Raw genomic sequence first — 126,646 nt, 5'->3', positions numbered from 1 at the left:
CTGGAATTCGCAGTGTTTCAAAGAATAAAAGAATTAAACAATTATCAAACATTTGTACAAAAAAAGTTAGAAAGAAATGGAAATTAAGAAACTGTTTTTTAAATTCAGCATCTAAATTTTACTTCACATTCCCACAACTTAATTCTCTCCTAATCGATTTCATCTAATAAGTTAATGAATTGATGCCATTTATCTCATTTCATTCTTATCTTTCATCAGTAATTAGCATTCAAGGACGGACCATTGAGAAAACTGCAAATTATATTTCCGAATTATACAGAGTGGCTTTAGCTGAGTGTCCATTAGAAGTATTTAGAGATCCGAGAAAGCTAGAAAATCGCAATTTGGTATGCAATCATTCGAGCTCAAGATCTTTTGATTAAAAAATTTTCATAATGACGGCACTTTCGGAAGTATCGAAAATTATTAACAACTTTGTTATTTTAAATGGAATGACTGTGTGTTTTTTTTAAGATTCTATGTTGAATTTCATGTTAACTTTATCTAACATACTGCTAATCTAAAATGTCAACTTTCGGAGATAAAAACTGTTTTTTTGTCAAAATAGGAAGAAATCTTCTGTGTAGTAAAGATTTGTTATAGTGGAAGTAAGAAAGGTAGAAAAAACTTTGCCAGTAAAAAGTCAAAACAATGCACCTCATGCTTTTAATTTTAATTTTAATAGGCATTTACACAGTGGTCTGTATAATAAATTGAACTAGACCAATACAAAAATGTCGACCGAACAAAAGATTGAAGTGCGTTATTTTGACTTTTTACTGCCAAAATTTAGTTATTTTGTCTTTCTTTGTTTCGCTATAGCATATTTTTGTAACATAGAAGATTTGTGCCAATTTGGTATAAAGTAATTTTTATCTCAGAAAGTTGATATTTTAGGTTAGCAGTATGTTAAATAAAGTTGACATGAAATTTAACATAGAATCATAAAAAAAATAAAAAAACAGTCATTCCATTTAAAATAACAAAGTTGTTATCAATTTCCGATATTTTCGCCTTTTCAAACATATTTTCAATCAATAGATCTCGGGCTTAAATGGCTGCATACCAAATTGTGATTTTCTAGTTTTTGCGATTCTTTAAATTCTTCTAATGGAGACTCGGCTAAAGACTCCCTGTATATTTTTATTGTTCTAAAATATTTATGTAAGAGTAGTTTCACACCTTCTTTACTGAAAGCTTTAATTACTGTTTTTGAATCGCAAATTGGCAAGAAATTATATAACACTTTAAATAACAATCATTTTATTATCGTGTTAATACACAGTAAATTACCTCACAAAGATAATCTTGACCTTGTCACGTTTTTCTCAACAAAGAAGCGTTCTTTTTAGTTTTGGTTTATGTCTTTTGATAATTGATTACATAATAAAAGACAGGCCACAGGACACCGCCACTGACAGAAGTGCGTCAATGTAACTAATGAGGAATGTGAGAATGAGAACAAAGCTTGTGATAAATAAGAATTGCTACATTAAATTCTATGTTAATGTGAGTCCATCTAGTGTCAGCTACTAAAAAGAATACAATAATGTAACCCAAATTACTCAAAATGTGGTAACTAATCACTTCTTAAACAATTCCTTACTTTAGAAGACATAACTTTAGACTCACGGGCAGCTGACCCTGAGAAGAAATCTTCAAAGGTGGGTGCACTTTAGTGGATATAACAGAAGAAATTCTATTTATACAAAAGTAAATCGATACTTTTTATTTAAATTTTAATTCCCGCCGCAGAAAAAAAATGAGCCTACGACCGTTATTTTATTTTTACGGCCCATGTGTTGCGGCAGCGGGCCATAAAGTTGTGCTAACGCCCGCCGCTCTGGGCAACGGAACATAAAGTAAAAATAACGCCTGTTAATTGTTTAACCGCCTCTAATCAAATAACTAGGTATGATGTTATGTTGGTCGTATGTAGAAGAGTAGAAAAATGTCATTTGCGCATCAAACGTTTTACATCCCATGGATCAAAAGGATTACGTTATTTACCTCTTATTAACGTTTTACTAACGTAAGTAGCTGACCAACCGCATACCCCGGAACAGTTCAACACGTAATCACGTAAACGCGTACAGAATCCCATCGCTGAAATAAATGTTCTTTTGAAAATATTTGCTAATTAGCCAATCTAAAAATCGACAACTTTATTGGTGCATTGACAAAAGGTAAAAATTCATCACCGGGGGTTTCAGTCCCCTACTTTCTATTGCACAAGCATGTTGTGCCTTGAAAACCCAATTTGACTAATTCCTTTTCCGACATAATATAAAATAATCGCTGCGTAAATTATCTAACTTTGAAGCCTATATTGCAATTATCGAATTAAAAATTTCCAATGATAAAACTTAAGTGTTATTAATGGCTGTTCTATATCTTTCAAGTGGCGGTTCCTACATAAATCAAAAGACGGTCAAAACCACTTACAGAGAGTGGCTTATAGAGAGAGGATATTGCGTACGCTCGGAATGAACAAATCTTGGACAACAATTTCTTTTAGGCGATTCATGTTTAAAATGTGTTGCAAGGTCAGGATTACTCGCAACTTTTACATATCATTTTTAAAGATGCTAATTGTTGCTGAAAGTCTTGTATAATGGTCTTATGCAACTTTATTGGATTATGAATGTTTGTTATGTATACGACCAAACGTTTGCAGGCTCAAGTGTTGCGCTACATTTTTAAAATAAGCCAACCAAACCAGATGCAGATGGTTCAAATCGGTCTTGTAACCAACCGGTCGTAATTGAACGAAATCAAACATTTATTTCTTAACGTATTAAACATGGTTAAATTATGATTGTGCTATGATTGTTGATAACAGCGCAAATCGGGTCATTTATTTCAGTAATATTTACGATTCAACGATTTTTGAATCCTGGTTTATCCCTTAACTAGCAACATCTAAACCCCAATCACTTATCGTGACATGGAGCCTATCAGAGTCTGGATCGGAAATTATAATTTTTCAAGTGTTTGGGCAAATTGTTCTTTGTTATGCATAAAAATCACTATGTTATTAATGTTTGTGCATTATATTTTTGGCATCAGACAGCGAAATATATTTTTCCTAATTAGAGATAAGTCTTATACCTAAATTAAAAATACTGCAGATATCGATAATGGAAAGAAGCTTGCAAAAATCTACGAAAATTACAGAAACATGAGCTCAGTAGAAAAATATTAAATTTCAGTTATGTGAATATATAGTGAAATTCGTGCTATGAGTAAATTTGAATTTCGATTTCAATGTTGTTAAGTACAATGTGAAGGAGTGTGGAGGTCACTGTTCACATCCCCTAAACAACACATAAACAGGCATTTTAATAGTCAGACAAAAAAAACGCACAGCAGGAATTTCCCCTCACTGCCCCTAATACTGTCCCAGAGGCCTACATCAGGCAGATTTGAAATAAAACCGTTTTTAAGTAAGTTCACTAAAACTTGCTAAAAGAAACCACTCAACAAATTGTGAAGAATTTACGAGAATCAGATCAAATAATACCGAAGCCCTTGTCGATTCCGAAGCTATATACCTCAGGGAGAGTTCCGGGTCAGTGAGGGTTCACAAAACAAACCAAGTTTTTAGTGGGTAGGAGCTTTAGTAGTAAATCTCACACTATCCGGTCACAACATTTGACCTTTAGAAGATTTTCCTCGGAAAAAAAGTATACACATCCCCTAGGCAGCCTCTAAATCACTGGAAACCAATTTCTGCACCATTCCTTACAATTTATATAAAAATAGTTCTCTCATTCTCTTATTTTGTTGGGAATAATGCCTCACGCTTCAATGAATGAGAATTAAATTTATTATGAGGATGACCACTATAGTAATTTCCATTGAACTTATCCGTTTCTTGAGTTTCGATCATCTAAAGATTTGCAAAACAAAGATATCTGTTAAATGTAAAACGTATTTTTCATGACCCGAATTAGAATAACTTACAGAAAAATAATTACATTTGGCAGAATAAAATTACGAGAATTTCTATCACTGAGAATTTATGATCGAAAAATTACGAAAACATTTTTCTAAAAGCAAGAAATTTTAATGTCTAGTACTAACCTGAATTATCCTAAATTTTATTGAACTAGACCATAAAAAATTTAACATTTCTCCGATATCAAACCTTCAAATTTTCACATAATGGTCACTATATTAATATTTTTAAAACTTCATCATCCTTTTTAAAATTATAACATTGTATATTTTATCAGAAAAAAATAATATTGTATGAAAATATAAAAAATTGAAAGGACTTACGTACGAACACCAATAACCCACCGATATCGTCAACTTTGCGAATTTTTTTAAATTTTACGACGGGTTTTTGGGTATTTTCAATAGAAAAAAATTATTCATATGTACGCGCGGAATTCTCCTGTACAACTTATGTATTTTAATTACAGGGTGTTGAAGTTTCAAAATATCGTATATCTTCCAGTTTCCCATATAATGGGTGGAATGAATACTCTGGAAAAACCGTCGCAGTTATCTGTACAAATCAAATTACAATTAGACAAGAATTATGTAAACTTAATCCCTCCATTAATTTGAAAACACTTTAATTTGTAATTAAGCATTGATGATAAAGTTCTATGATGAAAAAGATACACTTGATTACCTTGAAAAATTTTAATACATATTTTTATTATATAATTTTAATACATATTTATATTTATTAAAATTTTATTATATATTTAAAATTATTGAATAATAATATATCGAATTTTAACGAGAAATATAGTCAAAAAGATCCTATTTCAAATATCGTGTTAAGAAACATTCCATTTAGATTTTTATATAAGTAGCTCTGGAGATTCAGGCTTTGCTCCTGGAAAGTTAAGTTTAATGTCAATATTCGCCCCCCTTTAAAACATTATAAAGTTATACTAGAATTTTTCTGAAATTTTGTACTATAAGAAATAAAAAGTGGTGGCTACTTTTAAAATGAAATCACTGTATAATAGACACGGTCAACGGATTACCTTTTGAATATCGCATCACTTTGATTAAAATACCGGGTGTCCATTTCTGAAGCTCAACCATGGGAATCTTGGCAATTATAACAAAAACATTACGACGGTTAAACTGAGACAAAGTTGCATCATTTTGGAGTGAAAAATGTGCTTCTTTAAAACTAAAAAAAATGCGATGACTTTCGACGGTATTTGAAAAGAGTGAAATATTGGGAAAACGATTTTATTTTTTCTTCTACTTATTTAACGACGTTATTCAAAATGATCTTCATGACACTTGATCATAGCAACTTTTTCTCTTGTACAATGTGAATATGTCATATTTAAAATCCGACGTTTTCATTATCGAAAACCATTATTGACTTTGTTTTTTTTAAAGGTACCATCTTAAATTTTCACATTTTTGACTTCAGCTTTTTTGCGGTCACGATGACTTATCACATGTTAAGGTTTAGTTTTGTCTTCAGTTAACAATATATAATAATAATCGACATACACAACATGATAATAATCGAAATCGGATACTTCGGAAAGTCATCGGAATTTTTCTAATTTTGACACGGTATTTTCTTGAACTTCAAAATGTCGCAAATTTATCCCAATTTAACCAACATTGTACCTTTTACTTTTCTCAGAACTAAGCTCCAGAAACGGACACCCTGTACCTCTAAAATCGTTTGTTAAAGGTTACTCACGTATTGTACATTTTACCGTATTTATTTTTGTCTTACATTTCTTCATCTATTTAAATATATGTGTTAAATAGCTTATCACTATAGTCTTGAATTCATTTTTTTTATCGTGTGAAAAGTACTCACCTCGCTTTTCAAAGCGAATAACACACGCATTGCTGTAGCTAATTTACTTGAATACCTCTATTTGACCGTTTCTTTTCCATATCAAAGAATATTAACACATTCGGAATTAATAACTGAGCCTGTTGATTATATCGTGGCCTGATTTATTTGGCTTGTTCTTATTGATGTTACATACAAAATGTTAAATTCAAACGCAAATTATGTCAGACATTCTTACGACTTTGACATTTTGAGAATAATATATTATATACCAAGGTTGTAAACTACATTATTATGACACGACTTGCGTCTTTAAAGTCGGAATAAAAATTAGTATTATGCAGTTGATTTGACCAGCAGTATAGTATTATTTGTCTATTTAGAGTATATGTATATACAGTATGATGCAAATGTATGGAATAAATTCATTTAAAATTCAGCGGTGTGGGGTTTGGAAAAACGCTCGGACACGTGCTTTTTATATTTTTTGCGGTTTTTCTGATGGTAAAATCATGTATACAGGGTGGCCAAAAATGAGTTATGACCATCAACTTCATTTTTTTCAAATGAAACCCCCTATTTTTTTTTTCATTTTCGGATTCCACATCAAATTCTAAGTATGTTTCAAGTACCATGCCCTATACCTAAGCCCAACAGTTATCGACAAATTCACGTCTAAACATATCAGTAACTAAGACAGCTCTTGGACCAGATGCACTTTGTATGGATACCATTTTTCCTTTTTTAGCATTAGTTCAGGCAGGTCGTACTCGATAATAATTTACATCAGTCGACGATCCTTAGATCGCTAAAAAAGGAAAAATGGCATCCATACAAAGTGCATCTGGTCCAAGAGCTGTCTTAGTTATTGATATGTTTATACCTAAATTTTTCGATAACTGTTGGGTTTAGGTATAGGATATGGTATATGAAACATACTTAGAATTTGATGTAGAATCCGAAAATGAAATAAAAAATAGGGATTTCCATTTGAAAAAATGACGTTGATGGTCATAACTCGTTTTTGAGCCATCCTGTATACATGACGTTACCATCAGAAAAACTACAAGAAAAAATAAAAATCCACGTGTCCGAGCATTTTTGCAAAAACTACATCGCTGAATTTTTAATAAATTTATTCCATACATTTACATCATACTGTATAAAGAATATTAAGAATATAAAGGATGTAAAGAATGTTGGTATAGTCGTCAAATATTCTTGTATATGACGGCATAAAATTCAATGAGGCCGAAATAGATGGTCTTGAAAGGTGGTCAATACATAGATATTTGTCAATATAGTCGAACCGAGTTTCAAGAAAGTGTTCATCTAATTATGTAATAATGTTCATCTAGTGGAAAAAAGTATCATGTAATTTCCATAAATAATCCCCCAATGTTTCATTTGAGTTGTTCTCATTTTACAGATATGTAATCGTTCAGGTTAGTTCGGGCTACACACTAGAACTCGAAACCCTTTCTATCAAATGATCAAAAGAATACCATTGATTCCCGATATTAACGATAAATCAACCGTAATTGACATAACTGTACCATGGAAATGAGACATTTGCATAATGTCCCAAGAGCAAGACCACTAATCCGAGCCCAGCAACTTTTATCTTAAATACTAATCAAAGTTTATTTCTTTTTATTGATTTTAAGCCATATTATTTAAAGCATTCAAAATCATTTCAATAAGCTATAGTGAGCGGCCTTAAATTTGTTTTTCGATACTTTCGCACATTTTAGCAAATAAGCTAATAAAACAATAACAAAAATGTGAGTAATTTTTTCCTTGCCATTAATTTCTTATACTCTAGATTACTATCATTAATAAATTAGTAAAGCAATTATCACAAACTATACCTACCTACCTTTTAGCCAATATCCGAAGCGCTTAGAAAATAGGGCAGTCGCTTACAGCTGAAATAGGAAAACTAACAGTGAGACGGCGATAAACATTAATTGCGTCTAATTCCTACTCTTTAACATAAAAATAATTAACCGATGGCTTAAGAAACAAGAGAGAAATGGGAAATTATACCAGTGCGGTACACTTACAGCCCTTTCGAAGTCAAAATTTCAAGTTTCATGAAAATTTCTTCGGATTGAATCATAATCGGTACCCGGTGAGATCAATGTGATGACGTCAAACATCCTATTGCAATTAGAACGTCCAATGAGCAAGAGCAATGGGCATATTTTTAACAATTACCGGCTATAAACCTTGGCCACGCCACTGGCCATGTACTGATATTCGAGTTTAAGCGATTTTTTCGCGATCACGTTAAGAAATTCAGCATATGTCATAAAAGTAAGGCACAGGAATTGAACTGCCCAGCTTTTCCACCACTTTTGTTTATAATTATAAATAGAGAGCGAGGGAAGGTATTGGTATCAGTTCATTCAGATAACTTGTCCAAAAATGAAGTTTTTGGTGAGTAGTAGTTCTGTGAGTGTATCTAATCAACATTTCTTTACTTGTGTGTGCCTGAATTGTCGTAATAATCATTAGCATGGATTCTTCTATGAGGCTATTAAGGCCCCAGTTCTAAGGTTTTTCAGCTCCTTTTGAAGGCTTTTTACTTCGATTTTTTATTTTTTTTATACCTTTCATTGCAAGCCATTCGGATATTACGCTCATTAGCTACCTACTATCCTAAATGATCATTCATTTATTAATTTATTTTTTATTATATTCTTTAAATTTGCGAATAATTTTTAAAATTTGACTCCCTAACAGGTTTTCGAGTTTGTTAAGGGCTTGCGGACCTCGTGGGAGGTACAGTTTGGTTCGCAACAGTTTCTGTAGTTTATATAATTAATTTAAAGGTGTTTATCCACTTATTCCTGTAGTTAATGGTAAAATTAAATTTTATATCGCTCGATTTTTTTAAAATTTCTTCTAAAAATTTTAGTGATGAAAAGAATACTTTTTTTCAGTGTAGTTTATACTCCTTTGTACCATTTACTTAATTCACTCTCATGAAATCAATTTCTTCAACTTTTAAAGGTGTTTATTATGTAGAAGTTTCTAATTTCCTCGCCTGTTGATATCTATGGGATATCCACCATATTTCATGTACTAAAGGTGACCGAAATAATAACTCTAAGAAATTTTATTTCATTTTTTAATAATATTTTCAAATATTCATCACAATATGTATATCTGAAATAACGCGTTTTGGTAATGCAAAATCAATAAACAATACTGTATATATTAAGAGTAGTTTAAACCAAAAAAGAAGGAAAATCAGAAAAAGATACTAAACTTAGGTTTTGACACTTTTCTTAAAATAATTTTCAATCTAATGATTTTTAGTAAATACTGGATTATTTTTATCTCGTTTTTTAACTATATTTTTATCTAATTTTCTTTTTCTATAAACTATACAGCAGACTTCCATGAGTACATATAAATTACTTTTTTTTCTATCGAAAATAACCAAATCGAAAAAACCCTTACAAAATAACAAAATTTTAGCAAAAATACATTTTATATCAATTTTTTTAACGGTATGACATGAGTATATCATTGGTGTTAGTATGTTGATAAATTCTCTTAACATTTTCTACATTTTCATTATTCAAGGCACTGAAGGTTGATTTGCTTCTTGCTACAATTAGGAAATTTTGCTTCACAAATATTTAACTGCAGGACTTGATATGGAATATGTTGTCTTGAAAATGAAAATATTTAACATGAAACAATCTTATTTTTCTCTGATAAGATATACAATCCTTCAATTTTTAAAGGCGATAAGACTTTTAAAATGTTGATTGACTGTTGAGTCAAAATTCAAAGAAGTATGTATGGTAATTTAGAAATGCATAGTTTTTGATAGTGTAGTTCAGTGAAATTCAGTATATTTCAAGTTAGCACTCAACTTTAAAATTTTCAGTTTTTTGTAAAAAATGTTTTCGATTACAACCTTTCCATGCTAGAAATTCTGGTAATTTGACTCTGACCAATGTAATTATTTTTCTGCAAGCTATTCTAATTCGGGTCATGAAAAATGTTTCCAGAGATGTCCATCAGATTTCTTTATTGTTGCAAATTTTTATGTGATACAAAGAGATAAGTTCTATGAAAATTTCTATGATCATTATCCTCAAGTAAATAATCACGTAAATAATTTAGTGATACGTACGTAAGATTTAGAGGCAAATCATTGAACGGCAGGTAAGTTTAGTAGAAATATAGATGGCACAGAAATGGCACAATTAATCAATTGCAACATTTTGTTTCCATGTTAACAACAAATTTATGTTCTCATTAAACTGGCAGAACAACAATAGCTTAGCCTTTACTAACAAAATCACCAAACACATATGTTCCATAAAGATGATGCGAATTTTTAGAATCATCCATGGAAAATACTCTGAAGACAAAGTTATGAGGATATTAATAATTTAAACTTTGGAAAGGATGTAATGTACAGGGTATTTCAATTTGGAGTGTTTCGACAAGAAAAACCTATTTCCTTACTAGATAGAAGAAAACTGATTTAGATGTCACGGGCTCGATTTTTGAGAAATGTTTAATGCCAAAAACCGTTTCCCAATAACGTCACAGCCCACTAAGATACAGAAGGTTTTTCGATTTTTGCCATTTTGAAAATCCCTAATAACTTTCTTATTTATTAAAATATTGATTTTGCGTAAAAAACATTACATTTATTATAGGTTTTTCCTGTTAAAACGCTCCAAATTGAAACACCCTGTACATCTATATTCATTTCTATCAACCTCAACTTCTATATGAAAAAATTCTACTGACATTTTGCTCCTGGAAAAAGAAGTAGAAAAATTTTTAAAATTTCAAAGCATTTTGACTGATATATTAAAAAACTCACCATTCCATCACAGAATGCTTATTATTGGACTAGGGCTGGAAAGTACAATTTTTATTATAATTAAATCTGAAAACTACAATTATTTCAATTCAAATTTAGTCTTGTAAACCTGCTGTACACTGCAGATAATCCTTTTCATGTTATATATTTCAGAGTAAAACTATTTTTCCTCTTAGTTAATATTTTGTTGTGTAATGATGTTTGTGATTAATTATGCAACGAAACAAAAAAACACCTGATAGCAGTAAATTAAAGCATTTAAATAGTTTAGTATCTTTTATACAAAAATTCTCAGGATCTCCTCAGTATAATAAAGATCTTAATTAATGCAAAAACTATTAACGATAATTAGCAAGTTTATCAGAAATAAAGAAATTATTTTGGAAGAAAAACTAAACCCGCTTTAGGAAGCCCTTTTTAAAATTTTAAAATTAATGCAATATAGAAAAAACTCTTTGGATCGCGTATGTAAATAGGTAACTAAAAATTGAAATAAACCCTTATTAGTGTACCAAAACCATTGTTCTCAAATCCAAAAAAAATCTTCTTGAGTCTGTTACTTACATATACGTGCTCATTTAACTTTTCTGTCAAAGCAACATTTTAAATCAATCAGAATGTGTAAATAATATTAAAATATACGAAGTGTTTCAAGAGAAGACAGAGTTTCTAGAACAGTTTTTTCACTATGTTATCGTACTTATACATTGAATTTTAAGCAAACAGTTCTTATATACATATATGTCCGCAACGGTTTTATTTAGGCGATAAAATATGGTTTTGAAAACGATTTTTTTTTTTTAGTATTTAAAACATAGTTGATATTTTAACGAAATTTGGTAAGGGGTTGCATATCATTAAAAGACATCTTTTGCAATAACTGAAGTTATAAATACGGATCACTCAATTGCTCATTTCATAGGCGCAATAATATTAAAATTTACAGTTTAGTAAGCAGACAAAAAACTCCAAAAAAATTCAGCAGCAAAAAAAAGCTATGATATTCTCGTGATACGCTATGACTCAATCCAATATTAAAAAAAAAATTTTTTCAGATCGTCCTTGTTGCTGCTTTGGCTATCGCTGCCGCCGAAAAAGATGAAAAGAAGCAGTCCAAGCGTGGTCTGCTAGGCCTTGGTTATGGCCTTGGAGCTGAACCCCTTCTCGACCACGGCAGTCTATCTCACTCTTCCTTAGAGCTTTCCTCTGCCCCCTTGCTGAAATCCTACGCCGCCCCTGCCATCTCTTACGCCGCTCCAGCTCCCATTATCAAGAGCTACGCTGCTCCCGCCATCTCTTACGCCGCCCCAACCCCAATCATCAAGAGCTATGCCGCTCCTGCGATTTCCTACGCTGCCCCTGCTGTCTCCTTCGCCGCTCCAGCTCCGATCATCAAAAGTTACGCAGCTCCTGCCATCTCTTATGCCGCCCCAGCTCCAATCATTAAAAGCTACGCCGCACCAGCCGTCTCTTACGCTTCCCCTGCCATCTCATATGCCTCCTCAGCTCCACTCTTAACCAAGAGTGTGATTGCTCCTTCTTATGGGTACAGTTCCTCTTTGGGCCTCAGTGGTCATGCCCTTAGCTTGGACAGCCACATCCCGTCTTTGAGTTACGGTGCTCCATTGTTGACCAAGAGCATTGCTGCTCCCGCTGTGAGCATTGCTTCCGCCCCTATTTTGACCAAGAGCTACGGAGCTCCTTTGAGTCTAGGCTATGGAGGTGCCAAATTGTGGTAAATAATTCAACAGTATTTGTGTAAAAAATTGTGCAAAAAGTTTATGTATATATACTTTTTATGAGTGTGATACTAAATAAATGTATTTTGTAGATTTGTCGTGTTATTGACACCTAATGAAAATTTTATTCATATATAAACGAGTGTTATGCAATAGCGCAATATTGAGATGGGACTCAGTTGATAACTTTCCAATCTGTGCAATTAAGTTCTACTGTAAACGCAAAGATACATATCTGTTTTAGAGATCTATTTTGGTATTTAAATTTAGGTTTGCGCGTAAGAGAAAATTACGCTAACGTGAATGACATAAATAATAACCAACTCTGAATGAGTAGGTGCGGCAGTTTATCTCAATTTTCCGTACTTGTACTATATACCGTAAGAAATGATTATATCACAGTTAAAGCTTTGATTTAAACACAATTAATTTATAGAAGCAATCCAGGAGACATACTGAGATTCTGAAAAGGTGAAGAAAATAGGAGGACAAAAGGGAGCTAATTTCCTAGCTGGAAATGTTTAGAGAACTAAGGAGCAAATCTTGAAAGAAGAAAAGGCTACTAAGTGACTTCCTGTGAAGAAATCATGAAAGACATTTAATCTATTTCGTTTAATCAAAAAATGTAACTGCAAGGGAACAAGGCAAATTTTCCAAGTAGACTGCTAAGTTTTTCCTCATTTAGACATACAATACTATATAGGGTGTTCGTTTCAAAACGAACCACCCGAAATATCTCTTGATTAGAAGGAAAATGTACAATAATAAAAAAAACATCTGTTGAAACATCTAGAGGGAAGTTTAATTTGTCCTCCCCCTCATCCCAGGTATTTTCACTTCGATGTTTCAAATGGCACCCTCCTCGAGTAGCACATCATTGCTGCAGAATTCAATTTGCTATGTCACTCTATCAAGAAAACTAAAATCGGTCGATGGAATCGAGAGTTAAAACAAAAAACTTGTGCAAGTGCAAATAACTTATTGAGATGAAATAATCCGTTTTATTAAGTGCTCAAAATGTAAACCGTTATTAGCGAAGCAATAATAAAGTCTGTTTCCAAATTCTTTGCGAACACTCTTTTTTGTCCAGTAATACTTCAACACTCCAGGAAAATTCTATCTTTCAGTTCTTGAGTACTTTCAAGTGAAGTTAATCTTAATCTTAATTTTTTAAATAACCACACAGGAAAAAGTCTAGTGGACTGAGATCTGAAGAGCGTTCTGGTCATTCTAATGCACCGCTTCTATCAATTTATTTTCCGAAAATCGTTCATCAAGCCGTTATTGAAACAGACTTTATTATTGCCCCGCTAATAACGGTTCACATTTTGAGCACTTAATGAAATGAATTATTTAATCTCAATAAGTTATTTGCACTAGTTCACATTTTTCCTTCTAACTCCCGACGGCATTAACAGATTTCAGTTTTCTTGGTACAGTTACATAGCTAATTGAATTCCGCTTGCCATTATGTGCCTCTAAATGGGGGACGCCGTTTGAAATATCAAAGTGAAAACAGCTAGGGGCGAGAAGAACAAATTAAACTTTCCCCTAGATATCTAAATGGACGTTTTTTTAATTATGTTAAATTTTCCTCCCAATCAAGAGATATTTTGGGCGGATAATTTTAAAATAATCACCCTGCATAGATTCCGTGAACTTCCAAGGAACACTTGCTCTCGTACACGATCATCAAATTCTTTAAATATTTAACGAGGAATAACAAGGACTTTACTTATCTTTGTGACTAACTACGTTTATGTTGAAGGAGTCCATTCCGCTTCTTCAGTCGAACTATGCAAAATAATAAAAACCATTTGTTTACAAAGAAGACGAAAAAAAGCTTTGTTCAATGTTGCCCAAAAAAAATTTTCTACTTCCCCCGGTTGCTGCAAAAAATATATTTAATAGGGTTTTATAACATAATCCCGATGAAAGTTACTCGGAGGATCGTATGGAAATGAATCCTATCGATTTAGATTTTGCTGTGAATTTCGTGGGTCACGATCGAGTATAAGCCATAAGAATGGCCCTATCATGTTCCACTTAAGACCTAAGTGCAGTTACTCCACTCTCATCGACTTGATATTGAAATCTAACTCCATCTCATTAGGTAATAAGATTGGTTGTACCAAGTACTGCAGTCAATAATACATGAAGGCTGTACATTCCATCAACATGTGTGCAAACATCTCGTCATCTTTAAGGATTTTGGGGTACTCCGGTAAGTCCATCAAATGTCCACGTCACCAGGAGCGACAGTAGTCAGTCAATAGACGGGCCATAATCAAGTCCACCTGATATTTGGACCGACTATGGGTACCTTCACATACCAATATCCACTCGATTATCAATCTTAGTGACTGGACTACCATGCATTTGGAGATTCTAAATCCCTGATCCTCTTCTTTCCTGCTACGTGATATGGGGAGGTCTTTAAACCTTTCCTGGATTACAAAATTGTTAGAGAGTACCAAAGAGAAACCTTTCTACTGAACGAGTTGGAAGGGTAGGGATGGTACTAACCTATTGGTATCTCCCGTGGGAGAGGTGAAGTTATGGCCTTCCTCAGAGTCTTTAGAACTATTGGGGTCCAAGTGAAGTCCCATGAATTGACATCAATTGAGAGTCGACACGCAGGTGACGACCTTTTCTCCAGGAGCAAAGCTCCATTTTCGACGAAACCATTCTCCTCATTGCAGTCTGTCTCTCAAGAGTCTGTGCTGGGAAGTGAACAGCTATCTGGCCATCCACCATAATCGGAAGAGTTTTAAAGAAATCTAGTCTATAAGACTCACTGAAAAAAAGAAAAGCACGCATCTCAACAAGAATTCAATAAAATTTTATATTTTTATTGGGTTTCTTTTAAATTTAAATTGAAAGCATACAAGATCTACAAAATCTATCATAGATATAAAAACTTTTTTTTTAAACGACAACACCGGTTTTCTACCATTGGAAGTACAAACCAGAAATCGATACACTACAGCATACAATCAATATTTTGATTGCCTTCATATCACCAATCACCATAAACTTTTAAAATACCTACTGTGTAACAACTTGTAAACCCATCGATCGACTTTTGATCAATGAAGAGGCATTAAAAATGATTGAAAACATCAATCTCCGAAATAAAATAATTTGATGGATTTGTAGCTGACGTAAATTCCAAAATTCGAAGTGTAGAAGCGAAACCAATTGAAAATTGGAATAGGCCTAAATAATAGATCTGCTCCATCAGAGATGTAAACTGATTCCAGGTCGTCAGAATAAGTCAAAATAAGCGCAGTATTAGGACTCTCGCAAATATTTCTGATAAACCTGAATTTGGTTTATACCCTTTGCAAACAAGCTAATACTGCTCGAACTATTATTAGAATTTCAAGTAAAGAAAGGTCGGTCATAGTACATCGTGTTGGAAGCAGTCGATTTGGACAAACTAACTAAATCGTAGTGATATACTACGATTTCACGAAATTGATCATTTCCTAGCTAGTGAATTACGTGAATTCCTCTATGTGTACATACGGATTTGGTCCCTTTTTCCACTACTATAAATGATCGGATAAAGAAAACAGCGATTACAATAATTTTATAATTCATACTTTTTGAGGAATTAATCCCGTAATGAAATGCCTGCACCATAAATCGTCGATTTTAATATTTAGTTTTGTAGATTTCAATTTAAGCGACCTTACCTAGGATCAAGAAACCCCAATGAAAGCAACTTGTGCCGACATTAATAATTAGAGCCCCGGTAATTAAAAATCTAACTAATAGCCCACGAAAATCGCACTATGTATCAACCATTAAAAATAATTCATCGCCTTTATGGGCTACATGAACTACTTTCGTGACGTCCGAATTTATGGCCTTTGATAAAGTCATTACAATCGCTATTGATTATGGGCCCTATCTTAAATAATAGCATACAGTTGGTTATTATTTTCAATCGTCAAACCGGGTAAATACATGACAAACAACAACGATTAATAAGGATTTCGATTTTTCTCGCTAGAGGCACTCCAATTAAAACTTTAATGTAGTAGGTAGTACCCAACTTAGTGCATTTTTAGTGGGTACCTGCATTACAAGCACCCAATCAGTATTTAGATTTATTGGTCATTCGAAATATTGAACATGAAGAAGTAAAAGTGGACGAATTTGAGTATGAAGTATTTGGAACCTGATTACAATAGTTATTGAATTAGTTATAGTACGAGAGCATAAACATTCTTGGATGATGCAACAGCAGGACTAGAGCCTGAAAATTTGTTGTTAAATGAATTAATCATTAAATTGCAAAATCAAGACACTCAAGAACTTAAACTATTTAAGATTTTTCTCGCACATAAGTGCAATAACACTAGTCATGTGCCTGCATACTACCATGAAATACCTAATTCATCGTCAATGCCTTGTTGTGTTATACTCGGTTGCGGAAAATCTGGTTCTAGATAATGAATAACTACATTTTTAGAAAAAAATCGTTTAATTCTTTGGCAAGCACTTCGCGCTTACCCTACCACTCCATGCTATATAAGTGAGCATAAAATCATTCAGGGTGAACAGTTCTTAGAGCATTCGAAACCACACCACTTCTTGTAAATAGTATATTAGTTCTTTGTGCCATCTCAGGGGGAGTATTTTGGTGCTAAAAATGAAGTATTTAGTAAGTAAAAAATTTTTCAATTTTGGTATCAAATTATCTATAAAGTTGAAACTAATGTGAGTTTCAACTATAAACTATAGAACTATTAACACTGTTTCTTATTTCAAACTTCTTAAAAATTTTAATCTTAAGTTAAATCTGTTTCTTTTTAGTCACTGTCAAATTTACCTACTATTTCTGTTACCTTTTTTATCGCTAGCGCATTTCTCTCTTTTCTCGTCAGAAATTATTAGATTTAGCATCTTTTGCTACGAAAAGATGCCTAAAACCAAGCTAATTTCATAATTAGCTGTAAACTTTTCTCGGAGCTTAATTATTGATTAAATTATGAAACCAATAATTCATCTTCCGTTTAAAATCTATAGTAAATAATTTGACGCTATAAGAGCCGCTCTATATCGATATTCTGGTAACTACCATGAAGATGTTCAGGGGTAATATAATAAGCGTAGCGAAAAATTTTCGATAATTTTTGGGAAGTTTACATGAATGCAAATTAAGTTGAAAATGAAAGGGAGTACATGAGTCTCTTTTTTAAATTAAAAATGCATAAGTGCAAAATTGTCAAAAATTATGGATAATCGTTGCACGAATTCTGTTTAAGAACAGAATTTCATAATTCATATCCTTTGATAGTGATAATAAATAGTACTAATTTCATAATTTTTAAGAAAATCATCTTACCGATAAAGTTATCAAGAATTTGATATATTGACGTTAAAGTTTGTAAGTACCTATATATACCTATATTCATTAAATTTCTCAAAAAATTGTAAAAGTTCTGAAATCATCTAGATCCGATCACTTCTTTATGCCACTGAAAATTGTTAGTTTCTTCGCACCATCACAATGAGGTCAATAGCTTGAGCAAAGTTTTCGATAAGATCACAAAAATCACACGCCATCTAAGAAAGAATTAAAAAATGTCTTAATTCTAGGATTGAAATTTATAACTCAGTTAAATGCGACCTACAAGTAGTTTTTAATAAACATATTTAATTCCAGATATTAACCATAATTAAATATAACATAAATCCTACCTTCCAACTTCTTTTCAGCTGGGGCATAACATATAACCACTTACCTATTACTACTACTTACTGTTCATATTATATTTTTTCTTTTCTTCTTCTACTTTTTCTTTTTCTTTTTCTACTTTTCGGTCTTCTGTAAAATGTTCGCTTACTATACAAGGTGTATAGACACGGCAACAATTAATTGGTAACGGCTGTCTTTGTGAACTTGAAATTTAGAATTAACACTCAAGTAGAGAAAGGAACGTTATTTTCCATATTATTTAAGTTTGTACAAAACGTTAACAATTTGAACAATCAAATTTGTAAGAAAAAACGTTGACTTTCTCTCTGTATTATATGCTGAAAAAAAGAATAAAATTAATTTCATAACAGTTCGAATTTTTAAAGCAGAAAACGTAAAACTGCGTCATAAATGACCTGGATATGAGTAGCCAACTGTAGTTAAGTTTCGGTTAGAATTACTTGGTACACATAGTATAGAATTAAACTATATAGAAAGTGAAAATACACACCCAAGTACCGAACATTTCAAGTGGGTACTTTCAGACTTATAGGAGACTTGATAGAAGAGTCATATAAAATTAGGAATTAGCCTTTTTTGAAATTATAGTTCAGTGGCAGTTAATTAGCACATATACAAAAAGAAGCAAATTTTAAGACTTGGAATTTTCATTTTGAAAATATGTTTATAATAATATCAAAATTTAAAACTGGGAATTCAATGCTCAATTTGCTTTCCTTGAAATGGAATTTCGTAAGTATCAATTCTCAAATAGAGAAAATTCCAAGTACATATTTGCATTTTTACATTTTATGTTGAAACTAGGCCGTAGTGTCAAAATCTAAAACTGTAGTTTAAAACCTTAAAACTGGAAATTTGGACATTAACTTGTCCATCATATTTGCTTATTTTTACCTAATATGTAGGCCTTTCTAGTGGCTTTACCTACTTTTCACAAATTTCAAATTTTTGAAATCCCTCTGAGTTTAAAGCAATGGTTTTCTCTAATACTAATAAATATAATAATAAATATACTTACAAAATAATAATTGTTCGGACTAATACATAAAAAATCTATATGACAAGATATTGTAAAATAGTAGATATGTGCTTTCGACTAAAAGCTGTAACAACTAATTATTGAACCCCTATATTTTTTTCTTATAATTTACAATTATAATAGTTTTTTTGTACATGAATTTTATTTAAGAGATAAAATAAATATAAAATATTTATTTTAAATACTTATATGACGACGGTTGTAACAACGTTATATGACTTAAAGTGGCTCTTGGATGATTTTTGCATACTCTTACCAGACATCTATGGATCCCATAACAGTAAAAATTTTAGGCTTACCTATTGATTTTCTACGGATTCGTGAAAATTCTAGTTTCTCTAAATGTTTTTAAGACATATGCTACAGTAAATTTAGGAATGTTTAAACTTAAAAAAAAAACATACTTAAAGCTTTGCTACGTCCCATTTTTTGGCAAAAAAATTTACCAAATCACCCTTTATGATTTACCCTTTCAATGCACTTGTTATATCACACGTGATAAAATATCAGTGCTTATTGTTGTGAGTATAATTGTTTGTTAATAATGAAATACCTAATTTTTAGTCTAGATTAGGTGAGAAATGAAATTATCACAAAAAATTTGCCCATCAAAAGAATCGGTCTCTTGAGACAAATGTGGATTAATGGCAATCCAACATCGACAACTGTATATAGGTATCTATTAACTTCACCATGTTAAATAGAACGAAGATTAACAGAAAAACTAATAATATACAACAAATTTTAGTATAGAAGTAACGTTAACACTAAAGAATTCATAGAATTTGAAAGGACGGTCAAAATAATCCTTATTGAGTTCCGGTACTAGTTTGATAACATAAGAATGAAATTTATACCCTTAAATTTGGTAAACATACCTTTCAAAACTCCGGACTTCTTGCCAATCTTTGGCATAATCCGTCATCCACTTGAACATGACCCAGAACCACGATTTGGACTCCACCCCTTATTGAGCCATCATCAACATCATTGTTAATGGGATTATTCTCTTGTGTTCTATATGCAATCAATCTCCAAGAATTTTGTTAGTATTTTCGATACGTTAGGATGGTATACCATTTCTTGGGATTATTTAAATCAAAGGCCCAAGCTGCACTAAACAAGACTCTTTCATATTTACACTAAAAACTTTACTGTAAATCAAGTGCGGAAATTGGTTTCACACGAATAAAACAGTTTGGTCTTATTCGTGTGTCAAAGGCGAAGGCTACAATGTCTTACGAGTGTTATTTTCGAAACTAGTTGCACAATATACTATTATTTGAATTTAAAAAAAAGTAGCTGCTAGCCCAAAAAAATGTTAGTTTTAAGTTAAAATTGACCCGAGAAGACCGGAACTGACGAAATCTAATAAGGCCGTAAACGATCTTCAGGCTGCTCGAATCAATTAAACTTAAAACTTGAATGAAGGCATAACATCATAATATGCCTTAATCTTCTGAGGTTTTAGGCACTTTTTATAGGTCCACAAGAACGTTCTTCTTTCGAGCCAGGGTCTTTCTTCAGAGGCATTTTTTTAAAGATTATGGAAAAATTATCCTCGTGCCATTATGAGTATATTCAACAAACATCAATCTGATTCGAACATCGGAATTACAATCACCCAATTTCTGCAGGTATTCTTTAATTTAAGACACACGCAAGATCGGTTTTGACTCCAAGAAGCTTTTGCCCTAAGATTACTTTTGAATGTTCTTAGGACGTTATTTCAAAACTTAGGCAAAAGACCTTTACGAATAATACTCAAATTGAGTATATCTCTAAAATGTTCCTACATGAGAGAACATACCTAAATTAGTTCATGACAAACTGATCTTGATATATGAAGTCATGAATGCAATAAAATTTAAATTTTATATGGTAATACGGTTATAGACATGATAATCCTGTATTTGGATCAGCGAAAATCAAATTTTATTGCATCACTCCAAAATCGCCGGTTCGTCAATCCGATATTGGCCAACCCAAATTGCAATCTTACAGTCGAGTGTTGAAAACTCACGTTTTTACTACAGTGATATATTACATTGCTAATCCCAGTCTCCTGCAATGAAAATGGATTATAAAGGAAAATTCTAGCAAATGTCGCAACATTTAGTACGTAGAATTCCCATTTTAGTATTGAACACTTTATTACTCTGCAGCATGAATTACATTCTTTACCACATGACGTTATGTGGATGTTTACGTTATGTGATTGTAGGTCGTCGGTAATCAACAATGCGTAAAAACGATATTAGGTTTTGCACAATTATTATTAAAATACTCTATCGCATTAAGTCTATATAGAAGTTTAATGCAAATTAACGCTTCGTTTAGTTGACTATATCAATTCAGTGGGATGTGGTCTACATGTTTAAACAGCCCACATCACCTTATGGTCTAATTTTTAAACAATGCCAATGTGTTTGCTTTTCAGTTTCACAAGTGTTTTTCTTAGGATAATTTTTTTAATTAATTTTCAGATTCTCGCCTCGGCCCTGGTAGCCATATCAGCTGCATTCCCCGCAGATGAATCCTCCACCAAAACCAAACGAGGTCTCATAGGACTAGAACACGCCCCCACCATCCTCTCAGCCGCCCCTCTTCTCAAAAGCTACGAAACTCCCATCATTCATACAGCCCCCGTCATAACAAAAGTTTTTGACGCCCCAGCACCATTGCCCTTACTAAAGAGTTACGAACCCCTCATCACCGGGCCTTTAATTGCCAAGGGCATTGGACCACATATCATTGGAACCAAGACCATCTTGCCTGCGCCCATCATCAAAACAGCACCTTTGATTTCTGCTCCCATTTATTCTAAATCCATCTGGGCTCCTTCGCCTATTATAAGTTTGGCTCCCAAATGGTCCGCTCCTATTTTGGATCACGGTTGGTAAAGACGTCAACAGTGGAATGTTTATTCAATTGTATATAATTATTTGTTTTATATTGTGATGATCTTAGGAAATATATCATAAGCAAATCTATGTTTTTTTTAATTTACATAAAAATGTGGTTGCATTAACCGACGTAATAGAGGATTGATGGATCGCCTATATATTCTCTGTAAGTCTACAAGTCGAGCCTTAGCGTGGCTCAAATTCGCACTTCTACATGTAAAACTGTCAATCTGGGTCGTATCTAAAAGTAAGCTCGACTTGTGGACCTGCGGAAAATAAAGAGGTCGCAGTTTATCTCAAAGCCCAAATTATTATTTTGTCAACTTTAGGTGCAAGTAAATTTCCGTAAAAACATTGAAATAGAGTTCAAATATTCTTTGGGTTTTGATAATATTCATTGACATTAGAGAATTTTAATATGGCTATCGATTATCTGCAAACGTTTATGAATTAACATTTCAAAATTCGAAATACACTAAACTAGACTAATGAAAACTGGCAATCAGACACCATTAATCAAGAAGAATTAGTCCCGGGACACGCATTTAATCTGTGATTTGAGTCCTAGCAGGCCGTCTGCTTCCCACGGTACCTGCGTGCCGACTCATCTTGAGCTAACACGCGCCGTGGAAACGAAAGTGTTTTTATAATGCTGCTTATATGGAAACTAATACATTAATAGTGTTATCCCTATTACCACGTAATAAATCGACAAGTTACATAATGGTTATATCTTTTTTTGGAAGCTAAGTTTAGTGATATGCTTAAGTATTTTCAATAGTCTTATGTTATCATTATTTTGTTAGTATAGAACCAATATGTAATATGCGGCTTACTGTAGGTACTGGTCACGTACAAGAGTGGCAAGAGCAGCAACACATTGCTACTCACTCTATCATCTGAACTCGCTGACTCACTTATATGGATCAAAAGGTGACACCCAAAAAATAAACATTTACGTATTTTTGGAAATTTTTGTACACTACAATAGTTTTTAACATTTTTTAGGTGGACAGTTTTTAAAAACCACCCTGTGTATCTCGTTTAATTCGTGAATATCCTTAAATTTTGAAAAGTAGGGTTTTCAAGGCCTGCGAGAAGTTTCATGGGTTAAAATTATTTAACAACTTCTATTCAACTTTAATTAAAACATCAAGTTTTTTCACTCTGTTTTTTACTAATTGAGACGTATGCTAAAACTACAGCAACCATTATTGTTACTGATCCCATTTCATAACTGAATTGCGAAATTAAATAAGGTGTTATCCTTATATAACTAGTTGTGAAATTAAATCCGTTTAGTTGCCGGTTTAGACTATGAAAACTGTAATTTTTTCAAAATTACGCGCCTATATAGAAATGGCAAATATTGACCTGTTGCTTAAATATAACTTGAAGAAAAAGTCGGATTTTTTTATCGCCCTACTAAACTTACTTCCAAAAGAGTGTAGAGATTGTGCTATTACTTTTTCTCTTATATATTTACCGAGTTCCCTTATATACACATCGAAATATTCCCTCTATATTTACTTACCTAAATACTCTTATACACCCTTCTGTAAAAGGATTCCTAATATCTAAATATCTTTTTGGTAGAAAATTTGATTTCAACCGAATTGAATGAAGAGTTCTTCTGGACTTCCAAACAATATACCCGTTCATTGATTTCACCTGATTTCTAATCTTATAATTTATGGTATACACTATGGAATCAGAATATTTTGTAATATTTGCAAAGCTTTGCTGATTCCTATTATTGATACTTTCAATAGCTCTAACATGTAATTGAAAACTTAATCGTTTGATAAGATTCCTTTCTGACATATTCTTTGCTTCTTTTAATTTCTTCTTGACTTATTTTTCAATGAAATATTCATGAAGTAATAAACCTTACCTTAAAATCCTATTCCTGAAAATGGGAGGTTCATTTTTTTTAAATTTGGAGCAATTCTTCCGTTTAATTTTTCTCACAGACATTTTAATCATTCCTACACTACTATTACACAATGGACGAATGCTTTATTATACAAATTATATTACTAGAGAGCAATTATAAGTAAATGAAAAATATCTCCTTTTCCTCCTTCAATCATACTCGTTCATTTTATTTTCAACATTTTCTTCCATATTACGGAAATCTACCTCCGTATATACCTCATCATTTTCGGTTATTTCATCCTAAAAGAATACAGAATTTGGTTCAATATGTTTTATAAGAAAAATTTTGTTAACATACCGGGGGAAGAATCTTCTCTTGTTTCAGCTTATCCTTATAAATTCTATCGAAAAAATGACACTAAAATATTTTTATTCCATTAGAAAAATATGAACTCAAAACAGTATTATCTAAAATTACCCTGTGAAGGCTGTAAATTAATAAGACCAACAGTATAATTCCAATAACAGGAGCTATAATGTAGACCCAGAGGGGAACGTATTTTACGCCATGAACAAATATTACAAACATGTTTTGTGTATTAACTCTGAAATTAAATTTCGAACAAAGGTATGTTACTAGAAATTATCGGAAGAAACTTACGTTTTATGTTTGCTTATTTCACGTGCCATGACAACATATCCAATCAAGTCTTTAGTAACGAATGTGCTCTTATATTTTGAAGCTAAATTATTATTATTTTTAATTATATAAAAACTATAGCTTTAAAATCAACTTACCTAATAAATTCGAGTCTATACGGGTGTGCACTGATACTTCTGCTAGTTGTGATGAAGTAAACAAGTACTCTCCTTTGCAAATTATTTTGATACATTCCTGACCATCTTGGCACCTTAGTATAATAGTTCGGTTGAAGGATATCGTTGAATCCTCAATCACAGACTCATCCCCTATATTTTCGTCTATAAAGGTCACATCATGTGAACACTCCATTTGTATATTTTCGATTATGGCCTAAAAGTGTTTAATCTCAATAAAGCTCTTGTGATAAGGAAAGCTTGAGCCATACTTTCACTTGAGTGACTATCACAATACTTCTATCATTCTGTTTCTCAATAGGAACTAGTATTTCCACCTCAACGGGCAGAGGAGAGGGCCCGTTTTTACTTATCAAGAACTGGTGAACTACTTCTATGTCTTCAATATAATTTTTCAACTTCATTTCTGAATATTCCGGTATTAATTTTCTGAAATATGTAAATATGTACTTTTTGACTTTGTTTTGCATCCACAACGTACCCAGTAATATAAGGAGTACTATCTAAAACCACAGGAAGTTGCAACTCCATAGTATCCTGACTCTCAGGCACATTTACCCCTAATGAACTTATTTGAACTCTAAATTTAATTGCATCAATGTTGGGATTAATTCCGATGATGTCAAACACGAAATGTGTCTAAAAAAATAAATACAACTAAACGATTTTGTAAATCTAAAATTTATACTTACTTCAATGGAACCAACAAGTAATTCACTAATTAAGCATGTGTAATTCCCTTCGGACTTAATGCAATCTTTGATATTTCTGAGTTTTAGTCCACTAGGAACTACAAGTTTTAGTTTACACTGATATGCAGGTTCTCCATTGTTGTTGGTTATAACTTTTAGGTCCACGTGCTTGTCTAGTCCCAAAGTTAATTTGTCACTGGAGTGAGAAAAAAATCATAAAAATGAAGTATAATCTGTCGAAATTGTGAGAATGTGGTCAATTTTTGATTTTCTGGAATAGGAAAGTCAGCAAAATTTGTAATTATACGTGAATTTGATCCGGTGATGCATAAACAATTCACTCATTGCATACCAAAGGACTTATAACCCCCATATATATTTAATTGAATTTTCCATTTTAGTTCGTTTAATTAGTTAATAATTAAAAGCGAAAAAGAAAGGGAAGAAAGGAGATTATAAAGTGTTCTCAGTAACCCTTATAATTATTACTTGATCATAAGAGTCACCTTTTGATGTTCAGTAGCATTATTAAAGTTCTGTAGTTCGACTAAGGGTCGATGTACAGTGTCATCCAACGAGAACTTGGCCCCCTTAATCTTACAAAATAAGAACTTTGCGGAAAATTCTCAAAATACGTCAAAACAGTTTTTGAGGAGAAATAATTTTTATATAAAATTTAATTCCCAAACTTCACCCTCATGTGCGTCACATCAACTCTCTCAAAACTTTTATATGGCACGAGGGGTCACGTAACACCTCAAATTCAATGTCTTTCAAGACTACATTCAATGGTCTAATGCGATTCAAAATCTATCGATTAATTTTTGAGAAAAACAACTATAAATTTTATGAAAATGCAATAGAAACTCAGTTAAGCAGTACGTAAACAATGAAAAAACTTGTTTTTTGATAGAGAATTGATTTGTTTTCCATTTTGTGCTTACAAGCAGTATTTGATCATTTTTATTTATTTATTTATTCATTTATGCATTTTTAGGGAAGTACTCCTTGTTTTCCAGTGAAGTATTCCAATAGAATCGATACAACGCACATCTCTTTAAATTTTCCTAGACCTGATTTTTATTCTTTTACTGATAAGAAAATTTCTTAAAGAATCGTTGTGCATAACTGATCTAGAAATTAACATTATTTGCCAGTATAGGTGCAGATGAAGATAAATATCTTAAGAGACGTATAGCTGCGCAATATTTTATTTAATTTAAACTTTGTATCTCAGGAATTTTAAAAATATAAACTATTACGTAGCTTTTTCTAATCAGCCTCTCACCTGTCTGTTTGTAACTTAATCGACAACTCGGTATCACATTGATTGTCATCCCCACATCCATGAGAATATGGAATTTGAATGGCCAAATATCTATCACCATGAGCAATAATGTCCTTTCTCAATGTACTCACGTATAAATTAATAGCAAAATTTGTAATATCTTCCAACATTTTCTAGAACCCAAATTCTTTAAAGCTCGGAAAGAGCGACTATATATTAGATTCAATAAGTACCCTCAATGTAACTGAATAAGTCTTGCACACTCTACGACCTAAGGAGATAACCATATCATCGTTAATAGTTCCTTGTGGTGATCGATAGTCCAACTGAATAGAGATATTAAATACAAGTTGGGACAAAATTGCTTTCTCACTTCTTCGTGTACAGAGTAGGCAAAGTTCAATATTGAAACTTCTGGTGTCATTTGTAATGGAATTAATGTCTTGACTCACGAATAACCTGTAGTCAACAATACTGTAACTTTTGATAATAAAGACCTGGTCTGTTTTGTAAGCCCCAATAGCAATATCTGTAATTTGGAAATTAGACATAAACTTGTATCTCAAAATGAGGTAAATATACCATTATGACCATTTCCATCAATATCGTTACCCTTTGATATGCCACGCCCAAACCCTTTTATTATAATCCCCGCGATATTGAAATCAGAGGGAGAGATTCTTTGGCTATATCTATCAGTTAAACCTTCAACACTTCCTCTATAAATATAAACGGCACCGGTACCATCATCTTCATACGGGGCCGAAATTGCTACATCTATAGGCAAAGGTTATGCTATAGCAACTTTATGGAACAAAGTATTGAAGAACTTGCCATTATACCCATCTAAGTCAAAATCGCCAAGAGAAACTATAGCAGAGCCAAATCTACTTCCAACTTTCGAAGAACCGGTTAATTTCACGGCAGTTAGGTACGACTGAAATATAAGCAAGTAGAGAGAAAGATGAAAGGGATTATTGATATTGATCACTTACCCTTTCATTGACACCTTTAAAAAAGTAGACATGTCCTTCGTCCCAAGTTTTCCCTGCTGACATTGGTGCTCCAATGAGCATGTCAACAAATCCATCGTTGGTCACATCAGAGGCTACCAGAGATGATCCAAAATAACCTCCAACCTCGTCTCCTTCAAAGATCGCTACATTATACATCTTCTCTCTGGCGTTAACATCGTAATAGAAAATTGTGACCTAAAATCCAACATCTGAGATATCATCAGAACATTATTCGATCAAGCATAGAAAATTGAATTCATTCAAAATTATCAAAATTAATTGTCATGTCTATAAGGAGTATAGACAGATATCAAGTGGTGTAGCGTGTGTCCAAAAAAAAATGGAAACGATTAGCTATTATGGCAGAAAATATTCTGAGAAAGAGATATAATATTACAAAGACCTAATCCTATGCTTAGGCCTTTGTAATATGGGCTTATGTCTAAAGTTTGAGGGTGCTACGCTGATTTCTGTTTGTTTTGGAAACGTTTTTAGTGTTACTTTTTTAAACGTTTAGTGAACACTTTTAGACATTTTGGGAACATGGAAAAAATTGGTTATCGATACATGATTCAATACATTCATTTGAAAGGTCTTAGTCCATCTAACATCAAAGCAGAATTAAATTCCACTCTGAGGGAATCTGGTCCTTCGTTAACAACTGTAAAATATTGGATGGCAGAGTTTAAACTGCCAAGACAAACTCTGCAGTGGTCAACCCAATGAGGTGAAAATCCACAAAACTGCATGTATAGCATTTTGACCGAAAAATTGGATATGAGAAAGCTGTGCGTAAGATGCGTGCCACAATTACTCACAATTGAACAAAAACAGTGCCGTAAGGATGCTTCAAGGACAAAGTTTTGCAACGATAAAGCCGAATTTTTGCGTCGATTCTTAACCATGGATAAAACGTGGGTCCATCATTTCACACCCGAGACGACAAAGTAATCAAAACAATGGACGGGAAAGGGAGAATCGGCTCCAAAGAAAGCGAAAACCGTTCCATCTCCAGAAAAGGTGATGGCGTCAGTTTTTTGGGATGTACGTGGAATAATTTTTAGTGACTACCTCTCTAAAAGAAAAGCAATAAACGAAGAATATTATACAATTTTATTACAGCGTTTGAGTGAAGGAATTAGACAAAAGCAACTGCATTTAGCGAAAAAAGTGTTGTTTCATTAAGACAACACACCAGTCCATACCTCCGTCATCGCGATGGCCAAAATCAATCAATTTGGTTCCGAACTTTTTCCTCACCCACCCTATTTGCCAGATTTAGCCCTCTCAGATTATTTCCTATTTCCAAAGTTGGAAAAATGGCTTGGTGAAAAAAGATTTGCCTATAATGAAGAGGTGGAGTCCGACATTGATGCCTATTTTGAAATTTCGAAGCTTCTTACTATAAACAGGGTATAGGAGTCATAGATCATCGCTGGGAAAAGTGTGTCAATCTCAACAGAGATTATGTTCAGAAATAATGTAATATTTTCCGATTTTTTTTTCTTTAAGTGTTAAAATATTGAAGTTTTTTGCAGTGGTAAAAAAATTAGGTACATTTTTTGTACCCCAGTAAAACACAGGGTGCGCAATTTTAAGTTTGTAAATTAAAAACAGATGAATTAATAATTTGTAGTTACAAAAACATTATTTAACTCCCTGTAAAATGAAAAGAAGCAACTTTTGTATAAGGCAACTTTAAATAAATGACATTATTTTCTTACTCCCTAAAACCCAATGGTCATTTTTACCATTTTTTCTGGAACGCCTTGTTTATTAATTCAAAAATCTGCACCTACTTTGAATAAAAATGGCTTAAATACTCAATTCATAAAATTATTTTTGTAACTTTTGCATTTCCAGTTTAAATGATTGATGGAAAACTGAAGAATGATGTAGCCGTTGAATAGAAAATTTTGACAACATGTTGAAGATGGAACATTACATTATACCATAAGAGAATCAAAGAATTTTCGTAAATACAGTTGAGCTTACCTTTCCTCTTAAGTTATTTGCACGAGGTGCTCCAGCGATGTACCAAACATCTTCCCGATTTCGGAGGAATTTGGCTGTTGAAACAGCATAACCTATTGAAAAATTACATAATATCTTTACAACGGCCCAATTTCTGATGCAAAACATTCATTTACGTCTCGTAATGTAGACATAGTATTCTCACCCAAATAGGAGTATTGCTCATCCGTAAATGGTGATACGTTGTTAGATCGTGATGGTAAAATGTTTACCACTCTTGGTTCATTCAATGAATATTGAACTGCGGCACCTAAGTAAGATGTTGAATCAATATTTAAGTAAGTAAACTACTCGTGGATAACATCGACAAACCAAAATGTTTCATCATTTTTCTCTCTCTTTTTCTCGGAAATGCTTTTACCGAAATTCATAAATTAAAGAGATTTTGATAAGTCGTTTCTTCAAGCATCAAGGCCAATGATTGATCTTGAATAAAAGCTATTTTTTCAAGGGTATACAGGACAAAAAAGGTACTGCAAAATGATTACATTTTAACCCATTGCATTTAGTAGCTATTGTAATTTTAGACCTTTCATTATTAGAACATTTAATTACTTTTAAAAATTACAAGGTGTTTCCAAAAGTTCGCACTTTCTTATGAGTTACACTGTAACGCGAACATACTGCGGTCTTATCTTATGAATTTGACCGCGATATTCTCGTAAAGCAGCTTCTTATAAGGCAAGTATTTTAAAAACACTCTATAATGAAGATCGATTTCCGGATTCTTATTCTAGACGAAACAGTCTTTGAAAATCAATTCAGTTTACGAATTTCGACAAAAAAATTTCTGAGATACGAGTTTTCAAAAGTAACAAAAAATGTTGCCGTTTTTTTTTAGAAATAAATAGGAAGATTAGTAATATGACAGAGAGTGGAAATCTCCAATGGGAAAACGAAACATTTTTGGGTACTTTCACAAGGTGTTTCAAGTTTGATAATGGCGTTCAGGGATTGTAAGAGAAAATGAATTTTTAGATGGATTACTCATGCTCTTACAAATAACTCAAAAAGGGGAAAAGATTTTTAATAATCAGAACCAACAATAATTATTTGGTTTAAAAGTCGAAAAAGTAACAAACTTACAACCGTGGCCAAATTTATGGGTAAAATTGGGATGGCTAGTCTATGAAGCCAGCTAGATTTATTTTAATTTTTTTTACCTATGCAGTAAAATAGTTACTTTACAACCTAGATATTAAAAGAGACACTTTACTGATTGTATTGTGTCATTAAAAAAATGCTTTTTTATCAATTGGGGGAAAAAATTGTTTGAACAAAAAATTTTAAATAAAAATTAAGGAATATAAACAGTAGGTTACATACCATAAAAAAAGGAGGTGTTATAAAATAGGACTTGACCTCGAAAAAATTTCACCCTGCAAATTCTATAGAATCATAGAAGAGTTGTAACCCGCAAATAGAAACTATAAAAAGTGAAGAGTTCTGCTAGAGAACTATTCGTTCAAAGTTTAATGTGTTAACACTTAATAGGAAGGAATTATTAGTATGCAAATGAAATAATAATGTTTATGGGTTAATTTAATAAATATTATTTAATTAATAAGAAATAGTTTTACCGGAATATATAGAACTCCGCAGTAGGTTAATTAAAAACTTCCAAATCAATACCCTTACCCATAAAACTCCTGACCCCTGGTGCACCCAGTAGCACTTCTTTCTAATAAAATTGGAATTCATTTAATTGAAAATCAATAAAATTATTATACAGTAATAATTAGACTATACCTGTGAAAGATATGAAATATCGAATCCTGCAATAGCATACGCAAACTCATAATAACTCACTGTTTTATAAGTCTTAATATCTGAAAAACCTAAAAATAATAGCAAATAATAGAACAGGCATTTGAATAATAATAAAAAGGTTTCTTGTCATTACTTTCTTGAAAGGGAACAATGGCAAGTGACTGGTCTCTAATATCTGAACTGTTTTGCACAAAAACACAATATCCTCTAAGGTAGAAAACCTCTACAATCGGATTAGATAGTGAGATATTGTGAGGAGCACATGCCTAAAAAATACTTGTCTTAGAAAGATCATAATAAGAGTAATATAAACTATTATAATACTATTAACATACACATAATTACATTAATATACGTTACCTTCTAATGTACCTACATCATTTCATCGTCAATCCATATGCAAAAGATGAGACATAGTCACATATAACAAGTGAATGTATGATTACAACTTACCACTAGAGGTCCATTGACTTTATCATCTCCATCTAAGCTCATACCAAAAAAATTCCCATTTGGTGTTCTGCTATCTATGGATCTTCCTAAAAAGCAAAGACAAAAATAGAAAAAATATCTGAAAGAGTAATTGACCTTTAACAATCATACATATCATAATATCATATTCATTATTTTTGATGAGTGGGTAAATAATTTAAAATTGATTTGTAATTGTATTATGTAATTACAAAGTTTGGTTATTGCCAAACTGCTAAAATCTATGTTTTTTTTTTTAATTTTGGGTGTTTTCTTTATAAACGTGAAGTACCACAATATAAATCTAAAGAATTTTATTTCGAATTTTTTAATGTTTTAAAGTAATTTTTTATGCCAACAATATCTCATGTAGATATTCTTTATGGGAAACAAATAAATAGAGCTAAATAGAACAAAATAAACAGAAATAAATAAAATTCTTTAGAGGAAGGAAATGTTTTGAAGATGTTGTTAAATTCTTACTTTTCAAAATTGTCTTTTTATCACCAAACTAATATTTGCAAAATATTTTACAAATATTCTAGATATAAATGAAAGTAAATATTAGAGACATTGGAAAATATATTTTTGAAATATGGTCTGTTAGAGGACTAGTTGTTGAGGGACACCACAACATTAAGAAATAATACCTAGTAAATATTCACGTAAATAAGTACGATGAAAAGTTTTTAATTTGTGTTAATTTTCAATATGATTTTGAAAATGAATTTAAAAATTTCTTATTTTTCTGAATGGAGCACTAAAAATGATTAATGCAGCTTTAGTTATTTTAGAGCAATGCAGCGGGAATCAAATTTTTCGGCCATTTTTAAATACCGCTAATAAAAATAGTAATTGAGACTGGAGACATTTTTAGATCAAAGTTTATAGAAACTTTTTTTAAAAGCAACTTCTACTAACACATAAATTATTTGAACTAAACTAGTAAAACACTTTAAAATCAAATCTTTTAACATTAAGTATTACCTTTTGTTATAAGCTATACACAAAGATTCTAAATCAATCATGCTGTTCTATGAAAACAATAATAGCGTTCAATTTAAACCAATTTGGTAAATTTTTATCCTTTGAAAGTAAACATTTTTTTTATTATAAAGATGAGAACAACCTTCTTCTCGCCGGTTTAAACTCAAATTGTGTAAAATTCGAAAGTCGAATAGACCTAAACTTCAGTTTCTTTACCAAACCTAAATTTTGATCCAACATTAAGGTCGCAAATCTTCTTTCGATGAGAATTTTCTAAAAAAACTGTTTTCTCCAAAGTAATTTTTCCTTTTGATATTTCTAAAGGATCAATTATTCACATGTTAGTGAGTTTTTTTAAATTTATTGAATTAACTGATCGACCTAATTAAATGATCAAAATAAATAAAAAATATGTTTTGAGTGGAAGAATCTATCCTTAAAAGCTTCCAACCTCATTATAACCCACCCTATATAGGGTGTTTCATTAAAAATTTGCTATTATCTTCATATTTTTTTAAAATCATTGCAAGTTGCTTTGATTCACTGAATAACAGTCCCTAATGATTTCGGAGAAATTCCATATCTTTAATATTTAAAGTCCTTTTCCATCTCTTATAATAAAATCACCAGTAGTCTAAATATAAGAAATCCCCCATTACATTTGCTGGTTGTTAATACCTACCAACTGAAAACTGACTACAAGTTGACCCTTCATCACGCAAATCGCATTTATAGATATTTCCCCCAGGGTTCGCATCTATGGCGTTTGGATCTATGGTACTTTTAGGGGCTCCCACTATCAAACTAAAAAATTCCTCATTGCCCCCCATTTTTTACATTTCCCTCTCCCCTAATATTTCCCATAAAATTTCACTTACGTCGAAGAAGATTCACCGCTCTGCAACAACAAACTATATGAAAAATACGTGTTTTTCACACTGTTCGCACTAATCACTTGCACGGAATCTACATTAAAACTGTAGCAATTTGTATATTTTAGATTCACAATCACAAAAATCCCAATGACAATCCAGTAACTTCTCATATTGAATTCTTTGCCATGAGTACTATAGACTGACCCAGAGAATTACATCTATATGCAACTGGTGCCGTTATTGGTAATTTCGCAAATGATTCCACAATGGGTTATTAAGTGGTTGGTTACTAATTTGAGGAATACATTTGCGTATGACTCAACATTCTTTTATTTGCTTACAAACATATCTCATTCCAGCAAATGACAAATGCACAACTCGAGGCAATCAGATAAAGCAAAAGCGGAAACAAACTTATGATAAGCTAAAGCTAATCGGTTAATTTTGTTAATATGATGCTTTGCTATGAATTGGGTTCATACAGAGTCTCCCAAAAATATACAAACAAACTTTAAGAGGTGGTGGGGGACATGAATACAAGCTTTTTTCTTTAACAAACATATGCCTGCAAATGAACCGTTTGAGCAAGAATAATTAAATGTGGTTTCCGCCGTTACCATCACTTTTTGTTCGCGTCCGACTTTATTTTATCGATAAATAAACGATGGTTTACAATAGTTGTTCAAAATGTTGATCATTTGCTTTAATACAAAGATTGAACCGCCCGTTCATTGACTCGCGGACCCTTTAAAATATTCCGAGAATAACTTTTAGATGGGTACAATTGACTATTATTCTTGCTAAGAGGTATTCCTCATTACGAATAGGCGTTTCGTAGACCAGAGATTTGGGATAACCCCAAAGTAAAAAATCCAGGATGTTGAGATCAGGAGAGCGCGGGGGCCAGGCTACAGGGCCTCCTCTTCCAATCCATCGGTGTGGAAATCGCCAATCCAGGTACTGACGCATGTTGAAATCATACGTTAGTTCTAATGGCTAAAGTGGCATTTTCTAACAATTGAGGCAAAACATTGTGCGGATAAATGTGTACATTCAAACGAGCAGGCAGCAAGTGAACTATTAGATTTTCTCAAGCAATGCCAGCCCACGTTTATGGAAAATTATTGCTGATGTCTTGTAAAGATCACAGTGCGAGGATTTTCACCATGCCAAATGTGGCTATTTCTACTACTAAAACGACCATCGCGCGTAAAACATGCTTCATTAGTTATCAAAACTTCTGTAATCCTGCCGAAATGAGGTTCTATTAAGTTGCGTCCTAAAAACAAATGGACGTGGATAATCTTCAGGATTTAAAGCTGGTTCGCTTTGTAAACAATAGTTCATGCATCACACGCTGTACCGTCGACTTAAAGGACCCCATTGGTGTGCAATTGCGCGAACAATTGTGGATTGATTTCCCTTCGCACAGTGTAAACTTTTGCTTTAACCCAAGAGCACGAGCTGTTCTTAGACAACCATCACCTCTAAGAGGCTTTAGGTTCTCATTTTCTTTAAGGCGAAGGTGGATGGAAGCAAAAAAGCTTGTACGATGAGGGTACCAGCGTCCTAAGTATCTCTACTCATAGAAGTGTATAATTTTTCTTCCGTTTCAATTTGCTGCACCATCAGCAAGGCGCACATCGGTAAATTCTTCAAATAAGAAATTAACGTCAATTTTCAATACAAATTTTAATTTGACCATCAACAAAATTAATGTCACTATGGCGTCACTATGGAGTAATCATAATGCATAAATAATACCTGCTACGGTCTTAAAATTAGTATATTCGGAATTTCTAATTGTCATGAAGAAATGTTTGCACTCCCCAATGACAAATCTAATTCACATAAAGAATGTTCAACGAAAGGCAGCGATGTCCAACTAAATAAAAAATTTATTTAGTTGCTTGATATGATTTAAAAGATATTTTATTGGCTTTATAGCCCAAAGGACTCTTTAGCGGGCATATGTTTATTAAAGAAAAAAGTTTGTACTGATGTCGCTCACCACCGCTTAAAGTTTGGGGATACATTTTTTAGACACACTGTATAATCAAAATTTTGGATTTTTGTATTGTTCATTTCCTTTTTAAAGTGTACAATACGTCGAATTAGATGGGAAATCCATCGGCAATAAAAATGTTATCTACTTCCGTATTGATACATACTGCACACACATATATGTATGAGAAGTATATGTACGTATATGTAGGTATAATTCTAATTAGGTATGACAATTATAGCCAAATTTGTTGTTCGATAGAACTATACTCATACCCAATTACAATTAATGCATTAGAAAAGTCTGTAGAATCAAGTACTAATCCAGATTCTCCTAAAATGTGCAAATTCTAGATAACGGAATTTCGTGGGACATTACTTATTGGTAAATTCTACTTAGATTTACTTAACGCAATGTTTCTAAGAACTATTTATAGGTAGAATATGGACTGAATTCGTATTAAGCATTAAGTACCTAGATATAAATATTTTTAATTATCTCATATATCTTATCCTGAATTGTTATAAAAAAAAAATACAGTGATTTTGAACTGTTACGGAATTACCAAGTTTCTCGCTGTAACCATCCAATTTAATAAAAATTCTTGGTTTGGTTCTAATACTCCCAGGGTACCCTTAATGATATGGCATCGAGCAATAAATTTTGATCCAACAAAACTAAACTACTTTAGCCCTTTTTAATTGAGAGTTGTATTGTATATTGTAATTAAGAGGAGAGCGTTTTGTTTCTAAACTTTAAAGTAAAGCTCTCAAATTTAGGTCTTCTGGGAAAAATTCTGGGAAATGTGCAAAGTCACGTGGGAGATGGGACGAAGGCAATGCCTGTTCATTCTTTATCCACGATGAGCGTCTCTGCTTCATCATCGATGATCTTAAAAAGAGTAACTGACTAGAAAAGCAACTGTGTCATCATGGATTTCCCCTCATGAGCAGGCTTATAGAGCTCATTGTTCCTTTTCACAATTTCCTAATCCTGCTGTCAGTTTTTACAATATGGAAACCCAGATGTTAATTTTGGAGTACTCGAGGTATGTTCAATTTCAGAATTTTCAATAACCGATAACTGTTCTTCGTTAGAATATTTGTTGCGTCTTGTTTAGCCATATTCTTTCGGGGTACACACTTTCATACATGCGTTCTGTTGAATTACATTATCATGACACAAAATGTTACGCTTTACCATATCAAATTTCTCTTCAATGAAAAGTGTTGAACCATTTTTTAACACCTCAAAATATTAATTGACCAATCGAAAACTAAATAATCCGTCAATTTTAAAAAATTTAACAAGTATCATATTTAACTCGAGAATTGTAACCCATAGTCGTACCAAGGCTCGTATGTTTCTTTTATAAAAATAATAAAAACGTAATTAAAAAATGTTGTCTTAAAATCGAGCAAAAACTTACCAGGGCCGTATTTAAGAAGAGTTAATTATCATTCTTAACAAATTAAATATTGTGGAATAAAAGCAAAACTATCATGTTGAAGCTTATAAAAAAAAACTGCAATGAGAAAATGATTTTAGTTTTGATGGATCTCTTATTATAATTCAAAAAAAGGAAATTTGAAAACTTAAATTTTTTCAAAATAACCGAAAAACCAAAAATAATTTTGTAGATCTGTTTGCATTATGAAATTAAACCCTAATAACCAGTGTGTGAGGGTTGGTAGCGCGAAGCAAATGTTTTCTCAATTTGTAGTGAAACTGGAATATACTCATGCTGGTGGTGGTCAGAGGTGCATTTGGCCCTCAAAGCTAAATGGAACAAGATCTCCACCCGCGCTCTCACGAAAAACCGACATGTTAAACCGAAGTTTAACTTAAGGAACTGAGGTAAAATGTAAGGGCCAGAGTCTTGTGGGGGGATAAGGCTATTTTAAGTGAAGAGACGTCGTTGGATGGGAAATTATTCTCCCAATAGTTACTCGGACCTTCAAAATGTCATTTCCAACATATTTATCATCAAAGAAATGCAATTATTTAAAAACCCTTTTATTTTACAATATCAAACTGAATGAAACTTAAATTAAAAACTCGAAGTAGGATATCTACTTCTTTAGCACAAGAAAGGACAGTATATTACGTTGAGCTATTAACTCACCTCAAAAGCGAATAGATTTTTTTTTTTAAACTTATATGGTGTACCCCAAAACTATTGTATTAAGAGTTCTAAAATTATGTCGGCTATGAAAGTGATTAAATGAAAAAAGTTTTAAACAATTATATTAGTAACATAATAATAACGAAAACGGAGTGATTGGACATTTAAATTTTTGAAAAATCTTGAAAAAACCAAAATAATTTATTTTGAAAAAATAATCACATTTTTACAGATATTCGGAATCTATGGAAATATTTTTTAAGCAAATTTTTGAATGAAATATGCTAGTCAAATTAAAATTTCAATAAAATAACGTTTCTGTGTCATCCCTATAACAAAAATATAATTTGATTGTTTCGGAATATCGGTATGTGAATCAGATAGATAACGTTTTCGACATATGAACTACTCGTTTCACTTCAGTATTGTATCAATTTACCTTGACAAATCAAAAACTAACCGAGATGGATCTTGCAGATATTGGTGCTCCTCTCGTTACAGCAATACAAGTTGAAAATATAATAATTCACAAGATCATTAATTTGAAAAACATTTTTATAATTTTTTAAAATTTAATTACTGAATCTGACGTCCGAATCCGTGAACTCACCTGCTTTCGCGAAAGTGTTAAGAAAAATTATCCAACGAACCGATTCTTTGTGAACTTATTTCTACTACACAATGAAAATTATATTTACCCAGATTATTGAACAGTAACTTGCATAGCTGCTTGTTCTTCTTAGCGACTGGACCAGGAATTTTACATTTATAAACTACATTCCTTCGAATATATCGATCATTTATGATTTTCTGTTTTGGAGCTCCTACTATAACTCTGAAAATGAACAAAATCACAATTACTTTTCATTTATAATTTTTTAGAGTATATCACTCCAAAGAGAAGAGAAATAGCTAATTAAAATGAAAAAATGTATTAAATTCTTACGCAGAATCTTTTTCTTTTTCACCCTTCTGAAGTACCAAAGAATATGAAAAGTAACTATTGGCTCCATTTTTCAAAGTAATCATAGACACATTCTTAATGTTAAAACACTCACTGTATGTTTTACTTAAACATAATAAATATACTAATGTGAAACCAAATGCTAATTTTATCATCTTAATGCTTAAAACGAAACAAAGAACGTATTACCACTTTGTTATTTACAATATATTGATTCTTTAAGCAATGTAATTCGTAACGCATGTACCTTTAACATATTTTAGTGATATAGCCACATCCGCAAATTTTGATAAGCTTTCTATGAGTACCATGCATTCTATTATTATAGATATTTTAGAGGCTACAAGGAAATATACTTTTTTGTAATGAATTTTCAATAAAGTGAGCAAAAATTTAATCTAAAACATGTTTATAAATTTAACTAATCCACGAACCTACAAACGCATAAAAGAAAATCTGTACTCAGTTTCACGCAACCTACACGTAGTCTATTGATAAAATACCTCTAGGTCGCTTTTAAACTATCAAAACCTGAAAAATAGTTCAACATATAGAAGAAAATTAAATTTTTATTTTGGTTAGGTCCAAGTTTTTGACGTGTTACTAACTTTACAAGTAATACGTGTCAACACATTAGTTGAAACGAAAATATCATTCAAAAAAGGCAAACCGATGAGAAGGCACCAATTACATTTTTATTCATTAGATATTAATTAGCCATATTCAAAGAGGTTGGATAACATTAAATTTTTTAGTTGAAGTCCGGGTCAAACTATCTTTTAAATCATTGAGTTTGCAAAATACAAACCTCTATCTACTAAAATATTTAATTTGAAACAAAATTTGCATTGATGAGTCCACCCGTATTTGATTTTAGTTCCGTATTATCTCTATAAATTGCTTCATACACCAACGATAAAAAGCTTGTAAAGTTCGTATAACAGTAAGAAAACTCCATTTTTAATATGTGAAATTTTACTTAGGTACTTCAAGGTTTATAAATAATATTTACAACAATGTGGAAACACAGAAACATCAGTCTAATTTTTAATCCGGAAGTAAAATTAATTATGGAATAGGTACTTAAAACGAGACCACATCTTTTGAAAACCAAACACTAACACTAGCACAAACACTAACAAAAACACTTGAAAACACCAAAACCTGCTCTATGAACGACTTCGAAACAACAATCCTAAACCTAACAAGTTAAAACTAATGCGGAATAAGTATTAGGAATTTATCCTAAGTAAATTGAGTATTTGCTAACATTAGGATGAGTGAATAATGGGGTATATATGACGCATATCTGTAATGATATACGAAGGCATATCAAAGCCAAATGACAACTGTAAATTAAATTTAAATGTTGATAAGTGGCAGTATGAGCTTCATCGAAATGGAATCCCCAAAATTTAGGACCAAACTTCCTAATTATTTTTTTATTTAATCGTCATCTTCCTCTTCGTTGGCACTTTTGCTGTTTTCTTCGTCAGAACTTTCTTTTTTCTTTTCCTCCTTCTTCTTTCTACCGCGTCGACCTTTGGTTTCAGATTTAGAAGTAACTGAAAAACAAATGATAATTAACATTTCGATTCTATAAACAAGAAATTTTAAATTGCTATTGTTTGTTTAACAATGAAAAGTCATTGTAGGATTTGGGAAGTGGAATTAACGTCACAGCAAGTTTTGTTTTACAAGTTTTCTGCAAAACTAATATATATAAGGTTGTGATAATATATATTGGTATTAAGTAACTTTTCAAATTGTCACATTTTTGAGAGGATTCACCTCTCATAGGACTTGAAGCAGCATTGGGGACACTTCACTGCCTTAGTGAAAGCGGAGCACCTTAGATTGGGACAAGATGGGATTCCAGGATCAACCTAATAAAGGAATTCAAGTAAATATTAGCTCCTATTAAACCGTGTGAAAACTATTACGTCAAAAAGAAAACAAGCTTATTAATTTCAGTAAATTAATTATATACGTCAAATGGCATTTGACTTTTAACCAAGAAATATCCCACATGACATCAAACAATTTTTTGGCAGTTTATAATACAGGGATGGAGCGAATCAAAAAATACATTGTTAACAGATTTTAGTTGCATAGTAAAAGCAGGTAGCTTCGTTTCATAATTCAGTTACAGTTAATTTCTTATTTTAATTTTAGGTTTCACTTTATTCTTAAAACCATTTGCCCGTTTTTTTAAGAAAGTCTGTGTGTATATGGGTATATTAAATGTTATAGCTCCATCAGAATAAATTTTCCAACAGAATAAACACTACGAAGTACGTAATTAATGATATTTTAGAGTAGTTTGCGCTTTTTTACTTACCGCCATTGGATTTAGCTGCAGCAGTCTTCTTTGGTGCAGTCTTCTGAGGACGTCCACGTCCACGTTTCACTGGAGGAGCATCTTCTTCATCAGCATTTTTCGCCTATCGAATAACAATACATGGTAAAAGGGGATACGCAATTAAAATAAATTCAAGAAACACAAATCAGCAGGCATATTATCTTTAAAATTAAGTTTATTAGAATTACATTAATTATTTAATTTGAAGATATAAACTAAATAACCATAAATTTCTTGAAATATTTTGATGATTTCTTCAAAAATCGGCGAAACAAGGATTTTCGATTTAGTAACATGAATTGAAGAAGGGCCCATCTAGTATTTCTCAAAATATTTACTCAAAATATCTGGAGCACAGAAATTAAAAAATTGACTTTAAATTAAAAAAAACTGATAAATAAATAATACATTTTTAATAACCTATACATATCCCAGGATATCTCAAAAAAGAAGTTAAACTTTGCCAAAGAGACCTCGTGCCAAAATATGGCTCTTCACTTAAACGCGGTGTTGTAATTGTTACCACGAGACAAGGTATTAACGGTACACATTTATCAACAATTCCTAACTCATTCATTTTTTGAGATATTAAGTTGAAAAAAAATATATATATATGTATATAGTAAAGCCCTTTGAATCTACACAATCACATTTTTACAAGTGATTGTAAAAACCTGAATAACACAACTTCTTTAGGATCTCCCAGAATTTTCTGTGGTACTGACCATAAAATCTTGATATTTGAAATCCTTGTTCAGTTTAGAAATTTTGTTTTTCTTGTGGATATTTTTCAAATATGTTCTCATTTTAAATCTATTTGCATGAATATGGAAAGAAAACAATCTTTTTTTGATATAGTTTTCTATTATATTCCAAGTTTCAATAGCCGAACTGTAAAATCATGGCTAATTGAGTTAATTTATACTAGTATTGTACATGAATCTCATCAAAATTCTGCATTCGTTAATTTAAAAAAGTGTTCCCCCTTCAAAACATATTGAGAAAGAACATAAAAAAAATCTCCAAATCAGATGGCCCCATTAGAAAATGTGTACTCCATTATTTTAAAAACTTTTGAATATATGTAGATATAGAATATACTCCATAGGAATTGCTTAGAATCACTCATAGAACACAAGGTGATATACTCACGATACCCATTTGAAAAAATAAGTTTAAGAAAGCCACATTTTCATGGGTCACTGTTTACCAAAAATATTTTTATGGGATGCTCTTAAAAAATTAAGATAGCATGCATTTTTTGTTTTTTTGATATATCTAACCAAAATATTCGGATGCAATAAAATTATGTCAAACTAATGAAATAGTCTAAATGTCTATGATTAAATGCTACAATCATTATTGAGATTATGTATAGTGATTAAAGAGCGGTAACGGTAATTTTGCGATTAAATTGAAGTTAACCGAAGATTTGAATAAAATCATAATTATATGAGCAGTCAATCTTTTTATTCCGCTCTTTATCACGCCTTATTATATATTTGAAGGATTTTTGTCAATTTCATCAATTTAAGAAATTTCTACTAAATCAGCTATATGACTTAATTTTCAATTCTACCTCCATTAAAAAAATACAGATTTGCATGATAAAGAATTGGGTACACATACGTCAGAGTCGACGACTTAGGTAATTATACCCACTTGCACTAAGAAAATTTTAAATGCTGTTGAAACTACGTGTAAGCGATTATCTATTATTATACAATATGCAACTGGCCCTTAATCCACTCTTTACTACTCCCTACAGTTTCTACTAAGGCAGCGTCATTCATTGTGCTAAAACACTGATTTAAAACACAAACTGATTTAAAAAATATAGGGCGACCTCAAAAATTTTAAGGACATATGTTTAAACCTATTTGAAAAAGTTTATAAAAGCAAACACTAAATTTAATATAGTTTCAAATCTACCACATTAGCGTACCTAACGAAAAACAAGAAATGAAAATTACTGATAAACTTCAATCACTAGTTATACGCATTTCAATATATCCCAGATCAATTAGAATTTCTAGACTTGATCTAGAAAAATTAATTATTCAAAAAATGAAACGGTTACCACTTCTTTCTTGGCAGCTGCTTTTTCGGGATTAGGCTTACGCCCCCTCTTTCCTGGTGCCTTGGTTTGAACCTCTTCGTCAGACATACTTGATTATTTTGTGTACTGTCATGGAAAAGAAAGAAAACATATATAAATATCCAGAATTCCTTTCTTTTGTAATCAGAATTTTCATAAATTTCATGCTTATTAATATTAATCATAAGACTTTACACCTTTACTATTTTTCATGATAAAAATTCTAAATATGAGGCATCTGTGCCAAACATGTGCTCAAAAAACCTCTAGGCAAGTATTAGTAACTTTTTATAATTTCAGATTAATAACTAAAATTTGTTGTCTGTTTATAATTGGAATCATTTATAATAAGGACAAAATAATTCTAGTGGAAAACAGAACAATTCTGTATGTCTCATCTGACGCTCAAAAAAACATTGAAAAAGTTTTTTTAAGTAACACTTGAGACAATTCTTTTACTGCTGCTATAGGAAAAAAGTAAAATAGGTGTTAACTCAATTTTTGAGTTTAGTCTAAAGAAAATTGGACTATTTTCAGTGTTTTGTGATATAAGAGGGATTTTTGAAAAATTGGTCAATTTAGATTCTTCATTGTATTTAAATTATTTATTAAATTCATGAAAATTACTCAGAAATACTCAATTTTTTTAAAGTTGTTAGTTTTTAAAGTATTAAATGAATTTTTTTTTTAATGAGATACTATAAATTTTTACATTATTAAATAGTTTTTTTTCTTTTTTCACTGATGTATTAAATTTATTTATCAGAAAAACATTTATCATTTAAAAACATATAATTATTTTTCAAGTATAATTTTATAAGTTTTTCAAAAAACTTGTGTACATTTGATCCAACTAAACAACAGATAATGCATAAATACATTAGAAAAATTTCCAATTTTTTTATATGCACTAAAAATATTTATGTAGATAAATCAACTTAATTACATGAACAAAGAGGAAAATAAATGCTCTTTAGTGGTATACAAATATTTAAGATGTCCAATTTACCAAAATGTTATTTAATTTAATGACTTGAAATGGGACAACTTTCCAAAGAAATTTAAGTACACCACTGAATTTCACTAAGAAAAAAACCTATAGGGAACCATTTTTCTAATCCATTATTGCAAATTTTCAAAAATTTCCTGTCCAGCTGGAAACAAATAAAGATAGCCCAATTCTGTTTAAACCTATAAAATAAGCACAAAAATCGAGCTTGTACCAGCTATCTTTTTTTATCTATTGCCATTTGCCCTGTACCCCTTAAAACTAATGACTACTAGACACATTGTATAGTATATACATTTCAATAGATGATAAAAACTGAAATATGCAGGTTGCCTATTCTTATTCAAATTTTTCTCCAACCTGATATGAAATCAACTTTCTTTCTGTGCATATTATTGAATATTGGGAAAATACACATTTTTCTGACGTAATGTACATACAAAGCATCTTTTGTACCTTTACTGTTGCTATCTCTGAAATGGTCAGAGGAGCAAAATCAATTAAATGGGAGAAAAATTAGCATTTTTCATGATCACAAATCCTGTTCAATATATTAGAAGGAACATAAATATTCAAGTAAATTTCGACAAACCAAACGACAAAAAGGTGACGCCGATGGAGAATTGGCGCCAAAACTCAGCATCCTGTACGGAGTCGTTATTTTAAAAATTTACATTTTATGAAAAACGTAAAATTCACATCACAACAACACGTAATTAATTAACTTGAAATAAGAAAAAATTAAAAACGGTAAATCAATACAGAATTCAACGAAAAGAGTAGGGTGGATTCTAGGAACGTCCATTTTGCATGATTTTGCCGAAATTTGCAAGAAAAGTTCTACGAGTCTAGATGGTAGATTATCAAATACTGTACAAATAAACTATAACAAATCTCCTAATAAAATTAAAATAAGTTTGTACTTACATAAATTAACCGGATAAGAAAAAGAATTGGAACGCTCCCTTAAAGAAAACTTGGCGTCCAGGTATCGGCTCCACTCGTAGTGGAATGAAACCTCGAAATGGGTGGGGGGATTGTGAAGCTCTAGAGATGGGCGATATTCGGTGTCCGGTGTAAATCGATAAAGCAAGTCGATTCCCTATTCGATTATCTTACTTTAATGCGGAATCCTACAGTTGCAGTTGTGAGGGTCGTGAGGGTTGCAAGGAAATTGGATGAGAAGAGTTGAGTATAAAGGACGAAAAATTTTTGTAGAATGCATTTATTATCTTGACATATTCTATATTTTGATCCTTATAAATTGTAATTGCAGGTATAGCTATGCTTCTGGCTGGATTGTTTTACTTTCTTATTTATCTCAAGAATAGCTTTAATCAGAACTCTAATTATTTATTCACGACAAAAAATGCCTTAATAGTATATGTTTGCCACAGAGCATCAATTTTCGTTGGATGTTCCTCTTGATGAGTCCTTCGGCCGACACAAATTTTACCACCTAAAGTCTCAACGCGAACTTTCCATTGCGCAGTCACTGCGACTATTTCGCGCTCGTCTGAAGGGGCATTTAGGCTCGTAGCAAGATTCGTCCAATATATCGATACCACCCGCAAAGAGATTTCTATGGAAATAGAAAAAAAATGGTTTGCCCTAATTTTACTGTTAATACGAACTAACAGTGAAAGAAGGACCTTGAGCTAACTACAGATTTGGATACAATCAGTGGACACATTATCGGCTGAGTGTATGTTTGTCCTCAGACAATCGGCCGATTAAGCACTTCACACAAGAAAAAACACAATTTGCTGATAATGTATTCTACGGCTGGTCTCACAAGCTGAGTTGCACAGATTGTATCTAGGGGTGTGTCCACAGTCCTTGTCAGGCATATACGCCTATCACCAGTTCAAGTCGGAATATAGGAATTGCACAAATGAGAGAAGGACAGCATAAGGTTGCCGAAAAAAGTCAACTAAGTGAGTTGAGTGACTAATGGCTGAAGTGGGCGGAGTTAGTCCTATACTTTGTCAGATCTCTCACTGTTTCAGAATTTTTACTTATTTATAAGTTCTTACACATTTCCCCATTATAGCATAACTTAGTTACGTCATTAATGAATATAACGATCTGAATTTGCTGATTTTTATTTATAATCTTTTGGCGGATTCAAGACTGAGCCGGCAACACTGGCTGTAGTCTTGAGATGAAATAGAATAAAGTGGCCAGTGCAAGTAAAGCATGTAAGAAATTTCGATTTTGGCACGCAGAATTACTGTTTTGAATTTTTTTCATTTATTTACATTCCTGCTTTTGGCTCTGATCTTCAAAAAATTCATTGCGAAGGCAGCAAAATCGATATTAATCTAAACATCGAAGTGGAGACGCCGGCCAGACTACGTCCGCCCACTTCAACCCACTTCGTCGGTCTTTGTCGGAAGCACATTAAGAGTCCTTCTCCCACTTGCACAATTCCTATATTCTGATTTGAGCTGGTGATAGCTGTATATCAGATTCATACATATAGAGTGCATCGGGCGAGTACATTTAAACATTAACACTGTTGATCCTCTAGTTACTCTGTTCAGCACCTGCGTCTGGAGCAGGATTCTTGAAATCACGATTCGATTTCCATTGTCACTTTAGCAAGTTTCATTGAGCTTGTTAATTAACTTCCTGCGTGATTTGGTAAAGACGTTTTGAGATTTTTACAGGAACTAAGATCTAGATAAAGGTCTCGAAAACGTGATAAAATAACGATTAAAGTTTTGAGGTTACAAAAATCGAAATGCTGGACTGTACATGGCTTTAGGGCCAAATTAATAACGTGGTGTTAACTTTAACAAGGAGCTAGTTTCCATAGAATCCAAGAAATCCATCTATACTGAGGCTTTATTTCAATATTTCTATAGAAATTAGCTTGCAGTTAAGATTAATAAAATGTTAATAATTTAGCTCTTAGACCAATTCTGTAAAAGTCAATTCGATTTGACCGTGCGCCATGTGGACAAAGTAAATAAAGAATAAACACTATGAACGACTGAACAGAGGATGTTTAGATATTACAAAATTTCTTGTTACACTCTATCCTAGTGTCGATTAGGCATAAAGTGATTACTCTGTTCGCAAGAGTTAATACTATGTTTTTATTTTATTCTATATATCCTATTTATAACATTATATCCTATATCTTAATCAATATTTGGTTGGGATGTTAAAATATGGAGAACAATGCTAATCTGAATTCCACAGAACTTTCCGCCGCCAATCCCCATGATAGAGTATATAGAGTACCCTGCCCGGTGCAGATTGAACTATAAACAAATTACAAGCCCACCAACATTACAAACCAAGCTTTAAATTTCAACATTTTCCTACTTAGGGATTTTCCTACCTGTCAACGTCACTGTCGACCGATCGCACTGTTCCAAATTAATTTTTTTCGTTTTACGTTTTTTTGCTCTGGCTGCGATTTCGTGATTTGGTTTTTAATCGAAAAACGGCAAATGTCTTGATCTTTGATGGCGCAAGATGTGTTTAGCAAAATGCCTGAAGAACCGTGGTTGCTGAACGAGGACGGTTACTTAAAAGTGGACACCGATGTGAAGAAAATTATTTATCACCCATCCCTCAATGTTATCCTGATTTCCACCAACAATGGACTAGTGCGAGTTTTGGATGTTAATTCTGGAGTTATTTTACAATCTACAGACCTCTCAGGTAATGACCAGGATTATAGGAATGTCTAGATTTGGTTTAGGTTGAGGATGTTGAACATTTAGTTTATAATTGAAGCAAATCCTCATTTCTTCAGAAGTTCATCACTTTTCTGAAGTTATGTTACATTTGTTCATTTTGTTTCATTCTGAAGAGAAAAGACTGAAGGTCTTGTAATCAATGTGGCCACTTCAAATCTTGCCCAATCGACCAAAGCAATAACAATCATTGCTTAGTTTTTTTTTATCACTTTTGTAACTGACTAAACCATTTTTCTAAATTCATTTCCTCTCTTCCTACTTTGGCACTCTCCTACACAAATTTCTGGCTGAGATTTGGGCAAATGTTAATTTCTCAATTATTAGTTTCCTAGTACTACAGTCGCACAGTTCATGAGTCAGGTAACCTAGACTTCTAGGTATTAACACCATTTTTTCTAACACAATAAAATCGAAATGATACTATGATGTCTGTAAAAATGAACTTTACTGTAAATGGCAAAATAAGAATGCAGACAACTAACATACCTACTGGGGCACCTACATATTTTACAAAGTTTTGAAGGCATTGCCATTAGTAAGAAGGTGCCTTGGTCAGGGCCTTGCTAGATGCAGAGTCTCATTTCAAATCCAAGTATGCAAGTAGGTAGGAACTTAGGTTTCACTTATACTTATTATCACAGAGGAAGTAGGATGAGAAAAACAATAAATAACATTTCTATTATTGGACGTGCAACTGTTGATTTTTGGTATGTATTGGATCAATTGACAAATCAAATCAGCATGAAAGACCTAAATACTCCTCTTTTCATGTTTTTCATATCTCATAGTTAATTTTTATTATTTATTTTACACTCATCATTTATAAATTTGTTTTAAAAAGCAATAAAAAATTAATATAAACGGCAACTTAGTCGAGTAGTAAAATTAAGGCTCAGTCTTTGGTTTAGGTTGTTATAGGTTGCACATAATATGTAATAAATAAAAGGAAAATAGATCACTTTTGAATCAATTTTAAGCAAATAGTTGAAGTAAAATGGTTTTGGTCACTGTTCTGTGTCAGTTGTCAAGATAATTTTACAGCTTTATTCTAGTTACCAAATCAAAATTTGTAATTATCACAGTTATAGTGAAGAAACATGATGATGTCAACACTGGTGACCTCTTAAATACATTGGTGTTCAATTTTAATTTTGGTTATTACATTTCATTGTTAAATAATAAGTGCTAAAACTAGTATTTCCTTCAAAAATTAAAATGCTTGGTATATTTAAAAATCAATAAGATGTAAATTTATACTTGTTCTGGATTTTAAAAGTACTCATATTTCTTTTGAAATTTAAATGCAAGATGGGATTTTACACCTTATCTGAATTTTTTTGATGAATGTATTTTAAGTTTAAACTTTTCAACCTTCAAATTTCTTCTGTTAGTAATAATATAGAAATAAAACAAGTTTAGGTTAAAAGCTTGAAATCTCAGTGATAATTTAGATATTTTATATAGCAGCTGCAATTTCATAACCACTGTCTCTAAAAAGCTTCAATTAAAAGTGGTCAGAATTCCGTCATTTGCTTACAATTAGTTATTTATTATTAACAGAAAATTGGAGGTTGAGAGGTATACATTTAAAATACATATTTCAAAAAACTCTATTTGCTGCAGTGAATAGAAGTAAAGTGCACAAGACCATTAGATAAGTATTTAAAATTCAGAACAAATATGTATTTTTAATTAGTCTCAGATGTTAGATGCATTTAGAGAAATATGAGCTCTAACATTTAATGCTTGAAATTAAGGAAATATCCAAGTTTAAAATTAAAAACTGATGTGTCACTACCATCATCAAAGTATTGTCGCCATTAGGCGTTTCCACACGATAATCGCGGTCGTTACTAACTTTGATTTGAGCATACCGTTAAACTCAAACTCAAATCAAGTCAAATTCTTTAGAAGTTGTGTTAACAAACCTTAAAAAACTTAAATGTTGACAAAATAATCACAATACACTATTTTAATTTAGATTTATTCTCACTCATTGCGTTTTTGGCCGCTGGGCCAATAGCTGATTGACAGGATATCAACATACACATAATTGCTGTGCTTAGATATTACTATTAGTGCCTAAATGTTGTTTGTCATTTTTTATGAGAACCAAGTTGTGAATACAATTTTCTTAGGAAATTCATCTTCATGCATGCAGTTTACAATTTTAAAAAATATATAGGGACTCTCAAAAATCGCCATATGCCTTTTGATCATGAAAAGTCAAGCTGGTAACACTATAGGTTACCTTTTTATTTAATGAGATACCCTGATCTTATTATCCTGGCTATTTCATTAAGGTGTTCGTGATGATGAAAATTAAAGTACATTTATACCCAATTAATATCTTTACTGAAAGGGTGAGGTGTAAATTAAGGCGACAGGAAATAAATTATTAAAATATTTTTTATTGATTTCTAGCAATAAGTTTCAATCAACATTCTTAAATATTCATTTCAAACAATAAAAAGTTTAATCTGAAGCACTGATGCGACCTGTGTCTTATATTATTTTTTCTATTAAGGCTAGGAAATGATAATGCAATGTCATACAATGCGTGAACTTAGTAAGCACACTTTTTCAATATTTCTTGTCCATTCTGCAGTATTACTAAATGTATGTACGCAGCTGAGACGTATTTCTTTACAGGTTTAAGACATACGTCTTAGCTTACTCAGGTTAGGTAGTTGAGGAGTATACCATAAGAACTTAGTATAAAATAATATAATGTAATTAAAGTTTCCCATCGGAATTTTCTGAGTTATTTGTACATGCATAACTCAGGAGTGTTGCCTGTCGGTAATCTACAAGTTGGACAAGGTTTCAGTTTTTGCTATGTAAAGTAGTTTGCACAGGACAAGATTGATGTTACGCCTATGGTTAAGTAGATGTTTTATATGTTGGTATCCTGTTCCAGTAAAGCAAGGTTTTTGGTTTATGTTTGTTACTTATGAAATCGTTTTCAAGACATGAGCATTATAACAAGAGGAAAATTTGGGAAAACTTATCCCTTCACATTGTGTATTTCCTAATCTTTTTACACTATGATTATAATTTTTCCATTACATGCAATATAGATCAAATCCCTGATATGATAAGATAGTTGTGTGTGGGTAAGTATAGGTCGAGGTAGTATAATTGGTATGTAAATAAGTAACGGGTTATCATTAAGAAAAGCCTTCTCAATAGATCATAAACCATAAACGTGGGGCGTTGATTAAGCCACTTCCTATTACCATTAAGCATCTGAGACATTGATAATAAATAACAGATGAATGTATCCAAGACATGCCTCTGATATTTCAACGCTTACCTACTAATGTTTTTTTTAATGATCACTCTTTATTTTCTTATTTATTCTCATAATTCCTTAATTGACTAATTACAAATAACTGCAATATTTTTGTTATTTGATGTTATTTTGGATGTTTGTAATGGTACGTTACATTATAAAAATAGTGAGAAGTATATTACGCGCAAGACGAAAGTTTGCAACAGAGGCATAGGCTAGTCAGTAATTTCGTCTTGCAAAGAAACATGTCTTGCTTTCAAATAGTGTACAATGTCTTTTCTACGATTTTCAAGTGCGATCACTTCAAGAGAATAAGAACTGAACAAGCCATTTGATCATAAACTTATTAAAGTCTTAATAATTCTGCCAATCTTTAGGAATCACGTTTGTTTATTTCTAGTCTGAAATCCCGAAGCAACGACATATATACTTACGCATAGTGGTGTGATTGTTATGGTTGTTTTAATCTGGCAGTGTGTCCCAGTTCAACATTGTTATGAAGTATTATTATGCACGATTTGAAAATTCATTATACACGCTTACCAGTCAATACTGATTTTCTGTTATAGGTCATCCTTACGTTATTTGCAATTTACTAGTATAGAAAAGAAAGAAATCTATCTTTGTCTTCCAGGATAAAATTGTATTTTCTTTATTTTTCTTTGTTTTGCCGGTTCTAACATGCTTACGCATTCAAAATATAAGTATGATTCTCTATTTATTTCTATCAAGGTTTCTGATATTTTAGTGTATTCAGACAGGATGAGAATACAATTTAAATTACACAATGAATCACTAGTTAATATTAAAATATCACTATTGCTCCATATTGGATTGTCCTTTGAATAACTCACGCCTTAATTGACTTTAACATTTCTCAAATTTAAATTGCTTTGTGAATCTGTTGATAAATTTAATGTCAGCCCAATTTTGCACTAATTATGAAACAAACACATTTGCAATATCAAACATATTTCTTATCATGCTTATAAATATTGCTGTTTAATAGAAAGGAAGTTTTTTTGTTGATTTCTTCTAATAATTACAAGAAATATAATATATATTTAATAGCACCTTATAAGTAGGTATTCTTTATTTAATAACGTATTAATAAAATGTATTAATATATTTTTTAATTACTACGTAATAATTTCTAAGAGATATTATGTAATATAAAGAGTTCAATAAAAATTTAGATTATTTTAGATCGATAGGCATTCATTCTGAGAAGAATTATGTGAATCAAATGCCACGTAATTGTAACACCTTTAAAGAATTTTTGACTCTAAACATTGACAGAAATTTTATCGCGATAAAATTTAACGTCCGTGTCTTATTTCTGTGATTACAATTGTCATTTAATAATGTAATATTTGATTTTTAGTGTAGGTAGGGAATGAAATTCTCGTATTAATAGCACTTCTGGGAAGTTTAGATTTGGACATATTCTTCTCGATTGTTATTGTAACTATATAATACATTTTCCTCTTTCTTTGTTTTTTTTTACCATTTTTAAAAATAAAATTAAGTTAAGCAAAGGGTGAGGTTAAAAACGCATCAACTAAGAAAAAAAGGGATTTTAAACAGATGTCCTTTGTAAGGTGGATTTTACTCCTCAAAGAATCTCTTATCGATCAGCTAACCCAGGACAAAAATGTTTAGTGATGTATAATGTGATGTTTTAATTTTTTGTTTGCGCTTCTAATTCGAGAATAAATAATCTGATTTTAATTTTGATTACATGGTTGACATCACACATTACACCAGGATTTTTAAGACTGGAAATTAGATACAAAGCTCAAGATAATGGTGAAGTTAGAGGGTGGGAATTACATTATAATAGATTTAGACTTAATTTTCTTTGCGAAAAGAAATACCCAGTTTATGAGGCAAAATTTAAAACGAAAGCACTGACGTGGATATTTGGTATTGTTCTAGTTATTGTGTCATAAAAATTTTAAGTACAAATGGTCGCATTTTAACAGATATACCTAATTATTCATAATCGAATTAACTTTGTGATTGATTTGTAAAGCAGTTGAGTTGTTAATCAAGTTTCTGCAAAATTCACTTTGTATTACACGTCGAAAAGGATTTTTAAAAACTCATTATGTACTAAGTAAATAGGTATTCTACTTGCAAAATATAACGTTTCAATTTTTAATAATTCCTTAAAAAAGTTGATTTTACCATACCAATTTAGATTAGTTAGTATTACACATGGGTAAAATTAAACTGTCATAGCTGGAGCAAACCTCGAACTTAATGTTTATCATTAGAAATTGTTCTTACAATGTGTATTTATTTAACCTAAACTAATAATTAATGCTCAATTATTATTGCTCGAAAATGGACATCTTTGCACACGATGTGTCCTACTTACGTCAAAATATTTAACGATTTTTTATTATAAAATCATTTTTGGCTAATTTTGTAATAATATACATAAAAGTTCAACAAATGGATGCAAGAGATTTCTATGAGAATAAAAAGATCTACATGGTTATTACGCAAGGTGTTATATCTAAAACCGGTATGCATAAGTTTGTTTATAAGGGGGCCAATTTTTGATGCAAAATTTATAATTTAAAGTACCTTTTCACCTATAAGTGGGAGTGTTCCACAAAATGGTTGAAATGAAGATGAGGGTCTAATGATACCTCATCGAAAAGTATAGTGATGGTTTGTGCTTGATATTGGGCCAACTCACTCAGAAAATATAGAGTCCAGAAATTTCATTAATTTCTCAAAAAATGCTAAATTTAATCTATTTTACTTAAAAACTTATCACATCCGCGAATTAAATGTTGCCCTATTCTCTAACAAACTCCATAAACTAATTTGCTATGTTTCATTAGGATGTTTTCTGGACGGTACGTTCTTGACGTTACATAAACTCTGTATTATGTAAGTGTGAGTTAATAAATTATTATTAATATCTATATGTTGTTTCAGCGAAAAACGGGAGTGAGGTAAAATGCAAATACATTCCAATCGAAGATAGGGTTTTGTTCTGTGATGGACAAGCCATTGGGGTCAGGACTGACTATAACGGCGTCCTGTTACTGGACAGCGCCTTACAGAAGATTTTGACTGACTCCAAGGAAAATGTGAAGATTGAACTACTCCTGTCCGAGGTAACTAAACCTGTTAATTAAAAACAACAAGTTTTTTAGCCTTAATTAACTTTCAATGGTATTTATTTGTAGGCTGTAATCTTGAAACAAAGTTTAAGCAACGCGGCAGTCGCCAATGGCGAGCAAATCATTAATGAACTTCAAAATGTTATTGCAGCCGCTCAACAGTCCCATAAAAAGGGCATCAAGGCACAAAAGGTGGGAAGTTTCAATTTTGAATGTGATTTAAGTTTACGAAGTCAATTTAACTTTTAGTGGAATACTGCCTGTGTTACACTGCCCGTCGGTGACATAAAATCAATAACATCCTCGATCGTTTCGGACTTCGTTACCAAGAAAATCCATAACCCAGAATTGCAAGTTGCGTCGGCGGTAAAGGAACGGATTTCCGAACTGCTTGGTGACCCAACAAACGCCACCGATAGGAAGATGATGGCCAGCGAAGTGCGGAGGAGGGAGACGTTTTCGCAATGGCCGCATATGGACTACAAGTAAATGCCAATAATAAAAATATACAGTATATTTCACGATACCAGTAATATGAAGGAGGGTATGCTTCCGCGCATCTCCATTTATAGTATACAAAAAACGAAGTAAACATAGTGGAGATCAGCTGTCGTATTGCCGGTTTGCTTTTAAATAGTCAGATTGCTTGATTGTTATTTAAAGTTTGCTATCAAAATTATTTTAAATAATCCTTCTTTTCAAAATTAAATAAGAAAATAAATGCAACTCTTAAACATGAAGCAAAATAAAATTCTAAAAATAAAAAAATCAATAAAAATTTAACAATGGAAATTACATACTTTTGATTTATTTATTAGATGGGCTCTCCCTGAGCAAATGGCCCAAGCTGGATTCTACCACCAGCCAAACGCCTCAGGAGATGACAGAGCCATGTGTTTCACTTGTACGGTTTGCTTGGTCAGCTGGGAACGCACTGATGAACCTTGGAGTGAGCATGAAAGACATTCCCCCTCGTGTCCATTTGTGATTGGTGAATATACACAAAATGTGCCAATATCCGTTACCAATGCCACAGGTAAAACAACGGTTTTATATATTTTTCAAAGCCCCATAGTAACTATAACCCTTACAATTTTGCTTGGTAAGTTGTTAATACATTAAATTAGATATAAAATCAGGTAAAAGGTTATTAAAATTTTATTTCCAAACTGGTCTCTTTTTAAGATCAAATGAACATATGCAGAGTCATTAACGTAGTAGTTGTGACGACATTAGTAGATAGATAATAATTGAGCATGATGTCTTTCATATAGGTATTCCAACGAAGGTTATCTATATGGTCTAATGACCTCAGTTAATACAACACCCTGTTAACTGTATGTTAAATTTATTCCATAATTTAATCGCTTTCTACAATGTCTGCATATTCAAGTATATCCATTTAATTCTGTATTTTTTTTCCATTTGAGAAGTTTTTTTACCTTTTATATCAGAATCTGTATTTATCTATTTTTAAGAAGTTATTTATTTTAATTAATCGTGGTTTTGGGATATTTTTTCATGAAAACAAATGAAAACATCATAAACTTGGTGTAATTTATGTATATAAGATTGTTAATCTAAGAATACTCTTTTTTTAGCTCCTGCTATAGACGCAACATTTCGTGGCTCAAACATTACCATCTTAGGAACGAGTAGTATTCCCAAATTACTCCCGACTTCCACTAGCGACGGTTTAGTATCAGTATTTGACGTATCCGGAAAAATAAAACGAACGCATTCCTTCTTTGTAACACAATTCGATTCGCACATTCTAGAGAGATTCACTCAAGATTTCGGTGTTCCTGGATTCTGGAACGATGAAAGTACGTATTTTTTGAGGCTCTTAATTATTGATTAAATTGCTTTTGTTTTTGCAGAAAAAAGTTCTGTAGACAAGAAAGTGACGGCTTTGTCTGTAGTGAGCGATAAAAGTGGCAAAGATAAACCTGGTTCTAAATTAGTTCGACCAACGATAGTATGCGGTATTACCATCGGACAATCGAGCGACAACGTAATTAACGGTATGATCTTAGGTAATGATTTTACAATAAAATTAACGTTCAATCTCGTTTAAGTTGGCATTGAGCCATCGTCTCCACCAAGTGAAAACTTCGCAAGTAGCATCGTAGGTTCGGGAACTGAAAATTTAAATCACAATAAGCGCGCTTATTTGGTTGTCTACGACTTTATGTATAACAAGGAACAAGAAAAATCATTTCAAGATAAAAGTCACGACAGTAAAAAGAGCGAACTCGACTTTGACAATCAGTTTGTTGAGGATCCCATGATTTATGATCAGTTGACAAACATCATAGATATGGTGCAGCCAGATGAAGTGTCAAATAGCGAGGAGTATTCATTGCTGAAGGAGCTGACTTCATTTTATAAGACTCTAATACCAGGCAAGTGTTTGTTATTATTTGAATTATATATTACGCAAGAATAACAGCCCTGATTGATATTGTTGAGAAGTGGCTTCTACTCTTATACAGGTTATCCGTTTTCGAAACTCAACCATGGAGATCTCGGTAACCATAAAAGATACGAGGTCAATTAAATTGGGGCAAAGTTACGCAATTTGGACCTTAAGAATATACCGTTTTAAAATTTGAAAAATTCCAGTGACTTTCAGAGATGAATCATGATAAACTTTGTTTTTTTATTTTCACATTTTTTTTTAGTTACGACAATATATCACATATTAAGGTTTAGTTTTGCAGTTTGGCGAAAATATCAAATATTCAATTTTTGCCAAGAGTGCTTAGAAATAACAAAATAAAAAACAAGTAAATAAAAAAAATTGTAAGATGTGTTCGAAAGGTTTAACCTTCCACATTCAAGCACAGCTCTCTACGTTTTCTTAAATTCCGCATTGACTTTAAAACCTCCCTGTTAATTTTATTTAAGTTAAAGTTGCGATCTTTTTTCTTCGCAGCTCATTAATATCAGTGGGTAAAGATTTCTAAATGAGGTATTTCATAAATTTTTTTCATAGTGTCATAGTTCAAAGAGAAATAACGGTGCCCTTTCTATTATTCATTTCTAGACTAAAGGAAACTTTGTCAAATCGTCGTATTTTGAACTTAAAACTCAAAGGTACAGTTTTGTATAAATTATTTGAAAACACCCTGTATAAATATTGTAATGATTCACACACTGTCTTTTTAACTGTATGTTGTTTAAGGTGAAAGCGACTCAGTTTTTCTACCTCCGGCAGTACCTCTTCCAGTCAATAACATAACAAAAAAACCACATTCAGGACCTCGCCTTGTGGCTGTTGATGTCCATACTAGTGAAGCGGATTCATCTTCAGCCAGCGACATCCTTGGCTACTTGCCCAACGGCCCTTTTATAACTGAACCAAACGAATCCAGCATATCTGACCACATAGTTGATTTAAAGAAAAATCAATCTAACAAAAAACTTAACTACTCTAGAGCCGTTCAGTGCATTCCTCTGCCAGACGAGTGTAAACCATATACAGACTTGGAGGTTACAAGCATTTTGTCCACACAAGACGAAAATCATGTTTTAGTAACTGTTTGCAGTCAAGCCGACACCAAAAGCTTTCTCTTTGTGTATAGTTTAGACTTCTCGAGTAAAATGGTTAGAATTAATCAAGAGTCTGTGGTGGTAAGAGAATTAAAACCGCATGAAAAACCCTTGGAAGTAGATGTGTTGCCCGTTTTGGATAAACTTAAAACTCCATTCCCCAAGGTTTCTAACGGAGTGGACGGAAATGCTGTGATGGTGTGTGCCGACGGTGTGGTTAGAATCGTCGATTTGTCAACGTTAAAAACGGCTTGTTTCGCAACTATCGAAACAGAGAAATTTGTGTCAGCTGCCTATTGCAATAGTAAGTTTGTGTTAATGTATTGGCCACGTATGTTTTTGGATATATATTTTTTTTTCTCAAACATCAGTCTTAAAAGTTAGGAAAGTAGTGTTTCTCAGACATTGAATGAATAACTTGATGCAAAGTTGGATGTTTCTAAAAAATTGTCCCTATCATAAAGAACTCTAAAACACTTAATACAATTTAAGGTATTGTATAATAAGTACGAAGAAAATTTTGTTTTAAATTTTAGAAAAAAGGAGGAATCGCTTTTCGAGAATATTCGGTGTAGTACACAAGAATATGGTCGTTTCAAGTCGGTTTTTTAAAAAATATATATTAAAGTTTTCATCCAGAGAACTTGCGTTCTATACATATTGAAACTTCTATTTAGGTCTAGACCGGCTATGTACTTCTACGAAAGAAGGTTCTTTGCATTTCTTCGCCTTGAATGACAGTGACAATGAGTCAGTGGACGACCACGAAGAAGACGATCTTTTCGGTCTCAATGTAGATAATTCTATGAAGGAAATTTTGTCTCTGGACAAGCTGGACACTATCAGGTGCTTTAGGGAGCCGCCGATTGAGATATCGTTAAACGATTTAAGGACTCTGCAGAAGTTGACTCTTTTTAGCCCAGTTCGGTAAGTAGACGACAATAGGTTCACAGATAACGCCACATTAATTTAAATATTAAATTCATGACAGTTTTTTTACCAATTTCTTTTATAATTCCTCACAAATTGCGCGTTTACAATGTACATTTCGTGTATACTTAATTCTGGAACGCTTGTAGTTATAGATTTTTTTCAGGTTTGCTTACAACGTTGTTGTACCTCCTTGCTGGAGTGAATTCCAACAGGCAATGAGGCAAAGACGAAATTCCTCGATAGTTAATACAGAGGCTTTTACGAAAACTTGGAGACTTCAAACAGACACGACGACTTGGGAAGAACATATTTTTGAAATTACTCTTCCATCCGCGGTGGTAAGTATTTGAATATAACCTTAATAGCAATATTCCAACTAGAAGTTTATTTAAGACCACTTGAATAAAAAGTGAATTGGATGTATACATAGGTATATATATATATATAGTATACATACATGTATAGGATTTCGTATAGATTAATTAATTTTGTTTGTGAATATACTTAGTTACTTAATTGAATATTAAAATAATAGTCGTTAGTAAAGAGAATTTGCCTTTATGTTTGAAAAAATACTTAATTAAAAATAACTTGAACGTTATTTTTGGTGTGTACATATATTATATATACTAAAACCCTGATGTCTAAAGTATCAGACTCCATATCGTCTTTAATTTTGCATTACTTTTTACTATTGTATTGAACTTTTCTATTATTTTTCTTTTAGATTTTGGGACATGTAGACGTTCATTTTACTCTTCAAAGTGGATGTACCAAACCTTGCGTTGAAGTATCTTTACTGCGTCAAACGAAAAGTGGCATAGGTCACAACAGAGACGTTAAATTTTCAGTAGACGATACAGTCACCATAGACATGTTAAGACGGGTCGAAAATCCGGTGGTTTCCGAAGAATATTTACGAGCACATAATGCGGACATTTTGGCAGGGCCTGTTAACATAGCCCATTACTTAGATTTGGCTGAACAGGGCGGCACTGTAACGTTGACCAGTCCTCGAATGTTTAAAGTTAAAGTATGTCGTTGTTTTTTCAGTTATAAGAGAAACTTAAATATTATTTTTTTGTCTTACAGGTGCGAAATTTGCTCCTTCATGTCCGAGCAGTATATGACAAAGATGATAAGAAGCCCAAGCACGACAGCAAAGGGAATCCGTCCTCTGACAAATCCGGATTGCCCAATCGCAAAAGCGAACAGTATTTGGGGTGCGACAGTATTCACGAATTAAGCATAGCCGTATACACGTCCACGAACAATATGCAAAACACTCATGAGAAGACTTTAAGAAACTTAATGTTAGATTCGAATTCGTTCGTCCAATCTCTTATTACTACAGCGATTAAGAACAATAATCGAGAGGTTCTTAAGCACGTGCTAGACATTTTGAATTGGATTGCCGCTATTCGCTTGATTCCGAATAGAGGTAATAACGGAGAAGCGCCTAGCGATCAACTGGAGTTCATGTTTATCAATGGAATAGAGGAGAATATGTCTGGATTATTCCGACAGTGTCTTTTGTTGGGGAGTCGTAGTGTTGCGCATAAGTGTATGAATTATGTAATGACTTGTTGTCGGTAAGTATTGTTATGTTATATAGTTTGAAATACACGCACACAAATTCATATGTGGATATTTCAAGTAATCCAACATTCGTTTGATCGGCAGGAGACTTGAAATAAATATAAAATTTTAAAAATAATAGATACCAAAAACGTTTTCGACCTCATGTTTAAATGAACGATCGTCTTATAAGTTCATCTAATTTTCGGACAGGCAGAACTGTTCTCAATGCTTCCATTTTCTTTTGCACAATTTTACAAATTATCGCTCTTCTTTACTGATTTCAAGAAAAATAGTAAAACGCAAATAAACTATAATTGAACTTCTAATTACTTCCGATTGTTCCAAATGATAGCAAAAAGTGAAACAAAATTGTTCCTATTCGGAATTTCATTTAAAATGGGACTCTTTGACTGCAGTCAACAATTGAAAAATGCAACAGCCAACAACAGTAAGCACGGGATACGAAATTTGTTGTTGAGGGCTATTTATTTATACACAATATTTTACGTCAATTGTTCACTTATTTTATTTTATTATATTTCATGTGGTTTTATGCTCAATATTATATTATTTTAGGGGCGCTAAAAACATCAACAAATCACTAGGTGATCACTTCAATAGCAGTGTTTTAAACTCACTATTGTCAATCATGAGTCATATTAAGCAAATTAAATCAGCCGCCGGACTACACTGGCTCCTTTGCCTACTTCTTAAAGTTACCAAAAAAGATAACGAACAGCTTGTTACTAGTAAATGTGTGGAATTACTTACAGAGGTGAATTTGCATTACTCGCAATTACTGTTTAATTTATCAGTGAACTAAAATGGATAGGTATCCAACGATCTGATTCAACGGTCAAATCCTTATCACCTTCTGCTACGCAGCCGATATGGATTATATGGGGTTCCGACTGAACCGGAACTATTTGACGTTGATCCACCTCAATTCGCCAAAGGTTCAAGTACTTCGTCTACCCCTTCCCCTTATATCATTTCCAGTAATGTGATTCCCGCCAACGACGCTTCTTCGTCGATTACAATGGGGCCTGAGATTTCTCAACCAGTGATTCCAAATAAAGAGAGTAAGGTTTGCGAAAACCACCATTTGGGTTATTATTTTGCTCATATTTTTAGCATTCGGTTCAGGGGAACCTGCCTCGGAGAATAAACTAAAATATAAATCAGCCGCATTTCCGAAGTTGGTCAAGGGCCTAATCGAAGCAGAGCCGTTACATTTTACATGTATAAATTCTAGTGAGGGTACGCGCCTGGAAATGGCAGATTCAGTATCCTGGAGTGTCCAAACTAAGAACAACGTGTTTCCCGTTGTATTTGCTGGGGCACCGGAAATTAATACATTGACGGATGTGCAGCAGTTATTTCAAAAAAATCACACTTTCACAGCTGATGCCGTAAATCGTTTTGAAAAATTGGGATTGAGTAAAATGCTGGAGGAGGCAGAACAGGCTTTAGATCAAAAAATGGGTAAGTTTTGGAGTATTTAACTAATTGTCTCTGTGAATGTAATGGAAACAACTTCTTGAAATGCGACTCAATAATTCTCTTTAATTTCAGAAATCGTTTACAAAAACTTGTTGGACTACGAAGAATCAATCGCGTCTAAAAGCTCCAACAGTCAGAGCAGTCAAGTAGCCTCTGGCTCCGTTTCCAATCAATCGACAGTTGGAAGTCGACCAAGCCAGAATCCCCACCTCAATCACAGTCACAATCAAAGTTTACCTTGGCAACAGCTTTTGATTGCTCCTCCAAAACAAGTAATCGCTGTTGATAGAATGCATTCAGGAGCCAGACGGCATGTGACGTTAGATTTCGGAGATTCCGTTTTGTTGACCGATATTTTGATTCCTGCCTGTCCAGACTTGATGACTTTGACCATCGATGTATGGTTATTCGGTGAAGAAATCGACTCGGTTAGATTGGTATCCGCCGGCGATATTGGAACGAAGAATTTGGTATTGAACGACTTGCAGCCGCCCCCACTGTGCCAATACATGAAGGTGAGTTTATTTATTTTCATGTACGTACTATCTTTATTATTTGTTAACTTGATTATTAAATACAATGTCTTTATTTCAAAAACAGAAAGTGGTGTCAAATAGAACAAGACGGAACTTATTCCATATAATTCAATAAATAATACTTAGCATTTAGCAGTATTATCAATCAAACTTTTCACAATCGTGTAATTAATAGAAGCCTCAAAGTTATGATCATTTTAATTTTTCAATTTCAGTAGAAAGACCCCAGCATAAGCTCTAATTTCTCCAGTTTATATCTACATATTTTTTTAACAAATTTATTTTACAGATTACATTAGTTGGCCGTTATGGAATGTCAACAACCAGATGTCGTATACCTCTGGGCTACTTCTATGGTCACGTAGTTGTGCTTCCCGAAGAAATACCTCGAGACCTAATTGTCATAATTCCAACCGATTGCGATAAACAATTAGCCATTCTGTCCAAACTATTAGAAGACATAAGCTGCAGATACAGCCTTGCATGTTCGAAACTGAAAGACTACCTTCAGCCTTTTCTTATTGCTGATATGAAGAACACTCTGCACTTGTCTTCATACATTAGTATTTTGAAGGATAAGAGTCAAAATATTACGAACGCCGAGTACAACAAGATCTACACGGCTTATCAGGTATGTGGCTTCGTATGTAATGATATATTTTCTGGGGTTTTCAATTTTTTTTTAAGTGTTCAAATGCATCGTGAACGGACTTTTATTAGCAGTGGTGGGAGTAATATTTTTTTAGGAAACATTGACGTATCAACACCAATTGAACACAGTGAGAAATGTGATGTCGAGGATTGAATCTTCAGTACCTGAATCTGAAACCACTTCTCCCTTCACCCCTTCTCAGTCGGTTTCTACAGATAAATTAACTTCAATTGCTGAAGGCCTCCTTGAAGTATTACTATCAATCGATGGCAACCCGGATATAAATCAGGAATTGTGCCAACACTTCTTCCAGGGCTTGTGCGTTTCTCAGACTTCCAGACTGCAACTCCTTGCTGCAGTATTCCTAGAAAAATCATGCGGCAGCGGCAGTTTTTGGGGCAACTTTCTGGCTGACACTTTCGTTAACCTATTTTCCACCTCCTGCACTGAAATTTTCCCTCAAGACCGTCTATTTGTGCTCTTGATATACTTGAGCCGAAAAAGTCCTGAAAGAAGCGCAGTAATAGACGCCGCTATGCGAGTGGTACACAACACGTTGAAACCAATAGAGACCAATAGATCTTTGTTGCTGGCCGTGAACGTTGATTTGTCACTTTTGTCTTGGTTGTTAATGTATTTGTCTCTGCAATTGACAGGCGATAAGAGTGAGAATGATCGATGGGATTGGGTGTTGGGAGAGATGGTGGGGAAGGTGAATGAAGATAATGCCAAGAATAATGCGAGGAAGAAAACTGTTAAGAGAGTGGCCCCGACGTTTGGGACTTCTGGAATATTTTGCCATTACCCATCTGTAAGTATATGTTTATATTTTTTTTCTATTGTGTTTATGTAAAGTTCTTTAATTTTGGGTTTCATTAGCCTCCATTTCTATAATTATTTATACAACATGTAAATAACCAGGCATAAGTCACGAGTTTCACACAAAATTTTTTAAATATTTTAACATAGTGTGACTAAAAGAAAGAATTAAATTTCTGTTATATTTGATTCTGGAAAATGCAATAAGTTTTATTACCTATTGAGAGTGACCACTTACATAAATATCCATTTATTAAACTTACCAATGATAAATAGGTTGAAGATATGGATTGAATAAAGATTTTAAAGTATCAATACGTATAAATAATCATACATAAACGAAGAAAAATCAAGTCAAACCATAATTTGTAATTATTTAGATTGAGATCTAATGTTTATCTAGTATAATTAATTTTTTTTAGCCTTACACTGTATCAGATACTCAAGCTAAGTCCAAATTGCTCGCCTGGAAAAAGCACCAATGGTCGACAAAAGATTTCAAACCTTGCAAATCATCTAACGTTTTAAAGCGTTCCTTGATTGTGGATATGTATAAAACATGTGAAGGGCAGGGAGATCCTACATGTCTTAGGGATTTGATTACAATAGCTCAAAAACCACCTCAGTTTGTTGACACTGCTCATTGTATAGCAGTTTCGAAAGTTTTGTTGACATTTATTAGGACTATGGATCATTCGGGGAGTGCTGACATGGTGCTCCTCTCATTTAAGGTAAGACAATTTTTCATAGAGAGTTTTTATTATAATTATTAAAAATGATTTTTTTTTTAAATTTAAGTACGGGCCAACTAAGTTAGGATTATTAAAGTTGACGTTATTTTTTCTGGTCTTCTTTCTATTTTCTCAAATTTTTTTTAATTCAAAGCGTTAAGAAGAACTCTTAGCTCTATCTAACAAAAATGAAGTTTTTTATGATTTAATTTATGTCAAATTTAACATCCTTAGATTCAATTGTATACCTTTATTTTAAAATTTGCCTATTGTTGAAATGATGATTTTAGCAGATATAAAATGATATATACCTCTGCTCCTTAATTTAATATCCAGATTATTTTTAAATTTAGAGTATACACTAGGGCCTTGGAAGCTAACATAAAATTTAATCTTATAATATTGCTAGAAAATGTTGCTTTTAGATAATATCAAGATTAGTAACGATGGCGAAGCTCCAACTGTGTCAGCTACTGACAGCAGATGAACTATTGGATTTAATTAACTTCTCGTTGGCATGTAAGGTTCCGTGGGCTCCCTTCGCGTTGTCTTGTTTTCTGCAAGATGCGTTGGATTTGTACAAGGACAATCAGCCTAATGTGACGGAAATGGATACAGATGTCCCTACTTCGTCAACGTGGCCATCGGAGAATGTTGGTAAGTTTTAAGAATATTATTGGCCTCTTTCTACGTGCTTTGTGGGAATAGAACTGGTTAAACACTCTTAGAAGGTGTACTCCTAAAACTTAGAGAATTAGTAAATTATTGTATAATATACACACAAACTGAACCTTTTAAATATTTTATAGATTATTTTCTAGTGAATTTTATCTTTTCTGCTTCCGAAGACTTTGTGCTTTCAATTAGATCGTAACAGTTCATATTTGGTGTACCGTTTGAATAATTCGACTGAGTATGTATTGCAAATGAATAATTATACACGGTGAGTCAAAATTTGCATCTCCACATTTTATTTTCTTTCATGTTTTTTTATTACACTTTTTTCAAATCTGAAGAAAATTTACACTAATGTATTAGCTCTTCATAACTAGAAGGAAATATATCATAATTGAAACTAATTTTCACATAGAATGATTTAAAATAATGTTTTACTTTAAGTATTTAGAAAAAAGCTATTAATTTTTTACGGTTTTATGACGTAATTAATAAAGTATACAATAGTGGGAGAAAAATTGTTACTTTATAAAAATAAAATAGAGTTTTTTTCATAACATATTAAATATTTTAATACAGTCACTACATTATTTTTGGGAAATAGTGTACGTTACAATAATTGCCGCAGATGAGTAAGCTATATCCTTAAATTACACAATGTGTTTAACAAGAAGCATTATTGTTAATATTAGACTTGAATGGATTCAATGAATTTGTCGATGCTTCTTGTCATTTTTGCACATGATATTATATGGAATTCAATTAAAAAAAACTGAAGGAACTATGAAATAAAACGTTTTAAAAAGATCTGAAAGTTTAACACCGTGTATGTTGGTAACGAATTTTTTTTGGTACAGTGGCGCTGAGGCATCACAGGGCAAACTACGCTCCGCCTCTCGATGCACCTGACTGCTCTCGATAGCGGTATAAATAGAGCGCGTTAACGTCTTCTAATCATTTCTCACAAGTTCGCTTAACTGTAAACATGTACCAATTACTGCCCTTAGCAAGCGCTTACGCCATTGTCCTCCCAACTATCCCAGTTGAGGTATGGTGTCTAGTACTGAGAATGTTGGATGGTAAATCACTACTGTCCACATATAAAAGCTCTGCCTTCTTTAAAAGTATCATTGAAGGAGATCCAGCTTTAAGGAAAAACGTCAAGAATGCTACGAAGAAGGAACAAGAGGAAATTATGAATCGACTGATCAGACCAGGTATGGCCGCTACGGTAACCCGAGAAGAACGTGCCAGACTATTTGGATCTAATATTAGGAAAAAAGTGACAATTTCAAAGTGTCCGTCTATGATTGAACCTGCGCGAGTTGACAAACTGACAACCAGACGAGGCCTAAAAGCTGACAAAATGGTTAAACCATCGAGGTACTCTCCTTATAGAATTTAAGATGTAAATAACTGTTCGAAATTCTTATATGACAATGAATTGTTTAAGTTTGTATTTCATTGTTTTAATATCGTTCATATTACATGGAATAAAATATTTAGATAAATTTTACTAGTTAGTTATTACATAAACTTCTACCAAAAAATGACGACCAAAAATTATAACCAGAATCTTAAATTAATATTTATTACTAATAGTAAAACTATGCTACCACTGGGCGAATTTCAGTTGCTTGTGTTGTAGCAATAACTTCACATAATAAGAGTATAATTTTTTTAGATGAAACGAACTGCATATTATTGGTTTATTCAAATACTGGAGCATAAGACTGAAAATGATACCTATTATTTACTTAATTGACAAACTTAAATTAATAAAACACAACAAAAAATTACGCTCGAAAATTATTTTTTCTTTCTATAAGTTTTAGTGATTTACGTGACAAGTAGTATTTGCTGATGCTGCATCAATCTTGATAATCATAAGAGGTAGAATTAAATTGATGCGAAATTCCTTTTTTTAGTGCAGGTTAATTTCCAGTTTTAAGGTGTTAGTTATTTCTAGAAGAAAATTTAACTTATCAATTTCCAATCAAAAGATATAATAAGATAATTTGGTTTTTAAAATACAACGTTTCTACTTTAAAATGCCATCTTCAATAGTTATCCTAATCAGAGCATCAAGGACACATTTGCATGCGATAAACAGTTTGACTGCATACATGTCAAATACCCTCAAATATGTTAACGTCGTCACATCTTATGTTGATTTCCGTGGGCTAAAGTTCTACTTTCAATTCGTATATTCGCTCGTAGGAAATGTTTATTTACTTCACTAGTGTAGAAAGCGGAAGAAATACGACGATTCAATGTACTTAAACGTTATTTTTATTAAGTCATTACATCTTAAAATCTATAAGGTACATATCTATAAGATTTGTTTGCCTACTTTTGCTCTTCCCCATTTTTTGGTCGGATTTCTGCTAGCCTTGAACATCTGCGAGCACTTCGCCGTGACCACCCTCTTCCTGGCATTAAATTTAAACAGCCAGGCACCTTCTTCTTAGGTCACCATAACAGCTATTCCAGCTCTGGTCATTCGGCCCGTAATTTCCTCCTAGTTCTTCTTTGTAGCCTCCTTGACGCTCTTTCTCAAAGCTGGATCTTCTTTAACGATATTTTTAAAAAGGTGAATCCTTTAGAAATTACTGCGATTTTTTGTCCAGCAGCTTCAGTCGTATCTCAAATGTAAGAGCTGGAAGGACAGCGGCGTATATGTTGACAGTTACGCAAATTCGAATAAAAATTTAAATATGTGCTCTGTTTATATTACTTCAAATGCAGTCAGGTGCATCGAGGTGCAGAGTATAACTCGACCTATATTGCGGCAGTGCCACTCTCGCCACTTATACTTTTTTGAGTATTTAACATTGACATACGTGCTGTACAACCCTTTGCTGCATGTGTGCGTGTAAAGATTTAACCAATGTTTAATTACAGGTGCAGAAGAAAACAAAGTATCCACTGTCAAGCAGTGATGTAACTTAACTTTTCCTGTAATGATAGACTTGTATATTATTAATTTGTTGGAGTCCTCAACCAATTTACTATATTTTTTGTGTCACATTCCATATGCCTGCGTTAATTTTTGTGAAAAACTTGGGATACTTGAAACATAATCAAATTGATAGATAGTATCTATCCTATATCATATGAAATAATCATTACAATCATCGTTGTAGGGAGTGAATTAATTCAAGTAGTTTTTCAATACCTTTAACTTTCAAACATATTTACGAAGGTATATGATAGGTATTTTTAACATTAAGGATTCTCGATGAATTAAATTATTCTTCGGTCTTGCGATACCTGTTCTTTTTATTGCTTATTAATTTGAGATTCTGGACACACCTTCTGTTTTTAAACATTTTATTTTATGTGATATTGATAAATTGTAACAAAAAATAAAACATTAAATATTAAAACAACGAAATACAAACTTACATAAATTTATTGTCATAAGAATTTCGAACAGTTATTTACATCTTAAATTCTATAAGGAGCATACCTCGATGATTTAACCATTTTGTCAGCTTTTGGGCCTCGTCTGGTTGTCAGTTTGTCAACTCGCGCAGGTTCAAACATAGACGGACACTTTGAAATTGTCACTTTTTTCCTGATATTAGATCCAAATAGTCTGGCACGTTCTTCTCGGGATACCGTAGCGGCCATACCTGGTCTGATCAGTCGGTTCATAATTTCCTCTTGTTCCTTCTTCGTAGCATTCTTGACGTTTTTCCTTAAAGCTGGATCTCCTTCAATGATACTTTTAAAGAAGGCAGAGCTTTTATATGTGGACAGTAGTGATTTACCATCCAACATTCTCAGTACTAGACACCATACCTCAACTGGGATTGTTGGGAGGACAATAGCGTAAGCGCTTACTATGGGCAATAATTGGTACATGTTTGCAGTTAAGCGAACTTGTGAGAAATGACTAGAAGACGTTAACGCGCTCTATTTATACCACTATCGAGAGCAATCAGGCGCATCGAGAGGCGGGGCGTAGTTTGGCCTCTAGCGCGACGAGCCATTGTCCGTACTTAGTTGTAGTTTTCTGTCCTGTGGGTGAGATTTTATCTGAGTCCTCGTATCATTTAAAAAAATTTACTTTTACAACAGTTCTGAACATTATTTTACTTAATATCTTAAAAATAAAACTTTTAAAAAAATTGAAAGTTTAACAACACCCTGGATCGTCTCTTGTCAGTAACTTTCGAAAAAGCGATTGAAAGGTTTTTACTTTTTTATTTTTTTTCGTTATTTATTTTATTTATTGTGGTTAAGTCCTGCGATGTAGAAACGAACTATGTGATGCTATTAACTTCTGCGTTACAAATCTGCTAGATAGAATTTTTGCTTGTCCGAAAGAAAATCAAGGTTGGAAAATTGAAAATTTCAAAATTACCTTATATAAAGGAAATCAAAGAGGCCATGATAAATCTTTTTGTACCTCCGTTAGATTCGCAAAGAACAAGACAGTATTATTAGCTTTATTTATTTCTAGAATTCATGTATGTTACTAAACAGAAATGGTTCCGAAAATACCTATGTTCTTATTCTCTTAAACCACATGAAAACTACAAAAAAATTCCTAGATGAACACAGAAATATCGTTTTCTAAGCAATTGCGTTCGTTCGCCAAATGTTCAGGATTTCTGTTCCGATTTTTATCACCAAATTTTTTAAAACATATCTTTTTCTATACCATTATTACGATCCATCGTTTTCTGAGTCGGCTACGAGCTGCTGCGACATTAGATCTTTTAAACAAATTTTTCCCGGGAAAAGAACGACTTACTTTTACATTTTGACATTTTATCAAGGCCTTCATACCTAAAATTGTTAATGAACTTTATTTTTAACTTGGTTTTGTTTAACCTGTCAATTTTTTATTCATTAATATATATAATATAATCTTTTCTCTTTGAAGCATTCTACACAATGTCAGTAAAGGTATTAGCTCTTGAAGTAGTTGTTTCTGTTCATCTTTTTATCAAATTATTTTCTACTCCATTTTTATTACAATCGCTGGAATATTGGTAAACGAGGTTTATTTGCAAATTTCTATTTTGTAATTTTTACTTTTTTTGGTTTCAGTTCTATACTATTTTTTCTATGACACTTTTGATAGTTCTGAAAGAGAATTCAAAGTCGAATATAATTTAATTTTTTTGTTCAAATATTATTAGAGAAAAGGCATTGATATAGTAGGGTAATTGCGCACCCGCAGTGATTTTATAGTTACTCTGTCCTAGAACTGGTAAGTTTCTTATCTATTTATTTCATATGTTGATTTTGAATCACTTTTTAAAATTAAATCTAATTTTTTGTTTCATTTCTTTGTGGACATTTATACTCAATTTCATTATTTTATGTATAATAATGGATTTCAATCAATGAAATCACCGCCAAGCAGACTTGCTTGCAAATTTCCATTTTGTAATTTTATTATTCAGTTCTAGTCATTATTACTAATTTTCCATAAATGCTAAAAATTCACAACTTAAATCAAGAGCTAAGTTTAATTGGAATGAAGTTCCATTTTGGTAAATCGCGTTTGTACCCTTTAAACAAAAAGAAAACTGTCTAATAGAAATAACATTCTGGGCCTGGAGATAAATTTACAAATGTTACAATGGATGGAGTATATGTAATAATCAACTTCGTACGTGCAATGGAGATCTTTTTCCTGCGAAAGTTATTAAGAAAATTTTTTTTTTTAATCTTATGTTATACATTTGGCCAGCCACGGAAACAGTGTTAAATGATATAAACTTTACTAACAATTTTGTGTAAATTCCTTTAAAGACTTTTAATATGATATATTTCCCTGCCTTTTCGAAGATCCTTCAGTAAGCCGAACTCGTGATAAAACTCTGTGTATTTGTCACTGAATATTGTCAATAATCACTAATTGGACAGTAATTTTTGTAAATTGATTACTTAGTTTTTATGCTCTCAAATTGTTTCCGTTATTCAACTTTATTTTTCCATTTCAGAAGTACCAAACGTCGAAGGGACCAACGACAAATTAATGAACTCCGTAGTGTTCATCAATTTAGAAGAGAATGATCATACCACTCACAAAACAATGAACAATATGCCGTTCTCATTCCCGCCTCTACCATCCGTCTTCGAAACCGATTCTAACGATTCTGACATTGAAGACGTTCTCGAAGCTTTCGAAAAAGTCAGATGTACAGCTGGCAAAAATAGCAAAACTTCCATTCCTTCTGCGTCCCCCCTGTCAACAACCATCGATGCCAGACTAGAAACCGGCGTATGCGCTGCATCTGAAATAGCTTTGCGGAAACTCACTGCGAGAAACGCTCAGAAGTTGATGCAAAACATGGGAAATGACAAATATAAGCATAATGAGAACCCTCTAACTGCATGGCCTGAGACCGTAGGACCTTTTTCTGTCGAAAGCACTCTTGGAAATTTGAAAATGCTCTCCTATTGCTTCGACGAGCTGTTTAAGAATTTGCAAACAGTTAACCCTAATAGGATTGAGAATATTTTGAATTTATGGTTGACTTTGAATTGTGCGAGAAGAAATGAAAAGTTTGACTCTTCTGCAATGCCGGTGGTGTTTATTAAAGTAGAATCGGTTAAATCGTTAATTTCGGCCTTGGCGTGGACGCAAGGGATGTCTCTGACCACTTGGTGCCTTGGGCTACAGGTAAGCTTCCAAAATTAACAAAAAAGAAACATATTATTACAGGGAATTGTTTTACAGGCCCTTACATTGGTGTGCAATACAAACAACAGCGGAAAAATATGGTTCGATCTTTCCGGCATGGCAGACGTAATAGTGAGCCACCGCGACTTTGTCCAAATGTTCGTTAGTCTTTTATCCGGTAGTGGAATAGCTTTCACAGAAAAGGGGGTGGTAAATGTTTAAATTTAATTAAATTAAAAAGATATTAAAATATATTTTATATTTTAGGCAGGCCCTAATTTGTGCAAAGCCTTACATGATTTTCTCGTTAGATTACAAGTGAGATGTGATATAGTTAGTCAATCCAGTAGAGTAGGCAACCTATTTAAAACCCTTCTACTTAATGTTGTTTACCAAATGGCGAAGCCTGGAGGTCCTATTTCTACAAGGATGGGACCCTTGGATGCGCAATGTAAATTGCTCCAATCAATACTGTTTCTAGATTTCACCAATATTGACATTAGTATTGGGATGAGCACTTTGGAAAGTACAGGTAAATAGCTTTAAAACCTCAGCTATATTGTAACTCAATTTACAATTTATTGTTTTAGCCTCTCTTTTAAGCGCTTATTTTTTGAACATAGACAATATCAAATGTGTAACAATGGGTGATAAACAATATGTTTTATCGAATACGTTTGGGGATATATTTGCCAGCGTATTAGGTACAGATTCTAATAAGCAAGATCGTCCAGTGTCCTATGAAGATTTGCTGATTAGCTTGTTAAAATTATTGGGCAAACTGGTGCAAACGCCTATTATGTGCAGCAATAATAGTGTAAGTTTCTTTGTAGTTTTAAAGTTGTCACCATATTTATTCTTTTAAATGTGCTAAGGCATATAGAGTGTTTTTTATAACAGATTTTTTTCCATTTCATATAAATATTTTTATTGTATAGCCATATTTACTACCTTTTTTCTGAGTGTTTATCTCGATCTAAATTTAAAGTTTTACAGTATGGTGCTGTAATTCAAAAAGAACTACCTATGTTTCTACATTGTGTTTACTTATTTTAGGCTGGACGTTCAGCAATGGAAGTTGATGAACCTGCAGTGTCAGTATCCCAAACGGACGAATCTAAAGCTGAGCAAATCCATCAGACTCAAACCGACAACTTTGTAAACCCACCAACTACACCCTTTTTTGCCGACACAGTCTTGCAGCACCATCCTACTATTATCTCCTTATGCAGATGTTTAGCAGTCTGTAAATCATCATCGTTATGTATGTTAACAAATTTATCTCAAAAGGTACACTTTTCTTTAAGTCGCATAACAATTTGAAAGCATTTTGATATTTGGTTGTAGACTTTCACAAATTTCGCGGAACCCAATTCAGTCGGAGACGCAATCTTTCATATTTTAAGTTGTTTGTCCAAAAAAGCAGCTCGGAAGGAATTAATAATGGAACCTCTATTGATGTTCCTTTCACAGACACCTCAATTAAGCGAGCCCCTCATTTGGTTCGTTCTACAAGTTTTAGATAATGAGGAAGCCATTAAGACGTTTTATACTGCAGGTAACTTATTGATTCAATAATTAGATCAATATAAATACGTGTCAAATGAGAACTAAAAGGCAAACTTAAGTTTAACCTTAGCATAAGGTAGTAAAGTCTTAGAAAAACTAATTTTGTAGTTTGCCATGCTTGATATTTTTAATAAAGCGCTTCTGAGCTTGAAAATTATCATCATATTTTAGGAGGAATTCAAATATTGTCTTCAAGTATAGTGAATAGCAGCAACACGCCTAGTACAATCTCAAGAAATGGTACCATTTCAACTGTGATGCAGCACTTCAACGGATTTATGTGTCAAAATGATTCTCACTCGCATCTTGCACCCTCCTTAGCCAATAAGTTGTTACAGGCCTCTATGGAGAATAGTTCTTTAATTAATTTTGCTCCGTATTCTACTATAACGTGTCAGTCAGTCACGTCTCAACCTCCCGATATTTTAATTCAGGTAAGTAACTCATTTTATCATATTTCACTTTGATGCCAATAAACAGGCGTATAGAAAGTCGTTTTATTCATAGAACAGCACAGTTATTTATAATCATTCTCATCATAGTTTGTGATTTCCCAAGGGTTTTTTGTCCTCCAAACAGGGCCTAACTGGAGTGACTCACCGGAGAGCACGTACTCCACTATGGTCTTACAATTATTATCAAGAGGAGACCCATACAGAACTCTTATTACAACTACCAAGTGCCGTACTATTAAAAGAAGTTCAACTTCAACCTCATGCTGGTGGACTCGCGACTTGCCCATCATTTGTAGCAATAGAGGTAAGCGAGTAGCAAATGTTTTGTTTTTTTTTCCGTGTAACTGTTAAAGCAATTTAACAGTTTCGAATATTGTCTACAGGTGAATCTGTATTCGATTTATTTAAAATATATATTTTAAAGCATCAAAAGTCGTATAACAAATCTGCTATTAAATTTATCCCGTTATTATGTTATAGACTTCAGCCAATGGGCCTTCCAGATTAGTTCCCGCATGCAATCCGCTACCAACTAGCGGCCTTACATACATAAGGCTACATTTGCCTACTGCCAAAGTGGTGAATTGCGTACTAATTAGACTGTATAAGCCTAGGGTAGGAAACAGCATAGGACTCTTACAGATTAGACTACTAGGCACTTATGCGTTCGGAAAAAATGCATCTACTTCCAATATCGAGAATGAAGACGACGTTTACTGTAATCATAGTCTGGGTAAGTCGTTTTTGTGAAATATAGTATTGTCGTGGTCTGCCATTCGGTTTTCTTTAAAAATATCTAAAACTTAAAGGTCAATACGACATAGTTTTTGTTCAAATTTAAGCGTTAGGATCTCCAAATCAAATTAGCAGACTTTCATAAACTTAAAAAAAAAATCCACTTTTTGAGATATTGACAAAAGCCATTAAACGTTTTGGGAACGAAAACTTAATTTGAAAAATAGAAAATAGTGTAAGCTTAGTAATTTTCCAGTGCTACTTTTTACTTAATTCTCTATACTTTTTTTTTTAATCAATCGCTTATATTAATAGTTGTAGAAAGGAACTTTTAATTTTTCACTATCTCCTATTATGAAAGTTTGCTAATTTGTATCTGTAATACCGGCTCCAAAATTGAGAAAAATATTTCCATATCGATCTTCTCGGTTCTTCATTCAGCGACAGTGATGTCACGAATATAAAAATTTAATAATTTCTTATTTATATTTTCATCTTCACGCCCATTGTTTTAATACAAATTTTCTGTTAAAAAATTTTCCTAGGTTGGCTAAGAATACTTCACCACTGCTTCACCATATCCATTGACTCGGAACTTCGTCGTCAACTAGTGGAATCTGCATCGCAAGTTTCAAATCTCCTAAACACATGCTGTGGTCTTCTTTTAGTACCCTCGTACATCCTGCCAGTTTATTTACCATGTTTAGAGAAGGTGTTGCGTGAATTGGCTTTGCTCACCCCAGAGAATGGGGTAGCGACTATCAGAATATTGCTTGATAATCGATTAAGCATTGTGGAGCCTATGATGTCGTTGGATAATACGTGGCAAGAGAGATTGACTGTTAATGTGTCTGGGTATCAGTCAGCTTGCGAATTGCTGTACCAGATATGCGAGCATCAGGCAAGCAAAAACATATATTACATTATTTTAACTGTTAAGAGAGTCTTATAAGCTTCTGACCAAATCTACAGCATATTGCTATTTTTTACCCCAAATTTATATTCATAATTTGAAAATAAAGAAGGGTGAAAAAAAAGTGAAAACAGAAAACGAAGGTTAGACTTTGTTAAGCTTGACGTTCTTATATCCCCGTTATTCATAAGAAATTCATTGATATCAAATTCATACCAGTGTATACGAGGTTCGTACTTAGAAAATCCTAAACTTAATTCATAATCGACTAAATGGATCTGAACATCACAAAATTAGTTTGAAGTAGTATATGCTCATACAGGGTGGTTTAAAATATCCTAGAAATTTTTCGAATATTTAACTATGCCTTTCTTTTACAATATCGAGTTTAAATTTTTGGTAGTAAGTACATTAAAATAATCTAATATTCTAATCTATTATTAAGTAGTTACAGAAGTTTTTGATAACTTGATAACTTCGTACTTATTCCATCTACAAGACTAACATTTACTTATTCTTTTTAACACAAATTTATCAAAGTTACTAAAAAAACGTTTGATTTTCGATTTTTTGATAAATTCTATTTTCTGTATTGATAAATACTGACATCATAACTGTGTGTGGCATATTTTTCTGATAAAATAGCCTTTATGAGGAAATTTGTTGTAATCAAAATTTTGAACATAGCGGCATGATATACTGTGGAATTTAATTTACGTTGGATTAATCTTTGTGGAATTTAAACTATTTTTCACCAACATTTCCAAAAGCAACTCGAATTGAAAACATACTTTGGATAAATACTAAGAATATATTTGTATACACTCAAAGATCTCAGAAATTATAATGAACATCATCCTCTCAGGAGAATTGCGGCAAGAGGGAGTGAACTTCTCCATTGGGGATGATAGCCTATATTATAAATGTTCGTCCAATAATATTCTATTTTCTGCAGGATTCTAACACCGGATATCGAGTCCAGATGATCTTAGAATGGCTAAAAACTACCGCCGAAGAATGTCTTCAAACGGAGAACACCAGCAAATGCAGTGCCGCTTATGTATCGAGTATAGCTTCGATATTATGGTTCAGCAATCAAACTTCAGTGTTGTATGACCTAAAATCGCTTGTTACGTTGGGACTATTTGAAACAATCTATAATTTAAAAATGCGGACTACTAACAATAGCCTAAAGTACGCGTTGGATTCGCTGCTCTGCTCGTTGTGTTATACGCGATCGGAATTATTCCCAATTTTGTTGCAAAAGATTGGCGTTTTAGTGCCAAACTTGTCAACTGACCGCGCGGCCTCTATAAGCGATGATAGGAAAGATACCAAAGGAATGACTGATGATGGGAAACAGGATTACTTTAATTCTGAGTGGTATAACCACTTGATAATTGGGGAATTATCTGAATTGAATTTGTCGAAAGAACAATTGGAGACAGTAGCTCTAGCTAGTCGGTCTCCGACAGCTATTCGCCAGCTTTTAGATTCAGGATTACCAAAGCTGCTCAATAGCGCAATATACGAATTTTGCAACAGCAACGAGAAAAACGCCACATTTCCTATGGCTAAACTAGAAAAAGTCACTTCAATCCTGCAATTCTTCACTGATGTCTGTGATGAAAAGATGTTGCGCGACTGGTTGGGCTCGCCTGATGGTTCTTCCTTCTGGCCTCATCTTTTGCATTGGCTTTGCAAGAAGCCCTTCAGCAGTTCCAATATACAATCCGAGGCTCACGTGCATTTGGAGGAAGTTTGTGTGAAGTTCTTGGCAAAGTGTTGCCTGTGCCACTCGACAAACCAGGCACGATTGGCGGCAGTCTTATGTGAAGTAATTTCACAACAGCAGAACGGAATTTCCGGGTTTCTGAGGCGGCTCATTCTGCAGCTGCTACTTGAGAATGAGAAGGTTCCAGTAAGCATCGAAGCGGATGAAACTCTGTATAAAACATCAAGGTAAGTTTTGAGCAAAGATTATTATATAAATTTGTTATTACTCTACTGTTAATAGAAGCCTGTCCAGTAAAACAATAAGATATACGGTATTTTTATTACAAAAATTGAAATTTAATAGAGCTCTTTTGGTTTACATCCAATAACCCATTTAACGATACATTTAAATTCTACGGTTATCGATATACGGAATGGCAATTTTTAATTTTTAAAGTAAATACGAGGCAATTCATTAGTTCAGTCCTATTTGGAATGTCTTGTAAAAAACATGCATTAAATGGCCTTTTCTATAAGTAGTAAACAGTAATTTCTATGGCATTTTTTACCACTATAAAAAGAAGTGAACTAAGTCTATTGATAATATCACATTTTTACAGAATGGCTCAAGCTTACGTTCCAGCTCACCCTGCCTTCAAGCAAACGTACAATCGCACCATGTTGTATCTAAGTACCACTACCACTCTGGGGGAGATTCTAGAGCAGCATTTATTTTTCAGCACCACATATAAATTAGACTCTATTACGGACAAAAAATCTTCCAGCTCAAGCAAAAAAGATATGTTACAGTTCAAGGTGATTAATGACTTGTCAGATTTGAGCGTTGCAGCTGGTGTTACTGCTAAAGACAAACGAGCTAAGGATCTTCAAAACGGTAAGTAATATAAGATTATACTTCAAGAAAATACAGAAAGTTTCTATAATAACTTTGAACTGAACTAAAGCTTTTTGGAATAATACTTAGGATAATTGTTCTAGCTTGGACTGGTAGTTTAAGAAAACCCTCCGCAACTTCGCCACAATCAAAAAAGAAGCGATACACTCCAGTGTCAGCAGTAATGAACGACGTAATGCAAGGAAGATTGATCAAGTGTTTGGCTTTTCCCGATGAATCGCTGCCTTTGAATTTAAATTTGGGTCAACTTCTGAAATTGATGGAGTCAAAGAACTCTACAAACAATTGGCCATATGTCCACTTGACTATTTGCCAGAGCAAGGGTAAGTACCTTATTTTTGATGTTATCTAGTGTAAAAGAGATTGCCAATTCAGGCAGTGTTATCTGGGAATATAGGGGGTTCCCAAAACAATGGTACCACTGCTAGAGGGTGTTAATTTTTTTAATTCTGTATAATTGATCTAACTTTTATTAGTTCCAATAACTTCTCTAACAGTCTTCAATATATTTTCAATTAAATGACTCCTTGCATATTAAATCCCTTATTAATATTTCTTTATTGATGTGTTTCTTCTGTCAGGTAAAATGTGAAAACAATAATATTTTTGTTTACTTAAGTAAATAACTATAGCTTACCATTATTTGAAGCAATCAAGTTCATAACATATTAGAAATTAATTATGTCCTTAGTTGAACTAAAATCTTGACCTACATCTTAAAAATTAGACAAAATTCACTGATAACTAAGTAAATTTTCAAAGTATCTACTGTCTACACTAATACATTTTCTAAGTCTTAAACTAAAATTTTATTGCACTTTAAACAGACTTTCTTATTGTTGTTGTTTCTGACTGTATTTGTGCTTTCTTGAATATGAATTTCCTTGTGTTGTGTGATACGGATTTGCATAATGATAATTTCAACTGCCCCCCTCCAGAAAAAAATAAATTTAATGGATTTAAATTGGGGTTTTGTGGTGGCCACAGATGTTTACTACCTTAGCCAATCCGTCAACGTAGACAATTCATATTCAAGAACTAATTTACATAAATAGGGTAATGAGTAAGAGCACCATCTTACATAAACCAAAAAGATTGTCTTGAGGCTAAAAAGCCATCCTCCAAAACTAGAGGTAAGTCATTTCTCAAGAAGTGTAAGTACTTTTCTCCGATCTGTTTTGCCGGAAGTTCAGCTGATCCCAAAATCATATCTCTGAAAATTTAATACCATACATTAATTGAAAATTCAAGTTGAAAGCGATGTGCCTTCAATAAGTAAGGATTTTCTGTGTTGTAAGAATAGCATTTTTCACACTCCGTTCCCAAAACTAATAAAAAATCTAACTATACGGTTCAGTTACCATCATTTCTTGTGTTCTGTAAGTTCTCTCACATTATATAATGGCGCAAATATTTACTTATCTAAAGTAATTTTGTGTTTCTGAACTTTAAATTGCGTTGTTTATTGTGAGGTAAATCAGTATTAATTCCAACATTCACTAGCACATAGTAAAAAGTAAATGCTTAAATTACATTTTGCACGTTTAAATTGTAAATAACGTAATATCAACGGTCTTCTAGCTAAATTCAAATCGAAACAAATATTTTTGAGGTTAGGATGGCACGAATGAGAGAGACGTCTGAGAGAAAGTCCCAAAATTATTATTCTGTCTCTCTCTGGTTCGTACGACTTGGAAACACGAGACAAGGATAGAAATTTGGTTTAAATTCGGCTCAGACGATCGGAGCCGAACAATCAATCGTCGGATTTATGTTACACATATGCCATCCTTATCTGGCATTCATTTCAAAATTTTGGTGCTCTGTCTTACTTATGGTGGCACATTGACCCACTTTCTTCGGAGCTATCTATTTATTAAATAGATCATCCCCTTTAAGTTGCGCTAAAACACTTCGCAGTGAAATGTGTGGAATGCGGATATAACCGGTTTGCGCTTTAACTTGCAATCCTTATTCACCTTGAAGTGACTTTCGCGGAAGAATATGAAAGGAACGCGGACATTTCAATATTAATGGGGTTCAATTTATATTTTTGTTTATTTTTAGTTTTTGTCAAGAGGTATAGGGGGTGTTTCTTAAATCCAATACACCTCTCCTTGTAAATTTTGCCTCACCGGTGAGCAATATTTTATTAAAGAACAAAGAGTCATAACGCTACTGGAATACTAAACTGCAGGCATCAATTCTGAATGAAAAATACCTTGGTAGCTTTTTCGTAGTCATTTAAAAGTTCTATGATCTGGTGGTTTATTATTGGAATCAAGTTCCAAATACCTTTCAGCAATACGACAACTTCTAAAATGTGTTTGTCCATGAACACAAACCATATTTCTCGTCTCAATATTAACGAATTTATAGTATAGAGGCACTTGTGAAAGTATAACACAAATTACTTATTAAAATAATGAAACAATGTGTTCGTTGGTATAGGTATGTTTATTTATCGATATTGCAAATTTTAATAAAAGTGTAACAGACTATGCCCTGGATAATGCAAGTAGTTAATGAATTATTGATGTTCATAAATCCTTGGCAGTGGACCGAAAAACTTAATTGAAAATATTTCGAAAATTGATAAAAACTAATAAAAAAGTTAGGTTGATTTTTTGTCCCTCGATATTAGCTAGCTTGAAACACATATTTTAAAGTATTTATCGTATCCAAAAATCTCCCTAGAAACAATTTTTCGCCAGCAAATCAAAAACTGAGAGTTTTATTCCCGATTTACAAATTTTAAAAAATACTTAAACATCATGTAGATTACCAAAATAAGCAGCTGTTTCATAAGACATTTTTAACTGAATCGTTCTATTATTTTGTCAGCAAACATTCTGCTGTCAAATCAATTAGGAATTATAACGAATGGCGTTTACTTTCATTTAAAGAGAAATACATCTTAATGGCTTAGACACAATCGTAAATTAGGTATGATTAACAGAAGTGATCCACACATATCTTTTCTATATTTTTTATCAATGACTTTAACCAAGAACAAAATTCTATGTCGTCATCGAATGTCCATCATTAAATTGCACTAGCGCAATAAAGTAAGTGGTCACAGTCCAAAACAATCGAAACACCGTGCTCCGGTTCAACTCTATAAAGTTTGCGACTGTAAACTTGAATTTGTTCCTTGTTATTTTTGACTCAAACATTTCCAAAGCCAAGTGCTCTTTAGTCGCCGAACTGAAACGCTCCTGAACAATGTCACACTCCATTAGTAAATTCTCAGCTGCCCTCTCTACTAAATCACAGCTATAACTTAAGAAAAAATGCATAACCTGAAATGAGAAAATTAGATTTATTTTATTGTTTTCAAAATCACTTACAAATACAATGAGAATCCATGATATTGTCATGTAATATACAGCCAACGAATAACTGTAGGATTGAAAGATAAACCACCATATAATCAAACTATGTGTTGAAGACAGCATCGTAAAAACGAAAAGTTGTTTGCCGATTAAGACTTGGAATAGTTGAATGGCTCTGATGAGATTTAAGTACTGTTGTAGGGATATTGTTATAATTTCCATCGCCGGTCCTTGTTCATCAACAGTGGAAATAATCTCAGTAATATTGGTAATGACAATTTTGAAATATCGTAGTATGATAATGAACAAGAAAATCGCGAATACCTCTTGACAAATATATATCCATTGAGATAAAAAAATCGGGTAGTCAATTTGAAGAAATTCTCTATAAACTATATAATCTAGAATGAGGTAGCCTATGACAAGCACCTCGATTGTGATTAATAAGAAGGATCTGTTAAAAATAAAAAGAGATTTTTTATTGTTAATTTTACTAATTATTCTAAGGTTATCAATTTCCAAAGTAGTTTCGAAAAACTTTTCCCATGCATTTGCATCCATCCAGGACGAAAACACAGTAAAAAAGTAAAATATCAACTGAAGAACTAATTCGAGAATTAAAGCTCGTTTAATAAAATACGTTGCACTCGATTTTAAATAAAGCTCACTAGTTTCCGTGGCAGAGTAAGAATTTACTCCACTGATCAATAATCCCATAATTAGGAACCAATGTAGCTTTTCCGTCTTTTTCCGATCGAAGCTGTAATTTGGAACCAAGTTTAAGAATCTTAAATGCTTCAAAACTAACGATAAATGCGTAATACGATCAGTATGGTTATCTCGGATGAGTACATTACAAAAAATACCTTGAAACATTTTAGGTTGATGTCTTGACAGTTTTTATGTTTGTATCTAATGTACGAATAACCATGAACAAATTGCTGAGTTAATCATCATTGTCATTAAATGTATTGGGTATTAACATTTGAAATTGTGGAAATTACCATTCGAGTTAATCGAATTGAACGAATGCTTGTATTCCAGAGAAATATCTTTGAAAAATCAACTTGTTCGTATCTTATATCGATTTCATTCAAAAAATTAAGTTCAAAGGGTCGGTTATTATAGTGAAGCATGTTTCTGAAAATGATCAATTGTGTGGTTAGTTATTGTACAAGGTGTCTTTTTTGACACAAGAATTTACGGAAATTACCATTAGCATTAATTGAAATAAATGAATGTTTGTATACTCGAGGTAAAACATCAATTTGATAGTGTGTTATATTGGTTTCCCTAAGGAAATTAAATTCAAAGTGTTGATTATTATAGTGTAGCATCCTTTCTAAAAATTACTAATTGTATAATTAGTAAGTATACAAGGTGTCTTTTTTACATCTGTTTTCTATTGCTGTTTTGAAACAGCTTAAATTACAAGATTGGTGAAATTAGACAAAGTTTTTGTTTCATAATGATTGAGAACAATATATTAGGCAGATGCAAATAGAGCCTGATGATGCCCAAAAAGCACAAAATTGACCAACAAACCTAAATAACAAATGATTGAAACATAGGATTTCGCGTTATGATTAAAGCATTTCTTCACTTTTTATTTCGGTTGGTTGAATTATCAGCATGCTGAAAGTAGCAGTCGTCAAGTCAAATTTGATTGCAGCCATCCGGAGATTGCGCTACGTGAATCGTCAACAACGCAATTTCCCATATGATCATATGCTGAAATTATAAAATAAGACAACTCGCCTCGTAATGTAGATGGTATAATTGATATCAAACTCAAAATTGGTTTAGAGAAAAAACTATTAACACTTACACATCTAAACAATGCATGATCTGCAAATTATTTACGTTCGATTCATAAGACAAGTTAAGTGAATTTCAGGATGAATTGTAAGCCTAGAGCTTGGATAGCCTGGTAAAACACATTTTCGGCCACGTGACATGTTTTTAAAAACATTCACATTTTTTGAAATTTTACAGTATCATTTCTCAGACAAAGGGTTGGGAGATATAAAATAACAAAAAAGAGTATTGTTGATTCCTTAGGTCAACTTTCAGTCTTCACCGGCAAAATATACTTATTAGAAAGTTTCAAGTTCCATTATTTTATTACTACTATTATTTACTTGTCCATGTGGATTTGAGACCTCATTGAAAAGCCTGTTCATATAAAAGCAACCAAACCCAATTTCAATTTTACAGAAACCAAATTTAATATATGCAAGCATGATATTTTTTAAATTCAACTTTGACTTTGAGAAGAAATAAATACTGTACTATTAATCGAACGTTTTATTACAGCCATTACTCCCTGAAGACGTTTATGTTTACTTTAGAAAATCATACGTGAATATCCCGATGGAATAATGGCTTTAAAAAGCGAGTATAATACTATGCTTTTTCCATGACGTCTATTACCAACGATTACCATACAAAACATATAAATAATATTGAAATTTAAAAATTGTCGATATGGCAAATTTGAGTTTGCCTTGTCGCTGCTGTACAATCAACGCTAACTGATATCCCGATTTTATGTTGCATAATGAGTGAAAGGGTTGCTGGCAATGTTGGTAACTTAGATGGCCAGAGGGAAGGCAGACTTTATATCCCGCAAATCCATCGTTATTCTTGCTGGGTCTATGTGACTCCTATTTGATTTCAGTCAAGTTTAAATATTGATTTATTAAGAGATCGTGGATAAAAGAGATTTAATTTACATTGACGTTGACGAAAACATATGCACGTTGTTAAGAATATAGTATGTGCTTATTGTATAGAATTTCCATCAACACTAACTTAATCCTAACAATAGTGAAGATCTCTAAGTGGTATTTTGAGCATTAATTTGATAACGTCCATTTCCATTATTAAACTGTACGAGTGCTATAAAGTAAGTAGTGATATTAAAAAATAATCCAAACACGGTGGTTCTATTTAAGTCAATAAAATTAGCTGCAGTAAACTTGATTTTCTTGTTAGTGATTTTTGTGGCCAACATATCCAGTTGTTGATATTCATCCGAATGACAACTAAAGTGTTCCTGGGCTATGTAACATGCCATTAGCGAGTTTTCGGTTGCTCTTTCTACGAGGTCACAACAGTAAGTCAGAAGGAAATGGGCGAACTAGAAGTCAAAATCCAAAAACTTAAATTATATTGATTAATGTAATTTTTGATTATACTTGCATAGGTTACTGTAATCCAAACCATCCCCATACGGAAAGAATTATATTCCTTCTCTGTTATCAGTGTATAGTACTGATACCACCACATTAGTAGACTCTCAATCGCAGAAGTTGTCATTGAATATAGGAAGTATTTTCCAAATAAAACGTTAAACAAGTCCGTGGCTTTAGATAGCTTTAAAAATGCCTGCATTGAAATGGATATAGTTTTTAGCGTCACTGCATGTTTTTTGTTATTGGAAATGGATTCACTTATCCCTTCAACAGTAGCTTTGAAATAGAGAAGTATAATAATAGCGAAATAAATAGTGAATATTTCTTGATAAAAATAAATCCAAAGAGGTATGAAAATGATATAATAGTTTAACATATTTTCTGAAGCTATTACAATATCTAACAAGACAAAGTTTATCAACAGAGCCTGTAACACAACAAGCAGAAATGTTCTATTGTATATAATTAATGATCTTTTAGCTTCATTATTCACCCATGTAAGGCTATCAATTTCTGAAGCACAATTGAAAAATTCTTCCCAAGCATAAGAATTTTTCCATGACAAACAAACCGTAAACAAGTAAAAATTTAGCTCGAAAACTGCTACAGTAATCATACTAATTTGCATACACTGAGGCATGTCCGCTATCAAATAGATTTGGACCAATATATATATTAGAAAACACTGAATTAAGTATACCAAAATACCCATTAAAAAAAATCGATGTTGATTTATGATCCGTTTTTCACTGAAGCTATAATTCGGTACCAAATGGAAGAATCGAAGATACTTTACAATAGGCGATATGTGTATAATACGACCTGCTGGATTCTCTGTGCAGAGCCATTTGAAAACTCTTCGAAACATCATATGCTGTAGAGAAGCTTTAACTTTCAACTTATTTTCCAGACTGGAACAAAAAATGTATACTTTTCTAATAAAACACATTTTGGTAATAATCATTTTAATTTAGATAACTAATAACGCAAATTAAAAAAAAATAAGTGAAATACATCTGTTATTATAATATTATTGGCTTGATGGCCAACATTAAGAATTAACGTAATTGAAAGTGGATATCACTTAGGAAGTACCAATTTTTCATAAAGTTATTATATATCAGCATTCTTTAAATAACATAAAAAAAGAGATAATATAAATCACACTTTCTTCAAATGATTGTCAAAATGCAAGAAGACCTTAAAGTTAACAAGTTTTTGTCAACAGCGAGTAGGGAAAGTTGAGAACAGTGATAACTAGAAATACATGAAATTAGTTGCCCTTTTTTCATTAAAGTTGAGACAGGAAAAATTTTTCTATCATAGATAAAAAAAAACTAGAAGAGAGAAAACCACTTTATTATTTTAAGAAATTTGTTCAGAGAACCTAAATTTTTTCTTTTTTCTCAGACATCCATTATGAAACTGTAAATAAAGAAACTGCACCTAAAAAATAACTAAATGGTGTTATTTTGGGTATTATTTTGATAATGTTCGTTTCCATTATTAAACTGTACGAGTGCTATAAAGTAGTTTGTAATGTTAAAAAATAATCCAAAAACAGTGGTTCTATTCAAGTCGATAAAGTCGGCTGCAGTAAACTTGATTTTCTTGTCAGTGATTTTTGTGGCCAACATTTCTAGTCCTTGATATTCATTCGAAGAAAAACTGAAGTAGTCTTGAGTCATACAACATGTCATCAGCAAGTTTTCGGCTGACCTTTCTACTAGGTCGCAATAGTAAGTCAGAAGGAAATAGGCAAACTGAAAAAAAAAATGTTTAAATTAAATAAAGGATGACCATTAAAAAGACCTTAAGTAGACGTTGAAATATCAAAAATATGCCTTAAATAAATTAATTTCTTAACCTGTTGTCAGTCAAGTGTTTGATCATCAGTTATTTTAATTGGTGATGAATATACTTACATATATAATTGAAATCCATAAAATCGCCATATAACCTGAACTAATCTGGACTAATTCCTGGTCTGTTGGTGATTGGATATACGTATACAACCATAATAGACATTCAACTGAAGAAGTCGTCATTAAATATATTAAATGTTTTCCAAACAAATCATTAAATAAATCTGAGGCTCTTGATAATTTCAAAAATGAGTTTATTGAAATAGATATAGTTTTTGGTGTCACTACGTATGCATTGGAAATAGATTGATTAATATCTCGAAAAGTGGCTTTGAAGTATATTAGTATAGTAATTGCCAAATAAATAATTAATATTTTCTGATAAAAGTAAACCCATATAGGTACTGCAGTCAGGTAATAGATTGCAAAATATCCTTTCATCGTCTTAACGTCAAGTAGTATAAAAATCATCAACATCAATTGTAGAGCTGCTAACAAAAACGCTCTGTTAAATATAAAAAGGGATTTTCTAGTCTTGTTTTTTATCCACTTAAGACTGTCAATCTCCACAGTACATTTGAAGAATTCCTCCCAAACGTAAGAATTTTTAAACGAGAAACACATAGTAAATAAATAAAATGTTAGTCGAAGAATTGTCACAGTAAAAAAACCAACTTGGAGACCATCGGAAAATCCTGTTTCTAAATATATTCCAAAAACCTTAAATATTAAGTAGCATTCCATACAGAAGACCAAAATGCCCATTAGTAAAAATCGATGTTGATTTATGACTCGTTTTTGCTTGAAGCTGTAATTTGGAACCAAGTGGAAAAATCGGAGATACTTAACAATAAACAGTATGTGTGTAATACGGTCTGCGGGGTGGTCTATGTAGATCCATTTGAGAAGTCTTTGGGACATTGCAAAGATATTGTTAGGAAACTTGTACGTTCAATTTACTTTAGAGACTGGAATTCTGTTTATAGCTGCGGACTCGACAATATTGAATTATGGTACTTCTGACGTAGAAAAAAACAGTTTTAGGTAAATTAGTCATAATGTAATATAACATAATTGGACAGATGATTACAATACCGATATTAAATGTGTAAACGTTATTAAAAACGGTTATTGATTTTTTAAGAATTCGCACTTTTCCCAAGAGCAATTAATCAATACAATTAGTTTTACATGAATTAGGCAATTTCTTATAAGGTATGGAAGGGAATACAGAGTCTACTTAAAACACAATCAAAAGACGAGAAGTTTAACCTATTGCCATTTTCTAGGAACATTTTCGTTACTTTCACACCCACATATTATTATGAAGTGTATTTTATTCTTTAGTCGATAAATTACCTCACAGGGCATGCATTTCACCTTAGAATAAATAAAACAATTTCTACAGACATTTATACAGATTGTTTTAGAAAGACAGTTTTGATAATCATACAGGGTGTTTCTTCATATAGCCCCAGCTCATTTATTTGAAAACATGATGAAAAATCTAACGAAAAAACTTCTGAATTAAAGTCGAGAAATTGCTAATCCTTTGAAAATCCTTGAGTGTAAAGTTCTAAAAATCTCTTGAAAATAAACGCTACGAAAACTCCTCTGTAATTCGCATACGTACACAAAAAATTGGAACTAATCTTATTAAGAAATTTAGACGCATTGAAAAATTACAACATACAAAAAAACTGAAAAATTGAAAAGTTGTCAAATGTGATAACTTGGCCTTATCGTTTTGTGTGTTTTATGATTGTATTTCGTACTATGACTAAGGCGTCTGTGCAGTTCATGTTGCCAAAATTTGAATATTTTAATTGTAAAAAAGTGACTACAAGCTACACTTGCAAAAATGTTCATTAATTTGAACCATGACTTTAATATTTTATTTTTTTAAATATAGTGACAGTTTCGTAACCTAAACACGTTGTCTCCAGTTACCTTTTTCATTATATTTAATACTTGCTAAATGCCAAAATATGATCTTATCCTCTTAATAATGGATATTGAGCATTCAGAACACAAATAATAGGGTTTTGTAATTTAAACTTACAAGGTGAATACTAATAACTTCCCCCATCATCGTAATTGTGTATATATGTATTGCCTTAATAAATGACATACGTCAGAACCCAATTGCATTATCGTTTCTTTAATTGTTCGCGGCAATTTTCTTTTTTTTTAATTAAAATTTAGTGCTAACGTCACTAACCTTCGTCATAAGCTAATATACTAACTATATTAAAATAGCCCATATTGCTATCAGACTTTAGTATGAGTCAAAATACTGTACACAATGTTAAAAAAACTCTCTAAGAATCTCTATATAGAAAATAATGCTCATCGCATTACACAACTTTCACCAATCATTAAGTACCTCAGATATTTCAGTTTGGTACCAAATTACAATTTCAACGGCAAAGAAATAAAAAGTATGTTTAGGCCAGGGCCTCTTAGAGTCTGCCTAACAGTAGTGACTACCTCAATAGATATCCACGAAGTAATCCACTTATGCTGGTTGGACTTTTCGAAGGACTAGACGGTCTACCATCATTTGAAGGAAGTAGGCTTTATGGGTTTTTCAGTTCACAAAAACACTGTTGCACAATTAATCATTTAATACACTACTTTTTTGTATAAATTCACAATCGCAGATACAGTCGAAGGCACCGTGTACGCAAGATCTGAGGACTAGGTTGAGGATACGCGAAATATTGCTAAAGCTGTTTTGTTTTAGTGTACGCGTATAGAGTTTGGAGCGATTGAGCAGCGACCAATAGATCCTGAGTTATGAGAGTAACTACTAAGTAGCGAGAAAGAGATAGAGAGATTGAGATACTTTTCTCAATCGAGAGTCCAATTGCCCTCTCAGAGGTCTTTTATCGTACTACGAATCTCGCCCTGGAGGAGTCTGCCAACTTCCCCACTTCTTAGGGCTGCAAAAACTGGTGGGAGAGATGCTACTTTTTTAACTTATTCTGAATTATATCAATGCCGCCACCCTCTAATTTGGGTGCCGCATCGTGCAATATTTACACCGGGGAATTCCTGATGGTTTATTGGAGGTCGGTGTGGTTTCAATTCTGGGATACAAACCCCGAGCCGCAAAGAACCAGATGGGCGGAACGCATAGCTCCATCTTAATTCGGCACGTAACGGTGGCTCGAGGATGTCTATTTTATTGGGGCGCAACAACGATTGGAGGCCCAACGGTTTTCAACCGTTTTATGTTGGGAAATTCCAACAAAGTAGATATGAGTTATTATTAATTGATATTTTATTGTTTATTGTCAATTGTTACTTCATAAACGTAAAATTACAATCATATTTAAATAACCCAGTCCACAGCTCGACTCTTATTAACATAATAAAATTAGCATTGATGTCGTGTGAGCTCCTGTTTAATGGATTCAATTTTTTTTTTCCTGGTTCAGTGCTCACATTTGGGAAGAGTTCTTTAGATGTGCTTTGGAGGTCGACGATCTTAACTCCTTCAGTAATGAATCTGGTCAAACTATGTTCATTTTTAACAGATTCTTCTTGATGGTAATAATGCAGGTACTCATTATAGTATGTGGTCTGCTTGATATTTTCGAATATCCTTTTGAAGAAACGATGAATTGGATACACCTTCAACAAGTATTGTTCCTTTTTTTTGTTTGGCAATTGTTATACTTATCTACTTCAAGATTATCCTTGATAGCATAAGGAAATCTCTCAGAGATGGAAAAAGTGATTCCGTAACATCGAAAAATATATCCACTTTTGTTAAAATGTATTTAAAACTAACTAAAACCATCGATTTGTTTAACATCTTATTTGGAACTCGCTTATTTTGCTAACAACTTCTTACTTGGATTGTTTGCTGCTGTACAGCTATATGTATAAGATGCCTAATTCGGTGGATAAAGAACAAGCGTTTGTTATATTGATATTTTGGTTACTACTTATATTCGTAAGTTTATTTTTTGTGTGTTATTTCGAAAATATGCTTAATGTTATTTGCCTTCTAGGGCTTCTATTTTTTATTGACTTACTCTTGCGATCGAGTTCAAATTGCAAAGGAGCGTTTGTTAATGGCATGTGACATGGCTGGAGGGAACTTTAGTTCATCGTCGGAGGAGTGTCAGAAACTTGAACTATTTTCAAGAAAAATTTTAAGCAGAAAGATCAAATTTAGTGCGGCTAATTTTATTACTTTGAATAGGGGCACTACGATTCGCATGTTTTGGAATATCACTTTATTGCAGTAGCGCAGTTTAATATTGGAAATTCTAAACTAAATCACTCTTAACAGCATTATGGTGTTTTTCATATGAATATTCAAAATTGCCTTATATAGTTTCTATTCTGTAATAAAAAGTCATACTGCTCTCAAATTTAATTAATTGATTGATTGAAATGGAGGGATGAATACCAAATAATAGTATTGAATAGGCCACAATAAAATTCGCCAATACAGAACATATTAACCACAGCTGCAGAACAAAAAAGTCTGTTGAATACAAACGGCGATTTTCTCCCCTTAGTCTTCGCCCATTTCAAACGGTCGATTTCTAAAGCACAATTGAAAAAAATCTTCCCAAAGATCGGAATTTTTCCGCGACAAGCAAATAGTGAATAAATAATATGTTAACTTAAGGACTGACAAAATAAACAGTGATGCTTGAAGTTCGGGGGACGTGTTGGATGAGTAAAATTGCTCTTCCAGGAAAATCAAATAGCAATCAATTGTGCAAATTAAAACTCCCAAAAACGTGAACCAATACTGGTTTATTTTGCGGTTTTGCGTCGAGTTAGTTTGGTACCAAACTGAAAAACCGGAGATACTTCAAAACTAGTAATATGCAGTCTGGTCACATAAATAGCACACTTTGTATTTTAGTTTTTTTCTTTAGTTAAATTTATTTCATTTTATAACGTTATGTTAAAATTATGAAATAAATTTTCAGTTTTTCAATGATATTAAGATTAAGTAGCATAAACACAACTAATGAGATAAAATTAATTTTATTTTTTTCCTAATACAATCACTTTATCCCAATTAAATAGAGTGTGCTATTTATCTAGCCAGACCTGTATGCGTAATGGTATCTATAGGATTCTGTGTGAAAACCCAATTTGAAATGTGTTGGAACATTGTTTATATACTTTTAAAAACAATTAGACGATTACTGGTATAAATGCTTTCTTCTATATTACTGAACCCGACGTGTTTGGTCATTAAAACGCATAAGGCATCAAAAGAATTGAAATTAGAATAGTATATTCTGGGAACTCAAATGTATCGATTTTATTACTTGTATTGTATGTTTACTCAGTAATTTTCTAATAAAGTTATTTTGACATTGAACACACAGGAATAAGTAGCATTTGTTGGTAACAACGTTGACCTTCACTTTGTATAGAGAGACGCAGATCTTCGTTACCCAGGAATATGGATCCTAGTTGTAGGTTTATTTTAGAGTTTCCAGAATATTCAACCTTATCGTCCAGTATCAAATTGTACTAGTGTGATAAAGGAAGTAGTTATATTCCAAAACAAGCGAAATACAGTTCCCCGGTTCAGCTCAATAAAATTAACAGCGCTAAATTTTATCTTTTTATTATCAATTTTTCCTATAAGCGCTTCCAGTTCTTTCCATTCCTCCGTAGAAAAACTAAAGTTCTCACCAACCATATAACAAGTCATTATTAAACGCTCGCTGGCTTTTTCAACGAGATCGCAACAATAAGTTAAGACAAAATAAGTGCTCTGGAAAGTAAATAATGCAGATAGTTAAAAGTAAATCTTATCGTTATTAAAAAAGTATGCTCACGTATAACAGTACAATCCAAAAAAATGAAATTCCGATAGTATCTGCATCTTTATAATCTTCATAATTAGCTTCGAAGTACAAATAGCTGTACACCAGTAAAGATTCCACCGATGAATTTATCATCAAAAATAGCAGATGTTGCCCAAACAAGGAGTTAAACAAATTTGCAGCTTTTACTATTTTTAAATATTTTGCAGCTGCATTGCATACATCTTTCGTGGTTATTCTAAGTTCGTTGCAATTTGAGAGACACACTCTGATATTTTCCATACTAACTTTGAAGTAGAGGAGTAAGTTAATTGCCAGAAATAGAATGAATACTTCTTGATGAAGGTATATAAAACCCGGTAGTACTTCCTCGTAATTGTAATGCAAAAAGTCTCTTGCGCACAGAATTATCAAAAATACTTGAATCGCCATCAGCAAGAATATTTTGTTGAAAAGGAACAAATCTCTTTCAGATTGTTTAGTCAAGCACTTAAAGTTGTCCATTTCCAAGGCCAGATTAAAGAATTCCTCCCAAAGATCAACATTGTTCCAAGAAAAGAAAATGCTGTAACCATGAAAGAGTAGCTGAAAAACTGACATTATCGCTGAAACTAAGTTGACATAGAAGTTGTCGGGTTGTAATTGTATTCGAATCTTTCGGTAGGTTAAGTAACAATTCCCGATGAATAGTAAAATGCCCATTGCCAAGAGTCTATGCTGATACTTCGTACTTTTTTCTTTCAAATTATAATTTGGAACCAAATTGTAAAAGCTCAGGTACTGGATAACTGAGGAAAAATTGATAAATCGACCAGGCGAATGATATATGTAGAATTTCATAGAAATTCTTTGAAACATTTTTTGATAATATTTCTTAATTGGTAGTTTCCTCTAAACTAAACTAAATATCATGTATGAGGAGAATTTATAGCTTGAAAGCCATATAACTTGATATTAAACTTAGTAAAGCTAGTAGATTATTTTTTTATGAAATTAAACAATTAATAATGTTAATTGGACTCTTGTGTTTATAACACGGCATTGGTTCATTTGTTATTGTGCCTGGTCAAATTAGTCAAAGGTGATTAATCCAAACATCAATCCTGTTAAGTTTTCAATATATTATTACCATACTTTAGAGATATACATTATATTATGGCCAATACTATACATAATTTTATTGAATATTTTTGGATCCTTGTCGGGCAATATTCATATTTGGATAATTTATATTATCAAGTAATTTCTCCATAATACAATTTTCGAAATCCTTTTGTAAAAATAGTAATCGTCTACTAAATATTATTAGTCCGCATTAAATTAATTGCCCGTTAGTATAGAACAATGAATGGGGAACTTGCTCTCTCAAGGGGCCCTCTGAAATGAGACTCTGTATTGAGCTGAAAGTCTTAACCCATGACTCGTTACATTATGATGGATAGTCAGATAATTAGTTCATCATATGTATTCACAAAAAGCTTACCTGTTTATATCCAACATTGTCAATTTCATAATTCTTTTTTAAAAAATGGATGAATTAAGAAAAAATTAAAAAACTTAATGAACGCCCTATCTATGTGTCCTAGTTTCATGAATTATGCTTTTATGGTATTATCTGCAATTATGTTCCTTGAAGGATGATGAGCTGGTATTCGGATAATACCTTTGTCTTACTCATCAGTCTTCTAGGATCGATATTCTTTATTAGTAGGAACACAGTCACAAAGGTTTCTATAAAACGTTGCAATATTGAAATAGAAAAATATCTTCGATCAAAAAGCAACTAATGTGTAAGGTGTTCCATTAGAACAAAAAAATCCCGCAAATACCCAAGTTTCAAGACTTTCGCCACATACCTAGTCCACTGTATTGAATAAATAAATTGATGAATCTACATGGTGTTTCTGGAAATAATGCCATAAATTTAACTACGCTTTCTAGATCTCAAATCAAAGCTAAAACTCAATAATATATGAGATTTTCATCGTATTTTGGGACTTACGAGACGTTAATTTATCGCACTATTTTTAGACATCCTCTATAACGAACTTAAAAAATCAAACGAGAATAAGAAATAATAAGAAAAATATGTGTAATTAGGTATTTTAACTAGGAAATATGAAAGATTATTTAAATGCGATATACTTTTAACACTTATTTTGCGATTTTAAGATAGACTGTTTTGTTTTTTTTTGATTTGTTGGAATTTTAACTCTAAAATACAGAAAGGTACATAAATGCATATATATTATATAGTACGAGATGTGGATACTAGATAATTCACAAATCGAAATTACTCGCTAGTTAATCCGATAGGTGTCTTTGACTGAGGATTAGTACTGAAAAATATTATTTTGTTTTCATAACTAATTACTTTAGAAATTACGACATCACTTGCTGCATAATAAAAAGACAGCCCTGTTTCTTAATATATGTATATTTTCTTAATATATATTTTTTATTCATCGTTTAAAAAGAGTTCATCAAACATCAAAAACCATCATAAGTTAGGGAAATATGATATTGAAATTAAAGTTAACCATAAAGAAAATTCAAAGCTAATATTTTTTTTTGCAATAGTAGTCTACAAGAGTTCTATAGAATCAGGACACAGTTTGGACGTAGTGAACTTTCTCCTTTAGTTCTTAGATTTCTTCATCGTACGACAGATTTTGAAAAAAAATCATGTACAAAACTCATTTGATAATGCAATTCTGTGTAACTTGGGCCAAGGGACCTGAGACCTCGTCCCATAGAATTTCTTCACTTGTACATAAAATATGCATTTCCTAATTGGTCGCATAAAAAGGTATTTTATTTCAAGCATTTACGCGCTTTTAGATTGTGCACGATCAAACTGCACTAATGCTATAAAGTAGGTGGTAAAATTAAAAAACAAACAGAACACAGTGCGCCTATTCAAATCAAAATAATTGGATGCAGTAAACTGAATCCTCTTGTTCGCAATCTTTGCGGCAAATATTTCCAAATCCCTGTGTTCCTCGGATGAAGAACTGAACCCTTCTTGAACCGTATAACAAGCCGATAGCAAACTCTCTGTAGTCCTTAATACTTGATCACAACTATAGGTTAACCAAAAATGTACCACCTACAATAAACATCGTTACAAATAAGTAGTAGATATTACGTAACAAATCAACTTACGAGTATCGCAATTATCCAAAAAACCGTAGAACCATAAATTTGCCCATCCTGGAACTTAGGATTCATATTCATGTACACTGAGTACCACAATAGCAAGCTTTCGGTAAGAGATATTATCAGTAAAATCAAAAGATGTTTCCCAAACAAAGTGTTAAACAAATCTACAGCATGTGCTAATTTTAAGTAAGTTTGCGTTGCAGTTGAGATCATTTTCATTGAAATCGTCTGACTATTTAAAAGGTTTGCTTTAATGTCCTCCAGCACCGCTTTGAAGTAGTTTAGAATAATAATAGCTAAGAAAACCGTAAATGCTTCTTGATAAAAGTATGTCCAATTAGGAATCAGAATCTGCCAGTATTCCTCAATTATCATGTGAGATACTTCAAAGTCCATAATAGTTAAGCTGATAAGAAGTAATTGTGCACCCACCAACAGGAACAACCTATCGAAAATAAACAGTGACTTTTTGGACTCGTTCACCCACTTAGCACCGTCAATTTCCATTGTGCATTCGAAGAATTCCTTCCAAATTCCAGAGCAGACCCACGACGAGATCACTGTGTATATGTAGAATAGCAACTGACTCCAAGTTAGGATCACCACAGCTTTTTCTAAGATAAATGAACCATTAGTCTTAAAGTATATTTCATTGCACGACTGATCCGTCAAGTAGCAGTTCATGAAAAACACTGCGATACCCAAGAACAAAAAACCGGGCTGAAATGTTATCTTGTTGGTTTTGAAACTGTAATTTGGTACCAGGTTAAAAAATCTCAGGTACTTGAAGATTGGGGATAATTGTGTGATTCGATTTGCCCTAGCTTCCGTGTAAAATATTCTTTGAAACATTGTAAAGCAAAATAATTGGGACACTTGGGAAACAAGTACAGAAAGGCACTACACTTAATTACAAAGGGGGATTACGCTTATGCCAGGTAGATGTTGCAATTGTTGACCGACTAATAATAGGTGTGTTAATGGCATTGGTAACACGTCAAGGCTAGAAGATTCCCCATGGAATTGAAGATAGTGTTTGCTTGAATAAAGTAATTTTTTTATTTTCCAAATAAAAGTAAAATGTTAATTAATGTGAAGTTCTAATTAAAGAAGAATACCACAATTTCTGATAAGAGCGTTTATACAACTGCCGAATAAAAATAACATCTAATGCAAGAAAGCCATAAATTGCCAATTAGCGCAAATCATAACAGTTGAACTAGTGGTAAGTGCACATTTACCCCTAGAAGTGCATTTGAATGTTTCCATCCCAAGTCCGAATCTCCACCTAGGAATCTAAATTCATTAAATACAGACTCGATCAAATGGAGACAAAGTTGACCTCTTCTGAGATGAATCAGAAGGTTTAAAGCAAAAGGTGTAAAGTGCACTTCTCACGAAAACTATGTTGGTAAACGAAATTATGGGTTAAACTATAGGTATTATTTTCAATACTCGACAAAAATAAATAAGGTCCTCTATACTTTAATGCTTGAAATCAGCAATTACCTTGGATAAAAGGAAAGCTGATGAAATCCCAGATCAGTTTTTTACCATTTTTTCGAAATCAACGTAAGTGAATTTTATGCGTTTTGTTTAGAACCCCCTCAGATATTGTGTGTTTTTAATATTTAGAAATTTCCTCTTACTTCCGAATCATCACTACATTCTTTGAGCAAATGGTGATATGTGCATTTTTGAAGGTTACTTCATATTATTTTCTTATTTCAGGCAACGAAGAAAAGAATCAGAACAAAGAAGCACTTCAGCTCATTAAAGAGCAGCAACCCGTCTGCAGCGCCCTACAGGTCTTTAGCTCCATAGGGGGTTTAGCTTTGCTGGCCCAGAACTTGCCGACGATATATCCGGAGGCTGTACGAGTTGCCAACCAAGAAAAGTCGGTTTCCGACCAATCGGATTCGGAATGGATCAAATTGGAAGGTGGGTGATGTCTAATATTTGCCAACCAAGAGCCATTTTATCATCAGATCCCGTTGCAAATCTTGATGCAAAAGCGGCAACCCGCAAATAAAGACAAAGTGCAAGATTTTCTTATATTCTTATTGTGTATGATACTTAAGAAAGCTATAATTTTTTTGGGAATAGCTCCTCGCACTCTAGAAAGAGTTGTTGAAGCGGTGGTGTTTCACACTATTCTGAATTAAAATCCACTTCTAAAATCTAAAATAGGACATATTTATAATTTTCTTTTATTTAATTTTATCATATAGAATCTGACGACATTTACGAAGATATGGAAGAAGCAGTTAGCAGCAGCTCTCCTTCAAAATCATCGGGAACCATTTCACATATACCTCCTCACTCACTAACCGCCTTTGGTCTATTTCTACGTCTACCGGGTTATGCCGAAGTCCTGTTAAAGGACACCAAGAAAGCGCTCTGTCTCTTACGGCTAATGTTAGGAGTTACAGATGATGGAGAGGGTAATAATCTTCTTGCATCTAAAGTATTAAATGATTATCAATCCCTGCTAATAGGTGGAGACATATTTCAATCCCCAGTGGCTTCTTCACTACCCACGCTCCCATTCGAAGTGCTCCAAAAGCTCTACGATTCATCCCCGTTATGTTCGGACGATGGTTGCCTTTTGAGACGGATCAGTATAACCACTGGAGTAGTTCAGTTGCTGTTAGCATGTTTGGGCATACTGACTCATCATGCCGGAAGTAGCGGTGATAAAGACAGTCAAAAAGATGCGAAGACAAAAGAGGACAGGCAGCTTTATTGGGCAAAAGGTAATTCATATTATGCCAAGCAATTTTTCTAAATTTAATTTTGTAATTATTTAGGAACTGGTTTTGGTACCGGATCCACTCAACAAAGTTGGAATGTGGAGCAAGCTCTCATGAAGCAGAAGAACGAGGAGGAACACGTGACAGTGTTGCTTCAGGTGCTGGCGAGCTATATTAATCCGAATGACGAGTCCGGTGAATTGCTGAGCTGCAACGTGTTGCCTTCTCAGTTCGTTGAGTTTCTTGCTAAAAGGTGAGATTGACTATAGTCTTATTTGATGAGCAAGTGAAAGTTACTAGTCCAGTTTTCGTTAAAAGGAGTTTAATTCATTTATTTGTTTTAGTTCGCTGCTGCCAGCCATAAGTTCCTACTTAAGAAACGATTCAGTATTAGACATGGCACGGCATATTCCCTTATACAAGGCTGTGTTGAAAATTCTGAGGGCGCTGGCGCTCAGCGCCCAATTAGTGAAATTACTGTTACCTCAAAAAGCCAAATTCAATGACCCTTCGGTCAGCTCTTTGCTTAAAAACATGAAAACTTGTGTTGATACCTACGCCAATAAGTTACGGTAAGTTAAAAGACATAATAGAACACAAGTAATTCAAAGACATATAACTGTCTAATCTTTTATTAAAGATTATTATATCAATTTCAGCATTCAAAACACAAAATCCGAAAAAAACGGCAAAACATCCAAGGGACTTCTGATAGATAAAATTGATGATCTGGAGCAGGGTGAAGGTTTGGCGACTTTAATGCCAGACATTCAGAACACTGCAAGTCTGGTGGCTAAGGTGACATTTGGCATGGTGGAAGAGACTGACTCCGATAGGGACAATTCCGTAGAAGGACGCATAGTGATCTCGGCAGAAGAAGGATACATGAGGGTTATGAAGGATCTACAGTTCGGCAAGTCTCATATTTATAAATATTATTACATTGCTTTTTACATTGTTTTTTACATTACATGTTATTACATAAATTACATTAGACAGAAAGGGCTTTATTTATCATAATATTGGTCGTAATTACCTATTTATTTAATATTTAATCTATTGTGCCGCCGAGTTTAAGACAAGGGCGATCAGATTTTCAAATTAATTGATTTCGAAAATTAATTCCAGCTTCTCACGATATGATAGAAGAGCAAATCGACGGAAGCATCAAGTTTGTGGTGTCCTACCATTTCGAATCGATGGCCAAGGCGACTTCTGATCAGTCGCATCCCGCTAGAGTAAAGCGAATAGCTCAAGAAACCGTGACGCTTTCCACTAGTCTACCGTTAAGTTATAGTAGTTCAGTTTTCGTCCGGTACGATTCGTCTAGGCTAGATGTTATGAAGGTAAGAATACGTTGTCTTTACATTACTTTTCATTAATGCTTTATTCAGAATGGCCAGTTTATTCCTAATAGATTTGATTTGACAATACCTCTATTGAATACCAGTGTTTTTGTCGCAAATAAAATTATTTTTATGACATTCCATTATACACAAAGTGTCCCATAATGAAAGACAAAGCAGAACCATATACATCGGGTCTCATAATCGTTTCTCTACATGGGAATCTAACAAATTATTAAGCTACAATAATGGTTACGACAAAACGTATATAATTTCTATTTGTACATTTTTAGACTACGAGATGAAAATTATTTAAAACATTCCAAAGTTTAGTTTCTAATTTTTATAGAATTACTGATTATTATTAGAAATTCCACTAACCTCAATGATTAGTAAAGTAGATTTTATGTTTTGTGTTACTCGCGCGTTGAGGCGTCAGTGGACAGAGAATCCCAGGCCAAATCGTTACCGGCTTCATGTCCTCCTCAACGGCCATCATTCACTTTATCAATAAGTTTACATGTCTGGACAATAAAATACATTTAGTCTTTGACTATAATATTTAAAGTAGTGAACAAAATAAATTGAAAATTTATTTCTGAATTATGCATTTTCTTGTAGGTTTTAATTACCGGACCAGCAGACACTCCATACGCCAACGGGTGTTTCCAATTAGACGTATTTTTCCCACCGGACTATCCGTTGTCACCCATGCAAATTAACTTGGAAACTACCGGTCATCACACAGTTAGGTTTAATCCTAATTTGTATAACGACGGAAAAGTATGTTTATCGGTAAGTAAGAGACTCATAAATGCAGTAGTTATAGGTCCCTAATTGTCGGTAATAACACAATATTGTATGTTTCGATCGAATCATTAAATGTTTATTTTTTAGGTGTTAAACACATGGCATGGCAGACCAGAAGAGAAATGGAATGCCCAAACATCTAGTTTTCTACAAGTTTTAGTTTCTATTCAAAGTTTAATTTTAGTGCCCGAACCTTATTTCAATGAACCAGGTTATGAGAGAGCTAGAGGTAAGCTCTTAATATAGCTCCGTCGGGTTTTGTAGCGTTCTCGATCGTTTCGTCGTAGGTACGCCCGCCGGCACGGTAAACTCGAAAGACTACAACCAAAACATTTGCCAAGCGACAGTGCGGTGGGCAATGCTGGAACAAATCCTAAATCCATGTCCCTGCTTTAAAGATGTGATAAACACCCACTTCTACCTAAAGAGGCATGAGGTCCTGGCCCAAGTGGCAAAGTGGATCGAGGAATTAGAAGTCGAAGCGAAAAAAGAAAAGAAAGGCGCCAGAGTGAATAAGAAGAATAGGAGTTCATCGTTGGAGAGCTTTAAAAAGGTAAGTATGGGGCGAAGTTTAATTTCAACGTAATTATATTTCGAGTTTCCACCGTCTTTCTCTTGTAGACGTATAAGCAATTACAAGAACAGCTAGCCAAATTGAAACCTCCAGCAGGGGATTATGAAGAATGTTCTGCAGAGGCTCTGGAAGAAGAGGATGAGGAAGAGAGTCCCACAACACCAACAAATAGTATGGAAGTAAGCGTGAACCAAGAACAACCATTAGATCCAGAACAAGAGATGGAAATATTGCCCTTCAGCGAAGAAGAATAAAAGTAAATTTGACTTGTTGAACAAAATAATACAGCTTAATTTCTTGTGTAAAATTTCAACTCTTCGTAAATATATGAATTTCTTCCGTTGACGTAAATTAACGTAAGTACTTTTTACCGTTAATTCAAGAAATATTTTGTACACTCTGTTTGATTGACGAGTTAGTTACCAAAGTGGTTCTTCCTGTGTCATAAAGGAGCTTGTTTTTGAATGGAAATGAATGATTTTAAAACTAATGTAAATTATTCTTATTTAAATCTGTTCATAACAGAATGTGATTTAAAGTAATAAAAGTTTTTGTTTTTCAATCGTTTGAAGTTTTTATTAACGGGAACGCAAAATTAGATTTAAATTACTATTTGAATGTTATTTACAATCGGGTAAAGTAGTTCTTTACTTAGTCGAAACGCGAGTGCGTTTGTTCCAGGCAAAGTTAACCGCATAAGACTTGGGTTTGAACTGTTTCTCTAACTTACTCTCCTGAACATACCAGTCCCAACCATTTTTCTCACAATACTCTATGGCGTCCTCCTTGGTTGAAAATTGCACTTTCATGTTGGAAAGTGGATCACCTCTAAATGAAAATAATCAGTAAAAAAAATATTCATTGTTAATTTAAGGGGTTGATTCTTGAGGTGCGGTCCTTTGCGAAAAAAGAGACAAAGGCTTTGAAATCTTTCAATTGTTGCTTTGAGGACTTCGTCTTTCATTTTATAAAAGACCACTCCCTATTCACCATAAAAACGTGTAATAAAGGTTCAAAAATGCTGCAACGTTTTAATGTGATAAATGCAGTATATTCCGCATTTAATGGAACGTTATAGACTTTTTTTCGAGAGAGAATGGCTATGAAAATTTGGTGAAAATCGGAGAGACAAAGTTTTTTACATGTCTAGAACATTTTTAAAGATGCAGTATTGACACTTCTATGATAAAGTAATACCAACACAAATCTCATATATTTATTCTAGTTCAACAATTTTTGGCCAAAATTATTCTGCTTTGAAAATCTACAAACTTACGTGGAGCTCCATCCCATAAGTGAATTTTCCCAGCGTTCTTTGGTATCAAAATCCATTTCCCAGTGCCCAATATTATTGGTCCCGCTTTGCATGCAATTTTTCGGAGGTTCATAAATCCTCACTTTGCGATTTTTAAGTTGCTCCTCAGGAATGTCGTTTACTAGCGACAAGTCAGTCTGGGAAAAAAATTATTATTATAAAAGGATGTGCAAGAAGTTCAAAAAATAAATTTTTAACCACCATATTGATGAATATGTTTTCAAAAGGATTGATTATGTAGAGGATTTCATAGTGATTGTTGATAGTGCTTTTAGCTTTGTCCAGCACATGAATTTAGCAAGGAACAAAGCTTGGAAACTGATCATTTTCATGAACCTTATCTTGAATAATTACTATGTCATAATATATACTCTGTTCAGTTTCCTTATAAATTAATTATTTCATAAATTCAAACAAATATATGCACCCCAGGGTTTTTGAATTACTTGTTGGGGTTGAATACCCCGTCTTTTTCGTATACTTAATAAAAAAAATTGAAATGGTAATTTTGCAATATACAAAGTGACTTATTTACATGAGCCCACTATTATTAGTGATTGAGACTTTCACTAATAGTTAAATGGAACAAAGTTACCATTTTTAGATACTATTAATATGCTGCAAATGACTGCCAGTTTATTTTTACTTTCTGAGATTTTATCAAAAAATAAATAAAATTAGGCAAAACTTTCAATAAAAAAATATTTCAAAAATTTATTAGTCTGATCAAACAATGTTTAACATATTTTTTTGTTAATACCTTCCTCTTTAAAACACAATCATATTATTATTCCAAAATAACCTGTGGTGTTCAAGATATTGAAACCAACTTGCATTTTGCAAATGTGAACCTTTTTTTTATTCCCATTTCGAAAGTGCTTTTCATTTCTGAAAGATGGATGCAACATTTTTTTTACAAGTGGCCACCTAGTTCTTCTGATATGATTCCAATGGACTTTTCTATTTGAAGAACAGACTGGGAGTAGCCCGTGTGCCATGCACTTTAAGATAATGTTAAAGAAGGGTCAGCTTACTCTATTTGTAGTAATAAGCCGAATCATAAAACATGGCCAGAGATCGTCCTTTCTGGATGGCAGTTGAATCCAAACCATTTGTATAGTACTTGTTAAGTCAACTTTGTTATTTTGATATTTCATTCCTTTTAGATAGGCAATATTTAAATGTGATAAATAGATAAAGAAATGTGTCTAGAAATAGGTCTGGAAAGTACTTACACTTTCAACTGTTATATAACCTTGTAACTTCTTCCGATACTCGACTTCTTCTGGTTTCAACAATGTTAAATCGTTACTCTTCCGGGTGGCATCTCCTTGTCGAGTGGCTGAAGTTGAGAGACATGAGGCAGAAGTGTTTCTGTTATAAAATACTTTTAATTAATTGTTTTAAAATTTGTGAGAGATGTTCCTACTTTAGACCCGAACAACATTGACGTATAAAGCCAGTTTTAGTTAGTAGGGATGCCATGGTAAAGAAACTTGCTTCCGGATTCCAGTAACACTACTGAATATGTTTCAGCTTAAAATTAAATCAAATTGTCTTTCTATAAAATAATTTAAAATTAATTTACTTTTCTCTTTTTGTTTACAAATGTAAGTATGACAGACGTCAGCTGTTAAATGTCTTTTTGACATTGTGCGTCCATTACCAAACCAGTAGGTATAATAGTTTAATGAGGCTCTCTTAACTTCCATTATGATTTCCTTGGACGGGGTGCTGTAGTCACAATTGAACTTCACATTCACAAATCGGACTTCAGAAAGGTAAGATCCTTTTATTTAATAGTGTAATCTCTGCATTTCCTAGGGTAATTTAAAAATGTTTCTTATAGAGTCCACAAATTTGAAGAGTTAACATGGGACCCTGAATGCCAAATTAATTCATGGAGAAAGAGAATTTTGGTGAAATACATGTTTTAAACAAACATAGTAACCAATTGATGGAAAAGAGTTATTAGGCAAACCAGAATCCCAACACTTTAATGCATCCTCCAGTCTCAGCAAATCATCCATAATGAGTACTAACAATGAATATGCTTCAAGACTTCTCCCGCCAGCAAAAGAAACTATCCGAGCAGCTTGTAAGAAGTGTGGATATACAGGGCATTTAACATACCAATGCCGAAACTTCCTAAAGGTGGACCCTAATAAGGACATTGTGCTAGATGTAAGCAGTACTAGCAGCGATTCAGAAGTTGACTATGTAACACCTTTGACTGAAATACGAAAAGACGAGTTGAAGGAGAAGTTGAAAAAACAGAAGATGAAAAAGAAAAAGCCTAAAAAATCGTCAAAGAAACGAAAGAGAAAGTATTCTTCCAGTGAAGATGAACCACGGAAAAAGAAACATCATACCAAATATTATGAAAGTGATAGTTCTACAGAGAAGCGGCATAAAAAAAAAAGAAAGAAACATAAAAAAAGTCAGAGACGCTCCAGTGAAAGTGATTAAGTGAATGTTAAAAAATATAACCCAAGTCATTCATTATGTTGTATTACATAGGATAGGTACTTACATTTAGAAAGATACAAATCCAATAAAGAAAAGATACGTTTTTTAATACCTCTTTAATATACATAGAATGTTTCACTCATTTACTGCAACAGTTGCATACCTAATTCAAAAAATTTGATTTCTTTGGAGTTAATAAATTTTATATGTAATAACGTGGTATTCTGGTTAACATAACTCTTCAGGGAGTTTTAGGATTAACCCTAACCCAAAACAATCTCATTTCTTGTTTTGTGAGTATTACAGCAAATAAGTGGTTTATTAACAAACAGATAATAAAGTTGCTAAATATCTAAACATATGAAGTAAAACAACCCCTAATTGGTAAATAAAAATTCTAAATTTTTAAGCCAAAGCATACAATATCATATATTTTAATGTGAAAACAGAGAATACTTTTTTACTAAACTGCTAAGCCAGCCTTTTGTCGACATTTCTGCATTAAGGCACGCAGCATAAATTGCTTCCTCGACAAAGCCCTAACTTGTCTAAGAAATACATCTAAATCAATTACTCTACACCTTAGAGCTTCACCCATGTAATAAATTGCGTCTTCATGAGCTGCTTCTTCAGCAAAAGCATTTAAAAGCCTAGAAAAGAGAATTTACAATTATAGAGTATTTCATAACAGTATGTCATTATTTTTAAAGTTGTGAATATGTGCAATATTTTAAGCAAAAAATATACGTACCCAACTGCAAATGATAAACTACAAAGACACAGGATATTAAAATGAAAAAAGGCGAAGGATAACAAATTCATTTTTGAATTAATCTCAAACATGCCGTTGCATTTCCAAGGTTGTAACACCAAGTCCATTTTTGCAATTTGAAGAATTATTTTGAATAGAGCAACAAGAAATATGTAAAACTATTTCCTTAAATGAAACCACTGAAAGAAAATTTATTTCCTTTTGGTATCTCGCTTCGTTTTCGAGACTTAAGTTAAATTTCAAACTCTAACGCATGCATGAACAAACTTAATACAAACCAAAACATTAAAATATATGGAATCAACGCCTTAAAATCTACAAAAATACTTTAAACAGACTACCACCGACTAGAATACATATATCCAACCAATTTCTAAATGACTACAGCATTCTTGAAAACACCCTATATCGGCGGCTCATTTAAAAACCACAACTTCTGCATTAAAATTTTAATATTGGTTTTATTTTTGACTGCACTACTGAATCGCCCAGAAAAAAATTAAAATACTTAAAGTTTCTTGTTTATACCTGGCTTCTAGTTCTCATAATAAATAAACTAAGAACATGGGGCATTAAGTTGGGATATTCGGTTCATGAAAAAATAACTCAACTTTTTGTAAATCCAACATACCGACAAATTCTGAAAGACAGTTGGCATTCTCTAATTAAACTACTTTCTTAGAAACCATCTTCCTTCTAACTTACTGTTTGTACAAAGGAGACGTTGTAGTTACAGCATCATCAACATCGATTGATTCCTGATTTCCAATTTTCTCAATGGCAGAATTCAAATCCTGCTCCTTGTCTTTCAACAGAGTGATATTCTTGTCCAAATCCTTCTGCTCCTTTTCCAGTTTACTTAACATGGCATCTAGCTTGATCTTGCCTTGTTTTAACTCATCTTGTGTCTTCTTCAATGTTTCTAACTCAGCCTGATTCTGCATGTATTGTTCTTTCATTCTCCTAACCAGTTTCTCTTCTATTGCTGTTAATAAAGACTCGCGAATGTGCTCATCCTATTAACAAATACTGCAGTATACTATACATACTTGCTTCGAAAAAAAAAAAAGTCTCTTACTTTTATAGTTCCCCCAGATGCCACTGGTGGGGTTGGTTGTCCAAAATTACCACCTGGTGGAAATGGAGGGAAAGGGCTGTTAGGATAAGGAGGAAAACTAGGGAAGTTATTGCCTGTCGAAACTGCATATGGAGGATATCCCCCAGAATAGCTACCTGGGACAGGGTAAGGTGGGTTTGAAGGATATGGCGGGCCACCAAAAGGAGGTTTTGACACATTAAATGCTGAAATTGAATAAGTCTCTATAAAACCATAAAGTTACAGGGTAACGCAGCAATGACTAGCAGATGAACACTATGTTTGAAAACAATTAGAATTATTAATTTTTAGGTTTAAAATTAGTACTTGGTACCCACAAACTATACAAGGTTTTTTAATGGTACCTTGCCACTGTGTAAACTGTTGTGACTCTATTCTGTATTGTGAGTACTTGACCATTAAAAATTACAAAGCTTCTAGAAGCTATTTGAGCTAGGTATTGAAGACATTTTATATGAATTTATTATGAATTAATGTCATTATATAAAGATTATAGCCAAAAGCATGCTTGTTCTTTAAATTTTTTTGAGCAGTGTATTTCCCTGAGTAGCTGAGAGTACCTTTCTGAAGATTACAACAATTGGTCTTGGAGATCACAATGTGTACAATTTTAGGTACCAAGTTATTTTTATCACTCTTAAAAATTCAATATTCTAAATAACTTTATTTAAAAGAAAGAAATTGGTTAGCTAGTAATTTTTGTGTTACTCAATATATCTATAAAATTTACAACTTACAATTAGGTGAATAAGGAGAATTGTTCTGATTTTTTGGTTTGGCAAACACAGGGGGTTGATCACCAAAAGTTACTATCATCACTTGTATCAGACCAATTAAATCTGAAGAGCTCTTTAAAAACAACCTTAAAGGTAATTAAATTCTTCCAAACTGAAAAACGAAACTTACTGGAACCCAGTCGTGCAAGTATGGCAAATAAATCTTCCCATTCTGGTCAACAAACATGGAAACTTTAATAGACATATCTGCAGTTGGCTTAACATAACAAATAGGTGCATTTTTTGGATGAGTGTTAATTAGCCATATGCAAATTGGAATGTTGTAACTAGAGCACTTGTATGTGACTGGAATAGTTCCATTTAAATTTACCAATTCCATTGTTGTGCCATCCATGAAAGCTGGAAAGTGAGATGGTATAAAGTAGAATTCATTTTGAAATTGAACATTACTTTAAAGTATGAATTAAATTTTAAGTCTGGCTTATAGATATATGTAACCTATCATTAAGATATTATTAAGAAGTTTAGTTATGTTAATTTTTTGAGCCCGCTGTATAGATATAGTTGTTATTTTACAATCTAGGATTAACGTAATTTTTGTTTTTTTTTCCCTATAACATTAAACTGTATATAAAGAAAAAAATAATTAAAGCTGTTTCAAATAGATGCTTACCTTTCATCTAAGGCAACAATGTCTCAAAAAAGCCTTCAATGCTTCATAACTATTTTACAACTGTAGTATAGATATGTACAATTTTTTTTCACTACTAGATTTATCCAGATTTTACAAAATTCCAATGAACTTACCTACATTAAGTCCTAAACATAAAAAGATAATGTGTTTTTAAGTCACAACATCGATGGTGATGATGACAATGAGGCCAATTAACTTGCTAGACAAATAATAAGCCTTATATAGTATATCTTATTATTACCCCATTATTCAATTGCTTTAGAAAAAAAAGGAGATAAAAGATACCTTACAATCATTGAAGACACCCATAAACGATGTTTCTTAAATCTAGTAGTGGAAAAAGTTAAATATTTTAACTTAAAAATAAATAGTTAATGTCCAGTTTCATGTTCTATACATGCATATTTGACCCAGTTTTGTGGAATGTCAAAAGTCTCAATTCTTCTCAAGTCTTGAGACTAAAGTTAATTAAGCAAGTGGTCTTCAAAAAACACCGACTTTGAAGGCTCTGTCAAACTTCTACTGTTTAATATTTTACCTATAAATTTTATGTAATTTTTCAACTTTTTAGAGAATCTATGTTCTCTACTAGTTTCTATTTCAATCTAAATTATGTGGCCTGAGTAAATGTGAAGCAAACCCACAGTGGGCAAACAAACGAAATATGTTTTTTCTATAGTGCGGTCATAAACAAAGGCCTTCCACTCTTTAGTTTCCAAACCCTATAACACAGGAAGTTGGAACTTATTATAACCCAACTGCCATACAAATGCTATATTTTAACATTAATGTAAAAAATTATCTTCATGGTTATACCTATTAGCATTGTACTGTATACATAACAAATAACACAAAACAAAGTTCATATCTTTTTAACTTTCCTTGCCATTCTTACGCCTGATTTTATGTGGTATGCACTCTATAATTGCAGAATTATCGTTTCTTATGTACTATGGTATAAAACTACCACTTAATAACATGTTTTGCTTGCATTTGAAGTTCATATAGCTATGAGAATAGATACAAACTTCTTAACAACATGATAACAATATGTTAAGTGAATCTGCGAGTCAGGCTTCAAACGGATACATACTATAAGAATCCTGTTGGGGCTGCAATCCTTGATAATGTGTCACCACATTTGTAATGTCTCTGTAAGTGGCCTCGGGATTTTGATACTATAGATATAAAAGGCAAGAGATAATAAAAACTATTGAGGAATTGTGAAATAAGTGGAACAATGAACTCACCTTTGCAAGCCATTGTCTGAGTCTGGAAGGATCAAACATTTTAGAGGAGTTCCAGGTCCCAACAGAGGCAATTTCAAAATCCAGTAAATGGTAATTGTTTTAAGATGAATATATGAGCACTTTAACTATAAACACCAAATTTTTGTATTTTACCAATATACCGATGCAAATTATTGTAAATAACTAATAATTAATGATTTCTATGAGAAATAAACAAATGGATAAATAAATATAAATCATGAATCATGACGTTCTTCTTCTTTTTCTTTCATTAAACGGCGCCAGCGCCGTTGCTTATTGTCATCAACGAAGTTGTTTTGATCTTGAAATATTCCCTTGTCCCCGAGTAATGAATGTAATCGCAAGTCAACACAGATATAATTTTGATTAATAACTCAAAGGCGTCTTGCTAACAAAACTAATAGAGTTGTCCTTTATTTATTTTTAATTTTTACTTAAAAGCTAATTTAATGTACATATGTTTTTATTTTTAAAGGTGAATCTTAAGAAATGCTGGAAAAATTCATATTGATATTATGATGAGGAAAATTCGAAGTTTCAAAGATTATTAGCTGAAACGTTGAATGTAATCGGAGTTAACGCTTGACGTAAAATGTCTACAAAAAGATCAGACAGGACCTGAAATTGAATATAAATATTGTAGCCGGACTACTGAAATTTCCTGGATCCTCAAATCTAGTGGCCACTCAAAGGGGCGTAAATAATCGATAATTAAGCACCATGTAAATGAAACAATATAAAAATTCATTCAAGGTAAAGGATTAAACGGGTACTTAATAAGCATGTAAAATACTGCAATTGGATTTTCTACGTAGTGTGAGTGTGGTTTGTGGAAATTCCTTTGTTACCACCCAAAAATATTAATCAGGCGAACAATCATTATTAACTTCTTGTGACCCTTGGGAAGTATCGTAAAAAATTAAGAATGTCCAATTTATGGAACCTTGTTATATAGTGGGAAGTTTAAGACCTACCCTTATCTTAAGCATCTCATTTATGCGCACAAAGCACTGCTTATGTGTATCGAATACCAATACGCGTATATTACTATCGCCAATTGGCGAACTATGGTTTAGAACAATAAATTGAAATGAAAAAAATTCCCAAAGCACAATTATGCCCCTCTAGAATTATGCAATCTGATACAGGAATATTTAGAACTTTATGAAACTGGCCTGCAACAATTCATTACTTCTGCCACAAAGTACCGCATAACTATTAAAGAGGATAAGGTGATCAATAAAAAATGTTATTCCCTTCAACCTGAGATAAAGGGAATCTTCAACAAGTAAGTCTTGGAAATGCTTAGGGTCGCAGTGATTGAGGCATCAAAATCGACATATTCATCGCCCCCAGTATTTGCGAGCAGCCCTGGTAAGTTATTACGATTTTTTGTAGATTACTGAGATTTAAATCTGCTAATATATCAAGAATACGTCTTAAACCTTAGAAATGGCTATTGGCAGATCACTTTAGAAGTAAATAATAACAAATATGACGACAAAACGAACTAATAATTTACGGTAATGTTTTTTAGATCAGAAAATACCATCTGCACTTTTTATAAATTTATTGCCGGATTGGTACTAGTTGGATATATTTAGGACTTCGAGAAAGTATATTTGGACGATATAGTGGTTTCCAGCTCCAATGCGGCAAGTTATTTGATACATTTACGCAGAATTTTTGAAAATCTTTCTCTTTATGATTTCTATAAGTGGTTGGTAGACAAAATATATAAATTTCATGTTACCCTGGAGGGTGCAATACTGGAGTAACACCAGTTTTCCCAATAAAAAACACTATAAAATAGTTGACACGATTGACATTGACAGATCCTTGGCAGTTGGCATATTTCAGAAATTCGTTGAGTTGAATTTGAACGCCAGTATTTTTAGCCTTTTTGGGTTCTTGCTGGTGCTTTTTGTGAATTTACAGTTAACAGTTTAGTGAATGAACATTTTTTGAAGATTGAAACGTCTTTTTATATCTTTAAACAATGAATCGAGAGGAACTTCAACGGAAAATTTTCTATTCCGACAAATATTACGACGATAAATATGAATACCGGTAAGTTTACCGTCAGACAAAAGTTTCAAATCCTTTCATTTGTGTATGCATTCCATGTCTATAAAATCCCGCCAGTTGAGTCTTTGAGAACTTTGATTCTTATCAGATTTGTTACTTAGTTATAGGTAATAAATGCTACTTTAAAATAAATACCCTTCATAAAAAGGGTATGCAGATTTTGAATATCCTTTGTAAATTAAACCTACTATCCTTGACACTCATAATTAAAACAGGTACATAAATCATAAGTATTTATTTATGTACCTGTTTTAAGTAAGTGTAGTATAAACAATTATTTGGTTCTTTTAATCTTATATGCACAGGGAGTCTCAAATTCGATGGTTTTACAAAGTATTTGAGTAATTGAAGTTAGAGATATAGGGTTTTCATAATGCTATGAACCATTTTTATGAAACAACTTTGGAGTGTCGTAGAAAAATTGTCACCATCTTGGTTTCGAAGATACAGGATATTTTAAAAACCTTGCATTTTGAGATTCCCTCTTTATTTCACTTATTTAATGTATTATCAGGAAAGCAAAAATGGATTTTTATACAGATTTTTGCTATAAAATCCAGTGCCAAACTTTCTTTTTTCCGCAGCATATGGTTTAACTATAATTGACCATAATTATGACTTTAAATGAGACATCTTATGTATTAGGTGTTTTGAATTCTCTTCAATAGCTTTCAAAAGAGAAAATAACATTTATTTAGTTTTTTTGTAAAAAAATATAAAAAGTTTGTTGTACAAAAAGTGCCTCATTTAAAAAAATCTTAATTATATTGAACTGCATTTAACCCTTATGTTGCAGAAACAGAGTATGCCACTGGAGTCTACTGCAAAATCTTTATCAAAATGTCTATCAGATAAATCAAATACAGAGGGGTCTCAAAATCCAGAATTAAAACAAATATTTTGGGTCTACAAAACCATGATGGGGATGAGTTTTCTATGGCTGTCAACATTTATTTAAAAATGAAGCATAGAAGTGCGAAAACCATATCTTTCTAACTTCAAAGATAATCGAATACCCTTTAAAGTAATTAAATTTGAGACATTCTCTATAACAAATAAAGTTTTTAATCGCTAAATTTATGTGCTATACTAGTATATTTGATACATTTAACCTTAGATATATTTTGTAATTTCTAAGACACACTACCATCCACATACATTATTCATTCAAAACAGATGCAGAATATAAATGCAACAAAACATTTCCAGAGGCCATAGCAGACGTGGTAGAACCTGTGACATCTAAAATTGTGTCATGATTGTGTCTGCCATGGTTCTGTAATTTAATGGTTTACATATTAATGGTAGACATAATAAGAAGATACATATGTATATACATACAGGATGTTTTTAATATGAGCCATAAAGATTTCAAAGCAATGTATTCTGTTTTTACAAGGTGATAAACTTCCAATTTTATTTTAATTTTTTTGCATATATAGAGCTTTACAATCTACATGGTGATGATATTCTCAGGAAAAGACTTTCTTTTACCACCCTTTTTTTGCAACAGGTTGCCACTATTTTAAGAACTACAAGAGAGTCAATTGACTATTAATTAATAGCAATTTTTATTTTGTATCACAGAATTTATCATTTGCTTAATTAATTCTATATATGCAATTAATTAAGACAATTACAATACATTTTTTTCAGTCATGTGGTTATACCAGTAGAAATGGTTAAATATATTCCAAAGACGCATTTAATGTCAGAAGAAGAGTGGAGGAGTATTGGTATTCAGCAGAGCAAAGGATGGGAGCATTATATGGCCCACAAGCCTGGTAAGAAAGTTATGGTTACTTCTAATAATGAACTTTTATTTTATTGTTACGTTTTTTACTTCTTACAAGCCAATTATTATCTCCACTTGAATCAATACATTCTGATTTACAATTAATTAAATTTAAAACAGTCACACAGACATTACAGATGAAACAGGATAAATTTAAGGTACTATCGTTAGCGTTATTGATTCTTATTTTATGTAAGTAGTATTAATTTAATGTATTATTTAATGCCCATCAACAAATGTCTAATAAAATAAATAAAGTTTGTATAGTTTATTCAGAGAACCATTAAGGAATCATCGGCGTTCCATGAGTAAGCATTTGTTAACTTCATTGTCCATATTCTAGGTTTCAGTTCCTTATGTCAGTTTCAGAAAGACTGTTCAAACCTCTGGAAACCATAGGTGCAATGGAGCAGTAATAATCGCAGTTTTGAGAGAAAGATTTAGGATGTTTCTCCCTGTACAACATCACCATGATAGAAAATGTAGAGGTGGAGCCATCTGAATGTTTGACATTGTAAAATAATGTTGGCAGCTTGTTAGTAGATGAATTCGAAACATGGCCCTAATTGATTTTTACATACTAAAAACCTTAACCGTACTGAAAAACTGGAAATCTAATACACTCTCATCACAGTTCAGAAAAGCACTATAATGCATATCCCATCGCAGAGAATAATTAAGATACACTCCCAAAAATGTTATAACCTTGGCCACAGCAATTGACCTCTCATCAGCCTGACCATACAGTGCACAATGTCATTCGACTTCTCAAAGCACACAAGACTGATAATATTGGTGTTTAAAGTATGATAGTTCAGATCACACCAGCTTCTTATTTCATTCACTTCAATTGCGCACACAACAAGTAAAGTACTCATGGAGAGGCACATCAGAATAACTGACGTATCATTAGCGTACTGACACGTTGGATCAGTATTGATCTCATCCGCCTAACCAATCATATAACTCCTCCGGTACCCCTTCATTCATGTCAGTTGTGCCCGACAATTAACGTATTCCATTCATATTATACTTAGGCAAGCAACCTGTCTTGTTCCCTTCAAGTACAACCTATTAACGGTGGAGCATCTACCTCTCGTCCATTGCTTCTAATTTTTGTGGTGATAATTGTTGGTTTGTTATGTCAAAAGCTCTGGATAGGTTTAAAAAATAGAGCGATCACCTCATTATCACGATCAACGTTTTAAAGTACGCAATAATGGCCAGTTGCGTTGTTCGTTTGTGTACAAAACTAAATTGGTTTTCCGCCTGCATAGAGAGAATTTTTTTTAATATGCTACAGTTTTAACCGTACAAATCATTCATTGCAGGATGAGCTTGTAAACATGTTGGTTTCAGAAAAGCCGTAGTTAAGATAGAGAGTTTAAAGTACTAGTAAAAGTAGTAAGAAGTTAAGATAGTTCGAATGGAAGCCTTGTAATATTTGATATTCTGATTTTGTTTAAAATTTTTTCATATATAGTATTATATACCTAATCTTAATACTTTAAAATATTTATTATTTTTTCAAAATTATGAAAAGTGATATCACTCAGTAATTATTACTTTACACTACACTTACACATACACGAAATTTTGACTATTTGCAAAACAAAAACCGAGCAATATTTGAACTTTATATTAGAAATAAAAATGGCTGGACAAAACCTGCCGTGAATATCAGTAAATACGCGGTGCTAGAAGATATTAATTAAGTCATTAACAAAGAATTGCGGTGAATTTCGACTTAACTGACGAGCAACGAAGCATTCTTCATTAGAGAGCTTTCATTTGAAATATCCTAACGTGTCTTGCGGTTTTCCTGAAACATCCGATATATTGAAAAATTCATTCTGCAATAACTTTAGGTTGAGTCAACAGCTAATGAGACAAGGAAAAGGTAAAATGTAATCAATTATTTTGTACATATTTGAAATACCCAATTAAAAAACTTGTTCTACCACTTCAATATATTGAACAAAATGACTTGCTCATCCCTTACCATAGTATAGGACATAGTTTTATAACAGTAAACTTTTGAACCAACTCAAAGTATAGAAGAACCACAAAAATACTTATTAACCACCATTATTGTGTAATTGAGTGGAGTAACTTGCAGGCTGCTTTAAAGTCAGTGAATTTTCAAGAGTTTAATACACTTTCAGACAATCACACACAAGAAGAAAATTTTTTGAAAAATTGTATAATGGGAAGTAACGTTTACTAAATAATATTTTCACTATTAATTTATAAATCTTGAAAGGAATCTTTCTTTTTCAGAACCACACGTCTTGCTGTTTAAAAGGCCTCTTACAGAAGCGCCTCCAGAAAACTAATCTCCACCGTTTTCAAAGCAAGAACGTTACTGTCAATTATTTGTAAATAGGGGATAGAGTAGTTTCTTTGTTTCATTCCCGGCTGGAGTCTTCACGTCGTCCAGATTCAATCGGTTTTAATAAAGATTATTCGCAAAAAAAATTATTTTCATCTAATCACTACTTCTGTCTGTCAGTCCGAAAGTCCCGTTGCAACCATAAAAACAGAAATGATGACTTGAATAAGTTGTTTTATGATTAAACCGATTTATTTTAGTCTTGTTTCAAATAAAGTTTTTCATCAATATTATGAGAAAACTACATTTTTTAGAGTTGTAAGGGACTTTATTTTATTTAAAATGGAACTTTGAGATATGCAGCTATTTAATACATACTTAAATTAGTTCATTCAAATAATGTCTTTTTTGCAACTAAAATGTCCGTTAATGTTTCCATACAGGGGGTAATAAGAAATTTTATTTCAAACTCTTTTTAACTAGGCTGTTACTAATGTTTAAAGATTTCTCCTTTAACCTTTTTATGCTTACATTAGTGTTACGTATTGTAGTTCCGTTTTTTACCTTAATATAGTTGTTACTACGTTAAGTTAGTTAGTTTTATATATTTGTTACTTTCGAAATAGAAAAACTGCATATTAAATGATGTTAGTTTGCTTGAAATTAACAAAGAAATCAAAAAATCAGCAAGGCAAACAACTCGAATTATTGCACGAAAAAGGACCAGTAGAAGTAATAAAATCTTTAAATAAGCATTTTTATATAAATTTATGTGTATTGGTAAATTAGATCAAAATATCAAAGCAATAATAAACCTGTAATGTAAGTATTTTCGTAATAAATGGTTTAAATTTTGTTTTTTTTTCTTTGCATGAGATTGTGCTCATACGCTACTGTAATAGTTATTTTCCTAGCCAGTGTGGAATGTTTTCCCTTCTTAACTGCTTACCTCAACTATCGCACTGCTAGCAGTTTAATTATGAGTATCGTACTGATGTTTTTCCCCTTAAAAGATGTGTCTCTATACCTATTTTATGCTCCTCAATTTTCATTAAAATATTTAAGGCCGGAACGGATTTAATAGGAGAAAATAATAATGTTTTATCACCCTGTATTTCAGATAAGAAACGAAAAGGGATCCAATTTCGTATGCACTTTTTTCTTATTTTGGTGCAAGCAGTTGGTAGACTTGTTTTGAAACACTCTGTATACTTTTTTGCCTCAATAGGGACGATTATATAAGATACACATTTTATAAGGCAACGGCCTAACTTGGTGCACTCGCCTATTGTCAACACGTTGGTTCGCTTCTCGTTTTACAAATATGGGTTCGTGCGCCAGTGTACTTTCTTATGAAACTTGCGTATTGTGTATTATTACCGCACGCAAAACAAGGTGGTATGTGTATTTTAGCGTTGAAAATGTTTGTGAGCATTCACAACCATCGACATGCAATGAACGTGTACATTAAAACTTAATCGTACGCTGATACCTAATTGCGATGGTACAGAATATAACGTGAAATTGACATTCATATATGCGTTTGTAGGAAAAATATTGTACCTAACACGTGTGAAAGTACATTTAAATTAAGTGTAATTATATGAAATTAAAACTTGATGCGCGGTGGAAAAAAATCTCTAATTTTTACGAGAATTGTCAGTTTTCTTTGCTTGTTAAATTTTTTCCAATATCACACAGGGGTGTGTTGAGATGAACGATGCATAAATAAAGAAAACCGTCATTTATGTTCAGACTTAATTTTTTTATGTTCCGCAAATATTCTGTCCTTGCAGGTGAAGTGTCCTTCAAGAATTTCCGCAAAGACATCAGCCGTAAATACATTCCCAGTTTTGTCGATTGGAATAGAATTTAGCAGAATGAGGTTCCTTTCAAAAACCACGATTGGAACAAAATTGGAGAAAATGTCAACACACAAGAACAAGAACAAGAACAAGAGGGTGTTAGAACAGATTTACTTAATAGGTATTCATTCGCCACCCTGCGGTATGTATAACTTACCACATTGACTGGGGTGCGGTAAGGTTATTTTATCGCAGATCATTTTATATTTGATTTTGATATGATGGCTTCACTGCATTAAAATGGGTGGAAATTTTTATGTATATAATATGTGTGGCACTTCATTATTATCATTCTCGGATCATTGCAATTCTGGCCTCACGGTTTGCGATATTTCACTAGCGTGTCTCGATAAACTACTTACCACCCTTATTATTTAATAATATTACGTAACGAGTGCGGAAAGTTATGCTTTACTGTAATCTGATTGCAGGTGAACAAATGTCACCAAGCGGAGATCAGTAAGCAATGTGCAAGTGCGTTAAGCATGTGTTCCATATTAAGTTAATGTAAACGTACGTGAATAAAATTTTAACGTGCTTCTTATACTATTTAGCTTAGTGTTTCTAAATAAGGAAATTTGAAGGAGAAACTTACAAACGGAAGAACCTAAGCAAATCCGATATACCCACAGTTTATAAACTAAACAATATTCAGAAAGAAATTCTTTACATAGTGGCGACGTTCATTCTATAAACCTTAGGTAACCCTATTATATCATTATGTCCTGATATTAGATTTCCCTCAAGAATTAAGCTGTTTGAAGAGACTTAATTTTAAGTTAAACGGCATGATCTACATATAGAAAAGTCAAGTAACTTACATAATGAAAATTTTGGGTTGCCCTTTAACAGACTTTTTATATTTTAGGAGCAAGTTCATTTAAAAACTTGGACTATATCTTAATCATCCATGAAACAGCATTCATAAACCTATGTAAAACTGTTAATAAAAGTGTATTGTCTTCATTGGCCCACAGTTCAGTTTTAACCTGCCTCTAAAACTTTGAACGGAGATAACTTCAATTTCGTTGATCTTTTGCTAGATCGTACAAAGCAGCTGTTCTTCGTCATTAGTCCCCTATCTTGGTCGTATACTCTGCGACTCAGTAATATCCAAAATTTTTTCATGGGGCTTGCCTGAGACGCATCTGGCAGGTAAACGTTTTTGGGTAGATGCGAAATGTTGTAGCTGTTCTAATCAGTTTCTTGTGATTCTAACATAATGGGAAAAAGCCAATCCTGGTCAAAAAATAATTTCAACATCCGCATGATGCTGGTTGATAAAATCAATTGATTTTGGCCGGCAACATCTTGCTATCAGGTCAGAATCACAATAGACTAGTTAGCATAGCACAACGTTCCATATACATGTGTATTCTCAGAAACGTTAACCCGGCAAATGTGCCGTAGGCAAGATCCATCAAGAATTTTTAGGCTTTAATGAGCAGTAAATTATATGCTCAGGATTTGGAAAGTCACACCGAAGAACAGCGGTTTCATAGGATCTACTAAAAGATTAATGAAATTAAAGTTATTTCCGTATAGTTTTATAAGACAAGTTAGAACTAAACTGGGGGCCATCGAACATAATAAATTTTCAATTAATAATTCAATCATTTAACATAAATTTATGAATTTCTATTCATGTATGATTAAAAAGTTACACTCGTTTTGAAATAAACTGGTTCCCAAAATATACAATGTGTCCAAATTAGGGATGTAGCAGCATGGGGATCTCGTAAAGGGTAATAGATACAGACTTAGTTAAAGAGTTAAAGAAGTTAAAGAAAAGTTGTATACTCAAGGGTGCTTTTTATTTCTGTTCTGAGTTATAGCAAGAGATAGATGAAGACTAAAATCACGTTTGCGTTGCAGTTTATTTTATAAGCATCAACGTGATAATATCGGTTTCATTCTATGATATTTCGTTTGTCAAGAATGCTGATCAACTTTTTCTCTAAATACGGTTCTGGAATTTTTTTAATTAATTTACCAGCACTTTTTATTATAAATTCATCTATATATCATATTTAGTTATTTGTAAATGACTTGGTTTTTATTTAATTTTTCTAAATTTACACATAATATTAATGTTTCAGGTGAGAGTTAAGTTACAGTGGAATTTTCCATAAAAGAAATGCGTATTACTGGTTCAAGGAGAACCTTCATATGTGTAGAATTGCCCATTACCAACTTCATTTTAGGTTTTAGATATTGGTTGTAATATTTGGCATTTGAATAATCGATTATTCCTTTTATAACCATTTTAAACTTTACTTGAAAGAGATGTGGAGGAAGCTTTAGACAGTCTTCTGTGGGCTTTAACATGTAACTGTGGGTTCCATCACAATGGGATACCTACATGTAGTTCAAAAATTGCACAGGAATATTTATCATATAAAATTTTCTAGAAGATGAACAGACATCCACTTGGAATATTTTTGGCCAGCCCGTTCTCCAGACATCACTCCATTAGATTTTTCTTGAGATTATATCAAAAATCATATTTATTGATATTTGGTTGAGACGAGAGAACTACAAAGGAGAATTATTACAATTTTTGAAACTATCACACCAAATCCATATGTTTTTTAACGTGATAGCTGAATAGTCGGGAGATATTATTTGCCTTAGAAAATAACGAATAGTTTTTTAAACAAGTTTTGTAATTTAGCTAATGTATGATTAGTTAAATAAATAATGTGTTTCAATTTTGTAATGTAAATTTAATTCACATAGGTAAATTAGACAGGCACGTAAAATAATAAAAAAGCAATGAAAAACCAAAACATTGCGTAAATTGCTACGTTTGATATATCAATGCATTTGTAATGAAAAGTGATGGTAAATTGAAAAAAATACCAGAAATGTATTTAGAAAAAAAGTTGATCATCATTCTTGACTGACGAAATACCATAGAATGAAACCAAGATTGTAATTGAAGCTTATAAAAAACTATAATGGAAAAGCCGTTTTAGTTTTTATCGATCTTTTATTATAATTTAGGAAATAAATGAAAAAAAAAACTTTAAAAACTTTGCTTTTTACGAAGTATCTGGAAGCGAAAAACAATTTTATCAATCTGTTTTAAAAAAACATAAAGTAAATTCCAAAATTCTGTTTTTTTCTGTTTCCATCGTGAGATTATTCCCTTGAATACATAACTTTTGGTTGTTGTTTTCAACAGCCAAATTTATATGTATTGCCGTTTACGAGATCCCCATAGTGGACATCTTTCACTTGAATATACTCTAAAGAGTCCGTTGAAGATTATCTGAACTTTCATTTCATACGTCCAAGTATTTATTTTACTATTAATTTCATTTTCAAGCCAAATCAAGCATTTCATAATAAGGTCGTATTACTTCTCTCACTGAGTCCCTAATCATTCATTAATCATTTCTGAACAGGGCCGGCGTTAGGCAATTTGCCACTCTATGCGAATTGATGTTACGTCATTATGCTCTAAGCTCAGGTGTTATATCTTTTGCTCTCAGCTAATTGTTCTTTCGCTTGCAGTTCGCCGAACTTGTCGCCTTGTACAAATGCACATTTTTCACAGTGACTAGTGCCGACCCTATTTCTGAATATTAAGATTCAAGTGAATCGCCATAAAAAATCTCTTTTATTGAGGTGATTATGAGGTGTTTTCAGACTCATCAGTGGAGCAGTGGTTGAAACCTTTTCAAACAAGTGGAACCACTATAAGGTGTCTTTTTCATATCTTCTCTTTCATCCCATTAAAATTTTCGATCAGTGAAAGCTTCTAAAGCTTTTTCGCTACATTAAACCTGTAACCTGCAATTTAAAATTACCGAAGAAGCTTCGTGGTATTATACCCGGAAAGACAGGAAGCAGATTTAAAATCACTTCTTAACGTACTCATACCATAAACATTGAACAACTCTCAAAGGACCATTGTGCGACTTAATGATAGGTTCAGTTCTTACCCTATTGAAAAGTCACAATAGGCGCCTGATTGCTTCGGACTTTGAGGAGTTGCAATTTTAGGCAATTACGATCAGCGGAAGAGGGTGTAGTTCCTGTTTTGTCGGACTTGAATACTCGTGTAGCGGACACCCTTTATGTTGTGTTGACGTATACCTACGTCCTAGGGCAATTCTGATAAGACTACATGTGAAAAAAATCTTTTAATAAATAGGGTCATGCAGCACTTCCACTCCAGTCGCTGCTTAACCTCTAGTGGGTAATTGGCACTTCTCACCGACGTTCTTACCACAACCCACCGACGCCAACACTAACAATAAAATGCCACTAGAGAATTATAAAAAATATTTCAAATCTCAGTTTAATGAGGCGAAAACACACACCAGCAACCAATCGACTAGTTTTTCATGAATGTTCATTCACAATCCTCCATCTAACTTACCTGGTCAGCTTCAAATGTATCGCTACGGGAGCACACTCAATGGGTTCACAAAAGAAAGCACCATCCATTGTGTTCACGATCTACTGAATTAAAAAGGGATCATTTTTGTTAACAAAACTAATCTGTTCAGACAGGCGATGTGTAAATAGGGCTTAATAGAGATTTAGATAAATCGTTTCACGAGAGGCATCATGACAAACGAAAGAGCGAGAGATCGAGCGATATGGTACTCAAGATTCCTTTGATGTGGAGTTTGTATCTACAGCTTAAACGCTGAATGTATTTCAATTGATTTTTAAATGTTGGTCATGTATGGTATGCGTTATTCTGTTATTTCTGCATTGTACGAGTATGTTTTGACTATTATTAGAAAATAGAGAGAGATGGGTAAAATCTTTATTTTATTTTTTGGGAATAACGCTTCACATACCAATAGTGGCTGCTGGATTGGTAAAATTGCTCACCATTCTGAGTTAAAATTAACCGACGATTTTATTGGGTTGAAGCGAAAATAATGCAGGTTTCCACCTTTGCTACGTTTTAATACCAATTGTGTGAACAAAGTAAATCCCAGATACAGTGGATTCCGTCTATAACGTACATGGGATGTAACGTACTTCCGGTTATTAAGTACGTATTTGATTGGTCCCGCCTAAATATTCTTGAATTTTTGCTGGTTATAACGTATAATATATAATATTAACTCCCTTTATAGCGTCTTTTATTTTCTCTTTATTTCGTTGCCAATTCCGGGTGTAAAGTACATTTGTACATTATAGCCGGATGGTGGTCCGGTGGCTCCCCTAAGGCGCTGAAGATTTACAATGCTCTATGTGAATTCTGTGTACAAATGGCAGGTGGACATGTAGAACATCTTCTTTAAGTAAGGGAAACAAATTAAAATTGTTTTTGATCGTGTTTTTTTTGAGAAATCTTTTTTTTTGACACCCTGTATCTCGAAGACGATGTGTTTGCGGCCCCACGTTAATAGGAATTTTTTTTCTTAGAAAAGGCCAAGGAATCACTCCCTTCATTTTTGAATACCTTTCTTAAAACACCCTGTATACATATGTACATGATACGTATTATGTACATACATATCCCTCAGCATTTTTTTGTATTCATTTATGTACATACATATGTATTACATTCAAAAGTTTATAATATGTACCTAAATCACTATTCAGTCATTAGTCATTAGATTTGTTCAGTCATAGGGTCATTAGATTTGTTCGGATTTTTAGATAAATAAAAGCATATGTGCGTAACATACGGAACATGTAAAAAATATGATTTTTTTAATTATATTTTTTTATAACGTACCTTCGGTTATAGAGTACCCTATTTTTGCTCCCTAGAGAGTACTTTATAAACGGAATCCACTGTATTTATTCTTTATACAGGGTGTCCCATTTAAAGCTGTGATTGAAGATTACTCAAAAACAATACGTTGTATGAAAAAAAGTTCAAATAAAAGTTGTCCGGTAGAGAGGGGAACATGTCATGAAAATAGTGACTTTTAGCCAAAACGTCATTTTAAGGTCATTTCAAGGGCAACTTTTTTTCAAATGGCAAACCTGTGTTTTTTACAGATTCTTGCAGATCTTCAAAAAATGAACATCTTTTATTTGAACAATTATTTTATTAGACGTTTTGCTGCAGAGTTACCCTCGATTTTTGTCCAATTTTTCAGATAGTCGAAATGATTGCATTTTTTTTCTAGAAAAGTTTTGCAATGCATATTCTCTTTAAAACTCGTAACAATCCTTCTATCTAATAAAAAAAATATTTCTACGAACGACAATCGACAACTGACTTTCATTTTGTGAAATGACAATAAGCAGTGGCCAGCTAGCAGCTTCCATTGTCAACAATGTTGTCTGTCATCCGTCAAAGTCATTTAAATTAATATTCTAAAATCTAACATTGTGCGTTTGACCATAACACCGCCGGGGTTTCCTGGGCTGCAAACGAGCAAAAATGGGTAGTGATGCATTAAAACTTGCAAATGAAAATGTAACTCTATCTCAAAATGCCATGAAATAAATAGGTATAAAAGATTCATAAAACATGTTAAATTCGAAATAAAACCCCTAGCCTGTATCATACTCTGTTTTACAACCGCTTTCAAGTGCTGGCAAGAGGACCACGACAAGTGGGTCAGAAGTGTTGTTGATAGTAGTCCTTGCATCATGTTCTTGTAGTACTCTCAAAGGCGTTAAAACCCATCGGAATGAGTTTGTAGGGGTTGATCACTTGGGCCGATTTGTAATCTAGATAAGACCCAATTTTAATAAGGAGAAAAGCGCTGATGCACACCGGAGAGTGAGATATGGAGGCAATCGATTTTTGGTGTGTTATAGATACTTTTGATTGAGGTGTGAGGAGAGATTGTGTTTGAAAATTAGATGAAATATATTCACAGCGGTAATATAACAAGTGCAATGAAAAATGTATATAATTTTGGAAAGTTTGCATGAAGCGAATAAAGTTGAGAAAAGTACAAATGCTTTTTTCTCGTAAGTTGCAAAAGTGTAAAGTTATACATGTGTATGTCATAGGAATAAAGTTTTACACACCGGTAGAGGTTGTTGAAGCGGTAGAATTGCATTATTGCGTTTGAGAGTTTGCAGATACAGAAGAGTGTGAACAATGAAGCTAGATATGATTAATAATTATATCCTTTGTAATTGGTAATTTCCAGCAGGATCTAGGTTATAGTTACAGTGAGAAAACAGAATTTTTCCTTCTTATTTCACATCCTTTACCTAATTTGAATGCATGTTTGTGATTTTCCATTCAGGGTGCAGATAAAGTTGGTGTTATTACGAATGACCAATAGTTCTTTACTTAACAAGCGAAGAACGTAACTCTTAACACACGTGCCGTAAGTTAGGGCGACAATCATGCATGTGTGATAAGAAACTTTCTTATGAGTTATATATATTGTTTTTTCAATGGCCATAGATAGATATACAAGAGAAATGAAATTTAAAAAAAAACGGCAAAGGTTCGAATCCGAAGCAGAAATCCCACATCATTGCAAATTGACGAAATACTGCGCATGATTACTTTTATAATGGTCGACTATGATGTTTTTGACATTTTAGCCAAAGTAGCTCATTGCACGGAGGCCATTATTCATTTGTTTTTCCTAACACACTCGTATGTTAGCATTTGTTTGCACATTGTTACACAAAATTTTAATGTTGAAAATATATACATAGAAATATTTTATGTGAAAACAATTATCCTAGCAATTTAGAGAAATGTTTTCACAATTTCAAACGACCGATGAGGCAAAATCATAATAGACCTATCACAAACTTTTTTATACGACACATAGCCGGTATTTTGTACTAAATCAAACGATTAGAGAACAAATTCAATGTTAGAACAGTTTCTAGAACAGAAAGCACCATTTGTTTAGCTCGGAATGGAATACAATTTCCAAAAGGTGAAAGGAAGAAATTAAAGTAAAGTTAGTCAAAAATCATAGATTCATTTATAAAGAGTTAATAGAGAGAATTTTTAGAATTTTTGAAGAATACGACAGCAAAATTGAAATATTTTAGTGTTACAACATTGCTAAGGCGAGTAAGCCAATTATCGCGATAATTGCACTAGCGCAAACTACCGCTCTAGTGCCAGTGATTGGTTCAACGTAACAATGAGAACCCAGTTTTGCATTGTTGAAATATCAAACTTGACGCATGAATGAGATTCTCGATAAAGTGTTTCACAATTCTGTATTTTTAAAATATTTAAAATATAGTCACCGACAAAAACCGCTGTTTCGCAAGTATTCCGTTCCATTCTAAATGGAACAGGAAAAGTCTAGCATCAAATATATCTCCCGATGTATTGTGAAGTGTTTACATTTATGGCCTATAAGAAAAGTATGTTTTGAGTGTGTTAAGTACATACTCAATGCAGTGACTTGACCGGTGAAAGCTATCTACGTTTGTCTAACATTTTACCAAATGTTACAATAAAACAAGAACTGTCACAAAAAAAAAGAAACGTATTGTTGCATTGAGTGCGCACTAGTGCGGATCCCCGAATTCGCCATAAGAGTGGACGAAACGATGATTTTATTGTGGATTATGTGAAATGCACGGATTGATTGAAAAAGCGGGAAATATGGGGGCGTGGGATGGATCAGCGAGTATAAAATGTTGGGATAAATAAAAGTGATAGATATAAAATATTGTTGTTCGGCGTGCACATGTGAAGTTCGGTTATATCATAGTGAAATATTGCCACCTAGTTAGAAGAACCTGTTTATTTGTGTTTCAGTTTAAGATTTAATAAACGGTGAAAGAGAAGGAAGCCCATCATGGACACAAAAGAATGAGCCTGCT

General features: G+C 32.8%; 11 protein-coding genes across 13 annotated transcripts; 6 read left to right on the top strand and 5 right to left on the bottom strand.

The window, feature by feature from the left end:
• The first annotated feature begins 8,116 nt into the window (after window positions 1-8,116).
• LOC136417687 (cuticle protein 16.5-like) lies at window positions 8,117-12,490 on the top strand. The gene is made up of 2 exons (XM_066403507.1): window positions 8,117-8,239; window positions 11,714-12,490. The coding sequence occupies exons 1-2, from the start codon at window positions 8,228-8,230 to the stop codon at window positions 12,395-12,397; spliced, it is 696 nt and encodes a 231-aa protein (XP_066259604.1). The 5' UTR covers window positions 8,117-8,227; the 3' UTR covers window positions 12,398-12,490.
• A 4,469-nt stretch (window positions 12,491-16,959) lies between these two features.
• Window positions 16,960-22,163, top strand: LOC136417605 (uncharacterized). Its single transcript, XM_066403373.1, has 2 exons — window positions 16,960-17,072; window positions 21,657-22,163. Exons 1-2 carry the CDS (start codon window positions 17,061-17,063, stop codon window positions 22,071-22,073), a joined length of 429 nt encoding a protein of 142 aa, XP_066259470.1. The 5' UTR covers window positions 16,960-17,060; the 3' UTR covers window positions 22,074-22,163.
• A 1,840-nt stretch (window positions 22,164-24,003) lies between these two features.
• LOC136417688 (integrin alpha-PS4-like) lies at window positions 24,004-34,194 on the bottom strand. The gene is made up of 21 exons (XM_066403508.1): window positions 33,928-34,194; window positions 33,732-33,853; window positions 32,045-32,130; window positions 31,725-31,857; window positions 31,571-31,659; window positions 31,460-31,502; window positions 29,967-30,071; window positions 29,783-29,874; window positions 27,767-27,982; window positions 27,606-27,708; window positions 27,354-27,548; window positions 27,005-27,300; window positions 26,772-26,944; window positions 25,484-25,679; window positions 25,273-25,430; window positions 25,043-25,220; window positions 24,753-24,987; window positions 24,616-24,697; window positions 24,433-24,559; window positions 24,313-24,372; window positions 24,004-24,254 (listed from the first exon to the last, which is right to left on the bottom strand). The coding sequence occupies exons 1-21, from the start codon at window positions 34,092-34,094 to the stop codon at window positions 24,162-24,164; spliced, it is 2,949 nt and encodes a 982-aa protein (XP_066259605.1). The 5' UTR covers window positions 34,095-34,194; the 3' UTR covers window positions 24,004-24,161.
• A 5,772-nt stretch (window positions 34,195-39,966) lies between these two features.
• On the bottom strand, window positions 39,967-95,953 carry LOC136417682 (non-histone chromosomal protein HMG-14A-like). 2 transcript variants are annotated; one of them, XM_066403496.1, is made up of 4 exons: window positions 95,944-95,953; window positions 43,461-43,565; window positions 41,360-41,462; window positions 39,967-40,583 (listed from the first exon to the last, which is right to left on the bottom strand). In XM_066403496.1, the coding sequence occupies exons 2-4, from the start codon at window positions 43,545-43,547 to the stop codon at window positions 40,465-40,467; spliced, it is 309 nt and encodes a 102-aa protein (XP_066259593.1). In that variant the 5' UTR covers window positions 43,548-43,565; window positions 95,944-95,953; the 3' UTR covers window positions 39,967-40,464. The 2 variants fall into 2 exon arrangements, with proteins under 2 accessions (XP_066259593.1, XP_066259592.1); XM_066403495.1 differs by lacking the exon at window positions 95,944-95,953 and adding an exon at window positions 45,415-45,473.
• On the top strand, window positions 47,854-58,246 carry LOC136417597 (baculoviral IAP repeat-containing protein 6-like). The gene is made up of 13 exons (XM_066403357.1): window positions 47,854-48,165; window positions 54,454-54,635; window positions 54,708-54,833; window positions 54,891-55,126; window positions 55,460-55,677; window positions 56,243-56,467; window positions 56,522-56,665; window positions 56,720-57,046; window positions 57,094-57,172; window positions 57,365-57,430; window positions 57,640-57,740; window positions 57,829-58,184; window positions 58,229-58,246. The coding sequence occupies exons 1-13, from the start codon at window positions 47,967-47,969 to the stop codon at window positions 58,244-58,246; spliced, it is 2,277 nt and encodes a 758-aa protein (XP_066259454.1). The 5' UTR covers window positions 47,854-47,966.
• Window positions 58,122-101,999, top strand: Bruce (BIR repeat containing ubiquitin-conjugating enzyme). 2 transcript variants are annotated; one of them, XM_066403490.1, is made up of 37 exons: window positions 58,122-58,500; window positions 58,874-59,123; window positions 59,293-59,467; window positions 59,857-60,162; window positions 60,222-60,721; window positions 61,287-61,485; window positions 61,543-61,792; window positions 61,845-62,195; window positions 62,286-62,728; window positions 63,039-63,380; window positions 63,496-64,212; window positions 64,643-64,951; window positions 65,377-65,608; window positions 71,593-72,275; window positions 72,333-72,485; window positions 72,543-72,807; window positions 72,866-73,092; window positions 73,332-73,565; window positions 73,623-73,833; window positions 74,016-74,278; window positions 74,424-74,603; window positions 74,780-75,032; window positions 75,580-75,935; window positions 76,903-77,909; window positions 78,284-78,558; window positions 78,663-78,902; window positions 97,686-97,895; window positions 98,186-98,398; window positions 98,453-98,710; window positions 98,765-98,960; window positions 99,052-99,279; window positions 99,367-99,620; window positions 99,836-100,053; window positions 100,675-100,848; window positions 100,951-101,092; window positions 101,151-101,416; window positions 101,485-101,999. In XM_066403490.1, exons 1-37 carry the CDS (start codon window positions 58,248-58,250, stop codon window positions 101,689-101,691), a joined length of 11,040 nt encoding a protein of 3,679 aa, XP_066259587.1. In that variant the 5' UTR covers window positions 58,122-58,247; the 3' UTR covers window positions 101,692-101,999. The 2 variants fall into 2 exon arrangements, with proteins under 2 accessions (XP_066259587.1, XP_066259586.1); XM_066403489.1 differs by having other exon boundaries at window positions 74,403-74,603.
• Window positions 95,620-96,806, bottom strand: LOC136417709 (gustatory receptor 68a-like). The gene is made up of 2 exons (XM_066403527.1): window positions 95,958-96,806; window positions 95,620-95,901 (listed from the first exon to the last, which is right to left on the bottom strand). Exons 1-2 carry the CDS (start codon window positions 96,804-96,806, stop codon window positions 95,620-95,622), a joined length of 1,131 nt encoding a protein of 376 aa, XP_066259624.1.
• Window positions 101,802-104,372, bottom strand: ND-18 (NADH:ubiquinone oxidoreductase subunit 18). Its single transcript, XM_066403492.1, has 4 exons — window positions 104,182-104,372; window positions 103,988-104,126; window positions 102,714-102,889; window positions 101,802-102,265 (listed from the first exon to the last, which is right to left on the bottom strand). Exons 1-4 carry the CDS (start codon window positions 104,235-104,237, stop codon window positions 102,085-102,087), a joined length of 552 nt encoding a protein of 183 aa, XP_066259589.1. The 5' UTR covers window positions 104,238-104,372; the 3' UTR covers window positions 101,802-102,084.
• Window positions 104,373-104,425: 53 nt separating this feature from the next.
• On the top strand, window positions 104,426-105,261 carry LOC136417681 (protein SREK1IP1-like). Its single transcript, XM_066403493.1, has 2 exons — window positions 104,426-104,533; window positions 104,602-105,261. The coding sequence occupies exon 2, from the start codon at window positions 104,784-104,786 to the stop codon at window positions 105,219-105,221; it is 438 nt and encodes a 145-aa protein (XP_066259590.1). The 5' UTR covers window positions 104,426-104,533; window positions 104,602-104,783; the 3' UTR covers window positions 105,222-105,261.
• Window positions 105,262-105,392: 131 nt separating this feature from the next.
• Window positions 105,393-109,965, bottom strand: TSG101 (tumor susceptibility gene 101). Its single transcript, XM_066403491.1, has 7 exons — window positions 109,792-109,965; window positions 109,635-109,719; window positions 108,017-108,246; window positions 107,848-107,959; window positions 107,072-107,295; window positions 106,699-107,009; window positions 105,393-105,871 (listed from the first exon to the last, which is right to left on the bottom strand). The coding sequence occupies exons 1-7, from the start codon at window positions 109,828-109,830 to the stop codon at window positions 105,685-105,687; spliced, it is 1,188 nt and encodes a 395-aa protein (XP_066259588.1). The 5' UTR covers window positions 109,831-109,965; the 3' UTR covers window positions 105,393-105,684.
• A 1,700-nt stretch (window positions 109,966-111,665) lies between these two features.
• On the top strand, window positions 111,666-116,881 carry LOC136417683 (cyclin-dependent kinases regulatory subunit-like). The gene is made up of 3 exons (XM_066403497.1): window positions 111,666-111,882; window positions 113,557-113,684; window positions 115,976-116,881. The coding sequence occupies exons 1-3, from the start codon at window positions 111,812-111,814 to the stop codon at window positions 116,029-116,031; spliced, it is 255 nt and encodes an 84-aa protein (XP_066259594.1). The 5' UTR covers window positions 111,666-111,811; the 3' UTR covers window positions 116,032-116,881.
• The last annotated feature ends 9,765 nt before the right edge of the window (window positions 116,882-126,646 follow it).

The sequence above is a fragment of the Euwallacea similis genome, chromosome 29 (genome assembly GCF_039881205.1).
Source record: "Euwallacea similis isolate ESF13 chromosome 29, ESF131.1, whole genome shotgun sequence".
In the NCBI taxonomy this organism is placed as follows: Eukaryota; Metazoa; Arthropoda; class Insecta; order Coleoptera; family Curculionidae; genus Euwallacea; species Euwallacea similis.
The sequence above is the reverse complement of the archived record's forward strand: the minus strand, read 5'-3'. Positions and strand labels throughout refer to the sequence as shown.

What these genes read in the sequence shown, in the direction of transcription:
- LOC136417688 (XM_066403508.1), bottom strand. Translation starts at nt 34,094, where the DNA reads ATGAGAAGTTACTGGATTGTCATTGGGATTTTTGTGATTGTGAATCTA. An exon ending in AGGGGTCAGGAGTTTTATGG is followed by an intron (nt 30,072 to 31,459) that starts GTAAGGGTATTG and finishes CATCTTACTTAG; the next exon opens with GTGCCGCAGTTCAATATTCA. An exon ending in ATTAAGTTACAAACAGACAG is followed by an intron (nt 25,680 to 26,771) that starts GTGAGAGGCTGA and finishes TTCTCACTCCAG; the next exon opens with TGACAAATTAACTTTGGGAC.
- LOC136417682 (XM_066403496.1), bottom strand. Translation starts at nt 43,547, where the DNA reads ATGTCTGACGAAGAGGTTCAAACCAAGGCACCAGGAAAGAGGGGGCGT. An exon ending in CAGCTGCCAAGAAAGAAGTG is followed by an intron (nt 41,463 to 43,460) that starts GTAACCGTTTCA and finishes GTTATTCGATAG; the next exon opens with GCGAAAAATGCTGATGAAGA. An exon ending in TGCAGCTAAATCCAATGGCG is followed by an intron (nt 40,584 to 41,359) that starts GTAAGTAAAAAA and finishes TTTGTTTTTCAG; the next exon opens with TTACTTCTAAATCTGAAACC.
- LOC136417597 (XM_066403357.1), top strand. Translation starts at nt 47,967, where the DNA reads ATGGCGCAAGATGTGTTTAGCAAAATGCCTGAAGAACCGTGGTTGCTG. An exon ending in AGGGCATCAAGGCACAAAAG is followed by an intron (nt 54,834 to 54,890) that starts GTGGGAAGTTTC and finishes TTTAACTTTTAG; the next exon opens with TGGAATACTGCCTGTGTTAC. An exon ending in TGGCCGCATATGGACTACAA is followed by an intron (nt 55,127 to 55,459) that starts GTAAATGCCAAT and finishes TTTATTTATTAG; the next exon opens with ATGGGCTCTCCCTGAGCAAA.
- Bruce (XM_066403489.1), top strand. Translation starts at nt 58,248, where the DNA reads ATGGTTAGAATTAATCAAGAGTCTGTGGTGGTAAGAGAATTAAAACCG. An exon ending in TATGTAATGACTTGTTGTCG is followed by an intron (nt 60,722 to 61,286) that starts GTAAGTATTGTT and finishes ATATTATTTTAG; the next exon opens with GGGCGCTAAAAACATCAACA. An exon ending in ACTCTGTATAAAACATCAAG is followed by an intron (nt 77,910 to 78,283) that starts GTAAGTTTTGAG and finishes ACATTTTTACAG; the next exon opens with AATGGCTCAAGCTTACGTTC.
- LOC136417709 (XM_066403527.1), bottom strand. Translation starts at nt 96,806, where the DNA reads ATGTTTCAAAGAATATTTTACACGGAAGCTAGGGCAAATCGAATCACA. An exon ending in TTTGGATAATTGCGATACTC is followed by an intron (nt 95,902 to 95,957) that starts GTAAGTTGATTT and finishes TGTTTATTGTAG; the next exon opens with GTGGTACATTTTTGGTTAAC.
- ND-18 (XM_066403492.1), bottom strand. Translation starts at nt 104,237, where the DNA reads ATGGCATCCCTACTAACTAAAACTGGCTTTATACGTCAATGTTGTTCG. An exon ending in CAATGTTGTTCGGGTCTAAA is followed by an intron (nt 104,127 to 104,181) that starts GTAGGAACATCT and finishes ATTTTATAACAG; the next exon opens with AAACACTTCTGCCTCATGTC. An exon ending in GTTATATAACAGTTGAAAGT is followed by an intron (nt 102,890 to 103,987) that starts GTAAGTACTTTC and finishes TTTTTTTCCCAG; the next exon opens with ACTGACTTGTCGCTAGTAAA.
- LOC136417681 (XM_066403493.1), top strand. Translation starts at nt 104,784, where the DNA reads ATGAGTACTAACAATGAATATGCTTCAAGACTTCTCCCGCCAGCAAAA.
- TSG101 (XM_066403491.1), bottom strand. Translation starts at nt 109,830, where the DNA reads ATGTTTGATCCTTCCAGACTCAGACAATGGCTTGCAAAG. An exon ending in ACTTGCACGACTGGGTTCCA is followed by an intron (nt 107,960 to 108,016) that starts GTAAGTTTCGTT and finishes TTGTTTTTAAAG; the next exon opens with AGCTCTTCAGATTTAATTGG. An exon ending in CATCTGGGGGAACTATAAAA is followed by an intron (nt 107,010 to 107,071) that starts GTAAGAGACTTT and finishes ATTTGTTAATAG; the next exon opens with GATGAGCACATTCGCGAGTC.
- LOC136417683 (XM_066403497.1), top strand. Translation starts at nt 111,812, where the DNA reads ATGAATCGAGAGGAACTTCAACGGAAAATTTTCTATTCCGACAAATAT. An exon ending in GACGATAAATATGAATACCG is followed by an intron (nt 111,883 to 113,556) that starts GTAAGTTTACCG and finishes CATTTTTTTCAG; the next exon opens with TCATGTGGTTATACCAGTAG. An exon ending in TTATATGGCCCACAAGCCTG is followed by an intron (nt 113,685 to 115,975) that starts GTAAGAAAGTTA and finishes TTTCTTTTTCAG; the next exon opens with AACCACACGTCTTGCTGTTT.